General features: G+C 42.1%; 1 long non-coding RNA gene across 1 annotated transcript; it reads right to left on the bottom strand.

The window, feature by feature from the left end:
- Window positions 1-27,663: 27,663 nt before the first annotated feature.
- LOC138736664 (uncharacterized) lies at window positions 27,664-109,231 on the bottom strand. The gene is made up of 3 exons (XR_011340501.1): window positions 109,141-109,231; window positions 105,411-105,519; window positions 27,664-29,346 (listed from the first exon to the last, which is right to left on the bottom strand). It is a non-coding gene; the product is annotated as an uncharacterized lncRNA (long non-coding RNA).
- Window positions 109,232-144,179: the final 34,948 nt, after the last annotated feature.

The raw sequence follows: 144,179 nt of genomic DNA on the forward strand, positions 1-144,179 counted from the left end.
TCACGTCAAACCTCATGCATAGCAAATGCTTCCTTCTGATTTTCAGTCTGTAAATAGTAAAAATAGAGCCTTTGGATCTTCCTCTTCAATTCCACACTGTGCCTTCCCTTTATACAGTTTGATGCTTTCGATACCCAGAAAAAGCAACTTGTTCAGATGGTGCAGGAAGGGAAGGAAGAAAATGGTGATGAAGTCGCAACATCACATAATTTCTCGCACACAGTGCAATATAGAATGGCGAGGCAGCAGGTGCAAGGAAATATCATTTGGCTACAATTCTCCTCTCCCGAATTGGAAATGCATTGTGAACTTGTCATTACAATAATGTCAGTCTTGGAACTCTGTATCTAACAGGACTTCTAAGGCAACTTTGCCATGACGAGTAATCTGCAGACTTTCACGTTCTGCCATGATATGGTTGAAGTTGGAGGCTCATCACCATCTTATCAAAGGCAATCAGAAATGGATAGTGGTTGGTGTCCATTTCAGATGATGCCCACCGCATGCAAATTAATTTTTAAAAAATGCAGAGGTCAACCATCCACGACAGGCAGAGCTCAAGCCGAAAGCCACATCAGGACTGCTCTTTCTGTGTCTGTGACAATTGCAACAGCCCTGATCCACTTAGTCAATAGATTATTTCAGGCAGCCATGACTGATAGAATCCATTTATCCTATGCTGGATATAGGTGGGGAGGACGAGCATGATCTTGGTAGGAAATGACCAGCAAAGGGTACTCCACAGCCAGGAATGCTATAAGTACTGCAGACAGCCCTATAACAATATATACATTGCCTTGAACATGGACCACTGTGGAGGTTTAAAGGTCATGGTTATGATAAATGATCATCCAGTAAAGACGACAATGGATATGGATTGCAGGTTAATGGGTGCTGGCATTTCTGAGCAGTTGCTAAATACAACTCCATTGATAGAGTGCAAGACAATCTTGTCAGTGTATTCCAGGACGGACTTGGAGATTCTTGGACAATATTATGCAAGGACGCGAGGAGAATGCTGTCAATGGTCATAGCCATGTGCACAAGGCAACTGATCCTAATGGAAAAAGGATTACCTTTTAGTACTCCACTTTGACTGGTGGTGATCTAATAACATATTGTGCACCTACAAAGGATTCTGTTACGCACATCTCTTTGTACATTTGAATCCAAGCCCATTTTTTTTCCCACCAAGTACATTTCTCTCTGCTCTTAAGTCATAAGGGGAAGGAGGAACTGTGTGAAAGAAAATCGAAAATGGAAGAGGCCTGAATGCAAAAGAAAAGCAGTAAAACTGCTGAAAATACTCAGTAAATCCATGCAGCAAACATGGAAAGAGAAACACAATAAATATTTCAGTAAAAAAAAACCTTTGTTTGAAACCAAAAAGAGGAGAAAGAGAGAGAGATGAAAGTTTACTCCCCTAGAGAAACTTGGTTTATTTTCTTTTAAAGGAGCATGCAGCATGAGGTGTGTAAGTGAAAAGATAAATGTACAAACTAAATGTTTCACATGTTGTGACTAAGACACATTGTTGCACCAGACACTGTTGTTTAGGTAAATGTTACTGTATTCAATAAATAATGTCCTGCTTGAAATCTCCATCTATGAATCAACTATGTTTGCAGCAATATGAACACATAGGCCATCAAAGTATAAGACATGATGAGAACATGTAAATATAAGTCTTTCTTTACATTTCATGCAGTCCATACATAAACTGCGGGCTGAAAGTAACATTGTTTTATTTAGAACACTGTCACTCCTCATTACATTAAATTGAAAAGCTCCTTCAATAACAATGCCAAAAGCACCCCATTTCAAAAAGAATATTTTTGCTTCCATTTTTTAAAAGCACCAATGTGCTTTTCGTCAAGTTGTGTAATGCCTAAATGTCAATGGCCTAGATTCAGTTTAGAACAGACCTAATCTTAAACAGGTAAACTTAAGTTGGCAAAATCAGAATTATTTGGATAAAACAGTCATATATAAAAATAAACCAGATATCATCTCCATCTTTCTCAACTTCACATAAACACACGTATTATATATATATATATATATATAAAAATACACGTGTTATTACATATATCTGTGTGTTTGTGTAACTATGTGTGTAATACAGACACACACACACACACACACACACACACACACACACACACACACACACACACAGAGTGAATAGGCTTCTTCAGGTTCATTCTCCGCTAAGAACGTGCCTGAAGAAGAGGAAGCGGCCCTTTGACTTGTCATTCAGGTGATGGCGCTAAAAGCACAGCGCTGGCCATCTGAAAGGACAGCTGCACTAGATGCGCATCTGAGCACACTCCGGTTCCTGTTCCTTGGGCTGTCAGATTTGGGATGGCTAGCTGTCAGAGCTGGAACAGCCAGCGCGGGCTATCAGCGCGGGGACATCCCACGCGGGATGTCCCCAGACTGATCACTCTATTCACTCTGTCCCAGCGGGGGGAATAGGGGCTGGGGCAGCCAGTGGGGGAGCACGGAGCTGGAGCGGCCGGTGGGGGTGTAAGGAGCTGGAGCAGCCGACAGGGGTGCAAGGAGCTGGAGCGGCTGGTGGGGCTGCATGGGGCTGGAGTGGCCAGCGGGGGAGTACGGGGCTGGGGTAGCTGTCCCCGAGAATCCTAACTTATCGAAACCTCTCACCTTTTAAATTTAGTGGGATTTTGTGTGTGGGCTTAAGTCCCCCGCCAGCTACTCTAGCCCCATACTTCTCTGCCAGCTGCTCCAGCCCTGCAGTCCCCTCGCTGACAGCCCATGCCTGCTGCCCTTGCCCTGACCTCCTGCACCGAGGGAAGGGGCAGCTGGGAGAGGAGCTGTCAGGCGCTCGCCAGCTGACTGTCATCCCAAATGCAGCAGTTCAGATGGCTGCATTCGGATATCTGGGGAGGCCACCGTGCTGCAGCGATTGTCGCTCTCGGAAGAGGGTTCCATAGTTCGCCTCGCAGGCGCCTCCTGCACATTCATGTGGCCTCCCGACAGCCACATATTGCCATTATATGCGGCTTTACAAGTGGGGATTTTGGCCACCTGAATGTGCCTTATGTGACTGTGTGTAATATACATATGTTTGTGCGTGTGTGTGTGTGTGTGTGTGTGCATACAGACAGATTATGCATGTATCAATCATCGCCTATATTCATTGCCTAAAAATGGATAAACATCTTACTGCTGCAAGAATTATTTGAAATAAACTTGAAGCCATGATGGTCCAGACACTGATAAATAATGTAGGATAAGGTCATGGCAATGTCTCCAGTTTTTGATTTATGTTCACATAATGAAATAAATGGGGTTTTAAACTCTAATATTACTGAAGATCAGATTAGAAAGCCATTAGTGGCAATATGAGAGGTAAAGCATCAGGTCCTGATCGTCTTTTTGGGGAAAAGTTCAAAGCAGATTGAAGAATATTGATTGTATCCTTATCTTGTTATTCAGTAAAATCTATTTAATGCATTTTGGTCAGAAGTTGAGAAGATTGAATGGTTATTACTGTGCTCTCAGGGGAAACTTTCTTAAAATAATTTTTATAAGGAATTAGGTTGGTTTATCAAAGTGGTCCATTTGTTTCCATTCTGAATTTGAAGTGTAGTGGGGGAAGGTGTGAAATTGGAGTTTACTTTGCTGACTCGCTTGATATGAAGCAGATCATGAAAAGAACATCATCTAAGATGAGCATGCACATACATGGGAAATATACGCCATACTGGATTGCAACATCATGTCTATTGACAACTGGTAGCATGCAGAATAAGTGGATTATAATACCAGTCAGTGCCGAATACTGATTTGATGTGAGTGTTTACATTTTTGACTGCCACATTCTCAACTATATCCTTTCAGTCCTTCTGAGTGAAGCAACAATTCACTTGTGAATTGGCAAGGGTTATCTACTGCATCTGGTCCTTCTGTTCTCCCATTGTGCCCTTCTCTACATTGGAGAGATTGGACACAGACTGAGAAATCATTTCACTGAGCACTTTTGCTCTGTTTATAGTGATGGCAGGGATGTCCCAGTGGCTAACTATTTCAATTCGACACCCCACTCCCGTGCCAACATGTCTGTTCATGGTCTCATGCACTACCAAACTAAGGCCACCACAAATTGGAAATGTAACACCTAATATTCCATCCGGTAACTCTCCTGTCAGATGGCAATAACATCAACTTCTCGGTTTCTATTCAGCCATTTCCCCTGTCTCCCTTTTATCCCCATCCCTCTGTCTCCATTTCTCCAGCTCCCCACCCCCTTTTCTATCCAATAAGAAAGATATCCCCTCCCCTGTCACTTCTCAACTTTTTTTCTCTTATGCCCTCCTACCCACGTCCACCTATGACCTCTTGCTTGTGGGCCTGTGGCCCTTCCCACTGCTCCTCCTCACACCATTTTATTCAGGCCTCTGCCTGCTCTTTGCTCATGCCTTGACAAAGGGCTCAGGCCCGAAATTTTTATCATGTATCTTTATCTTTTCTAAATAAAGAACACTGCATGACTTATTGAGTTTCTAGAGCATTTTTGTGCAAAATACCAATGACCTTCCCCAAGTATCACCACTGTCCAACAGTTCCTCCTTTTCCTCCATCACTGTCACAATTTTTCCTTCTAAGAAAACAAAAACAAAAAAAAATCATTTTCTAATATATAAGTATAATGTATAAGTATACATTCTACCATGACTGAATGCATACAAAAATCAGCAATACTCTAAATACTGTTATCTTTGATACCGTGTAATAGTCAACCTCCCTTTTATCGGGCCCAAAATTGAGTGTTTTTGTATGACCTATGCAAAAGTCGACCCCCTTATTTTTGGCTCTGACCACCTGCCATTCTGACTCCCGACATCCTGGCCACTCACCCACTGGAGCTCCCGATGCCTTGACAACAGTCCATCGTCCCGACCGCCCCACCCATCCAAGCTCCCAACTGTGGATCCTTAACCCAAGCGGCCACCCATCCAAACTCATGAGCATGGATCCTCACCCCAGCTGCCTACCTATCCAAACTCCCAATGTCCTGACCACAAAATTACCACTCAGTTTCAGCCATCTGAGTTGAAGGTCGCAGATACTTATGGAATTCAAAAATTTGAACCATGTAATAGTCAAATCCCCTTTTGTGGCACAAAAAAAGTGGTCCAAAAAAATTTAACGATTACACAAGTAACTCTTGAACATTTATCATTAATGTAACTTTACATCTCATATTGGACCTGCAAGGTGTTTTCCCAGAACATGCAACAAGAGAGGTGGGAGGCTGTAGACCACAATGATATTGAGCATGAGCTCAGACACCTCTGAGTCTTGAAGGGCTGCTTCTGGTTGTACTCTCCCAACATAGATGGTTACAATTTGGACTGACCAGGTGAAAGACAATGGTAAGGTAGAAGTCATGTGGGAAAGGAGAGTAAAGCTGTGCTCTAATAGATATATTTCCTGTCCCCTGAAAAAGTGTTACAGCAATTTTGATTGGATGGACCAGTGTGATTCCTCATGAGTCTCTTTGTCAAGCAGCTGCAATGGCAGCTGTGCCATCAGCAAGTAGACATTGCAGGATCACGAGACTCCATTTGTGAGTCAGAAGTACCTTGGCAAGGCTGGGCTCCTTCTTCGTTTCTATATCCAGTGTTTATGGTTGTGCTGAACTCATCCTAGTATCTTGCCAGTGAACATATCTGGAATGCACTCTGCATTTGGTTGTGTGTACTCATCTGTCTCCCGTTGCAACTTATCTCATCAAAGGCCTATGATTCCTTTGCAGCAGAGCAAGAGGGCCACCTTGTTGTCAAGTGAGCCAAAACCTGCATTATCGTTTTCACCAATTTTGTTTCCAATGGTCTTGTGCCCTGTGGTTCACCATGGGCAGAACACCTCTAACTTTTTTTTCTCTCAGATGCAGTGCATGAAGCTGAGCTGGTGACAATTAAAATAATTTCAAGTCATACTGTGTCATCACAATCAATATCTTCTTCCTATTTCTTTAAGTAGTTGGAAAATTCTATGTGTTTGGTGCCCGCTATTATCATGGGAAATACTGAGATGGGTTGTCGAGAAATTGTACACGCTGACACTATCTGCATCTTCTGAACCAGATCTGATCAATGAATGAAAGAAATATAGTGAGAGATTGAGAATTAGTAAAGATTTTAATGTTGTCCATGGTCATCTTTTCATTATGTCCTCTCTTGTGAGCGCCATCAGTTTCCTGAAGAGGCATGTATATTCCACATGTCCTTGTCCTCTCCCACACTGCACTACACTTACGAAGACAGATTTTTCCTTTAGTTGCCCCTGTGCTGCACAGTTTAAAATTTGCAATCAAACAATTCACATGTGATTAAAGTGCACATTCCAGATTTTATTCAAGGTTATTTGTTCACATTTTGGTTTGACCATGTAGAAATACAGCATTTTTTTTCCATAGTCCCCTCATTTTAGTATATTAAAGTAGTCATGTTTAGTACTTTGTGGCATATTCCTTGTATGGATTGACTGCTTGAAATCTGTGATTGATAAACATCACCAGATGCTAAGTATCTTCTCTGCTGGTGCTCTGCCAGGCCTCCACTGCAGCCATCTTTAGCTTTTGCTTGTTTTGGGGACTTATTCCCTTAGGTTTCCTCTTCAGCCTATGGAAGGCATATTCAATTGGATTTTGGTAAGGTAATTGACTTGGCCATTCAACAATTTTCCAGTTTTAAGCTTTAAAAATCTGCATTGTTGCTTTAGCAGTTTGCTTGGAATCATTTACTTGCTGTAGGATGCAGGACCCATCCAATTTGTTTGGAGGCATTTGCTCGAACATGAGCAGATAAGATGTATCTGATTATCTCAGAATTAATTTTGCTACTGCCATCAGTAGTTACAACGAAGATAAGTCCACCAGTACCTGTGGCAGCCGTACATGCCCAGGCCATAAAACACCAACAACCCCCATGTTTTGCAAATTAGGTGGTAAGCTTTGGATCTTGGGCAGTTCCCTTACAGCTCCACACTTTGCTCTTGCTATCAATCTGATACAGGTTAATCTTGATCTCATCTGTCCAAAAGGCCTTTTTCCAGAATTCTGCAGGCTCTTTTAAATACTTCTTGGCAAACTGTAATCTGGGCATCCTGTTTCTGTGGCTAACCAGTGGTTTGCATCTTTCAAGTGAAGCCTCTGTAATTCTGTTCATGAAGTCTTCTGCAGACAGTAGCCATTGACAGATCCACCTCTGTCTCCTGAAGAGTGTTTCTGAACTGATGGACAGGCATTTGGGAATTTTTCTTCATTATGATGAGAATTCTTTTGTCATCAGCTGTAGAGACCTTCCTTGTCCTACTTGTTCCCTTTCTGATTACTGAGTTCACCAGTACGCTCTTTTTTCTTAATGATGTTTCAAACAGTTGATTTTGTTAATCCTAAGGCTTGGGTAATGTCTCTTTCTCCTTTATTCTTGTTGTTCGGACTCAATGGCTTCTTTGACTTTCATTGGCACAACTCTGGTCCTTGTTTTGAAAATGGCAACTACAGACACCAAAGATGATTAAGTCTAGCTTTCTTATACCTACACCAATGAAGCAATTAAACATAACTGAGTAATAAAAAACACCTGCGTCGCCAAATGTCCCAAATATTATGGTGCCCTGAAATGGGGGAGCTTTGTATAAAAAGTGCTGTAATTTCTACATGGCCAAACAAAATGTATACAAATAACCCGGAATAAATAAAATAAACAAAAAATCTGGAATGCGCACTGTAATCACATGTGAATTGTTTGATTACAAATGTAGAATTGTGAAGCAAACAAAAGAAAAAAAATCTCTTTGTCCTAAACATTAATGAGGACAACAAGTAGGTGGTGTGGTGGCCATCGCCGAATGGTTATCAAGTGAAATGTGAGTTCTCAATACAAGGTTCCAGTGGGCTGTGTAAAAGTTTTAATTGGTCTAAATGTGGATGGTTGAGGTAATGGAAGGATTGAGCATAGGGTGGCAACAATGAATAGAAAATATTGGGCAATGAATGATGTTCATATTCAGCTGGAGGTAAAGAAGAAGGTTGAAAATCGCTGTCTTAATCATACCTCATTGACTCGTTATGTGCACCGTTTCATAACTCCAAAGGAAACGGGCCAATGACAATTTTTCTCCAGCAAAATATTTCGGTAACAATTGGGTCTAGTGCAATGATTCTCCATCTTTCCCTCCCAACCAAAGACCACCTTGAGCAATCCCTAACTAAACACAGAGCACTGATGACATAGGGATTACTCAAAGAGGTCTATGAGTGGAAAGAAAAAAGTTGAGAACCACTGGCTTGTCCATGCTGAAAGAAAACATGACACTTTTCAACCACAAGTTTCAACAAGATCTGAGAGCAGTAGATTTCAGCGTTCTTGCATAGTACTTCACATGTTCAGTTATGGGTCATGATTTTAAGGCACAGACTGATTTTTTAAAAGCGCTCAGATACAGTACATAAGAAAGAGGAGCAGGAGCAGGTCATCTTGAAGGTGTTATGTTGAAATGGGCGCTTGTGAATATGAACCTCTGCTGTTTATTGTTACAAACAGCAGAAGGTTTTCCATGTTGCCTGCACCACAAAGGACAGGAACTGGTGCTTTGCATATTGTACAACATCAATTTTGAGATTGTTAGTTTTTCTCTTGAATGGTTTTGAAAATGTGAATATTCTTGCCTTGCAATAATAGGCAATTAAAAATATTGATTCACAACTGGAGACATTTTAGGTGCATTTAATTTTTGGTTCATGGTAATGATGAAATTGTAAAGTATACATGAGAAGCTGTGATTTGGCTTAATTTACCACAAATAAGGTGACATTAAACATGGGTTGGCAAATAGAGAGAATTTCTGTATATACACTGAAGAAGCATTGCCAACTCTTTGGAATTGGCATGCAGCCTCTAAATATTAAAGGTTAAACTCTAGGACATAGCATCAAGCAACCCTGCAGAAAAACAATCAGCTTGTTAGAGGAGCCGACTGTTTTTTTTTTAACAGCCTGCAGCCAAAGAGGTCTGTGCCCAAAATGGAGGCACCTGTGCTGGGCAGCATACCATGATGGTGGCAGGTTCTAATCGAGCATGGACTGGCGCAGGGCACCAGAAACTGGGAGAACCCCGCCCGTTCAGAAGGAGAAGGCTGTGAGACAACCCTTCAGGGAAGGAGACCACAGGGGCTGAGCAGTGAGGGGCTCAGCGGCTGAAGGAACCACACAGGCTGCAGGCTGTTGGCAATGCAGTTGAAGAACTCACACCAGTCTACAGCTTGCCGAAGACTGGCTCAAGGGAGCGAGATATCGGAACTGGGATTCAAGAGGGTGCTGAGGGTGAGGGGGGCTCCCAAAGAATATTGGGCGCTGTATTAGAGGTTTAGATCAGGAGCTCGGGTTACCGTTGATTTGAACAGGAGTCTATGCAGCTGCAGAGGACATACAGTGGATGTATGTATCCAGTACACTCTATGTCACTGAAAGGACTTTTATTGATTCTCTTTCCCTTAATGTTTGGGGCATTGGGCAATGCTAATGGCTGCACTTTGTTTCCCTTACAACAGACAAAAGTTGAAGTATATCATTTTTGCATTATTATGTGACAATAAAAGGAATCTTAAATAAAAATATTTGTTCCTTTGGACTTTTGGGGGCACATTCATTTTTTAGTAGTGTCAGTGGTTGAGAGGAGACACTGTGAGGGCACATCAGTGATGAAGAACTAACATCTGGAGCAAGGCCTGGAAGTTGATGGTCGAATATGGCTAAGCTGATGTCACATCAGTTAAGGTAAGAACACTAATTGTGTCTTTTCCAGGACCTCTAGTATTGATGGAGGTAAGATGGGGCCAGGCAGACAATCACAGTGAATATTAAATACAATCCATCTAAAACTCTTTTTGGTTGATTTTCCTTGAAGTTAATAAAACATGCAGGCACACGGAAGTTAAAAGGGCTGAGTGCATAAGGGAAATGCCATTATGATACTGCTTTTGATCCAGTGGCAGAGTGTGTACTTCTAGAACTGTCCCGTCATGGAGGCAGGAAGTATTTAAGGAGGAAATACATAAAGTTTGGAAGATTAGGAAATTGAGAGGAACTGGCAGAGAAGAGAAGGACAGCATAGATCAACCATGAAGGCCCAGCTATGAAGGCTCAGCTGGCCTCCCTCTGCTCCTCTTTCCTTGACTTCTTGTGATCGTATGCATGTGATTCTCAGCACAAAGACCATTAGATCACCATAACCATCAGCAGATCCTAATGATCTTCATTTCTGACTAACCCCTGCAGATTCACAAGTGAAATGTTGGTTCACTTGGAAGGACTGTTTTGGGTGCTGAATGGTGCTGAGGAAGGAGGTGTGGGTGCAAGTGGAGCATCTCTTGCAGTAACAGGGATAGGTCCCAAGGGAACAATTGGTGGGGAGGGAGGAGTGGACAAGGGAGTCATGGAGGGAGCACTCTGTGCGGATGAGAGAAAGGGAAGGAGAGGGGAATATGTGCCTAGTGGTGGGATCACGTAGTAGGTGGCAGAAATGGTGGAGGAGGATGTGCAGGAGATGCTCCACTTGCACCCACACCTCCTCCTTCATCATTCAGCACCCCAAAGAGTCCATCCAAGTGAAGCAGTGTTTCACTTGTGAATCTGCAGGGCTCAACTACTGCATCTAGTGCTTCCGCTATGGTCTCCTCTACATCGGAGAGTCTAGACACAGACTGAGAGATCACTTTTTTGAGCACCTCCGCTCTGTCTGCCACATTAGTGTGGATCTCCTAGTGGCCACCCATTTCAATTCCCCATCCCATTCCCTTGCTGACATGTCTCATGTACTGCCAGACTAAGACCACTCATAAAATGAAGGAACAGCACCTTATCTTCCGACTGGGCTCCCTCCAACTAGATGGCATTAATATCAACTTTTCTGGACCGTTCAAAATTTCCCCCCCACCCTCTTGTTTCCACATCTTCTCTCCATTGCCTGCCTCATTTCACACAGACATTATAAATTCTCACCTAGTCACATGCATCCAATTAATACATTTTGTTGCTTTGGATTCTTCTCCCATTGTTTGAATTCTGAGACATTCTGATATATCCTGGTTCTGCCTGTTCTGATTTTTCCTTGAAGGAGGACTCAGGCTTGAAATGACAGCAATATATCTTTGTCACAAAGATCCTAAATAAACCAGCTGAGTTCCTCGGCATTTTGGTGTTTTTACAACAATTACAGCATCTGCAGCCTATTGTGTTTCTTACAATCTGTTAACTCTATGGTGGACAAAGGTGACATCTCAACAGACTGTGAGCAAACTATGATTATTTCTGCTCGTGTGATTGAGTCTACGGGTTCACGACTGATTACATTGTAAATGATTGCTTCCTTCTTCACAGCCATACAAAAGATTGGGTAGGTGCAGAATAGGCTGCTCTTACATTGCTCTAAAAAAGGACATGTAATAGCACAACATAGTAAGAGCATTACGTAACAACATTACACTGAAAAAGCAAAATCAGGATTTATTGTCATGAACAATTTGGTGTTTTGCAGCCATCTTATGACATTACTATAAAAATAATAGTGCACGAAAAGTAAGGCAGTGTCTTTGGTTCATTGATTATTCAGGGATCTGATGGCAACGGGGAAGAAGCTATCCTTGTTCCGCTGAGTGCTCGTCTTTAGGCTCCTGTACCTTTTCCTTGATGGTAGCAGAGTGGTAGTTTGTCAGAGACTTCTTCAGATTGGCCTGATTCAAGTCATCTGGATGTCACATGCAAATTAACTAAAGAACAATTTGTACTGTGACAGACTACTTACTCTCATACCAGACTTTGAAGAAGAACTTTGTCTTTTGAAAGAACTGAAAGAACAGAGATAAGTATGACCAGATACTTATCTTCTCACTTCTATTTATCACTACTGATTGAAGACAAATATTCTCACCAAGCAGACTTCAGCCTATAGGACGTGTGCCCTAGAAGGTGGAGACAAAAATAACAGATTAAAAAGCACCCTAGATTATGGCAGAGCAAAGTGGAAAAAATGGTGGTGAACATTGAATGGCAGAAATTAAAGCAATCAGATACCCTTCTTGAAGCTGGGATTTTCAGCCGTGATACGTGCAGGGGGTAACATTTATAAACTAGACCTCCTGAAACAGAGCTTCGCAAGATGACTGCATCTCAAGCTAATTTGGTATGAAATTAAATTGGATTGAAAATTAGATACTGCAATTGTAAAAGGTCTAGCAGGCAAAGCTGTGTGCTGGGGAATTAACTCATAAACGTTAATCCCCTTGGCTGGGTCAGAACTCTTGCCTGAATTTAATGCCTGGCTCTAACGATAGGTGTTATCTCACTTTCCTCGGCATTAAATGCTTCACTGGATAAGAGATATTGAGCAAATTAATTAAGCTGTTTTCAGGTTTAGAATCACAAATTTCAAAATGGCAAAACATGCATTGCCAAATTCACAGCTGATACCTGGCCTGAAGTACCAATGCCATAACTCTTGGCCTTGTCACCCATAACATGGGATGTTTACAATTATTTTTCAGCTCTATTTTATTCATTTCATTAAATTTCATTTCAAGCACTAAAATCACAAACATCTTAGCTGCATTGTTACAGTAGGGTCCATGTGCATCTTAGCTGTATTGTTGCAGTAGGGTCCATGTCCATCTTAGCTGCATTGTTACAATAGGGTCCATGTCCATCTTAGCTGTATTGTTACAATAGGGTTCATGTGCATCTTAGCTGCATTGTTACAGTAGGGTTCATGTCCATCTTAGCTGCATTGTTACAGTAGGGTCCATGTCCATCTTAGCAGCATTGTTACAATAGGGTCCATGTCCATCTTAGCTGTATTGTTACAATAGGGTCCATGTGCATCTTAGCTGCATTGTTACAGTAGGGCCCATGTCCATCTTAGCTGTATTGTTACAGTGGGGTCCATGTGTATCTTAGCTGCATTGCTACAGTAGGGTCCATGTGCATCTTAGCTGCATTGTTACAGTAGGGTCCATGTGCATCTTAGCTGTATTGTTACAGTAGGGTCCATGTGCATCTTAGCTGCATTGTTACAGTAGGATCAATGTCCATCTTAACTGCATTGTTACAGTAGGGTCCATGTGCATCTTAGCTGCATTGTTACAGTAGGATCCATGTGCATCTTAGCTGCATTGTTACAGTAGGGTCCATGTCCATCTTAGCTGCATTGTTACAATAGGTTCCATGTGCATCTTAGCTGCATTGTTACAATAGGGTCCATGTCCATCTTAGCTGTATTGTTACAATAGGGTCCATGTGCATCTTAGCTGCATTGTTACAGTAGGGTCCATGTCCATCTTAGCTGTATTGTTACAGTAGGGTCCATGTGCATCTTAGCTGCATTGTTACAGTAGGGTCCATGTGCATCTTAGCTGCATTGTTACAGTAGGGTCCATGTCCATCTTAGCTGCATTGTTACAGTAGGGTCCATGTGCATCTTAGCTGCATTGTTACAGTAGGGTCCATGTGCATCTTAGCTGCATTGTTACAGTTGGGTCCATGTCCATCTTAGCTGCATTGTTACAATAGGTTCCATGTGCATCTTAGCTGCATTGTTACAATAGGGTCCATGTCCATCTTAGCTGTATTGTTACAATAGGGTCCATGTGCATCTTAGCTGCATTGTTACAGTAGGGTCCATGTGCATCTTCGCTGCATTGTTACAGTAGGGTCCATGTGCATCTTAGCTGCATTGTTACAGTAGGGTCCATGTGCATATTAGCTGCATTGTTACAGTAGGGTCCATGTCCATCTTAGCTGCATTGTTACAGTAGGATCCATGTGCATCTTTTTTTAATCCAAGGAGCCAGTGTCCTATTCTGGACATATAATGAAGGCTGAAGATGGAAATTTCCCGACCCACATTACTCTTATGTAGGAGGCCTGAATTTCTGTGATTCATCACACACTTTTGATGCATCAACAACATTGATCATGAAATGTTATGAAGCATCAACACCTGTCACTTTATTCACTCTCAATTCTTTTCCAAAATGGAAGTGGAAATCAACAAACGTCAGAAGCATTTGACTTCAAATTTGTGAATTCCAGGGTGTCATTCTATAAATGATACAGTTTTATTTGATACCCTGGTGACTGTTCTTAACAATCATGTGACTGTTAATCAAAAAATCCATCAACTAAATGTATAGCATTTTCAATAAAATATTAACTAACAGAGGCAAGTGAAACATTTTGATCATATTGAATTGAAAGACTAAGTTTATACCTATCCAATAAGCTCACTCAATCTCTTATCACTGCTTATAAGTTATATAGTTTATAACTATAGACAAGGCAGTATTGAACAAAATATGATATTCTACATATCAGTTGAAGTATGCAAAATTCATAACTTTATTTAACCTTTTAAATTCCTGGTTTGCCGACTTCAGTGGAACTGAACCTAACAAATGAAGCCCAAAGCTCAAGTTTGGGACATGATTCTGACATTCTGGGCTATTTGATAGAGGGTTAGAAATGATTAGTGAAAATTGTCTGTGAAATCACTCTCAGCTGTTTATCTTTAATCTAGAGAGTGATTTTAATATTGTTAGATTGCAGTTACCTGTATGGACTTGTTTGTTTCGACAACCATCTTACTCTGGTACTGATGAGAGACAGAATCTTCAAAGGCATTCCCGTAGTATCGAGCATGATTTGCTTCCACTCCAGTTTTATAGGTTCCAAATTAGTTAATGAGGAGAATGTGCGAAAACTGCAAATTCTTCCACAGATGTGGCAAGAAGTAGCTAATGAGCAGATGGATAGCTTATGAGGCAGGGCTCTTCTTCCACCACACACTCATGACCTCTGCATGCTCCTGATGAACGGCCTTGAAGTTCTCAATGCCTTTCCACTTGGAGTGTGATGGTCCAGAAATTTGCAGGAGTCAGAAGGGAAGTTACATTGTGTCAAAAAGGTTTTGCGTACATCTTTGGACTTTTTTCCTGATCTCCCCACTGTCACACCTTTATTCCATCTACAAACTTCACGTTCCTTAACACCTTTTGATTCTGTTCTTGAGATGATTTTTTTTTCACACCTGTTTCCAATTTTCATCTCGCTTAAGCTTTCAGGACCGTTAAATTGACTACTAAAGTCATTTCTGCATTCGGCATTGGTAGTTCTGGCTCATCCCTCCTCATTGTTATTGAACCCATCCTTTCATTTTTCTCAGTGTTTATTGAGATATATGCGTAGTTCAGCTTCTTGTTGTGATGAATGGTCTGAACTTATTTTTACTCTGTTCAGATGCTGACAGATCTGCTTAGCATTGCTAGCGCTTGGAAATATTTTATTTTATTGGAATAAATTGCCAGCATGATAAATGCTTTCAAGTATTTTTTTGATGTATTAGGAACATGCATTACATTTATTAAATTATCAAGAACTGCACTTTTAGGCAATAAATCATTGCACTCATATTGCTTCAATCACTTTCCATCACCTGATCCATCATTATGCAAGTATTAAATAAGCCAGAAAAACATGCTCACCCAGACTCTTTGAGATTCTGATCTATTCAGTGTAAAAATCATATTTTAGTAAAATCTAAGTATTTTCAATGCCTTTATGTGTAACAGCTGTCCGAGTCTTAACAATGATTGAAACTGTGCAATATTGGTAAGAGCAAGAACCAACCTAAAGATGTAGCCCAAGAGATCAAGTAATGCACCCTTCTATTTTCCCAGTAACAATTCCATCATGCAATCTGGAAATCGTTGTGAACGATGTTATCATGTGGATGTTTGGGAGATTGGAGTCATTTTTCTTTCTGCCATTTTGAACAGTAACCTAAATTTAAATAAATTGCATTTCTACATCATAGCACTTTGGCTACAAACTCGTGTGCCTGATATGTAAAATACACATGCAGATTTTCATGAAGAATCATGGGGAATAACACAAGAGGTTAAAAGGTAATGGATTAAAACTCAGCTGGATCTATTACACAGTGTTGCTGCTCACTTTCTCCATCTGTGGAAAAAAATCCTGCAGCCAAATGTTCTTAAAGGCAGGTCTGCAGAATGGGAAACAGGAGAGGAAGTCATGAAGGGAGGAATACTATGACAGAGTATATAGAGTAGATAGATATGTTTTTGGGAGATAAATTGGGAAAGGTTTGTTAGTGTAGGTCGCATACAAACACTTTAAAACAGATCTTATTTGAAATACTGGAGCTCTGACCCATGGTAGATGTATCAGCTCAACAGCTTTTGCAAGAGCTTTGGAGTGCTCAAGAGACTTTACTAATGGATTGTTGTTTACAAAAGGCAACAGATTAAAGATCTTGTTGGAGCTGAAGATTGTCTGTAAGAGAACTTGTGGTTCTAAGATGGTCATGTAGTTTTGCAAGCAGAGAGAGTCAAAAAAATCAGAGAGAGAGAGAGAGAGAGAGAGAGAGAGAAAGAGAGAGAGATCACTTGTACAGTGTTACAGCCAGCAGAAGCAGCTGGGACTCAAACAGGACAAGCTGGCAAGCTTATAAAAAGCCCCATTTTGGAAGATGGCCTGGTCAAAGCCCTTGTGGTTCATGCAAAAGGAAAGGACTGGCAGTCTAATATTTCACTTGGAATAAGAGAAACAAAAAGGAACTCTGTGGTGTCCAGAAAGAAAGAGGTTATCATCTGGAGAACCCTGAAGGGGCAAGTTTTATCAGCAAGACACTGAAGTGGCTGATTAAAAAGGAATCAATTATGGATGTCATCGTAAAATAAACCTCTCTCTGAAAACTGACAAGAACCTTCCTGAGCAGTAACCATTTACCTTTCAAGCACCAAAGCCTGGTGAACTTTATAAATGTTAAATTCTGTGCATAGAATAAGAATTCCCTGCAACCTGTGAACTTGGAGGAATGAGAAGTGAGATTGGACTGTGAACCAAATAACTTTTCTGAACTTACACACTCATTACATACACGTGCACTTAGAATTAGAAGGGTGTTAGGTTAAGTAAGTTAATAGTGATAAGTTAAGGTGTGATTCTGTTTTCATGTTTAAAAATAATTAAAAACAACTTTTGTTTAAGTAACCATTTGTCTTGGTGAATATCTATTGCTGCTGGGTTTTGGGTCCTCTGGGCTTGTAACAATATGGTTGCTTATTTGTCGTGTGAATTGACATAAAATAAGAAGCTTTGTTTTGCATGCTATCCAGGCAATCCAACTCATACAGCAGTTAGTGCAATAATAACAAATAAATAAATTGATAAAATAGTAAGATAACTATATAGAGTGCAGTACAGGTTTATCAAATAAAGATATGGAGAAAAGTACAGTAACTGTGCAGGGAAAGGAGAAAAATACAGTTAAGGAAGACAGTGCAAGAGCATCATCTTTTGCCTGTGAGATCCATTCAGGAGTCTGTCAACATCAGGAAAGGATCCTTCCTTGTCTGGAGGTTCATGTTCTCCAGCATATGTACCTTCTACCTGATGGAAGGGAGAAGTGAGACATTGATTAGGGTGGGATGAGTCATTTGATATTTTAGTAGCTCTCCTTAGGCAGCAGCAGTATAGAGAGCATTATTGAAAGGAAAATTAGTTTTTATGATGGCCTGACTGTGATTACCACTTTATCTGCAGTGTCTGGCAGTCTTGGGCAGACCAGTTCCTATACCAGCCGTGATGCATATGGAATAGGATGTTTCCAATGGTGTGCTTATAAACCTGTTTAGAGACCTCATGGACATGCTGAAATCCTTCAGCCTTCTAAGAAAGTTGAGTCTTGGTTGTTACATAAGCTTAGTTATACTAGAACAGGTTGTAGGTACATGCTCTTAAGAACTTGAATATATCCACCATCTCTCCCTCAGTCCTGTTGATACCTGTTAATAAATATTATAACATTGGCTCTCCTCCATTTCAAGATTCAACTTATTGTCATGTAATAAAGACAGTGCAATATTACACAAAATTTGCTTTTGTCCACCGTAAAGCAGACAGATTCATCATCGACAGAAATTGCCTGAAGCGCCTCTTAAAGTCAGAGAAAGAGAAGCAAAAGAGAGTTCCCTCAGAGTCATCGAGTGTCCATGGATTTACTATCAGTGCTTCAGCAACCTCTGCAGCCACACAGAGACCAAACCAAACCGTCAGCATCCGAAGCTCTAAATCCAAACTTTTGACATGATCAGGAACCCTTCACCAGCCTCAGCTCCCTCTTGCATCTCAGTTCCAATACCTGGTACCCCTTCAGTCAGTCTCGAGCCAGTCTCCTGCAGTCTACAGCAAGATGTGAATCCCTGACCACAGTCGCTAGCAGCCTGCATGGGTTCCCCACCTCACACTGCCTCAAGGGGTTGTTTTCTTCAGCCTCAGAACCCCTCACTGGACCACCGCCGTGGTTACCATCCCAAGGGTCATCTCCTCTGCTTCTCCTTTTCAAACAGGGGGTGGGTCTCTTCATTTTCTGGTGCCCCCGCCCCCCCCCCCCCCCCCACGCACCAGTCCTCTGCTTCCCTGATGTCTGTAACCCCTCATGGGTGCTGCTGATCATAGGCCATTGTCACCGATCATAAAACCATTGTCAGCACCATTAACTGGTACAGAGCTGATGGCAGTCGAACTAGGTGACTGGACCCCGCGGGAGCACTGAAACTCAGCTCCCCGCTCTCCGTAGGGGCTTCATCATCAACAGTGATGTGGTTACAGCAGCTCCAGCCGTGCCGCAATGCTAACCGCCTGAAATTAATGACCGGCTCCAAAATCAGCAAGACTTTGATGGAAAAAGTTATGCTGACACCAGGCCACTAGTGTCTTTATCTCTTTCCTATCCTTTATCTCCTTTTCATCAATGCTCAGGCTCCAGCCTACAACAGTGGTCTCATTTACAAACTTATGGATGGAGCTAAAGCAGCGCTTCGCAACGCATCATGAGTATATAGAGAGTAGAGTGAAGTGTTGAGTACGCAACCTTGAGGGCTCTGGTGTTCAGGATTATCATAACCAAGGAGTTTATAATTCATTTTAGGAAGGAGAGGCTAACGAATCATGCACCCATCCGCACTGATGGGACAGGTGTGGAGAGCGTGAATATCTTCAATTTTCAGGAAATCCATATATCAGAAGACTTCTCTTGGAGCCTGCACATCGAAGAAACCGGGAAGAAGGCACACAAATGCCTCTACTTTCTAAGGAGTCTGAGGAGATTTGGTTTGTCATTAAATTCTCTATCAAACTTCTATAGCTGTGCTGTGGAAAGTATACTGACTGATGGTGTCAAAGCCTGGATTGGGAATTGGACTACTCAGGATTGCAGAAAGGTACAGCAGACCTCAAACATAGGCAGGTCCATCACAGGCTCCAACCTCCCTTCCATTAAATGCATCTCTGTGAGTCGCTGGTTCAAAAAGGCAGCCAACATTATAAAGGACCCCTCTCACCCTGTTTACAACCACTTCTAACTGATAGTTTCAGGTAGAAGGTACAGAAGACTGAAGACACCTCTCTGTTAGACCTTTCCAACATCTATCAGGCTCTTGAATGCCCCGTTATACTAATCAGAGACTGCTCCAACACCACAAAAGGATTATCTGCACAATTGCCAAGTTGCTTTTTTATTGCAGATGGATACCTGTAAATATTTATTATCCGTATTTTTGTATTTATTTATGTTTTAATTTAAGTAAGTTAACCAATGTAGCTGGTTTTTAATTATTTTGGAGATATTTTTAAAATTTCCTGTTCAGGTGCAGCAAGTAATAAATTTGTATATTGTATATAATACAATGTGTATGACAATTAGCTCATTATCATTAGTATTATTTGGTTAGACCACACTTGGCGCATTGTTTTCAGTTCTGGTCACCTCATTACAGGAGGATGTAGAAGTTTTAAAGAGGGTGAGAGATTTACCAGGATGTTGATAGAGCTAGGGTTTTCTTTCTCTTTGGAGTGATAGAAGATGAGATGTGATTTTATCGAGGTATACAGTGCCCTCCTCACGGTGTCAGCCAGCTCCCCACCATGACTACCACCCCCCCCACATCTCCATCGCGCACACAAAACTCAAAACGGTCAACCAGTTTACCTATCTCGGCTGCACCATTTCATCGGATGCAAGGATCAACAACGAGATAGACAACAGACTCGCCAAGGCAAATAGCGCCTTTGGAAGACTACACAAAAGAGTCTGGAAAAACAACCAACTGAAAAACCTCACAAAGATTAGCGTATACAGAGCCTTTGTCATACCCACACTCCTGTTCGGCTCCGAATCAAGGGTCCTCTACCGGCATCACCTACGGCTCCTAGAACGCTTCCAACAGCATTGTCTCCGCTCCATCCTCAACATTCATTGGAGCAACTTCATCCCTAACATCGAAGTACTCGAGATGGCAGAGACCGACAGCATCGAATCCACGCTGCTGAAGATCAAACTGCGCTGGGTAGGTCCCGTCTCCAGAATGGAGGACCATCGCTTTCCAAAGATCGTGTTATATGGCGAGCTCTCCACTGGCCACCGTGACAGAGTTGCACCAAAGTAGCGGTACCAGGACTGCCTAAAGAAATCTCTTGCTGCCTGCCACATTGACCACCGCCAGTGGGCTGATATCGCCTCAAACCGTGCATCTTGGCACGTCACAGTTCGGCAGGCAGCAACCTCCTTTGAAGAAGACCGCAGAGCCCACCTCACTGACAAAAGGCAAAGGAGGAAAAACGCAACACCCAACCCCAACCAACCAATTTTCCCTTGGAACCGCTGCAACCGTGTCTGCCTGTCCCGCATCGGACTTGTCAGCCACAAATGAGCCTGCAGCTGACGTGGACATTACCCCTACATAAATCTTCGTCTGCGAAGCCAAGCCAAAGAAAAGAAAACAGTGCCCTCCATAATGTTTGGGAGAAAGACACTTTTTTAAAATCCTTATATGCCCCTGTGCCCACTGTTTCACATGTGATTAAAGTGCACATTTCAGATTTTATTCAAGGATATTTGGGTACAATTTGGTTTGACCATATAGAAATTACAGCACCCTCATTTCAGGGCACCATAATGTTTGGGACATAGAAATATATATTAAAATAGTCATGTGTAGTGAGTGCTTTGTTCCATATCCCTTGCATGCAATGACTACATGAAATCTGTGAATGATAGACATCACCAGTGCTGAGTATCTTCTCTGGCATATGCTCTGCCAGGCCTCTACTACAGCCATCTTCAGGGCCTGCTTGTTTTGGGTATTGTCTCTTCAGCATATGGCAGGCACGCTCAATTGGATTTAGATCAGGTGAGTGACTTGGCCATTCAACAATTTTTCAGTATTTTGTTTTGAAAAACTCCTACACAATCCTTTATCTGGACATCTAAAATCCAGAAAGCTCCAAAAACCAGCATTTTTTTCCTGGTGCTGGTACAGCAGAGGGAGCGAGAGAGACAGACAGCAGTGCGACTAGGTTGGGCGGTGCAGAGGGGGGAAGAGACGGCATCACGACCCGAGTGGGCGGGAGAGAGAAACGGCAACACGACTCGGGCGGGCGGGGGAGAGAGATGGCAGAGCAACTGGAAGGGGGTGGATACGGCAGCACAATTCGGGTGGGCTTAAATCTGGGGCAGCTAGCTTTTGTTCTGAAATCCGGAAAAATCCCCAAGGGTTCCAGATAAAGGATTGTGTACCTGTAGTATGTTTGGAATCATTATCTTGCTGAGGATGAAATACCGCTCAATGAGTTTGGAGGCATTTACTCGAACTTGAGCAGATAAGATGTTTCTATGCACCTCAGAATTCATTGTACTACTGCCATCAGCAGTTATATCATCAACGAAGTTAAGTGCGCGAGTGCCTGTGGAAGCCATACATGCCTAGGTTGTAACACCCCGACCACCATATTTCAAAGTGATATGCTTTGGATCTTGGGTTGTTCCTTTCCACCTCCACACTTTGCTCTTTCCTTCACTATGACTAAATTCTGCAGGCTCTTTTAAATACTTCTTGGCAAACTGTAATCTGGCCATCCCATTTCTGTGGATGCCTCTTGCAGTGAAGCCTCTGTAATTCTGCTCATGAAGCCTTCTGCAGACAGTACCTGCCTCTTGAAGAGTATTTCTGATCTGTTGGACAGGTGTTCGGGAATTTTTCTTAATTATATTGAGAATTCATTGGCACAACTTTGGTGCTCATGTTGAAAAATGACAACTACAGACTCAAAAGATGATCAAAAGCTTAGAAGCAAGTCTAGCTCCATTTATATCTGCACCAATGAAGCAATTAAACATACCTGATTAATCTCAAACACCTGTGAATCCCAATGTTCCAAACATTATGGTGCCCTGAAATGGGGGACCATGTATAAAAAGTGCTGAAATTTCTACATGGTGAAACCAAAATATATACAAATAACCTTGAATTATGTCTGGAATGTGCACTTTACTTACATGTGAATTGTTTGATTACAGATTTAAAACTGTGGAGCACATGGGGCAAATAAAGGAAAAAGGTGTCTTTGTCTCAAAGATTATGGAGGGAACTGTATGTGATTTAGGGGCTAAGATATGGTGGAAAGCCAACACATTTTTCATGGGGTGACAGAAGTAAATAACAAAATTCATCTGTTTAAGGAGAGAGGAGGAAAGTTTAGGAGTTGGATGTAAGAAAAATAAAGGACTATCAGTGCGAGATCGGGAAAGATTAAATTGTTATGTGGTAGGTTGGCATAATATCATGTGCCAAAAAGCCTGTACTATGCTGTCATGTTCAATGAACTGTTGTCACCAATCTTCACTGGTTGTGGTCTACAGGTCAGGAAATCAAGGATCCAGTTGCAATGACGAGAGTTCAATTCCATGCAGACATTTCTGATTATTCCCAAATAACTGCAGGATAATAACCAAGAGATTAATTAATAGGGCTTAATTAATTAATAATTAATTTTACCGGCATCACCTACGGCTCCTAGAATGCTTCCACCAGCATTGTCTCCTCTCCATCCTCAACATTCATTGGAGCGACTTCATCTCCAAAATCGAAGTACTCGAGATGGCAGAGGCCGACAGCATCGAATCCACTCTGCTGAAGATCAAACTGCGCTGGATAGGTCACGTCTCCAGAATGGAGGACCATCGCCTTCCCAAGATCGTGTTATATGGCGAGCTCTCCACTGGCCACCGAGACAGAGGTGCACCAAAGAAGAGGTACAAGGACTGCCTAAAGAAAGCTCTTGGTGCCTGCCACATTGACCACTGCCAGTGGGCTGATATCACCTCAAACCGTGCATCTTGGCGCCTCACAGTTCAGCGGGCAGCAACCTCCTTTGAAGAAGACCGCAGAGCCCACCTCACTGTCAAAAGACAAAGGAGGAAAAACCCAACACCCAACCCCAACCAACCAATTTTCCCTTGCAACCGCTGCAACCGTGTCTGCCTGTCCCGCATTGGACTTGTCAGCCACAAACGAGCCTGCAGCTGACGTGGACATTACCCCTCCATAAATCTTCGTCCGCGAAGCCAAGCCAAAGAAAAAAGAATTAATAGGGCTGGGGATGAAGTCTCTGCAATGTATAAACTAAGGTCCCCTTTTGTACTTCTGGTCAATGTTGGATTGTTGCAATCTAGTTGCTACTGCATTCAATTCCTTAATTAGACATTCCAAATTGTTTTCCTGATCTGAGTCCCTCAACGGAAATATTTCTGTGTAGTACCTTTTGGGGTCTGGATTGTGTCATTGATTAAAAGTTCAAATTCAAAGTTGATATTTATTGTAGGAGTACAGACATCACATCACATTCTTTCCCCTATGGATCATATAGAATTTCTGCTTGTAAGTAGTACAAATTGTACTCAAGAAAAAGATACATATATGAAAGAGAGAAATGTAAACAAAGAAAGAACTGAAAGCTGACTGTGCAAATACCAAAAAATATAATATTAAGTAATAAATAATGTGCAAAGTAAGAAAACTTATAATGAGTCTATTGTTTAGGAGTCTGATGGTGGAGGGATAGCAACTGTTTCTGAACCTGGTGGCATGAGTCTTATACCCCTTTTCTAATGGCAGCAGCATGAATAATGTCCTGGGTGATGTGGATTCTTGAAGATTGCCATTGCTCTCAGAAAGCAGTGTTTAATATGATGGGCTAGATTCTAGATATATATTGCTACCAAGATCTCATATCTTTTGGAGACCAATACACACAAAAAAAAGGCAAAAATATTTATCTTGGCACCATAATAGCCTCTTATGTCCAAGTGGGCAGATTGTGTGTGTGTTAAAATTCCACTTCAGAAATTTGAGCATATAGCCCATTTAGTCAGCGCTACAATCAGATGGCTTTTTCCCATGGCTTAGTCTGCAATCTCTGAAGGTTATAAATGATCTCAAGCCACCATTTGAATGAGGGAATTAAGTTCCGCTTGTACCCAAGCAAATTTTTATGCCTCAAAGAACATCACTAAAACCTGTTATCTCATGATTTATTTCATTGTTAACTCTCACCATTTATTGTGCAGAAATTAGGAACTACATTTTCTTGCAGTACAAAGGCTGCTAAATCACAGTAGTAAATAAGTGGTTTTAAGATGTTTTTTTTAAATCTTGAGGTTGTGAAAGGAGCTATATGAATAGAAGTCCTCTCCTTTGTTGTTGGTATACACAGGAGCAAGGCTGATATTGTGCCTTCAAGTGGAAAGGCAGATGAAGCAGTTTGTGAGTCTCTAAGGATGAAATGTTGCAAGAAGGCCAAGTTGAAATAAGCAATCACCTACCAAACTGACGTAAAGACTCTAATCTGTCAGTCATTCACTCCCTCAGTGGTCTCCATGCCATTTATTTGAGGACCTATTTGTCTCATGATTTCAGGCAGTAGGAGTTAGGTCTTGCCCCTGTGTGTATTCTATTTTAAAGGCAACCTTCACTCAGAAGTTTCCCACATCTGAGTGAACAATGAGGCGTGATTTAATGGCAAGTATATATTCCACCGGGCATGAAAGGAGTAAAGAGTTTATGGATGTAAAATCACAGAAGGTGGTTATTCAGCCCATTGCACCCATGCCAGACAGCAACACAGACACTTAGGTCATTCCCAGTTCCCTGTGAACTATCCAATATACATTCCCATTTAAGTGTTTTCTCACATGCTTCGAGGAATCATATATAATAAGCAACACTGCATTTGAACTAGTACATTAGTCCCATTGTCACGCTGCTCCCTTTAAACTTATGGGCTTGATTCCATGAATGTCTCATAATGGAGGAAGTGTACACTGGATATGCAGGTCTCTCCATTCCCATCACCACCTTTCACATAAATAGACAGTGAAATAAACAAAATTTCTACTTACCTGTTTTTAATGTAGGTCAACACTACATTTAAATGAAAGTGATGGGGTAGATATTTAAGACGTGGCTAGTGTAATGCTGAGGGGTCATGTACTCAGGAACTCCAGCCCTCCCACACAGTAAACAATGGAATACATCTGGTCAGTCCAGGGTACAATGAGAACACATCTGACTCCCAGTGCATTTCATACTTCTGTGTTCACATAGCATAGACCAAAATGGGGTTGGGGGTGAGGGGAAAAGATAGATGATGGTTCTGAGTCACGACAGACCTTTGTAACCAATCTGGAAGTTTGACTTTCTTAAAAGAGAGGAGGAGGAGGGAGTGGGAGGAAAAACTGGAGGGGATTATGGGAAAGACCAGAATGATTTGGAATGAGAGAGAGGGAGAGAGAACACAGGGTGTAAGGGTTATCTGCAATTAGAACATTCAATGTCCTTACCAGTCATCCTGGGCAGAATGTGAGATGTTCTGCTTCTTCTTTGCATTTGGCCTCATGCTACCAGTGGAGACAGCCAAAGATGGACAAACCATTGGTTACTCTCTCCCATAAGATCCAACTGCCATCTCTTCCTTAAATCATTTCAATTGTCAGCTGACTTACTGACCTTGAGTCCTTGTTTATCTGTCTGCACTTTTCTCCTCTCACCCCACCCTTGCTACAATCTGTCCCCATTTTTGTTTCCTTTCCCCCCCCCCCTTTGTGTATTTCCTCTTATATCCACCTGCCTCTTTCTCCTCCCCCCACACCCACTCCCCCAACCTGGCTCTTTCTTCTTGCAATGGATTGTCATTAAAAACTGGAATTTCCTTCTTAGTTAAACCATATGAACCTTGTTACTGCACCAACATACCAGAAATTTCATTTTGTTTTGCTATGAATGATAATATATTGTTTTGTCCACTATGGCTTACAATTGGTTGTCTTGTTGTGAATAGAGCTGGCTGAACTTGAACTGGTGCCATAGGTGTTGGACCTTGGCACATTAGTGATGGCATTGGTGGAGATCATTGACTTGTCACTAGTTCTTCAGCAACATGAAGAGACATCAGTTGTTGAGTATGATAAACTCACAAGGTTGAACCTCATTGCAATGCTCTCTTTTCAGGAAGATTCATAAATTGTGCGCTCGGAAAAGATTGAATGTCACTAGCACTTTCCACAGGGTTGGTTATTGACATTCGAGCACTAGCGGTACCACCCATGGCTCCTTGCTCGAGAATACTCGTTTCTTGTAGTTGTGATACCCATTGACCTACTGGAATGTTAGATGCTGGCACCTTCAGTATTTCACTTTGAGTGATAGATCTTGCAGAAGCCTGAGCTAATGATTTTACTCTGGCCATATTCATAGCTTATTGTTCCTCAAGCTCTAGTCTTTTGTCCATTCAATCATCTTTTTTGTTCTTCTTGCTGATTCTTCATTTCAGCTTCCATATCTTCTAAATCATGCCTTTTCTCAAACCACTCACATTGTTCACAGATAGTAGCAAAGTCTACAAGCACCTTAGCTGATATGCTTGAAGCATACAAAGCTGTACTTGCTCCAGATGCCTTTGAAGATTTTGAAGATCTTCGTATGCTCATAACCTTGGAAATACTATCATCAGGATCCACATCTGAACTTTCAGATACTTCTGATTGAGCCTTTATCTTCAGCATTTCGCTCAGTACAGCACCAGTGGGGGCTTGCAACGTACTGATTCAGTTCCACTAACCTCTAAGTCAGCGAAAGAAGTCTGCAGGGCCTTATCATGGTTCTCTTCTTGCTTGGTAGTTGAAGCTGCTTCTTCTATGGTGGCTGGCTCCAAACTCCTGCTAAGCATTGTCGGTCCACCTTGCTGGCTCAACTCACGATCAAGCAGCTCTTTGAGAGGAGCTGCTTGCTCGATGTCTTTAGCTTGACAAGACCTCTTCTGCTCCATCTTGGATTCTTCACACTGCACCCATCTTCTTGCTGCTTCTTGTTCCTGGAAACTGTAAACAAATTTGTATCTTGCATGATCCCTTTAAGAGGATTTCTCTCACTGAATTCTTTGTGCTCTGCTTAGCATCTTTTCTTATCAGTTGTTTTCAAAACATTCTTGGGTTTCCTGTCAACCTAGCTCGTAGCAATGGCTTTGGTTCTATCTTATCTCTTTCAAGGTTACAGGTGATCTTTCCAGACAGACATTTCTAGTATGTAGACATTTTCTCATAGAAAACTGCTTTTCAATTTTAAATCTGGTTGTAAATTTTCTAAAACAAATTTCTGCAATTCTTTCTTCCAAACAAAGTTCACAATTTTATTACTTTTCTTTGAATAAATAGTGTAGACGACACTTTCCATTTTCTATTATTTCCCAATTTCAACACGTCATCTTCAAAGAAACATAAGCATTAATATTCCAATTTACTACTTCATATTCCAATAAATAAAACTTCGTAATTGCAGCCTTTAATTTGATTATAGAAACCTATGATATTTTGCATAACTATGAATTAACAAAGCATTGGATTATATTTAAAGACATTATGATATCAGATGATAGGAAATGATTAACACAAAATAAGATAAAATAAGATAATTCAAATGAATTCAAAGAAAAGTATTTCAATCTCATATATTTTACATGGTTCTCCGAAGAATGAGAAACAAATCTATCGTTTAGCTCAGGTATTACAACACATGAAGTCATACTAACTATGGTAACACTACAAAAACAATTTATCCTTACAGGAATATTCACTACAAAAAAAAAATATTCTTACAGGAATATTCACAAAATTAACAAAAATCAATAAAATCCAAGGTTTTAACACAGGAGTAGGCTATTCATCCCTTCGAGCCAGCACTGCTATTCACTGTGATCATCCACAATCCCTGTTCCTGCCTTCTCCCCATATCCATTGACTCTATCTTTAAGACCTCTATTTAACTCTTTATTGAAAGCACCCAGGGAATTTAGGTTCACGAGAATGTTGACAGGATTTCAAGGTTTGATTTACAGGGAAAGGTTGTGCAGACTGGGGCTTTTTTCTCTGGAGCATAGAAGACTGAGAGGGGACTTGATAGAGGTGTTTAAGATTTTAAAAGGGACAAACAGAGTAAACGTGAATAGGCTTTTTCAATTAAGAGTGGGGGAGATTCAAACTAGAGGGCATGGTTTAAGATTGAAGGGGGAAAATTATAAGGGGAACATGAGGGGAAATTTCTTTACTCAAAGGGTGGTGGGAATGTGGAAAGAGCTTCCGACAGACGTGGTCGAGGCTGGATCATTGGTTACATTTAAGGAAAGACTAGATAGTTACATGGATAGGAGAGGACTGGAGGGGTATGGACCAGGTGCTGGTCAGTGGGACTAGGAGGGTGGGGATTTGTTATGGCATGGACTAGTAGGGCCGAACCAGCCTGTTCTGTGCTGTAAGTGGTTATATGGTTATATGGAATTGGCCTCCACTAGCTTCTGAGCATTCCACAGATCCACAACTCTGTGGGTGAAAAAGTTTTTACCCAACTCCATTCTAAATGGATACCCCTTATTCTTAAATTGTGGCCTCTGATTCTGAATTCCCCCAACATCGGGAACATGTTTCCTGCCTCTAGCATGTCCAATCTCTTAATAATCGTATGTTTTTCAATCAGATCAGGTAGATTACTATCTGAATGGTGTCATGTTTGGAAAAGAGGAAGCACAACAGGATCTAGGTGTCATTAAAAGTAAGCATGCAGGTACAACAGGCAATGAAGAAAGCTAATGGGATGTTGGCCATCATAACCAGGGGAGTTGAGTATGGGTGCAGAGGTCCTTGGTGAGACCACACCTGGAGCATTGTATGCAGTTTTGGTCTCCAATTCCTTTCACTCCCTAGATGCTGATTGTCACGTAAACAATCCAGCAGTTTGTGTCTCATTCCAACATTTGTGTTCTCTTGAGTCTTCTCATTCTTTAAAAAGTGACAAAGTTTTGAAATGTATTCATTCCAATTTTTCAGAAGATAGGAAAATTCTTCCATATTCCTGTAATGTAAGATATCCAGGAATAAGTTCAGGCAAAGCAGTAGTTACTTTCTGTTTTCATTGAAAGGCATTAAATGTATTCAAAACAATAGCCAACAATAGAATCATCCTGTAGGGAAATATTAGGCATGTTTAGCAACATAAAGCACATCTAGCTATTTTTTTACAGATATAAAAGGAAAAGGAAATGATACAAAAATAATTGAATGGCCCCATCTCACTAATATCATGTTCAAGTTTATTGTCCTATGGTAATGAGAATTTAATTTTTTTTCAAAATTAGACCTTCAGCACGGTAACAGTCCATTTCAGCCCACGAGTCTGTGCTGCTCAATTTGCACCTCATTAACCTACACCCTGGTACGTTTTTGAATGGTGGGAGGAAACCGGAGTTCCTGGAGGGAAATGACAGACACAGGGAGAACGTACAAACTTCTTACAATCAACATGTGATTCAAACCCGCTGGCACTATAAAGGCATTGCACTAACCATTACACCAACTGTGCCACCGAGAAGTTTTCTTTCTATGCAGCAAGCCTACTCCAACAAACTCAGAGCAATACATATAAAAGCACAGCAATAACACTGCGAAGATGGGTCATTCAGGTACTTGATGGAACATTGTCTGAAAACAATCAAGCAGATAATATTTTATTTAAGTATTAGCCATACACTTAAGCATCTTGGATTGTTTCAGTGTTATTGTCCAACAAGAAGTGATTATTTTAACATCTAATTTAATAATAAGCGTTAATCTTTGCCATTTTTAGAATACTAATTAGGATAGAATATTCCAGCCCAAGTAACACACCACTCACTGCCTTTGATATGAATTAAGCAGCTAAACTGTACACAAACACCATACCCTTATAAATAAGGATTTGCCAAGGCTGGGTTGGAAATATTTTTTGATTGGACTTTGTTTACTATATTCATTAATATCTTTGAAAGTCATGTTATCATCTCTGCCAATTATATGATCTTTTAGTAGGTAGTTAGCTTTGCACTTTAAAAAAAATATTGTACTAATATAATTAAGACAACAGCAATCACAGCTTGCATTTATAAAGGAACTTGAATAAGAATAAGTTTTCAAATGTAACAGTGTCAGAAGGAAAATGGACACTGAAACCAAGGAAGAAACATATAGAAACTTGATCTTGTAGCGGCAGCTACACTGATCCTGCAATAACACTCACAACCAGACAGGTTGACCTCAGTGAGCAGACTAGTTTATTGCAGGCTGCTGGGCTGCACTTATACTCCCAGCCCGGACCAGGCTGAGAACCGCACTGGAGGGCGCTGACGTCACCCAGGCATCATGCGAGGGTTTCTGAGCCCCGTGATGGAAGGAAGGGAAACCCCCCAATGGTGCCATTTTGGCTGGCAGCCCCGCCACGTGGCTTACAAGTGGGGCCAGTTCACCTGCCTTGTGGTGAGCCGCCACACAGCCCCACCCCCCCAGAACCAGCGCCAATGTCCTTTTTCGCTAGGCAGCCTTGCTTCTTGGGCTGGGCAATGAACACGGGATCGGTGGGATCAGGGTGTGCTGGCTTCAGCCTGTCCATGGTAAACAGCTCCCGCCTGCCACCAATGTCCAGCGTGAATGTCGAGCCAAAACGCTGCACAACCCTGTACGGCCCTCGTACGGTCGCTGCAGAGGTGTCGCGGTCGGGCCCTGCTGAACGAAAACGTACTCCATGGAAGGCAGTTCACCGGGAATGTGAGATGGCCGGGTGCCATGCCTGGGCAGCAGTGGGGGTTCGAACAAGTCCAAGCGTGCCCTGAGGTGAGGAACTAATTCATGTGGCGACCACTGGGGATTGTGAGGTGCGGTGACGAACTCACCAGGTAGTGCCAGCGGTGCACCTTAGACAAGCTCAGCTGATGATGCCTGCAGATCTTCCTTGGGAGTGGAGCGGATGCCCAGGAGCACTCAAGGCAGTTCATCCACCCAGTCGGGGCCGGTGAGGTGGGCCATGAGTGCCGACTTAAGGTGGCAGTGCAGACGTTCAACCATTCCATTGGCCTGCGGGTGGTAGGCCATGGTGTGGTGTAGTTGGATCTCCAACCTGTTGGCCAGCTGTGCCCAGAGCGCAGATGTGAACTGGGCACCCCGATCGCTGGTGATGTGACCCGGGATGCCGAACCGGGTGACCGTGCTCTGGAGCAGGAGTCGGTGGAGGCGTTGGGCATTGGGATCACCTCAGGCCAGTGAGTGGTTCGGTCCACGACCGTAAACAGGTAACGGTTGCCCCAGGAAACAGGTAAGGGCCTGATGATGTCCACGTGAATGTGACTGAACCATTCCTGGACGTGCTCGAACTTGTATGGGCCCTTGGTGTGTCTGTGCACCTTAGATGTCTGGCAATGGGTGCATGTTCTGGCCCAGCCCACGATCTGCTTTTGCAGCCAATGCCATATGAACCATTCTGCCACCATAAGGACTGTGGACTTTATGGACAGATGTGAAAGGTCGTGGATGTGACAGAGACCTGCCTGCATCACTGCTGGGGAACCACTGGCCGCGGGGTGCCCAAGGAGATATTGCACAGGATGGTGTCTTCGCCACTCGGAATCGGGAGGTCTCGGAACCGCAGGTCCATGATGGCAGTCTTGAAGGCCCTCGTCTCCTCATCAGATTCCTGGTCACAGGCGAGCTGGTCGGAGTCAAAGCTGGGCGTCAGCACACAGATGGCCGGTCACGAGAGTGCATCAGCAACCACATTGTCCTTCCCGCCTTGTGCCGAATGACAGTGGTAAATTCTAACATGAAGGAGAGGTGACGCTGCTGGTGGGCCGATCATGGATCCTTTGCCCTCGCGAGTGCTGGGGTGAGGGCTTTGTGGTCGGTGAAAATGGTAAAAGTCCTCCCCTTCAAAAAATAGCGGAAATGCTGCACCGCCAGGTATATGCCCAGTAACTCGCGGTCGAAGGCACTATACTTACGTTCCGGCGGGTGGAGCAGGCAGCTGATGAATGCCAGAGGCTTCCAAAGTCCATTCACCTGCTGCTTCAGGATGGCACCGACGACTGTGGCAGAGGCATCAACAGAAAGTGCCATATGCAGGTCAGTGTGCGGGTGGGTGAGCATGGCAGCCTTCACGAGGGTGTCCTTGGTGGCTGCGAATGTGGTGGAGGCTTTTGGGTTCCAGGCGAGTGTCTTGTGCTTGGCTGCAATGAGAGCGAACAGCGGCTGAATGATGCGCGCAGCTCCCGGGATGAAGCGGTTGTAAAGGTTGACCATATCCATGAACTCCTGCAGCCCCTTGAAGCTGTCTGGGCGTGGGAACTCCCTGATAGCGGCGACCTTCGCAGTAGCGGGCATGGCTCCTTTGGCCGTGATGGTATGGCCCAGGAACTGCATGGACTCTTTCCCAAACTGGCACTTGTCTGGGTTGATGGTAAGGCCGAAGTCAGCCAGCCGGGAGGAAAGGGCAGGTAGGTGTGCCTTGAATTGCGCCCGGTCCTTGCTGGTGACAAGGATGTCATCCATATAAATAAAGACAAAATCCAAGTCCCTGCCCACAGAGTCCATGAGGCATTGGAAGGTCTGAGCTCGAACGACAAGCGCAGGAATTCGAACAAGCCAATAGGGGTGATGATCACCGTCTTGGGTATGTCCTCAGGGTGCACCAGGATCTGGTGATATTAGCGCACCAGATCAACCTTGGAGAAGTCCCTCACACCATGCAGGTTGACCATAAAGTCTTGGATGTGAGGGATAGGGTAACAGTCAGGAATGGTTGTCTCGTTGAGCCGTTGATAGTCTCCACAGGGATGCCAGCCAGTGGAGGCTTTCAGGACCAGGTTGAGCGGTGAGGCCCATGGGCTGTCAGACCGCTGAATGATTCCCCAGCTCCAACAGGTGTGAACACTCCACCTTCGCTATCTGGAGATTGTCAGGCGGGATCCGGCGTTCCTTGGCGTGAACCAGTGGACCCTGGGTGGGGATGTGGTGGAACACCCCATGGTGCGACAAGGCAGCAGAGAACTGTGGCTTAAGGAGTGTTGGGAGCTCGTCCAGGATTCGCTGAAACTCATCTCTGGGTGTGCTGATCATGGCCATCTGCAGTTGCTTTGAACGGGAGGCGTTGAGGCGAATGGACTGGAAGGTACGGGCGTCCACCAGGTACCTACCTCGAGTGTCCACCAGAAGCCCATGTGCGAGGAGGAAGTTTGCACCCAGGATGGCAGTCGGGAGGGACGAGACAGTGAACCTCCACACGAAATTCCATTAGCCGATCTGGAAGTGGACTGTCTTGTCTCCATATGTCCGGATTGCTATTGCATTGGCCACATTGAGGGGAGGTCCACAAGGTCGGTTCCTGGACTCGACTGCCATGGCCGAGATGATGCAGTTCTGGGCTCCAGTGTCAACGAGGAACCGCTGGCCGCTGACTGACTTCCACAGGTAGAGGAGGCTGTGTCCTTGGCCAGCTGCCGCAGCCATTAACAGTGGCCGGCCTGGTCGTTTCCCTGGAATGAGCAGGGCTGACGACACGTCCGAGCCTTGGCTCCCCAGCGCTGGTGGTAGAAGCAGAGGCCTGAAGCAGATGCTGTGGCCTTGGTTATGCTCTTGGGGGTGCCTGCAGGGGCCGTGTGTTCTACTGCAGCTCTAGGTCATGCTTGTGCCTCTTGATCTGCTGGACCACTGAGCCCTCCGGGAATTGTGTGAGCCATAGCTCTTGGACCTTCTGGGTGACCTTCCTCGGGTCGCTGAAGCTCTCCTGGACCAGCAGCGGCTGGATGTCCCCAGGCATATGGTTGAGGAAGATGCGCTCGAAGAGTGGGCTGTTGGTGTGCTCACCCATGAGCGGGAGCATCTTGTCCATCAGCTCCATCGGGGACCTGTCCCCTAGGCCATCGAGGTGCAGCATCTGAGCGGCACTCTGGTGTCTGGATAGTCCGAGGGATCCAGTAAGTACTCGCTTGATGGTCTTGTATTTGTCCTCGGCGGGTGGGTGCTGAACAAGGTGCAGCACACATCTGGCGGTGGCCTGGCCCAGGACAGCGACCACATGGTAGAATTTGGTTGTGTCAGACAAAATCGGGCAGAGGTGAAACTGAGCTTCTGCATGGCTGAACCAGGTCTCTGGCTCCTGAACCCAGAATTCAGACAGTTTTACAGCTATAGCACTGATCCCAGGCTCACTCATGATGGGTTTAAAGACGTTTGAACCAGTCGGGGTCACCAATTGTAGCGGCGGCTACATTGCTCCTGTAATAACACACACAACCAGATGGGTTGAGCTCAATGAGCAGACTAGCTTATTGCAGGCTGCTGGGCTGCACTTATACTCCCAGCCCGGACCTGGCTGAGAACTGTGCTGGAGGGCGCTGATGTTACCTGGGTGTCACATGGTCCCCCAGCACAGGTTTCTGAGCCCCGTGCTGGAAGGAAAGGAAACCTCCGATGGCACCATTTTGGCCAGCTGCCCATTTTGGCTTACAAGCGGAGCCGATTCGCTTGCCTTGTGTTGAGCCGCCACAAACTACATATATAAAATTTGGCAAATTGGAATGAAGATATTTGCCTAGATATAACAAGGAATTACAAGCCTTTACTAACTGTAATGACTCAGGAAGCTTCTACAAAGCAATCAACGTCCATCAAACAGAGTAGGAGCCTAAAAACAACTCACCCCTCATATGGATGCAGCCTGCCATATCTTTGTGGTCCATCAAAGCAAGATACCTCACAACTCCTGAGCAAAGACAGTACATGCATCTTCACTGAGAAGTCAGAGCAAATGAAAAGATGGCAGGAACACTTCTACGAGCTGTTGAATAGACCAGGAACCATCACAGATGAAGCACTGGGCAGATACACCCTTGACCCATATTGTTCAAGCCAGATGCTCCCCCTACTCTTTGTGAAGTTATCAAAGCCATCAAACAGCGAAAGCCAAAAATTACCAGCGCCTGATAGCATTGCAGCCAAATTCTACCAGTATGGTGGTAACACTGACATTATGTCTGCACCAGCTGTTCACAAAGTTGTGGGGAGCTGCAGAACTACCACTAGACTTCAAAGACACATCAGTCATGACCATCTAGAACAGGGGTGTCAAACTCAAATTCACGGAGGGCCAAAATTAAAAACTTGGACTAAGTCGAGGGCCGAACTAAATATTTATTGAAAATTTTCAACAACATCTGCATGTTTTCCCTTCTTTCAACATATGTAATGTTAAACTTTTTCTTATTAAAATAAATGTTTAATATTAGTTTTGGATAAACTCTTTCATTGTCATTGTCATTGGCCCATTTCATTTAGCGTTCTAAAACCGTGCACATGACGAGTCAATGAGGGATGATTAAAGCAGTGGTCTTCAAACTTTTTCTTTCCACCCACAGACCACCTTAAGCAATCCCTTACTAATCACAGAGCACCAATGGCACAGGGACGCGAGTGGAAAGAAAAAGGTTGAGAACTATTGTATTGTGGTAACTCCACATCTGATTAGGTTAATTGTTAGGCAAGTGGTCAGAGAAGGACCCCCCACCCCCACCCCAAGAAAGGCTTAAATGACAGGAACAAAATAAGCTTCCGTCTCACTGCTCCCAATCTTACACACAGTCCTGATGTGGAATGTGGGGTCGCAGCTCCACGTTCACCTGAGTTCAGGTGCTGTCTGTGTGGAGTTTGTATGCTCTCCCCTTGTCTTGGACCAACAGGTCGGTCACCTGACGAAGGCACCCGAACCCCCCGTTGAAACGCCGGCGTCCGGGGCGGTGGAGGAATTGGCTGAGAAGAGCACGTTGCTCCCACTCCTCTCCCACGGTTGGAGAGGGATTAAACTGCGATCTCACGGCGCCGGGCTCGTCTCCAACAAAAGGAGCAGGAGGCAGGGTCCGCCGCGCACGGAGCGAGGGGGAAGGCATCGCCAACGAGACGTTCGGTCCAGCGTTGCCGCTGAAGCCCAGACCCAGCGAGGATGGTCCCCAACTCCAGCCGCGTCTGTGTGTCTGGGGGCCGGGCGGGCTGAGTGCGGCGCTCCGATCCCCGGGATTCGGAACTCTGAGATCCCTCCACACCTCCGGCGTCTTCATTTTCACCTTCAGTGTGTATGTGCTATACTGGCGCGACGGCCAGCGGGCCAACTCTAATATAAATTTAATATGATCTTGCGGGCCAAATATAATTATATCGCGGGCCAAATTTGGCCCGTGGGCCAGAGTTTGACATGTGTGATCTAGAAGAACAAGGGAGACAAGAGAGATTGCAACAAGTATCATGGCATCTCTCTTCTGTCAGTTGTGGGAAAATGCCTCGTGAAGATCATCCTGAGATGCTTGGTGTCCAAAATCAATGACAACCTCCTTCCAGAAAGCTAGTGTGATTTTTGAACAGGTTATAGAACAGTGAATATGATCTTCTCACTGAAACATATGTATTGAGCAACAGAGAAGTCTCAATATCACATATGCTGAGCTCACCAAAGAGTTTGACATGTTGGTAGTGATGGCCTTTGGAAGCTCTTACCAAACTTCAGTTGCCCACCCACTCCCCCATCATCCATCAGTTCCACAAAGTAATGGCAGGCTGCATCCATACGAATGGTGAGTTGTTTTTAGCCTCCAAATTGTTTGGACTATTCTTCGCTAGTGTTCTTCAGGATGCCACATCAGACCTGAAGTTAGGAGTCTTCCTACAAATGAGGGCTGATGGTGGCTCCTCAATCTCACAAGACTGAGAGCAAAAACAAAAGTCAAGGACATTGTTGTGCATGAGCTATAGTTTGCTGATGACTGTGCGCTAGTTGCCCACTTTCTCGAAGACTTACAGGAGATCATTTTGCCAGTGCTACCAAGAGCTATCAATTGACAATCAGTCTGAAAAAGATGGAAGTTTTGTACCATCTGGCCTCTGGCTAAATTACACTCATCTCAATGCTGTCAACAAATTTTGCTACCTGGCAGCACAATAACATCTCTAGATGTAGAGATCGAGCCAAGAAAGAGAAAGACCTGCTTTTCTTTTGGTCAGCTGGAAGATTGGGTTTGGTCACAAAACATCAGGTTGGCCACCAAGTGCAAGGTGTACAGGGCCATTGTCATATCAGCCTTGCCATATGGATGTGAGACATGGTGCCCATATCAGAGTTACTTACATCAGCTTGACCAACTGCCATAGCATCACTTACATTCTAGTGAGACAAGGTCTCAATATTGAGGTCCTTTCTTGAGCCAGAATGCCATCAGCTTCAACCTTGGTGATATCAGCCCAACTGTGCTGGGCTGGACATGTTGTTAGAATGTCTGATAGAAGACTGCCCAAGGATATCTTGTATGTCCAACTGTCCAGTGGTACCCGAAAACAAGGAGGCCAGCGACCATGGTACAAGGATGTTCTGCACAGAAGCATCAAGAAAGCTGACATTGCTGACATCAATATGGGAGGATCTGGCTCAAGACGGCTCATGGTGGAGGGATGCCATCAGAAAAGGTGTAGATGCTGCTGAGAACAAGCTCAAAGAAGCAGCAGAGGAAAGGCACAGGAAGCACCACAACAGACCCTCTGCCCCTGGTGCCTTTCCAGTCTGCACCTGTCAAGTATATGGGAAGCAGTGCGTGTCAAGGATCGACCTGTACAGCCACTCAGGATGCACATATCAAACCCCACAAACTGACTGAAAGGAACTATTGGAAAGGAGATAAAAGAAGAATGTTCAGATGTGCAGGCAGGAGTGAACTCCCAAAATACATGGGGCCTGAGCAAATGCAAAGCATATCTAAAAATGGATTTTTGACAAAAGCCCCAACTGAACATAATTTTCAGGATTTATGGCCAACGAACATTTGACAGGAATGATGTGATTCAACATGATATAATTTCACTTCCAGTAATTAAAACGAAATTCTAAATATCCAATTTGCAAGTGCTTAATGTTCAATCTTAGGTGCTTTCACACTGCCCCTGAAACCCGGTATTTAATCAACCATTTCACTCCCCTGTATGAGCACGACCAACATGGTTTGGGGGTTCATTTTCATTCCGATACTTAACCGAAAAGGTAGGTAATATTAGAGTCAAAATATTTCTGTGTAAATGTTGCACTGAAATGGCTTTTCTTGGTTCAATGTGAACACTCCAATCTGACCTGAACCAGCTTTAAACACAGGTCGTTGACATGCCAATCTACTGAGATCTCAGTGTGAAAGAAGTAAAGGTGAAGAAAGGGGAAAGTAAATGGTTCAGAGAGGTGTGAAACACAAAAGTCTGCAGACACTGAGATTGTAGTAAAAATACACAGAATTGCTGGAGGAACTCAACCACTTGTGTAGCGTTCATAGGAGGTAAAGGGCCTTGACCCTTTTCAAGGTATGAGCAAAAAGCAGGCAGACATCTTCATTAAGGACTAGAGACGAAGGAGGGGGAGAAGTCTAGATCAACAGCCAGAAGATGTTAATTGGATATGATGAGAGAAAAGATGAGAATTGATTTTGGCTCTGTAAAAGGAGAGAGAGGGAAAAGAAGAGAGAGAGAGAGAACGTGAGAAAAGGAGATGGGGAAGAACGAGGGAGGGGTGCAGGTTCTTACAGGAAACTGGAGAAGTCAATGTTAATGCCATCAGGTTAGGGGATGCCCAGACGGAAGATGAGATGTTGTTCCTCCAATTTGCAGTCTGGCAGTGCATGTGACCATGGACAGACATGTCAGCAAGGGAATGGGGTGGGGAATTGAAATGGGTGGCCATGGGGAGATCCTTGCTATTGTGGCAGACAGAGCCGAGGCACTCAACAAAGCGATTTCCCAGACTCCTAGTCAGAGAGTTAGGGCTACCTCTCAGCTGAATTGCCCCTCCTCAACACTGCTGCTGGGAAACTAGAGGACACAGGAATGAATGGTTCCTAAGGTCCAGAACAGTGATGCCGCCGTGAATGATGCTACTTTCCAGCTCCCTGTTTAATTGTACAGTATATTCAGATTTAATCAGTGTTGAGTTTGTACAATCTCTGGGTGGACTCTAAGGGTCAGTGGCAAAAATGAGTTGCCTTAGCTTAGGATCATGTTAGAATGTAGGAAGCTGTTCATTAATTCACGTGCATCAGGAAATATGGGACCAACAAAAGGATCATCTTAATCCTGATGATGGTATCAGATTCATAATTTATTGTCAGGAAAATGTCATGAAGTACATTATTTTGTGGCAGCATCACAAGGCAAATATTGCAAAAAAATTAGATTTAAAAATAAATAATGTAAAAACAAGAGAAAGTGAGTTAGTGTCTGAGGTTCAATGTCCATTCAGAAATCTGATGGCAGAGGGGAAGCTGTCCTCATGCCCCAGGCTGTTCATCTTCAGACTCCTATACCTCTGTCCTGATAGTAGCAGTGTGAAGAGGGCATGGCCTGTGTAATGATGGTCCTTAAGGTTAGACGCTGCTTTCTTATAACACTTTCTCTTGTAGATGTCCTCAATGGAGTGAAGACTGATGAATATGAAGACAATGGCTAAATTCACAATCCGCTGTTGTTTTTTTCTTGTCCTGTACAATGGCACATTCACACCAGACAGTGATGCCACTATTCAGAATAGTCTCCATGGTACACCTATAGGAATTTGCAAGTCTTTGGTGACATACCAAATCTCTCAAATCCTTCATGAAGTATAGTCAGTGGTGAGCCCTCTTCATGATTGTATTGACATGGAGGCCCCAGGACAGATCTTCAGAGATTTTGACACCCAGGAACTTGAAGCTCTTAACTCCTTAACTGCTGACCTTCGGTGAGGACCATTTAATATTCTCCTGATTTCCCCCTCCTGAAGACTCAAATACCTCCTTCATTTTGCTAACATTGAGTGCAAGATTGTTGTTGTAACAGCACTCCACTGGCTGATCCAACTCCTTTCTGTATGCTTCTTCATTGCCACCCTTGATTATGCCGATGACCGTGGTGCCATCGGTAAATTGGTAGATGGTGTTCGAATTGTGCCTGGCCACGTGGTCATGGGTGTCGAGTGAGTAGAGCAGTGGGCTGAGCACACATCCTTGAAGTGCATCTGGATTGATCATTAGTGAGGAGGAGACATTGTCATTGATTCATACTGACTGTGGTCTCATGATGAGTAAGTCAAGGTTCCATTTGCAGAGGGAAATGCAGAAGCCCAGGTTTCGAAGCTTGTTGACCAGCATTGAGGGTATGATGGTGTTGAAACTGAGCTGTACATGTTACTGTTGCCTAGGTGATCCAGAGCTAAGTGGAGAGCCAGTGATATTGCATCTGCTGTGGAGCGAGTGTGATGCTAGGTGAATTAGGTACCAGTTAATTCTTCCCATGTCTAAACTCTCAAAGCATTTTGTCACAGTAGATGTGAGTGCTACTGGGCGATGGTCATTCATGCAGCTCAGTCAGCCTCAGCTCAATCCTTCGCTATACCTGAAGAAGACAAATCCAACTTATCACACCATCTTATTCCGCAGATGCACTCTCTCCATCTGTGCACTATAATGCAACTTCATGCTTTCCACCTTGCAAGTCATTCCAGTCAAATAACTCCCATCCATTCATTCAACAAATGGCATCAGCCTCAAACATAGTCGATGTTCCTCAGTTATAGGAAAGATCATTATAAAATATAAGCACAGAGACCGTGAACAAAAAGCAGCTTTACACACTTTCAATAAAAAAGTGATATGGAGATCTTGCTTGTTATGACTATCCAGAAGAGATGGTGAGATGGCACCTTATGTCTACCTGGTATCAAAGTTACTCATCTGGCAGACATATCATGTAAGAAACTCACTCAGGTTGACATGAGCATCAAATATAATGTAATGAGGCTCATAATGATAGTTTATAAACTTCTTATCCTGAGGTAACATGAATAGTGTAGCCATTAGTGCGATACTGTTGGAGTGCCTGCAACCCAGGTTAGAATAAAACAGCTTGGCAATCTTGCTCACAGCTGTCTGGAAGTGCTTGTGATTGAGCAAAACAAGTTAGATTTTGACTACATATGGGAAGTCAGGTATATCCAAGCATCCAATCATGCTGTCTGACAACATCTCAGCTGGCAAACAAGTCATTTTTCAGATGATTTATATTTTTGTGCCCCATTGATCCTGAGTTCCAGTAGGACTCAGAAACAAAAGCAGTTGAGGACATTATCTGTCTTGCAGTGGTAAAGTGACCAGGATTTCCAAGTGGTCAAATCCAAAATAAGTAGAAAACCTTCTGATGCTTTCCTACTTCCCTGTTCATTCTAAGATCTAAGACTGCAACAGACCATTTCCCAGCTCCAAAATACAACCTGAATTGTGGGAGTATTTACAAAGTGTTTACCAAGTTTCTTAGAAAATGTGGTGCATGGTGCATCTCCATTTCTTTGTCTGCTGGACAGAGGTTGATTTCTTGCTCATCACTCAATGTGCTCTCAAACTTCTGGGAACAGTAGCAAATTACAAAAGGGAAAAAGCAGAGTGTAAAGGTCATATTAATTTCAGAGCTTTGGTGTACCACTCTCCAAACTTTAAGTGGAGAGTACAGAGAGAATGAGAAAGAGTGACCTTGATGAAGGTCTCAGGCCTGAAACATTGTTTGTACAGTATATCCTTGCCTCCTATGGACGCTGCGGGTCCTGCTGAATTACTCCGGCACTTTTGTGTATTAACTACATTTACAGCATCTGCAGACTCTCTTGTATCATGACCTTATTCAAATTCAAGTTTAATATAATTATCCCCTCCCACCCCCCTCATAAAGGTATAGAACAAAATCCACCTGAATGGGTGTTTATCATACAGCAGATGTTCCACTTTGTCTCTGTTTTCATAAACTAGCCTGCCTCCCACTGAATTTGAAGAAAGCAGCATGTCATAGCACATACTTTCCATTTTAACTGCAACAATTGACACCTCTGAGGATCTTGATCATGAATTTGAGAAGTGAACCCAGATAAATCTGAGCTCCAGTAAACAAAACTGGAATAAAAACAACGTGAAAAGATATTAGACAAACACTAGGCATTGATAGACAATCTATATTGAAAGCCTTCCCATTTGTTGGCCTGGAAAATCTACACCCCAAATCTATGACCAAAGAGCAGAGAACAAGTAGAGAGGCAGGGAGAGGTAACATTTGGGATGCATTGTTATAAGGGGATTGATGATATTGGAGGTGGGAAGGGAGGGGAAAACAGTATTATTGGTACTGTTATAGCTTTGACCCTCCATCCTGATGCACATAGAGAACAATGTCTCATACACCAGGCATTGACTTCAGCTCAACATTCAATGTAATCATCCCTCAGAGGCTGGTGGATAAACTCTCCTCACTGGGACTTAGTACCTCTCTGCAACTGGATTCTTGACTTCTTAATGCAAAGTCCATATTTGACTTTACAGCAAAACCTCAAGCCCCATTATGCTGGTGCACCTCAGGGATGAGTTCTCAGCCCATTACCATACATGCTGCTGACTCTCGAATACCCTGGCTGATTGAGTTCCAACAGAATAATCAAATTTGTGGATGATATGACAGTAGTTGGCCTTATCTGCAACAATGATGAGTCATATTATAGAGAGGTAGTTGAAAGGCTCATAAACTAGTGCGAGAACAACAACCTGATTATCAACATAGACAAGACAAAGTTAATGACTGTGGACTTCAGAAGGAGTTAGATTGGCCATTCTCCAATTCACATCAATGTTTCTCTCATGGATCAAGTGGAGAGCACATAGGTTCTGCACTTACAACACCTCCTGATCAGTCAGGAAGGCAGACCAATGCCTAAACTTCCAAAGAAGGCTGAGGAGGGTGAGATGACTAATACCATCCCCCCCCCCCCCCCCCCCAACATCTTGAAAACCTTTTGCAGGAGCACAAATGAGAGTGTCCTGTCTGGCTGTGTCATTGTGTGGTCTGGTAGTTGAAAGGCAGTAGACCAGAAGTCTGCACATAGAATTATTTAAACAGCGGAGAGGATCACTGGGGCCTCCCTTTTTTCTAGAAAAAGACATTTACTCGGAGTGTTGTTTAAAGAGGATTCAAAGAAATATAGAAGACCTTTTCCATCCAACGCACAGTATCTTCAACCCACTACCATCAAAAAGACTGATAAACAGTATCCTGTAACTGTAACAACCATCTCAATTATTTATATGTATTTATTTTGATTATTTATGTGATCATTTTGTACTGTGTATTGTATGTTTTTTATGGGTGCATCATGGTCTAGAGAGACACTGTTTTGTCTGGTTGTATATGTACAATCAGATTAATGTAAACTTGAACTTGAACACATCCCTATAATTAGCCACTGAAGTTATATGTCATCTGTGTGAATTATTCCTGCTGTTAGTTTAGTGTGGTGTCGAAAAAGTAGATTAAGCAACTTTGGACAAGGTTGACCTTTCCAAACACTTTACAAATTTGTATCTGATTTTTAAAAAAGGAGAACATTTACTAACATTTGGAAAACTATTCTTTATTTATGTTCTCTGTATCATACAGGTTATGTAATTCATTTGTAATAAAGTATTAAAACTATTGTTGGAGATTTTTGGGAGTCAGGAACATTTACATAAGTTTCAATGGTCACAGGTAGTACTACTCCTGGGCATTAACCTGAGATAAGTGATGGCTGTTTGAAGAGGGTGGATGGGGTGGATGGATGGAGGAGTGATGCAAAGTTATAGGCATTGACCAAATTTTAGTTCCCTGCATAACTTTAATCACTCTGCATCGATTCTGTGAGACATTCCATTTACAAAAAAAAACCTCCATTGTTGTAACAATATTGAACCATTTGCATTGCCATGGTGTTCACAATAGGTGCATCACATAAAGTTGCAAATAACAAATCTCACCTTTCTTATATTTCCGATGGCAAAGGGGGACATCATCACAGCATGTCTTTGCTGGTTTCTCTAATTTACATCTCTGCACCCTATTTCCCTGTACACTTGGGGTAATTTATGTTAGCCACTTAATCTACCAACCATCATATCTTTGGAATGTAGAAGGATCATCTGGATAAAACCATATGGTCTCTCGGAGAACATGCAAACTCCATACAGACAGGAACTGAGGTCAAGATCAATCCCTGACTACTGGATCCATGAAGCAACATCCTCTGCATCACTGTGCTTTAGACTTCGTGAAAAATTGAGGGCAAGGATATGAGGTGCACCTGTATTTAGTATTTCAGCTCAGAAAGATCAGGAGCTGAATTGTGGATGTCATGCGAGATCATGTGCGCTTTCATTATGTATTCTCTTGCAGTATAAAGACGTGGAAGTCAAAAGCATGTTTTCACATATATTACAGCCGACTTGCAATGGAGAGCAGAGTGATTCCCCTGTAGTTTGAGCAGTCTGATTTCTCGCCTTTGTTTTTGTACAGGGTGATGATGATGGCATCACGAAGGTCCTGAGGCAGCTTTCCTTGGTCCCAGCAGAGCATGAAAAACTCATGCAGTTTGGTATGCAGAGCTTTGCCGCCAGCCTTCCAGACCTCTGGGGGGATTCCATCCATACCTGCTGCTTTGCCACTTTTCAGTTATTCAATTGCCTTATATGTCTCTTCCCGGGTAAGGACCTCATCCAGCTCTAGACTCAAAGGTTGTTGAGGGAGCTGGAGCAGGGCAGATTCTTGGACTGAGCGGTTGGCACTGAAAAGGGATTGGAAATGTTCTGACCATCGATTGAGGATGGAGATCTTGTCGCTGAGGAGGACTTTGCCATCTGAGCTGCGCAGAGGGCTTTGGACTTGGGGTGAGGGGCCATACACCATTGCAGGCAAAATCTTCGCTAGGATTCTCCTTAATAGACTAATACCTAGTGTCGCCGAAAATGTCCTCCCAGAATCACAGTGTGGCTTTCGCGCAAACAGAGGAACTACTGACATGGTCTTTGCTCTCATTCAATTTCAAGAAAAGTGCAGAGAACAAAACAAAGGACTCTATATCACCTTTGTTGACCTCACCAAAGCCTTTGACACCGTGAGCAGGAAAGGGCTTTGGCAAATACTAGAGCACCTCGGATGCCCCCCCAAGTTCCTCAACATGGTTATCCAACAGCACAAAAACCAACAAGGTCGGGTCAGATACAGCAATGAGCTCTCCGAACCCTTCTCCATTGACAATGGCGTGAAGCAAGGCTGCGTCCTCGCACCAACCCTCTTTACTATCTTCTTCAGCATGATGCTGAAACAAGCCATGAAAGACCTCAACAATGAAGACGCTGTTTACATCCGGTACCTCACGGATGGCAGTCTCTTCAATCTGAGGCGCCTGAAAGCTCACACCAAGACACAAGAGCAACTTTTCCGTGAACTACTCTTTGCAGACGATGTCATTTTAGTTGCCCATTCAGAGCCAGCTTTCCAGCGCATGACGTCCTGTTTTGCGGAAACTGCCAAAATGTTTGGCCTGGAAGTCAGCCTGAAGAAAACTGAGGTCCTCCATCAGTCAACTCCCCACCATGACTACCAGCCCCCCCCCCCCCCACATCTCAATCGGGCACACAGAACTCAAAATGGTCAACCAGTTTACCTATCTCGGCTGCACCATTTCATCTGATACAAGGATCGACAAAGAGATATAGCACCTTTGGAAGACTACACAAAAGAGTCTGGAAAAACAACCAACTGAAGAAACACACAAAGATCAGCGTATACAGAGCTGTTGTCATACCCACGCTCCTGTTCGGCTCCAAACCAAGGATCCTCTACCAGCATCACCTACGGCTCCTCGAACGCTTCCATCAGTGCTGTCTCCGCTCCATCCTCAACATACATTGGAATGACTTCATCACCAATATCGAAGTACTCGAGCTGGCAGAGTCTGCAAGCATCGAATCCACGCTGCTGAAGACCCAACTGCGCTGGGTGGGTCACGTCTCCAGAATGGAGGACCATCGCCTTCCCAAGATCGTGTTCTATGGCGAGCTCTCCACTGGCCACCAAGACAGAGGTGCACCAAAGAAGAGGTACAAGGACTGCTTAAAGAAATCTCTTGGTGCCTGCCCCATTGACCACCGCCAGTGGGCTGATATCACCTCCAACCGTGCATCTTAGCGCCTCACAGTTTGGCGGGCTGCAACCTCCTTTGAAGAAGACCGCAGAGCCCACCTCACTGACAAAAGACAAAGGAGGAAAAACCCAACACCCTACCCCAACCAATCAATTTTCCCTTGCAACCGCTGCAACCATGCCTGCCTGTCCTGTATCGGACTTGTCAGTCAACAACGAGCCTGCAGCAAACGTGGACATACCCCTCCATAATTCTTCATCCGCGAAGACAAGCCAAAGAAGAAAGACAGCCGACCAGAATCTCCTCACAGTATTTCCAGCAAGCCACCACTTCGACACCTTCCATTTTCCTCTATCTTCTATTGGCACTACCCCACTCAAGATCCACTTATCTACCTGAGATGAGTGACCAGGGACAAAAGAAGAATTACCTGAAACCAAAAAGAGACAATGTGCAGCTACACCTGAGCACAAGAAACTGAAGGCAAAGAATTAAATACGTCACCTGAAATAAAGTGGTGAATGTTGTAAATTTGTGCTCTCTCAAGAATTTTAAAATAAACTTAACAATTTGTTGAAGGACTTCCACTTACAAAGGCTAACTTTCAGTTGGTCATAATAAAGATGTATGAACTATTATATTCCTGGTGATTGATTGATTCCCTTAGAACATATGAGAATTTCCCATAGAACATAGAACATTACAGCACAGTACAGGCCTTCGATGTTGCGCTGACCTATATATTCCTCCCAAAAAAAGTATTGAACTCTTCCTACCTCCATAACCCTCTATTTTCCTTTCATCCATGTGCCTGTCTAAGAGTCTCCTGAATGCCCCTAATGTTTCAAGTCTCCACCACAATCTGTGGCAATGTATTCCAGGCACCCACAGCTCTTTGGGTAAAAAACTTAATTGTGATGTCTCTGCTAAATTTTTCTCCCTTAATTTTGTAGGGATGCCCCTGGTGTTTTCTATTCTTGATTTGGGATAAAGGTGCTGGCTGTCCTTCTTTATGTATATTCCCAGTTTTTTTTCCTGCTTTGTCACAGTAATATTTTATTGAACAAGGCTTCAGTTTGTAGCTTTGCAGTTAATTGCCTGTGATTAACCTTTAAGTATTCATCATTATGATAAGCAATGCTGCAAACAACCTTCGCACAGCAAGTGCCAATACATACCAATTAAATGAGTTAGATCTTAGAGTCAATGGGTCAATGTAGCAACAGAACCTTTGGCCCAACATGACCATGCTGACTGACCATTAAGTGCGATCTATGCTAATCACCACTTCATCTGTAACTTACCATGTCTTGACAATTCAACTACAAATATTGAGCACGTCTGTGTCTCCACCATGTTTGCAAACTGTTTGCTCCAAATTCCTGAGAGTAAGAATATTTCCTTGGATCTCTTAATCCAACCCTAAATTGAAATGTGTTGTTTCTTTTGCATTTTGTGTTTATTTTGTTAATTTTTTTCCTCACGTAAAATCCATTGGGGTGAATTTTTCTTCCATTCCTCATGCTTATTTTGTGATTTGTTAATTCTGTAAAGTCAAATTTCCATTACAAAACTGGTATAACATGGGGATATAACAAACAGCAAAAGGTCCAAGCACTGATCTCTGCATGTAGCATACCGCATACCAGTAGTTGTAGATTTCCATTCACAAAAGTTGCGTCCCACCAGCACTTCTGCCTTATGTTACCAAACTAAATTTGGATCCAATTTGGAAACTTTCCCTACATCCCAGGGACTCTAACCATTTAGACCTGTGTTTGATGTGGGAATACTGGTCTATCTTAAGTACACTGCCCTCATCAATGAATTTTGCTACCTCCTAAAAGGTTCAGTTAGTTATATCGGATCACCTTCACCTGGTGACAACAAAGTTACATTAACTATCTTTATATAATCCCTGCCTTTAATTCCAACCTTCAGAATTGTTTAGTCTATAACATTTTTTTTTAATCACACAGGGCTGCAATTATCTGGCTTTCCCTGCTGCCTTTCTTGAATAATGGCACCATATTTGTGCTGGCAAAGATTTTTTTTTAAAATCTCTGAAAGGGCCCCAGAAATGTCCTCCTTTGCCTTTCAGAGCTAGCTGGAGATTCTGTGGGGAGACATCAACTGGTTGCAATATAGGTGTTAGAATTAGCTAGACTTCACAACATATGTACTGAAGGACAGAAATGGGGTGCATCTGAACTTGCTCTACACTCTGAATCATACTGAAATAAAATGAAAAAAATATTGGACAAAAGGTTTAGCAGCTCAGTCAGAATCTGTGGATGGAGAAGCACAGTTCATGTTTGGAGTCATCAGAGCTGGGAAAAAGAAAAAGAAAACAGGTTTTGTGTTACACGAAGAGGCAGAGGAGGGATGAGTAGGCAAAGGAACTATCTCTGATCGGGTGATGCCAACGTTTCTGTTGGGACAAGCTGGAAATGAGGCCATCTGGTTGATAGTTTAATGGAGGCAGATAGAGGGAGAATGTGAACAAAGAAGCATATGCATCATGAAATAAGGGCAGTTAAGAGTGTGAGCCTTTCAAAATTTGCATCCATTAAAAATGCAGAATGCAAAGCCCAATGGCAGTCCCTCAGGCTGAGTTAATGGAGAAAGAACAACAGATCCAATATCATAGGTGGACTGGCAAGTCCTTATATAGAGAAACCGAGCTAGCTGAGGCTGGAGAGGTTCAATAGTGAGTTTAAAAGCCTGCATGTGCTCTGATGGACGATGAGGTGTCATTCCTCAATCTTATATTATGCATAGACTCACAGACAGATATGCCAGAGTGGGAGGAGGGTCGAGAATTGAAATGCTGGTTGAACTGAGTTCAGGTCAGTCCTGCAGACTGAATACAAGTACATGGCAAAGTAATCACCCAAAAAAAAAATATTTGATTGCTTCTATGTGGAGAAGACTATATTTTGAATAAGTGCAAGTGTTTCACCTGGAAGGATTGTTTTGAGACTCTGACTGATTGGAAGAGAAATGGTAAAATGACAGATATTGCATCTTCTGTGGTTGTACGAGTGAGTGCTACAAGAGGGAAGTGGTGTGGTTGTTGGAGGTCAAAGTGTGGGCCAGGGGGTTACAAAGAGAATGGTCCCTTGGAAATGCAGAATGGGGAGTGCAAAATGTGACTGCTGGTAAAATCTCAATGGAAGTGGTTATAAATTCTAAATTTATTTTGAATATTCATTGAATATTGTGGCTGTGGGAGGTGGAATGTGGAGATTATGGGATCCCTGTCCTTTTTATGTCCGTGAGGAGAGGGTGTAAGAACAAATCTGAAGGAAGTTGATGAGATGAGGTTAGGGCACATGCCCATTCTCAGTGGAGAGATGCCACAGTTCAAGAAGACAGAAGTTGAGCTAAGAAACACTCTGTAACTGAGTACTCAGGTTTATACCAACAGTAGCTGATAAATCCAATGCAGAATAGTATCGTTGAACTGCATTAAATGGATAAATCAAGTCATGGGTTCACATTTCCACTTTTTTCAACTAATATACAAATTCTTAATGAATATACATGGCAAGCATGCTTTTAAATTAATGCATTATATTTCAATGTTTTAATATGAGTCATTCATTTTAGTTTCATTTGTAGGATTAGATGTTACAATCCCTGATGTTTCAGATCCTCTCTTATTGGTTGCTTCAATTACGACGATAGTGGATGACCACAATGGACGTTATTCAGTGTGGACACATTTTTTTGTATTCCCTGGCATCATTGGGTGTTTTGACCTTTAAATACAAGACACCCTCTGCCAAGGCAGCCCCACCATATGCTGATCAGACCTGGTATGTGTCCCATATCCATTTCTCTTCGTGGTCACTTTGGAACCCAGATAGAGCCAATGATGCTCATTTCATCTGAGTCAGAGAGGGATTGGATTGGCTTTCTCAGGGCCTTTCCTGTGATTCCTATTTCCCTCAGAAGCTTGGTCATGGAGTTGGCATCAAATCCTCGACAACCAACCTCAACCTGGTGCACCTCACTTTCCAGACTCAAAAGACCTTTGAGAGTATGAGCTGTCCAGAAGACATTAGATCAAAAGCACCACCTTGAGTCATAGACACTAGTTGTGTTCAACTCCACCTCATAGGAGAGCCTTAGTGGTAAATGGGGGGTAACATTTCTGCCAGATGTAAATGTGACTAAAGAGCATACAAGAGAAGCAAATGCAAGGCATGAGCTGGCCCAATAATCAGATGATCAATGTTAATAAGGGATAAATAGTAACAGGGTGACCCGGGGGTTAAATCTGCAGCTTTGATTCAAAACATTCCTATGAGACATTCTCCATTTACCAGGGTCTTTGGTGGAAAGGCTCATCCAAAAGATCATTGCCTGGAAATATGGATCTGCAGCACCTTTTTATTGCAACACCAAACATTTTTAAAATAAATTGTTTGCAATGGGGAGTATGATTTCCTTGTTGAATGGTGTTTCCTCAATATTTAATAGGGTACTTTTTTTCTAAGAATTATTTTTGTGTGTCTCACTCAACTTCTACATGGTGTCATAAAATAGTTCCTACAGAACATTTCTGAGGATGATCATGAGCATTGCTGTAAGAGGCACCAATGTTGGGCACTCCCAGAGTCACCAAGTTCTAATAATGTTTGGATAAGTCTAATCAAGCCTCCTCTCCTGCAAACTGCCCAGCCACCCCAACAAACCCAGAGTCTAAACAGTCCACTGCAAACCTCTCCCCTGTGCATACCTTCCTCCTCTTGGTAAACTGAAGCAGCAAAAAGATAAACAGCTAAGTTTAACATGAACGGTTGTTCTTCCATTCGTCAGTAGCTCAGCAGACTGATCTCAATAGCCCAATACATAATTTAAAAAGAAAATTTAGACATACAGCGCATTAACAGGTCTTCACAGTCCAGAAGCCCATGCTGCCCAATTACACCCATTTGACCTACATCCTCCAGCATGTTTTGAAAGGTAGGAGGAACTGGAACACCCAGAGGAAACCTATGCAGACATGAGGAGAACATAGAAACTCCTTTCAGAGAGCGCCCAATTCCAACCCTAGTCCCAATCGCTGGTGCTGTAACAGCGTTGCGCTAATTACTATGCTAACTGTACCACCCTATAGTGATCTTAAGCTTCTTTTTGTTAATGTTTGGTCCTGCGAAATTTGGGTGTGCCTGGAATTCCTCCAGGATCTCCATGTTTTTCTGTTCAGGATCTGGATGGATCCATTGAGTCTGAATAAAAACAGTTTGTTGCTCTATTTCACTGTATAAAATGATATATCAGTTCCCTACTGCCACTGATACATTTTAAACAGGAAATTCATTTAATTTCTTGCTTGGCAACTTACATTAGAATGGCATTCAAAAATGTTCTCTTCTGGTAACTCATATGTTCCCAAATAACTTTACAGAATAAATAACATGCTGAAAATATGCTCAACAATTAAGATATAATTATGATTCGATTTTAAGGTAGAATTTACAAACAAGTATTTAAAAAGTCAATTATTTTTACATGTATTTATAAAATTAAACTACTGACATTGCTGTCTTCTTTAATTGGCAAAAACATTTAATTAACTAAAAGAAATTCTGCTGGAATATTTTAAATGCATGATAAAAAAAATCTTATTATATTCATGTTATGTACATATGAAATTATCTGCTGGTGACAGTAACAGACCTAAAGTAAATGCCTATGTTAAAAACCATAAAAATGATATGCATTTATTAAATATTTACTGATTGTATCACATACCAGTAAATTACTTTCCTTATTGTTATATTTTACAATTGATTTGATTTTTAAATCACTACTGAACTTCCTTGCTGAAATTTCACATTAATAAAAAAATAGAGCCATGAAATAAATAAACATTTTGTTAAGGACAATGTTGATGATAAAAATTAATCTCATAAGTAAAATACATTAAATATATTTCCATTTTTCTTCAGAATGTAATAAATATTATTCACAGAGAAATATTCATTACATTTTAAAATTATTGTCAATTTAACAAGGTAACTTTCATGGTCCTATCTTTTAGATATTCAGTATTATGAATGCTGAGACCAACAAGATTTACAAATGCTTCTCAATTATTATTACGATGGTTAATTATTCCCAGCATTATTTATTATTATTAAGAATTATTCTCACATTTTTATATATGTACTCGACCACAGCATCTGCCGATTTTCTTGTTTAACTTCTTAACCATTATATTCTCACCCCAGACCACTGGAGCTGCCAATCACATAATTTAATCTTTCCTGAAAAAGTACCCAACACCACTTCAGTCCAATGCACAAGGCTTAAAATTGTTGTCAAACTTATTCAAAAGTAAAATTCTGTTCTTAGTTGCTTTGTCAGGTACAAGAAGCGAAAAATAAATAAAGGTAGCTCATTTTTAATAATATTACATTATACATTTAAAAAAAATATGTACTGCAGCCCATTTGATACCCTGTTGTGGTGAATGTCTGCCAAGCTCTGCCTGTCTCCCCTCTGGGCTCACCCCCCCCTACCCCCCCCCCCGCCTGTGACCCCTAGTATGCTTTCAGATAGCCATGCTGAGGCTCCACTGCCTCACACTGGCGATTCTGGAGTGGGTCCAGAAGTCAGCCCTTCCCACACTACAGACCCAGGAACTGTACCAGTTCCCAAGGTTGCAAAGGAGCCACCTGTTTTGAGAAGAAGCACCAGAATTCGTAAACAACGTGATAGGCTGACATATTCATAAAACATCTTATTATATTTTGATTGCTTGCTAGATACTGGTGTAGAGTATTCTCAATGCCAAACATGGTATCCATGCATCGCTTGCTTCAGTCTTTCCTAGCAGCTGTCCTTTTGATTTTAACCCTTCTTCTGCCGGGAGGAGACTGTGGTGAATGTCTGCCAAGCTGCCTGTCTCCCCTCTGGCGAGCCTTGCTGTACTAACATTGGCTTTGCATTATCTGTACTGTTAAGGACACTCCCCTTGGGTATAACTGTGTATGCACCTATTGTCTTTAATTATTGTACCATGAGTTTCGGCTAATAAAAGCCATGATTATTGTTTGACCACATCGTCTTTGTCTACTTCATCAACTGGCACTTCACCTGTATGCTTTATAGTCTTGCTGTTTAGAAACATTACACATATTTCCTTAGTCAGTTCTTCTGAGATTCACCTCCTTTCATGCTTACCTATTTAGGATGCATTACATTTCTCTGAAGGTAGACATCATTAGCACATTTTAGTAAATGAAATGATTTCTAAGTTTGATAAGCAGGAACTGGTCTACATGTAAAATACTCAGTATGCTTTATAGAACAAGTGATTTGATTAACATTTAGTTTAACATGTGCTTTTTGACATTTAGAAATGTGCATCAGAGCCTATGGGATTCTAGCCCCAATTTAAAAATTAGAATCAATTTACAAAAAAAATCTTTCATTTTTCACATAAAGTCTGGAATAACCTTGAAGAACAACATCTCATTTTCTATCATATACTCCCTCAGGACTTAACCTGAATTCAAGAATTTCAGGTAATCATCTGTTATAGTTTGTTATAAGTTCCTAATTTAATGTAAAGTAGCTACCCTGAAACATAAACTCTGTTTACCTCTCTGTCTGACTCGCTAAGCATTTCCAATATTCTCTCCTATTATATATAGCCCCTTTTCCACTGGCATCCCAGTTCATTGGCTGTGCAGTGTTCCGGGATAGGAAGCTCTTTGTGCTGTTTCCACTGGGCCACCCTTAAGTGGAACACTAATTACTTTTTCACTGAACACACTCATCCCTGGGGATCAGGCTTGTTCTACCTTCAACTGTAAATGGGTGACTTTCTGCTGTGCCTGTGCCTTTATCAGCACGCCGGCATCAGCAAATAACGGGGTATGAGTAGATGATTAATCCCCATGAAATTATGTCATTTGATACTGGCATTTGGACAATGTTCCTTTTCCTCTGTACCCTATCCCATTAAATTCCCAGTTAATTCCTGGGACAGGATGCCAGTGGAAAAGGGACTTGCGATTCTCATCCTCTACAGCATTTCTACAGTGAATATCTCACAGTAACACCATTGTTTTTTTTCCCTTTTTTCTATTTTTCCTCCTCCTCTTCGTCTCAGTTTTCATTCACTTCCTTCTACTTATACGTCATCTTGGTCGGTGATCTTTGAGTGCAAAGCCTTCACCAATTTGTCATACCTGCAGCACCATCACTTAGGTCATTTTTGTTTTCTGGCTTTCTCTTTGTTCTTTCTACCTCTCCTTCACCCATCTCGTGAACTTACATGCTGGATTTCTCCGTTTTCTTCATTCTGATTAAAGGTCATCAATTCAAAACGTTAACTCTTTCTTTCTTCTGAGTTGCTGCCCACTCTTTTGGGTATTTCGCACATATTCTACTTTTATTCTTTATCTGCCATTTTTTTTTAAATGTGATCCATTTGGTCAAAAGATTATCAGAGGAATTCCCAAAACATAAACCTTGACTGATCTGAAACATCAACAGAAAACGCTATAAATAGCCAGCAGGTGTTGCCACATCTGTGGAAAGAGAAATAATCAATGCTTTGGTTACCAGTTAATAACCCTTCATAAGACGTGGGAAAAACTCTGTCTGCCCCTGATTGATCTGTCTTGTGCTCTGCAATTTCAGGTTTTGCTTCTGGCTTTTACAACATTTATATTTGTCACATCTTTGAAATTATATCCCATTTAGAGTAAAATAATATTGATCACCACAGATTTACTTTAGATTGCATGAGCAATCCAATGCAGAGGGACAATCAGACAACTACAGGAGGCAAATGACCAGGAAGCTTTGTGAAAGCACAATACAAACCAAATGTCAAAACTTCCATTGCCAAGGTAATCATAAACTGCTGTGATAGTGGCAGGTTCCTACAATTGAGAAATAAATGATGAAATAAATATAAACAAAATAAAATGGCTTTCAACTCTTTAGAAAATATATTCATAAACATCTAACCAGAAATCTTTAAACAGCTTTCAAAATATCTTGAGGAACAGAACGAATGGAGGCAGACAGAACCTACTTCATAACAATTTAATAAATGTCACTTTGAATGTGCGGGCATTCATGTGCCTCGGGCAAATAAATATGCTGACTAAATTAATTTTGCAATAAAATAATGCATGAATGTTTGATGTTAATAAACATAAAATTATATTTGCATGAATGTCTAAGACTTTAAAAAGAAATTTCAATTTGAAAAACTCATTCCACAAGAAAACTGATGGACTGACTTTCAGGTTTTACATTTTTTTTGCTCTGTTGCCTCAGCTTTCAACTAGATGTTTAATGCTTTATAGCTATAATTATCCGGAAACCGATTGTAGTGTGGCTGAGAGCACAAGACCAGAGAGAGTACAGCATGCTTTTTATTCGGTAAGAATAACACACTATGGTCTTTGAATTGAACTGGAGTTTTGGTGGGTATTCAGGGTTTATATCGGGTATGCAGGGGCAGAGACAGGGGAAGAGTCCGTCCTTACAACATCACATTAGTGGTGAATTCCCAGATCACTACATTCACCCCTTCCTTTAGTATGAAGCCTGCAGGTGAAAACAAAGAATATAGTACAGTCATAGACAAAAAAAAATTACAATATTTACAAATTCAACCTGTCAGGAGGTCTGAAGATGTGGCCGGGCTCTGGACTTCCAGATCCTCCTGTGGTTCCGGGACCTCGGGGCGTGGGTGATCCGGCTCTGGTTGAGAGATGGCTGGAACCACTTCCTTACATGTTTCACCTGAGCCCCTTGGTGTTCCCCAGGGAACCCTGGGTAGGTCCTGGCTCCTTTGAGGTGATGGACCCTCAGTTACGGTGAGTGCCAGGTCTCTGATCAAGACAGTCTCCACCCTGCCATCTGTATATGTCACATAGGCATAAGAGGGGTTGGCATGAAGTAGGTGCACCTTCTCGACCATGGGGTCGGTTTTGTTCCTCCTCACATGCTTTTGAAGCACCACTGGTTGTGGTGCTGTAAGCCAAGGTAGGAAGGTGGTCCCTGACGTTGACTTTCTCTCAAAAGAAAACATCAGCTCGTGAGGAGTCGCATTGGTCACAGTGCAGAGTAACAACCTAATGGCTTGGAACACCATGTGTAGGACATCGTGCCAATGTGAGTCTGGAAGTCTTTTGGAATGGCCAATTGGATGGCCAATTTTTTTGCCATCCAAACCGGAGCATTCTCTTTCTCAACCTGTTCATTCCCCCTGGTGTTGTAGCTGGTCATCCTGCTGGATGCAAAGCCCCTTTCTGGCAGGAACTGATGAATCTCCTCATTCATAAATGATGAGCCCCGATAGCTATGGATATAGCTGTTATAACCAAACAGGATGAAAATGGAGTCTAGGGCCCTAATGATGGACAGCGTGGAATTGTCCAGGCAGGGAATGGAGAACAGGAAATGAGAGTACTCATCAATGACTGTGAGAAAGAACACGTTCCCATTCGTGGACGGGAAGGGTCCCTTGAAATTGACATTGAGTTGTTCAAAGGGCCAGGATGCCTTTATCAGGTGCGCTTTCCTGGGGTGGTAGAAGTGCAAATTGCATTCAGCACAGACCTGGCAGAACCTGATCATTTCCCTGATACCCTCAATTGTGTAGAGTAAATTATGTGCATTCAAGTGATGCCTGGGTGGCAGAGCTCATTGTGCAGTGATCTCAACTGGCCAGTGTGTGCAGAGGCACAGCTTCCTCTGGACAGAGCATCTGGAGGTTTATTGAGGGAACAAGGTCAGTAGAGTATATCATAGTTGTAGTTGAAATGTTCAATTCTCCACTGAGCAATTTTATAATTTTTAATGTTTCCCCATTTTGTATTGTTGAACGTAAATTACACCGATCGCTGGTCTGTGAGGTGTCTGAATTTTGTGCCCGCCATGTAATGCCTCCAGTGTTGATGGGTTCCACAATGGCTTGAGCCTCTTTCTCCACCGATGGATTCTGAAGCTCTTGACCTTGTAGGGTCCTGGAAAAAAAAGGCAACCAGCCTATCCACCTGATTAATTGTTGCAGCCAGGGCTACACCTGAAGCATCACTTTCCACCTGGAAAGATACATTCCTGTCCACCACATGCATGGTGGCCTCCGATGTAGGTGAAAGCAATTTGAGCTTCAGCCATCAGTGGGAAGGAAGTGGTTTTTTTTAGAGCGGACGAACCTTGTCTGCATATTGAGGTACCCACTGGGCGTAATATGAGAAGAAGCCCAGGCACCTCCTCAAAGCTTTCACTGTCCTCAGGTTGGGGAGTTCTAAAAGGGGGCACATCCTGTCAGAGTCAGGATCAATGATGCCATTCTCCACCAAGTAACTCAAGATGGCTAGGCGTTTAACCTTGAACACGCACTTACTGGTGTTGTAAGTGAGATTCTGGGCCTCAGCTATGTGGAGAAAATTCTGGAGGTTGGTGTTATAGTCTCCAAAGAATGGCCACAAATTGTAACATTGTCAAGGTAGGGGAAGATGGCCTTCAAATTAAATTTGTCTCTGAAAGATTGAGACCCCATTTGTGATACCAAACAGAACCCTCCAGAACTGATAGAATCTCCCATTAGCCTCAAAAGCAGTGTAAGGATGGTTCTCAGAATGGATTGGCAACTGGTGGAAAGCAACTTTAAGGTCGATGGTTGAATAAATATTATACTGTGCAATTTTGTTCACCATGACCGAAATACGAGGGAGGGGGTATGCGTCCAGGAGTGTGAAGCGAATAATAGTTTGGCAATGGTCAATTACTAGCCTGGACTTCTCTTCCCCCTTTACCACAACCACCTGTGCTCTCCATGGGCTGGTACTGTGCTCGATAATGTTCTCATTGAGCAGTCGCTGTGACTCAGCCTTGATGAATGCCTGGTCAGCTGCACTGTAGAACCTGCTTTTCACAGTAATTGGTCTGTGATCGGCGCTCAGATTTGGGAATAGAGGAGGTGGATATATATTCAGTGTGGAGAGACAGCAAGTGCCATCAGAGTTTTGGGACCTTCCATTCTGAACCGTAATGGGAGGGAGAGGACCAGAATGCTCCAGGATCACATTTTTAAAGTAACAAGAATTCAAGACCCAACAAGATCACATAAATTCTTAAGTACATACATTCTGAACTTACACAATTCCCCCTCCTGCAAAGATAAATTAACCAGACAATGTTCTTGAATATTTACAGAATGCGTTTGGGACACTAAAAAAAAAGATAATTAGAAAAATATACTTTAACATTAAGGTTTTGGACTATTTGCGCATGTATGAAGCTTTTAGTCGAGCCAAAGTCAATTAAACATTTCAGCTTATGTCCCTTAACCCACATCTCTGTTGTGGAATTGTTCAGTTGGTGTGGTACCTCCTGGTCCAACACCATCACTGCTAGGACTCCGGAGATGTCGTCGTTCCCTCCACTGGAGTTGCTTCCACCTTTTAGTTTGTTGGGCAGGCAAGATGGTGGGGATCATGAGGTGCAACAGGATGGCTGCCCTCCTTCATCCTCTTCTGTTGGTGCTGATTTTAAAAACTGGAAAGATGGCAGAGACCACACGGTGCAATAAGATGGCCACTCCCCTTCCTCGTCTGATGAAGATGGTGCCAGTTTTGAAATGAAGCAAGATGGCTGCCGGAGTTTCCTGCATCTCTGCTCTCACCATGTGGCCCCATAGGGAGGCCATGGTGCACAACACTGGTATCAGGAGGTTGTGGGTTTGGGCTTCAGACTTGCCTCAATTGGCCTGTTTTTGGGTCACACATGCATTGGAACTCTCAGCACTTCCCCTCACCCTGCTAACCTTCATCCAGTGCCCCTTTTTACTACACCAGAGCAGATGAAGTCTTTTGCAGGACATAGAATTCTTGGGTGCTGCTGCCGACCACAGAAGAAGCACCCCTTAGTGCCGGAGGCTGCTACCACCAAACCCAATGCCATGTGTGGAGCTGCTCTGGGAACTAGATCATCCTGGAGGGTGCCTTCCAAGTTATCAGCTTCCAGATAGGCCATCTCCAGCAACTTGGCCAGCCGCACATTGTCAGACAGCATTGCATTGCCTTGCTCCAGCAACCACTGCCTAATGTATTTGGACCTCACGCCACCGACAAGAGCGTCCTGGATCTGCTCGTCTTCCTGTTCTCGGGCCATGTCATCTTCATACACACAGTTTCTCGTGAGTGCTCGTAGGATGAAGACAAAATCTTCAAGGAACTCACCAGGCCGCCGTTTCCATTCTGAGAGCTGATGCCTCACTAGGACGACATTCTGCGGCCTCATATATCAAACCTTCAGCTTTTGACTGCCTCCACGTAAATAGTGCATTCCCTGATCATCGGGAATCTTTTAAGTTTGACGTGTGAGAGGAGTGGCAACCTCTTGAGTTCATCTGTGGAGTAGATCTTTTGTGTGGCTCCCAGGTACATTTGGAAGTACTCCAGCCTGTACATGAATTCCTCTGGGGCCTCTGGCGACAGAGGATCGATTTGAGCATTGTGGGCTTCAACAGAGCTTCTATCCTCTTCTTTACTGAATAAAATTGTAGCACGACTGAGAGCACTCAAGACCAGAGAGAGTTCAACACACTTTTATTCAGTATGAATTACACACAACTGTCTTTAGAATGAATTGGGGTTTTGGCAGGAATCCAGAGTTTATTTCGGGATATGCGGGGGTGGAGTCAGGGGAGGAGCCAGTCCTTAGAACATCACATCAGTAGTGAATTCCCAGTTCACTACACTGATCTACCAAAATTCTTGAATATCCAAAAAATAGTTTGGCTGAGATATGATGTCACAATTTGAAAAAAGTTGATTTTTTTTTACCCACCATGCTCAAGTTGGGGGTGGGGGGGTGTCTGTTGCACAGTTAGCACATTTTGAATCAACAGAGTTCTCGTGTACTGGTCAAAGAGATAGTGGCAAGGGAAATATTTCACCAACTGCTCAAATGGGGCTCTGATGCCATTAGAATCAATGGAACTCTTGTGTAATGTTCAAAGATATAGTTAAAATGGCAAAAAGGTCTGTAGATAGCACCATCGATGTCAGTGAGAAGAAAAGGAGGAAGCCTTTTTAGAACAGAAAGTCGAGCTGCTGTTGAAACTGGACTATGATGTGTGAAATGTCTAACAGAGTGGTATGTTGTTGGAACGACCACAGTCTATAACTTGAGGTAACAGAAGGATAAACTGTTGACGTTTTATTCTGAAAGTGAAGAACAGAAGTTGGTGAAAGTTAGAAAAACATTGCATAAAGGTAACAATGAAGAATTGGAGTGTGTATTGATGAAGTGGATCTGACAGCGTCACAGTGAACACATGCCACTTAATGGTTTGCTGATCATGAGACAAGCAAAGCTCTAACATGATGAACTGAAAATTGAAAGGAACTGTGAATATTCAATTGGATGGATGAGCAGATTTAAGAAAAGACAAGGCATTAAAATGTTAAGATGAGTGGCAAAAAAGCATCTGCTGATCATGAAGCAGTGGAAAGATTCATTGATGAGTTTGCCAAAATCGTCGCTGATGAAAACCTGACTTGATGAAAACAAGTCTATAAGGCTAGTGGAACATCACTGTTTTGGCATTTTTTTTCCCCCTGAACAGCACTGGCAACAGCTGATGAGACAGCCCCTACAGGAATTAAGGATGCCATGGAGAGAATAACTGTGCTTGGATGTGTTAATGCAGCAGGCTGTGATAGGCATAAACATGCATCCTTGTTGTTTTAAAGGAGTGGATTTCTTACCAGTCCATTATTATGACAACAGAAAGGCATAGGTCACCAGGGATATCTTTTCTGATTGGTTTAATAAACATTTTGTGCCAGCAGGTTGTGCTCACTGCAGAGAAGCTGGATAGGATGACAACTGCAAGATTTTTTATTCCTTGACAACTGTTCTGCTCATCCTCCAGCTGAAAGTCTCAACATGTTCATGTCATGTACCTTCTCCCAAATGTGACTTCCTTAATTCAGGCATGTGACCAAGGTATCCTTAGATCACTACAGAGTGAATATATAAACACTTTCTTGAACAACATGCTGTTAGCAGTAAACAGCGGTTTGAATGTGGCGGGTTTCTAAAAGTAATTTACCATAAAGGATCCCATTTTTGCTGCTGCCAATGCAAAGCGACCAAAGATACAGTTGTACATGCCTACCACAATCCCTGGCTGCAACTATGCTCCTTGACGATGAAGAAGAAAATGGTGATTTTGAATGATTCCATGTGCCAGGGGAGAATAAAATGTCTATCCAAAAAAATACCTTCAGAGTCTATCAGTAAGCTGGAAGAAAAAGATACTAAGTCATTTTTTAACATTGATAATGATGCTCCAGTTGTTCATTCACTGTCTGACGGTGAAATAGCTGAAATTGTTCGGCATTGAGGTGAGCGCGCTGAAGACACTGCAGCAAAAGTGCCTATAGATGACATTGTGAACCTGTGTGAACATATATTGATGCACGAGAGCAATGTGCATTCATAAAAGAACAAGAAATCATGGCAGTATATAGAATCAAAGAGAAATGCTAAGACAAAACCCATTGTTAAAGAGGTAGATGGCACTGGAGGAAACATTGGAAAAATCATCAAGCAGAAATTCTAGGGTTTGTTGCTACATTTTGTAAGAAAAGAACTTGTTTTTTGGTAAGAATTAACATTATTTCATGCTTGAAAAACATTCTGTTATCATTTGTTGTTGTTTAACCATGGATACAAGTGTTCTGGTGATGCTATTAGTCTGCTTAAAGAAATTTCTTGATTATCCGAAAAATCCAGATAACCGATAGGTTAGATCCCAAGCATTTCAGATAATCAAAAACGTACAGTTCTTTGATAAAATGAGACTGAAAAAAAATCAACGATTGACTGCCATGCATACAAAATGCTCTTCCTTTTGTGATATCAGCCCATATTGTGAAAATTAAAATAAAGAACTTTTAATGAGGTGCCTTCCTGCTCACAACTCATGACTAAATTTTTTTATTTAATTGATCATTTCCCAACATCCAGTGAGTGTCAATGTGTGATGAATACTGCTGTCTTACAGCAATACTGCCTTCTATGCAGATATATTATCAAAAAATATAGTTGCGATGAATCTATTTTCTCAGTATTAAAAATAATTCTTCTGATTAATAAAGCTAGTTTGCATTTTAATGAACTACAAAAAAATGCATGCACGGTGTCCCCATGGATCCTGATATTAGCCTTGCATGCTTCTTCCATTAAAAATCAAAAGCAACGCCAAAGGACAGTATTACAATTATTACTGTAGATTATCTACTATTGTAACTGAAACATAGCAAATACAATTTAAACAACTTTAAAGATGAAATAAGGATGAAACTTTAAAGATGCCTTATGATTTCTGATGCCATATACTCTTTCTTCAGCTGAAACAGTTTTTATCATGTCTTCATTGGTCCTACATCAGTGGTTCTCAACTCCCCTCCCCCCCTCCACCCCACTTATACCATTTTAAGTAATCCTTTATTAACCTTCTTTGGCTTGGCTTCGCGGACGAAGATTTATGGCAAAGGATGCCTCAGGTGCTCTGTGGTTAGTAAGGTATTACTTAGGGTGGCATGTGAGTAGATAAAGGAAGGTTGAGAACCACTGATCTAATTCTTCCTAATTTTATTTGCAAGTGAACATGAAACCTCATTGTTGCCAGATAAAAAAAACAGAACATGCTGATAATACTCAACAACTCAGGTAGCAGCTGTGGATAGAAAATCAATTAACATTTCAGGTTAATAAACCTTCAACAAAACAGGGAAAAGTAAAGGATTCCTCAAGTATCAGCTTGGGAAAGGTGGAGAGAAAAAAAAGAATCAGAATTTATTGACAAGAACACAAAATTCATTAATGTATCATATGTAATGTAATTCGAGATGTAAATGGATCGGGATGACTGAAATATGAGATGTTAGATAAGACAGCAAACACTGAAAATGTTAGATCAAAATGGTGAATTCGGTTATTTTGCCAGATGTTTTCTAAAAGTGCGTGAAGCAAGGCTGTGTTCTCGCACCAACCCTCTTTTCAATCTTCTTCAGCATGATGCTGAACCAAGCCATGAAAGACCCCAACAATGAAGACGCTGTTTACATCCGGTACCGCACGGATGGCAGTCTCTTCAATCTGAGGCGCCTGCAAGCTCACACCAAGACACAAGAGAAACTTGTCCGTGAACTACTCTTTGCAGATGATGCCGCTTTAGTTGCCCATTCAGAGCCAGCTCTTCAGCGCTTGACGTCCTGCTTTGCGGAAACTGCCAAAATGTTTGGCCTGGAAGTCAGCCTGAAGAAAACTGAGGTCCTCCATCAGCCAGCTCCCCACCATGACTACCAGCCCCCCCACATCTCCATCGGGCACACAAAACTCAAAACGGTCAACCAGTTTACCTATCTTGGCTGCACCATTTCATCAGATGCAAGGATCGACAATGAGATAGACAACAGACTCGCCAAGGCAAATAGCGCCTTTGGAAGACTACACAAAAGAGTCTGGAAAAACAACCAACTGAAAAACCTCACAAAGATAAGCGTATACAGAGCCGTTGTCATACCCACACTCCTGTTCAGCTCCGAATCATGGGTCCTCTACCGGCACCACCTACGGCTCCTAGAACGCTTCCACCAGCGTTGTCTCCGCTCCATCCTCAACATCCATTGGAGCGCTTACACCCCTAACGTCGAAGTACTCGAGATGGCAGAGGTCGACAGCATCGAGTCCACGCTGCTGAAGATCCAGCTGCGCTGGATGGGTCACGTCTCCAGAATGGAGGACCATCGCCTTCCCAAGATCGTGTTATATGGCGAGCTCTCCACTGGCCACCGTGACAGAGGTGCACCAAAGAAAAGGTACAAGGACTGCCTAAAGAAATCTCTTGGTGCCTGCCACATTGACCACCGCCAGTGGGCTGATAACGCCTCAAACCGTGCATCTTGGCGCCTCACAGTTTGGCGGGCAGCAACCTCCTTTGAAGAAGACCGCAGAGCCCACCTCACTGACAAAAGGCAAAGGAGGAAAAACCCAACACCCAACCCCAACCAACCAATTTTCCCTTGCAACCGCTGCAATCGTGTCTGCCTGTCCCGCATCGGACTTGTCAGCCACAAACGAGCCTGCAGCTGACGTGGACTTTTTACCCCCTCCATAAATCTTCGTCCGCGAAGCCAAGCCAAAGAAAAGAATGTTAAGTTTCACTAATGTAGAATGCAAAAAAGGTATCAGAGTGGGAGTGAATGGGGAATTAACATGAAAAGCAAATGGAAATCCCTTTCTACTGAACATAGCCTGCTCCCCAAAATGACCACCCAATCTGCATTTGGTTTTTTTAGAAGGCAGGAGACAAATTTGTGAGCACAGATGAGGACGTATTACATTAGAAAAGTGCAAGTAAATGAATGCAGCTTCTGGAAGAGGTGTTTGAATCCAAAGATAGAATGACGAGAGGAAATAAATAACATTGCATCTTTTGCAGTTTCATGGGAATGTACTGTGAAAGAATGTGTGGGTGTTAGCAGATGGAGAAAATTGGAGAGATGGATGCATCTGTTGTCCAAAGACACACAAACTATTTTCTGGTGAAGTGTCAATTTACTTGTACTGTATTTCTCTCAATGTTGTATACTATATTCCGAATTCATGATGTGGGTGATAAAGTGGTAAACTGGAACAGCAAATTTACAGATGACACTAAGACAGGGGATGTAATGGACAATGAGGAAGGGCTTTTTTTTAACTTACAGTGGAATATGCACCAGCTGTTAAAAGGAGCTGTAAATTGGCAATGAAAGTGCATGATCCAGTGACAATGGGGGGGAATCAGAGGTGGAAAAGTTGATTAAATTTAAATTCCTGGGACGCATTATCTTGGAGGACCTTCCCTGGTCTGAACGTGCTCAAATCATCATAAAGAGGCATGTCAGCACCTCTCATTCCTCAGGAGTTTGCGGAGGTTTGCTATGACATCGGAATCCTTGGCAAACTTCTACAGATGTGCAGTGAAAAATGAGCTGTAACATGGCCTGGTATGGCAGAACCAAAACCTCTGAGTGGAAAGCCCTGAAAAAAAGTAGTGAACACAGCCCAGTATATAACAGGCAAAACTCTCCTCACCATCAAGAAAATCTACATGGAACACTGCCATCAGAGAACAGCAGCTATCATCAAGGATCCACACCACCCAGGACATTGCTCTCACTGCAACCATCAGGAAAGAGGTATAGGTGCCACAAGACTTATACCATCAGGTTCAGGAACAATTGCTACCCCTCCACCAACAGTCCTAAACAACACTCAATCAGAAGCTCATACTTTTCACATTACACTAGACAATGAAGATTTTGCTTCCTGAACACTCTTGTGTGTATTTTATAGATTTTGGGCTGCTGATCATGAAATTCACCTGAGATTTCCTGTCATATTTTAAGTCTACCAGCATATTGCCCATAAAGAAAACTGTTTTGGTCAGTCCAAGCATACATGGGCATGCACTCAGTACAGGTGCTTGGGCATGCTTAGTCAGGATAGATGCAGATAGGCTATAAACGCAGCTCACATAGACAGATGCTGTGCATTAGACTGGTATTAGATTGTCAACATGATTCAAGCATAAAAAAACATGTATCGCAACATGTCATTGAAAATTCATTGTCTGCATCCACAATTGGACTTCTTCCCTGGTCCACAAGGACATTGCGACAATTGAAAAGCAGTATCAGGGCAACTGAAATCCATCAATGCCTGCCTTCTATTGTTGAACACTGACATCAGATGCTGAGTACAAATGAAAATCAGTGGCAAAACATTTTTATGTCAGTTAAACTAACGTAATGTGTCAGTATATTTAAGCAAATAAACATGCTAAATTCAATAAAAGTTAATTTAATGTTTCTCTAATGTTTTGTGTGATACGGAAAATCTGAAATTTCTTTATGTTCAGCTTGAAGTTGTCTATCATAATCCCCATTTTATTTCAGGAAGCTAACCTTCTGAAAAAAAATGGTCCTGTAATTATTTATTTATTACTGAATATTTAATTTTTATGTGCAGGTTGTACCTATCTAACCTGGTGCTATGTGGTCCGGCAACTCCTGTGGTCTGGCACATTTTGAATCTTCCGCTATTAGTACAAATTTCTTACAGAGAGTGCGGGATTCAATCCCCAGTCCGATTGTTGATGCTGTAAAGGCATTGAGTGAATTGCCATGCCAACCGATGGTAATGTGAAACCCATCTTCATTCATCACAAACTGTGTGAAAATAATGAAAGGAGCACTCCCATTTACAAGCTCCTGCACACTTATGTCATCAAATTGCTTCTGCCCAATGTGTGACAGAAGCTGCAGTGCCCCGCACCAGCCTCTTCAGAGCAAATGGAAGTGGTGTGGGAACACATCTTCCTTCATCTGGAGAAAAGTTCTTCTTGTGGTCAAGAGTGGGAGAGAAACCAGCACGGTCCCACCTTTGACACCAAGCAAGAGATGTGGGAATCACTTACCAACAGGTAGCCATCAGGGTGTGGTAGGCACTTACCACAGGGTCTGTGCTGGCCCTTAGGTACCCCCACAAATTTGAAATAATGGCAGCATCTGCACCTGCATATGTTTTCTGTTTTCCAGTATTTTTTGTGGTCCTGATATGGCCAGATCCCAATGTCACCAGATTAAAGAGGTACAACCTGTATTGCACAGTCAGTTTGTTTACACTTCTTTGTTTGTTTACACTTCACTCTTTTTTTCCTTCAGTATAGTTTACAGTTACCAATATTCTGCCTGGCTCACAGGAAAATAAATCTCTAACAGTAAATTTGAATTAAACTTTGGAATTGAATGCAGACAAGTGTGATGTATTGCACTTTGGGAGGACAAACCAAAGTAGGATTTACATGGTAAATGGTAGGGAACTGAAGGGCAGAACTGAGGGTTTTGAGAATACAGATTGTAATTCCTTTAAAGTGGTGTCATAAATAGAAAGGGTCATAAAGAAAGCCGTTTGCATATTGGCCTTCATAAGTTAAATATTGAGTACAGGAGTTAAGTTGTCATGTTGAAGTTGTATAAGACGTTGGTAAAGCAAATTTTAGAGTATTGTGTGCAGTTTTGGTCACCTCTCTGCTAGAAATATATAATTATGATTGAAAGAGTGCAGAAATAATTTACAAGGATATTGCTAGAACCTGAAGAGCTGTGTTATGGGGAAAGATTGAATAGGTTTGGACTTTATTCCCTGAAGCATTGGCAAATGAGGGGAGATTTGATTGAGGTATATAAAATTATATAGATAGGGCTAATATAAACAGGCTTTTCTCCACTGAGGATAGGTTAGACAAGAACAAGTGAACATGGGTTAAGAATGAAAGGTGAAGTGTTTACGGGGAAGATCAAGGGACCATTTTCACTCATAGGTTGGTGCGAGTGTGGAACCATATGCCAGAGGAGGTGGTGGATGTAGGTTTGATTTTGATATTTAAGAAAAATTGGATAGACACCTGGATGAGAGAGATATGAAGGGCTAAGGTCTGGATATAGGTTGATGGGACTAGGCAGAATAAATATTTCAGTATGGATGAAATGAGCAGAGGAGTCTGTTTCCATGCTGTATTGTTATATGGTTCAATGTGGACATCTCTGCATTGTAGAACACTTCCATTAAATCTGCACAAGTGACTCCAATGATCCAGTTATCCTGGAGTTTTCTTCTCCATTCTATTTTCATAATGATTTCTCTCTTTGGTCTGCTAGGTTGCTCAAATAAAGCTCACTGTAAACTTTGATCATACAGCCTTCAGTTCTTGTCTTCAAATTGAACAATTTCATATAGTCAGGTTTTCCAATCTTGCAGTTCACAAGATCACATGACAAAGGAACAGAAGCAGGCCACTAGGCCCATCGAGTCTGTTCCATTAATCTACACTAAGCTACTCTACACTAGTTCCAATTTCCGGCCTTTTCCCCATATCCCTTGATGCTCTCACTGATGAGATACTTGTCTATTTCTTGTTTAAATACTCCCAGTGATCTGGCTTCCACTGCCGTATCTGGCAGTATGTTCCACAGATCCACAAACCTCTGGCTAAACAAGTTCTTCCTAATCTCTGTTTAATATGGATAACTTCTAATTTTCAGACCATGACCCCTTGTCCTTGATTCACTTACCAAGGGAAACACCTTACCCACATCAACCCTATCTAAACCTTTCAAAATACAAAATGCCTTTTTGAGATCTCCTCTCATTCTCCTAATCTCCAATGATACAACCCAAGAGCTGCCAAACACTCCTTGTTTGTTAGCTCTTGCATTCCGGGAATCATCCTAGTAAATCTCCTCTGTACCCTCTCCAACAAAATCACATCCTTTCTAAGATAAGGGGGCCAAAACTACACACAATACTCCAAATGAGGCCTCACCAATGCCCCATAGAGTCTCTTTACTCTTATACACTATTCCTCTTGAAATGAATGCCAAAATAGCATTTGCTTTCTTCATTACCAATTTCACTTGGTCATTAATTTTTAGGTTTCCCTGCACGAGGGCACCCAGGTCCTTTTGCACATCCGAGGTCTGAATTTTCACCCCATCCAAATAATATTCTGCCAGTTTGTTTCTACTGCCAAAGTGTACAACTGTATATTTCTCTATGTTAAATCTCATCTGCCATAATTTTGTCCAGTCTCTCAATCTGTCTTTATCCTTTTGCAACTTTACAGTTTCTACTACACTTGCTACTCTGCCACCTATCTTGGTGTCATCCACAAATTTGGCCACAACACCATTTATATCACAATCCAAATCATTAATATAAATTGTAAACAGCAGTGGCCCCAATACCGACCCCTGCAGAACTCCACTTGTCACAGGCAGCCATCCAGAACGAGAACCCTTAATTTCAACCTTTTGCTTCCTGCCTATCAGTCACTTTTCTATCCAGTTTAATAACTTCCCTGTAATTCCATGGGTCCTCATCTTATTTAGCAGCCTAATATGCGGCACCTTAACAAAAGCCTCTGGAAAATCTAAATAGATAACATCCACAACCTCTCCTTTGTCAATCCAACTTGAGATTTCTTCAAAAAACTCTAATAGGTTGGTCAGGCAGGATCTACCCTTTAAAAAACCTTGCTGACTTGGACCTATCCCATCATGCATCTCTACTTTTATCCCCTCTTTTACATTTCACTCATCTTCTCCAGTTTACACCAGATGCCATCATGGCTTTACAATTTTCTTCCAAATAGCATTATCATTTGTATCATTCACTTAAAATGTGATTTATATTTAATTTTTCAAAGGGTCATTGCCTAGGAAGATTAACCCTTGCTTCCCTCTGCAAATCTGCTCCTGACCTGCAGAGTACTATCAGTATTTTCTGCTTTATTTCAGATTTTCAAATCTTAAGTACTTTTGTTCTATAATTCTCCCATTATGGAATCTACATGGTGTTCTTAAAAGTTTTTTTTTAAACCATTAACCAGAGATAGATTTGCTTCTGAGAATGTAGAAGCAGCAGCACTCTGGCAGACCGTTCAGTGATAAGATTAATCAGATTGATCGGTGAGCCAGCATACACTCAATGGGCCAAATGGCCTCAGTGAGAAAAATCATGTAATCAGTCTAGAGGAATGCTTTGAGTTGAAAATTTTCCCCTAAAACTTTTGCACTAAAGGGAATAAACAAAAGCAAATATATATTCATTAAGCATCTTTCATCATCTTTCAACAGTTTTACAGCCTACGAAGACCTATCAGTATTATAATGTAAGAAAAATGGAAAGCACCCAGGAAAATTCAGAATGAATTTTAGTAATGATGTTTGGTAATAGATAAATATTGGCTCAGAGGCTAAGGAGAAAGTAGCCACTTTTCTTTAAAATTGAGGCCTTAGTTCTTCCTGACAGAGCAGACATTCCAAATGAAGAAACAAATTCCCAACAGCGCTGCACTTCCTCTCTTCTGTATCTTGGGAATCCCTGTCCTGAGGGCTTGAAGCAAATTCAGAATCAAGTGATTTCTTGCTTCCAAAGCGATAGCACTATGTAGCTGAAATCATTACACTGCCCTGTTGGCTTTCCAAACAGAAGCTGGTCACCAGTCAGCATGTCAGCAGTAAATTAATAAGTTTGTGTTCAAGTTCAAATTCAAGTTTATTTGTCATCCAATTTTACCAGTACAACCTGATGAAACAGCATTCTCTCGTCCACAGTGCACAACAGTGAAAAAAACATATACAGATGTAGCACACATACAGATAAACAATACATATACACAGTACACATGTACATACATTAAATAAATATTATTAATAATAGTAGAGTCATGGAGAGTTATTTTAGCTGTCATTCAGCACTCTCACTGCCTGAGGGAAAAAGCTATTCCTCAGCCTGGTGGTTCTGAATCTAATATTCCCATATCTCGTTCACGATGAGAGTAGCTGGAAGATGGTGCGGGCAGAGTCGTAAGGTCCTCCCTGATTTTGCAAGCACTCTTTAAACAACTTTCCCATAAATCACATCAAATGGGGTGGGGAGGAAGACCCGAGTGATCCTCTCTGTCGCTTTTATGGTCTGGTGGATTGACTTTCAATTGATTGCTCTACAGCAACTGTATCACACTATGATGCAGCCGGCCAGGATGGTCTGCATAGAAACTTGACAAAATGGTGGCAGTAGCCTTGCCCACCTCATCCTTCGAAGATAGTAGAGTCTCTGTTGCGCTTTTGTGAAGGAGCATATTGAAGGACTGCTTCTACCGGCTCTATAACTGATAGATTGTGGCGTCTCATCCTCCTCGCCAAAAAACAATCAGCCAAGGGAAGGAACAAGTAAATAACATTACCTTACCCAGACAGACTAAATGTTAATGAATTTGAATTGTGATGATCTTTAGATGTTAAGAATATCCCAGACATGATGTTACCATTTGATGTCTCTGCCACTTGCATTTGATAGAATTCATATGAACGGTTTATGAATGGTTTCTCCTCTGTGGTGTCTGCAGCAAAATAATAAATATATCTTTTTTTATGAATTAGTTTGTGAAGTTGTTGCACAAAGAGATAGTGTACTTGCAGACACCCATTACAAAACTTTCCTTCAAACTGACAGTGGGATTGGGGTTGTCAAACAGACAAATGGACATGGAAAGAGCTCCATATAACAGCTTTTTGCTTCTGTACATTAGCACCCTCTCATCTTTATTTCCCTTCAGATCGCCATATAACTGTGGTTTTTGTCCATCAATGTCATGACCATGTAACCAGGATGTTAAACCAGTAGTCTTATCTGGTTATAATAGGTAAGGGAATCTGATTATCACTTGGGTTCAACAAAAATTATGGTTACAATTTTAGGATTGTTCTTAACCATAAAACCATATAACAATTTACAGTACAGAAACAGGCCATATCAGCCCTTCTAGTCCACATCAATTTACTTGAAACTCCACTAGTTCAACCTATCCACTCCCTTGCCCATAACCCTCCAATCCCCTCTCATCCATGTACTCATCTAGTCTCCTCTTAAATGACAGAATTGACCCTGCCGCAACTACTACTTCTGGTAGATCATTCCACTCAGCCACCACTTTCTGAGTGAAGAAGCATCCTCTTATATTACTCCTAAAGTTTTGCCCCTTAACCCTTAACTTATGACGCCTTGTACCCATCCCCCCTACCCTCAGGGAAAAGATCCTATTCACATCTACTCTATCTATTCTCTTCATAATTTTAAATACCACTATCAAATCCCCTCTCAACCTTCTACGCTCCAACGAATAAAGTCCAAGTTAACTCATTCTTTCTCCGTATTCAAGATACTGCAATCCAAGTAACATTTCTGTAAACCTTCTTTGTACCCTCTCTAACTTATTGATATCCTTTTTATAATTTGGAGACCAGAACTGCACACAATACTTCAAACTTGGCCTCACCAAAGCCTTAAACAGTCTCAACATCACCTTCCAGCTCCTATATTCTATGCTATAATTTTTAAAGGCAAGCCTTCTTCACCACCCTATCTACATGGAAATCTACCTTTAAGGAATGCTGAACCATTATTCCAAGATCCCTTTGTTCCTCAGCTTTCCTCAATGCCCTTCCCTTCACTGCATACGTCCTATTTTGGTTATTCTTCTCAAAATGAAGCACCTCACACTTAACTACATTAAACTCCATGTGCCACCTTTCAGCTCACTTTTCCAAACAGTCCAAATTCCTCTGTAGTCCGTGAAAACTTGCTTCACTATCCACAACTCCCCATATTTTTGTATTGTCCTCATATTTACTCACCCAATTTACCACCCCATCATCCAAATCATTAATATAATTGACGAACAACAAAGAACCCAACACCGATCCTTGAGGCACACCGCTCGTCACCGGCCTCCATCCTTACAGATAATTGTCCACCATGACTATTTGGTACCTATCTTACAGCCACCTCTGAACTCATCTGACTATCTTTATATTAATCCCTACAAATTTAACCTTCTTCACTGACTTTCCATGCTGAACCTTATCAAAAGTCTTACTAAAATCCAAATAGACCACATCAACCTTTCTAGTCACCTCTTTAATCCTCTTCAAAAAATACAACAAGATTTGTCAAGCACGACTTTACCCTCATAAACCCATGTTGGGTGTCCCTGATCAATCCCTGCCTATCCAGATATTTATACATATTATCCCTAAGAATTCCTTCTATTAGATTCCCCACCACCGATGTCAAACTTAGTGGCCTATAGTTCCTTGGCCTACACCTTGTGCCCTTTTTAAACAGCGGAACCATGTTTGCAACCCGCCAATCCTGCAGTACCACACCCTCCTCCAGTGACCATTGAGAAATCACTGTCAGAGCCTCCACTATTTCATCCCTGACCTCCCTTAAGGTCCTAGGAAAAATCCCATCAGGACCAGAAAACTTAAATATCTTTATACACCCCAGAAGTTCTAAAATCCCCTCTTTACTAATCCCTATCTTTTCGTTAACTAACCCTTTTGCCTCACTTATCTTACACAATTCAATATCTCTTTCCTTTGTGAACACCGACAAGAAGAATGTATTCAATATCTCCCCCATCTCATATGGTTCCTCACACATACCTCCGCTCTGATTTTCCAGTGGATCTACTCTATTCTTAACTTTCCTTTTACTATTCACATATTTGTAAAAACCCTTCGGATTTGCCTTCAACCTATCCGCTATAGACCCCTCTTACCTTCTTTTTGCCTTTCTAATTTCACTCTTAAGGTTCTTTCTACAATCTATGTATTGTCCATACATCTCATCAATCTTTTGCTTCTTGTATTTATCGTAGGTCTCCCTCTTATCCCGAACCACCCTCTTAATCTATCGAGAAAACCATGGCTACCTTGAACACTTGGCATTACCTTTTGTCCTGATAGGAATATAAAGATTCTATACTCTCAGAATCTCACCTTTAAACACTCCCCAATTCTCTTCAACATCCTTTCCAGATAAAAAGATCATGCCAAACTACACCCTGCAAATCCCTTCTCATCTCCTCAAATCTGGCTTTCCCCCATTCAAAGACCTTCATCTTCGGACCAGACCTATCCCTTTCCATAATTAAGCTGAAACTAATGGTGCTATGATCACTGGATCTGAAGAGCTCTCCAATGCACACCTCTGTCACCATTTCATTCCCCAACAGTAGATCTAATACTGCTCCCTCTCTAGTGGGTACCTCAACATATTGATGCAAAAAGCAATCCTGCACACATTTTACAAGCTCTAAGCCATCCAGCCCACTCACTGACTGCTTCTCCCAATCTATGTTAGGAAAATTAAAATCCCCAACTAACACCACCCTATGCTTACTGCACATCCTTAGCTATTCCCCTCCACATTTGCTCTTCTAGTTCTCTCTTCCCATTTGGTGATCTATAATACACCCCTATAATCGTAACTTCACCTCTTTTATTTTTTAATTCCACCCACACCGCCTCCCTTGACGAACCCTCCAATCTATCACATCTCAGTACTGCTGTAATAACATCCTTGACAAGTAATGCCACACCCCCTCCCCTTACTTCTCCAATTCTATCACACCTAAACCAGCGAAATCCCGGAATGTTTAACTGCCAATCACAACCCTCCTTCAACCAAGTCTCACTAATCGCCACCGCATCATACTGCCAAGTGTTTATCCACACCTTTCGCTCATCCATCTTCCTTACAACACTCTTTGCATTAATGTAAATGCATCACAAAGACTTCCCCCATTTTACCTTCTGCCCATCCCCCTCTCTGCCATCCACACAATCATTTGTTACCATCCTCCCTTCCCCATCATAGCATCTATCACTTTGCTCCTCAATCAACTGCTGTTCCACCCCCAAATTTTGTGAATAAGCCTTCTCCCTTTGCCTACAATACATCTCTCTGCTCTCCTTCCTTACATGGACCGTTTCCCCCAACCATACTAGTTGAAAGCCCCCCTGGTAGACCTAGCAAATGCCCCCACTAGGAAACTGGTCCCTCTGGGATTCAGATGTAACCCGTCCTTACGGTATAGGTCCCACCTCCCCCAAGAAAGGTCCCAGTTATCCAAGAACTTGAATCCCTGACTTCTACTCCACCCCTTTAGCCATGCATTCAGTTTCCACCTGATTCTATTTCTACCCTCACTATCACATGGCACAGGAAGTAATCCAGAGATGCTTGCCATTCCCTGGACACATTTAAACAGTTGATTGGGTTTGTAGCTGTTGACCAGCTTTGCGTAAATGTGAGTAAATAGCAAATGGTGGTGGCAGGGATAGGAATGGAGACTTCTTCTCATCAGAGAGGCAGCCTGCTCTAAGCTTTGTTGAGAAGGACATAGGTGCAAAATGCTTAGGCTCATTACTGAAAATGAGATTTCAATTCCACTTTTGTGGGGTGGAGTGACCGTAATTAGTCAGAATAGCCTGTGGGGGAGATTGTGTCTCATGAATCTAAAACGCCTTAATGAAGAGGCGACCAAGAGGGCAGGGTAGTGTATAGTGTTCATATGGACTTTAGCAAAGCCTTTAACAAGGTTCCATATGGCAGGTGAGTGTGGAAAATTAGATCACAGGTGGATTCAAGACTGACTTAATGGGAGAAATCAAAGGGCCGTAAATAATTGGAGACCTGTGACCAGTGGTGCCCTGTGGAGGTCGGTACTGGGTCAAATGTTATTTGTTATCTATATTAACAATTTGGATGCCAACATAGTTAACATAATCAGTATATTTGCAGATAACAACATAGTTGGTGAAGGATATCTAAGTTTACAACTGGATCCAGATGAATGGGAAAGGTGAAATACTTTTAATTCTGACAAATATGAAGTTCAGCACTTTGGTTTGTCAAACCAGAGAAGGTCTTGCACAGTTAAGGGAAGAGTCCTAGAGAGTGTTGTAGAAGAGTGATGCCAAACTAGGTACAGGTGCCTAGTTCCATGAAATTGGTGACTCAGTTGAACAGGGTGGTAAAAAAGGCCTTTGGCACATTTGTCTTCATTGGGAGGGGTATTAGATGCAAAAGTTGGGCCTTGTAATAGAACAGTACAAGGCTTTGGTGAGACCACACTTGGAGTGCTGTGTGGATTTCCTGTCACCCAGCTGTAGAAAGGTTATCAATAAATTGGAAGGGGTGCAGAGGGGATTCACAAGGAAGTTTCTGGAACAGGAGGGCTTTAGCATATTCAACTTCACCACGCAGCTCAAGTATAAGAGGCTGAGGACTGACCTTATAGAGATTAATAAAATAATGCGGAGAAGAGACAAAGTGAATGCCCATAGTCTTTTTTCCAAGATAGATGATTCTACAAGTAGTGATGAAAAAAGAAAAGTCTGCAAATGCTGTGATTGTAGTAAATACAAAAAAAAAGTGCTGGAGAAACTCAGCAAGGCCTGTAGCATCCATAGGAGGCTAAGATTTGCCACCAACATTTTGGGTCTGAGCCCTTTGTCAGAGTATGCGTGAAAAAGCAAGCACATGAATGAATAAAATAATAGGGGAAGAAGGGGAAGTGGGAGAAGCACAGCCCAACAGCCAAGAGGCCATGGGTGGCCATGGATAGGAGGGCAGGAGAAAAAAGCTGAGAATTGATCAGGGGGAAGGAGTATCTATGTGAATTCAGAGCTGGAGGAAAGGAGACAGAGGGAGAGGGAAAGAGAGAGTCAAGGAGTAGGCAGCTGAAGAATCAGAGACATCAGGATAGTCGCCTAGGGAGTGAACCTCCACAATTTCCACCACCTAGAGCTTGATTCTACCCCACTACCACTCTCTTTGCCTTCCACAGGGAACATTCCCTCTATGACTCCCTTGTCCACTTATCCCTTCCTACCAATCATTCACCTGGTACCTACACCTGTGAGTACAGGAAATGCTACACTTGTTTCTACACCTCCTTTCCACCACCATTTTGGGCCCCTAACATCCCTTTCAAGTAAAACAACATTTCAGTAGTGAATCTTCAGGGGTCATCTACTGCATCTGGTGATCCCGTTGTGGCTTTCTCCACATCACAGGGACAGAACGCAGACTGGATGATTGCTTCATTGACCATCTTCGCTCTATCTCCTGTAATAGTGGGGATCTTCCAGTGCGAACTCATTTCAATTCTGTGCCCTATTCCCATGCTGACATGTCTGTCCCTGGTTTCATTCACTGCCAAACTAAGACCACTCGCAAAGTGGAAGAACAACACCTCATCTTGCATCTGGGCACCTTACAACCAGATGACATTAACATTGACCTCTCTGGTTTCCTTTATGCCCCACCCCCTTCCATCTCTCTCTTTCCCTATCCTGATGTCTCCTGTCCTCCAGTTCTGAATTCACAGAGATATCCCTTCGCCTGATCAATTCTCTGCTTTTTTCTCCTGCCCTCATATCAAGGTCCAATTATAGCCTCAGCTACTGGCCTGTGCTCCTTCCCCTGCCCCTTTTCCTTCCTCTTTCCATCTTTTTATTCGGGGGTCTGCCTGCTTTTTGCTCATACCTTGACAAAAGGTTCAGGCCGAAATGTTGGTTATATCTTTTCCTGCCATTGACATTGCAGGAACTGCTGAGTTTCTCCGACACTTTTGTGTATTTACTACAACTAATTATCATAGTTTTATGGCCATAGAGCGAAGATTTAAGTAGGACCTGAGGCAATATTTTCACTTGGCTAGTAGTCCATAACTGGAAGGAGCTGTCAGGAAAAGCTGCAGAAACAAGTACAATTACAAAATTCAATAGATGCTTGGACAGATATGTTCAAGGATAAGAAGGGCTTAGAAGGATATGGACAAAATGCAGACAGATCGGACAAGCTCAGAATGCCAACTTGGTTGGCATAGATGAGTTGGGCTAATGGGTCTGTTTTGTGCTGTTTTAATTGCTCATTGCTGTAGAGTGTAACAAGCTGTGGGGACTTCCACACACCGCAGTCAAATAAAGATACAGGCCTCTTCACCAAGGCACTTAGACCTGGGATGATGCATGTTTGTTATATTTGATAATCAGACAAGATACCTTTCCTTCTTTTATAGTTTCTACAGACATACTTCAAGTTGCTTTCTGGCACAATATGCATTGAAATGCCTTGGGGCCATGAGGATTCTGACGGCAATGAGAGACATAAGAGTTACAACTCTTATCAAAGTACTTTCATTTCACTCCTACTGCCAGTCAGTATGCAACAAGGTGCACCATCACCTGATTACAAAGACTAGATCCACTCAGGTGTGATATGTAATAGGCTCAAAGCTCCAAAAGCCACAATGCATCAGCCAGGAACATTTCAATTTTTAAAGGAGAACTGACTTGTTTCTTCTGTCCTCAACTGGCTGTACCATGCAGAGGTAGAAGGAAAAAGAAGAACCCTTTGCATTTCCATAAAGATATATCCTCCTATGACTGTCAGAGACTAAGAGACTCACAATCTATATATCACCTCAAATTTGCTTCATTATTCAATAAGATCATAGCCAGTTTGATTTTGGCCTCTGTTCCACTTTTCTACCTGTTCTCAATTAGCCTCCACTTCCCTGAAGCTCAAAAATCTCGGTCTTGAATATATTCACTGATATGTGCCTGTCTTTTAACATGATGAATTGGAAGATATGCATTTATGGTGCTTAGTATACAGTATGTAGGTGTTGTGACAATTTGTTTATAGGATTACCTTATGTCAGTAACATTGGAGCATTTCTGGGAGAGTGGGGGGCTGCTGGGAAATGTGGGATGCGAATGGTTGAGACATGGATAGAATGGCACAACCCAAGTAAACCTTGCATAAATAGTAGTAACCTGGCAGCAATGTGAGAAGCGTGTGTAAAAATTATTTCTCCCTTTTCCTCAGTCTCCTCCTATTCTGAGTCATCCAGTGAAGATTTAACTCTGTGCCTTGCTCCTTCAAATTGAGCCCTCACTGGATCTACACTGGGGGTTGGCTATATACTGAATACCATCTCCCAGACCTTCAGACTTGAAATGTATCTGTCAGAGGCCTCATGTTCACTTTCAACTTCTTGGTGGCATCTTTAATCAAACAACTGGTGGTGTTATGCCATTTATTGCAGAACCTTTGTCTTTCCTTGGCCAATGCACATTTCATCCAAGTATTAATTCTCTAAGCAACCAAATCCTCGAGTGATTTTCTGGGAAAGATACATATTTGTCGAAAATTGACATGAAATCTATGGCGTTCTGCATTTCATGCAAGTTTAAGTTTATTTGACACACACAAAATACCTAGTACAATAATGAAGGTTCTTCTGCAAACAGATTAGCAGGTTATCGCTAAAATTACTACAGCCATTTAAAGAGGACAATTTACAGAGTATATAATTACAATAAAGAGGAAAAACAATTAGCACCATGCAAGGCCAGTATTCAAGGTTCAATTTATTGGCATTGTAATAAAATAGTGACATATTACATGAAATTGCTTTCGTCTGCTGTAAGGCAGGCAGAGTTGCCATCGGCAGAAATTCCCAGAAGTGCCTCTTATCATAGTACTATTGTGGGGTTCATTCAGCAGACGGATTGCTGTGGGGACAAAACTGTCTTTAAGCTTGCTGGTGCACGTTTTCACACTCTTAAGGTTTCTCCTCAGTTGGAGGAGAGAGAGTGTGTCCAAGGTATGATGGGTCCTTCTGCATTTTGGATGCCTTTCCTCAGCAATGGGAGGTGTAGATGGAATTTAAGGTTTGGAGGGAAGTTTGCATTATGCTCTCGAGTGCATTCACAATCTTTTTTGTTTTCTCTAAGAATATTGGAGACTTCCTCACACACCATCGATGGATGTCATAAAATGGATCAGGGAAAAAGGTCCAACAGAATGAATTTTGTGCTCGTGCCTGTTACTAGGAAACCAATAGATGGAGAGTAGAGATGGCAGCGTCAGAGATTGGAACGGCCAATAGATGCTGCTCACAAATGAGCACTGACTATTTCCATAAGTTTTAATCCACTCCTTATTTGTTGTTGTCACCTCCTCCTCATTTCCTTCTGGAAATGAGTTTCACGAACATCAAGGACATGTGGGTGCAACTGAGTTGAATGTTAACTCAGTTGAAATACTATGTCTGCAATTAAGCAATTACTTCCATAGACCAGTTAAATATGGTTGTTGTCAAATCAGATCTGACCCCTTACACCATGCATTATTAATTGTTACTCAAACAGCTCCCTAGAATCAGCTCCGATAAATGGTAAGAGGCCCTTTGCAATTTCTGCCGCACTTTCTGGGAGTCTGAAGCTCAGATGGACAATTATATTTTAAACTGTAATTTTATTTACTTCTTGTCTTGAGTGAACCAAGATTATATCGGTTTCTCTCCATCAGTTCTATGGTGGCAGGATGGCTGGCTGCATTTCCAAATTATATTCTGCTTTTAGCAAAACATCAATACTCTAAGACACCAGAATGGGCAGAGGTTCAGTCTGCTTTCCTGGGTATCATCCAAGTTTCAGACTTTGCCCTTCATTTTCTAAATTTATAAACATAAATTTACATCTGAGTGCTCATTTATTGCCATTTTCTGCTGTAAAATAGAAACACTAGGACAGTAGAAGCTGCATATAATTCTCCTTCAGGTTTACTAATAATAGAAAGTGTTGCAGACGCACTTCCTTTATCACAAGTATTACGTATCAGCCATGGACAACCACTTCCTACGCTGAAATATATATATATAAATCTGAGTTGTTTTGTAGAGGCTGAGTCATATTTTGTGACATTTTGTGAGATTCTGAACTCTAAAAGTTAAGCTGATACAAAGGAGGTGGAATCAAAAGTAATGCTGCTATCTGCAGGCAAATGTGCTGCCAAAACATATACTATCAATAAAGCAAAAGCAAAATAAAGCAAACAATGGAGAATATTCTTTTGACTCTATAGAGAGTTGCACTGCGTGACCTGGATTCAGCACGTGACAACACTGCCGTGAATTTTGTGGGAACCATGTGCTTATTCCCCTACTGTATTATGAGGCATGAGGTATGGTAGCCAACCGCTAATGGCAGGGGTGAGAGATTCCTGATACAGGATTGTCTGAATATTTTGAGTAAATGTTGCAGCAGTTGGAGAGCATTTTCTTCCTGTTACTCTGTCGATGCACTCCTGAAACTATCACTGCAGTTTGCTGGAATTCCTACCTCCCATCAGTCTCTCTCCTCTCTCTTCATCACCTACTCACAACCAAGATACAAACATGGGTAGCTTTGACAGCATGGACTTATCAGTGATGTCTCTTCTCCTGTGGTCTGAGAAATAATGCAGCCCTAAGTCCTTTCAGTTCACTTTCAAATAAATGGGCATCCCCGCGATCGTCCATTTGGCCACATATCTGAACATCTTTCTCCCCTCCATGACTATCACTGCGGAAGCAAAGCCTTTTACGAGAAAGGACCACTCTCTCCAGCATTTCTTACTTGCTAGGTCCCATTGTTCTCTGCAAATGACCCCAGGTAAGCATCATAGGTGTGGAAATTATTTCATTTAGCACTTTTTCTTTCTTTGGCTTGGCTTCGCGGACGAAGATTTATGGAGGGGGTAAAAAGTCCACGTCAGCTGCAGGCTCGTTTGTGGCTGACAAGTCCGATGCGGGACAGGCAGACACGATTGCAGCGGTTGCAGGGGAAAATTGGTTGGTTGGGGTTGGGTGTTGGGTTTTTCCTCCTTTGCCTTTTGTCACTGAGGTGGGCTCTGCGGTCTTCTTCAAAGGAGGTTGCTGCCCGCCAAACTGTGAGGCGCCAAGATGCACGGTTTGAGGCGTTATCAGCCCACTGGCGGTGGTCAATGTGGCAGGCACCAAGAGATTTCTTTAGGCAGTCCTTGTACCTCTTTGGTGCACCTCTGTCACGGTGGCCAGTGGAGAGCTCGCCATATAACACGATCTTGGGAAGGCGATGGTCCTCCATTCTGGAGACGTGACCCATCCAGCGCAGCTGGATCTTCAGCAGCGTGGACTCATTTAGCACTAATGCCCATGAATAAAACAGACTTGTCAGAGGACTTTCTGTTGCCACAACAAATTGAAAAATGCACTCTGCCCCTTAACAATTCCTAATCTGTAGGCCAATAGTAGCATGTAAAAGGGCAGTGAGGAAGGATAAGAGAGCCATGAAGATGCAAAAATAACTGAAATGTATGAAAGAGTTTATGTGCAACCATATTAGGTGGGTTCACGACAAAGCATCAATTCCAGCTTGGTGAGTAAAATACATTAAGTAAAGTGGGTCCATGACCAAGTGGGGATGGAGATGAATGTTTGCAATAAAGATGTATCACTGAGACTTAGACTCTGAGCTATTTTAAGGTATTTTTACGACTGAATAAGTAATGGAAACTACATTTATTTTGGCTTTTCTTAAGAGTTCAAAATTTCAAGCCTGATTATGCTTGATTTGTGTGAAAGGGAACAGAGAGGGTAGAATGTCCAGGTGAGAATTATAAAGAAAATAAAATTGGAATATGTGTCGAATTTTCTGAGCAGAAAGCAATGTAATGCTCCATGAAAATCTCAGGCAAAGGTTAGGACTGAAGAGCAGCATTCGAGAGGAATAACATTCTTATCTTGAGAAGTCCACAAGGCAAGTAAAGCCTGCTGGAGAAGTGTTTTTTTTAAATGGGAAGGGAAACAAGTTTGATGGGTTCAAAGAGCACTGAGTGAAACATGAATGTCTGCAGAATCTGTGATTGTAGTAAAAACACACCAAAATACTGAAGGAACTCAGCCGGTCTTTTCAGAATCCATAAAAAGCAAAAATACATTGCAAATGTTTTAGGCCTGAGCCCTTCTTCAAGGAAGAAGCAGAATGAGCCAGGGAATCTCAGAAATTCTCAGAATTCAGACATTGCTGGCTGGGAAAGGAATCCAGACCAGCAAAAGTTATGATAAGGGACAAGGTAAGAATTTATCATATTTATGCAAAAGGAGACAGGAAAGGTAGAGAGCTGGGGGAGGGAAGGGGATGGGGAAAGAAGTCGGGGGGTGAGGGGGCTAAACAAAGCCAGAGAAGTCTATATTAATGCCATCTGAATGGAAAGTTCCCAGCCGGAAGAGGAGGTGTTGTTCCTCTAATTTGCAAGTGGTCTCAATCTGCCAGTGCATAAGACCATGGACAGACATGCCAGCAAGGGAATGGGATGGGGAATTGAAATAGGTGGCCATTGGGCTATTGTGGCAGACAGAGCCAAGGTGCTCAATAAACCGATCTCCCAGTCTATGTGCCCTGTCTCTCCGATATAGAGGGGACTATAACAGGAGCACAGAATGCAATCGATGGCCTCTGCAGATTTGCAAATAAAATGCTGCTTCACTTGGAAGGACTGTTTGGGGCCACCGTTTGGGTGCAAGGAGAGCACCTCCTGCGGTCACAGGAGTAGGTCACACGGGGGTGATTGGTGGGGAGGGAGAAGTGGACAAGGGAGTCACAGAGGGAGCAGTCCCTGTGGAAGGTAGAGAGGGGATTACATGTCTAGCGGTGGGATTACGTAGTAGGTGGTGGAAATGGCGGAGGAGAATGCATTGGATGCAGAGGCTGGTGTGGTGGTATGTCAAAAGGAATTCTGTCCTTGTTGCACGTTTTTCTAGAGGGGAGTAGGGAAGATGTGCGGGTAATGAAGGATATGCGGGTGAGCGCTGAGTTGATGATGGTAGAGTGAAAGCCACGTTGTTTAAAGAAGGAGGATATTGCTGATGATCTAGCATGAATAAGCAATCTGATATGAAAGAGCAATGAGTCTGGGCACAGGCTGAACACAGGAATGATATTTATTGAAACACATGCAAGGAGATTGCATAAGGGATAACACATACTAGTACTCTCAATCACCCAATATAGTATAATTAGTCACATCAGACTAAAAGGGAGGATGTTGCAGAGGGGGCATATACTGTGATAGTGTGGGAAATAGGAAAGGAGCAATCACTGTACTAGGAGTAGTCCCAAATAGCCCTTGGGACACTGAGAAGCAGATAAGCAGGCAGATTTTGGAATGGTGCAGGAAATACAGGATTGTAGTTATGGGTGATTTCAACTTCCCTAATATTGGCTCCTCCTGGCTGCAAAAGGGTTGGATGGAGCTGAATTTGGCAGGTGTGTTCTAGAAGTGTTCCTGACACAGTATGTGGACCAGCAAGTGAAAGGAGAAGCCATACTGAATCTGATTCTGGATATGAACCTGGTCAGATTGCGGACCTCTCGGTGAGGGAGCATTTTGGTGAGAGTGACCACAACTCTCTGAGCTTTAGCATTGCTATAGATAAGGATATAAACAGACAAAAAGGGAAAGTGTTTAATTGGGGAAGGGCTAATTCTGATGGGTTGAGGTAGGAACTAGCAAGAGTAAATTCCAAACAGATTTTCAAGGGTGGAAGAACAGAACTAATGTCGAGGAAGTTTGGGACTGGATATTGGGTTTAGGATAGGTTTGTACCACTGAGACAGGGAGAAGATAGTTAAAAAAAGGGAACTGTGGTTGGTGAAGCAGGTGAGGAGAGTAAGAAGTAAGCATATATTAGATATAGGATGCAGGAAACAGGAAGGACTCATGATAAATATATGGACGAGGACTTCCATGCCAGACCATCAGAGATGTTTTCCTTCTTCAAACAATATGGCTTTCCCCCTACCACCATCAACTCAGTGCTCCATTACCTGCACATCTGCCATGGCCCCCGCTGCCCTGCACATAATAAGGACAGGATTTATCTTGTCTTCACCTACCACCCTACCAGCCTCTGCATCCAACACATCCTCCTCCCCGACTTCCGCCATCAACTATGTGATCCCAACACTTTCCTTCTCTCTCTGACTTCTACAGGGAATGCTCACTCCGTAACTCCCTTGTCCACTCCTCCCTCCCCACCAATCATCCCCTTGGGATCCTGTAGATGCTCCACTTGTGCACACACCTCCTCCCTCACCAATATTCAGGGCCCCAAATAGTCCTTCCAAGTGAAACAACATTTCACTTGTAAATCTGCAGAAGTCATCTATTGCATTCCTTGCTCCTGTTGTGGTCTACTCTACATCAGAGAGACTGGATGCAGACTGGGATATCACTTTGTTGAGCGGCTCTGTCTGCCGCAATACCATGGATCTCCCAATGGCCACCCATTTCAATTCCCCATCCCATTCCTTGCTGACATGTCTGTCCATGGTCTCATGCACAGCCAGACTGAGACCACCTGCAAAATGAAGGAACAACCCTTCATCTTTGGACTGAGCACCTTCCAACCGGATGGCATTAATATTGACTTCTCTGGCTTTCATTAAACCCACCCCATCGATGATTTCTTCCCCCAGCTGTCTCTCTCCTTTCCCTGTCTCCTTTCACACAAACTTGATAAGTTTTTACCTCGTTCCTTATCATATCCAATTAACATCTTTATTGGTCTAGATTCCTCCCCCAACTAACATTGAATTCTGAGACTTTTGGAGATTTCCTACTTTCAGCTCATTCTGCTTATTCCTTGAAGAAGGGCTCAGGGCCAGATTGTCAGGAATATATTTTTATGGATGCTGAAAAAGACCGGCTGATTTCCTCCTTTATTTCTGAGTGTTTTTACTACAGCATCTGCAGACTTTCATGTTTCACTCAGCCCTATGATTTAACCTGCTGGCAGGTGGAGCCATTGTCTGCTCCATTCTAGCATCATTGTGAGTAAGTGCTGCCCCTAAACCCTCTGCCCATCATTGTGAAATGTTGGCCCAATGTCATGGAAGAGATGTTCTCTGCAGGGTCCTTGGGAGGGGAGCAGTCACTTTCAGGGAGGGTACATGACCTGATCGTGCAGTCAGCTCACCCTCATGGACCCCAGATGGCCACTCTTGTGGTACGCCTATGCTGCCAGTGCTCTGAGCTCAGGGTGATTGGAGTGCATGGTGGCTGAGCAGATAAACACTGCACTGCACAGTCCATGGGGCATTTTTTGCTGCCTCTGCCGTGTCTCTATTCATGTGTACATCCATATGGTGGACAGTGAGCGTTCTCTTGCCAGCCTGCTCACTGATATATACCTCCTGCGCTGCTGACCCTATACTGGGCAACTGTGAATTTGCCATCACGTGTCATGCCATGAGGCTTTCTATACTTCCATGCTGTTGGCCACTACCCAGGAATCAGTATATATGGATTGGGCCTGTAGTTTCTTGGAGGGTGAGTGCTACTGCTGCCAGCTTAGCCAGCTGACTGGATATTCCCACCCTATCTTGTGTAAGTGCCTTTCAAAGCTGCTTGCCACTCATCCACTGGCCTGAGTGGTTGATGAACTAGGCCTATTGCTGCTGCTCTGGATCGAGAATGTAGAATGGTGGGCCCCAGGTTACAGGGAGGGGTTGTCAGCAGGGACCTTTGGAGGGGGAGCACTGCTTTCAGGGAGGTAGATGACCTGCTTGAGCAGGCAGCTCACCCCCTCAGGGGTGATGTACCACTTTCACTTTACTATGGAAGACCCCTGAGCATGGCCCTCCTTATGGGTGGCATCGATGGGCTTGACCCATCACATGATGGGGAGGTGAAGCTGGAATGTGATGGACTTTGCAGCCATTGGGGCATTCAATGATGAGGAGTGCTAGGTAGTATGCTAGCAGCTGGTGATTGAAGGGCTACAGCAGGAGGTGGCCTCAGGGAGGGTCTTGATCCATAGCCCAAGTGGGACTCTGCACCAGGGACTCCACTTGGCCATTGCATTGGCAGCGAAGGGGACTCCTCTCTGGTTGGGGGGGTTAGTGGCAGTCCCTGCTCAATGGTCTCTTTTGCTGTGGCAAAATGAGTCCGCAATCCAGCGCCATCGCCATCTAGTGCTGGGTATTCCCCACTTCCCAGTGTATGGCCAACAGGATATATAGCCTCAGGTGGACTGGGTGGGATCAGACCGCTGAATAGATCCACTGGTAGTCCTGTCCTCCATCCTATTGGAGGGAGTGAAGATCTGCCACCCAGAAGGGGATGTTTCCTGCTGACAGATATGGGCTTTTATTTTGTGAATTTTGTTAGATAGCTAAAACCAGTATTTACATATGAAGAAGGAACAGCATTTTGAGAAGTGGTTGAATATTTTAGGTGGCACCAATGTCATCTGATCACTAAGAGTGCATTTATCAGAATGTACTATAAAAGTCATCCTTTGCCTCGTTGTTAGCAAATCAATTAATTCTTAAAAGTCATCAAATTTTTCTTGGCCTGCCAATTTGGCTGTTTTAACTTAGACGCAAGATGACTTTTAGTTGACTTCTTGTAGTCAAACCTCAAACATCAAGGATAAAAGTTAGAATAGGAGACACTCAAAATCTGGAATGAAGGTAGAATCCAGTTCCAGTGAAGAGACATACTCAGGATAATCAATTCCTCTTCTGAATATTAATGCTCTTGTTCTTTTTAAAATCTGAAAGATTGAATTAACATGTCGTTTATATACTGCTTCATCAGATTCAACTGCTCTCCACCCACCTTCTCGCCTTTTGGCATTTTAAGAAATGACTAAATTTCATTGTCCAAGTCATTCATATGGATTTGAAACAATCCCTGGAGCAATTAACATCTCCAAATCTGCACAAAAAAAAAACAAGCATAATCGGATTTGTAATTTTAAATGTCCAGTGCTCAGCTCCTGACAGATGCAAAACATGGTGCTAAATTTGGTGAAAACAGATGATAATCAGAAAGGCAATACATTCAGTTCTCACTGTTATGAAATGTTCAGCAGTACCACTCTGGTGATATGTTGCTGTGAATCAGTGTTGTGACCAGCACGTCTATCCTCCCCTTGAATTATTTTAATGATAGTTATTTCATTCTTGTAGTGTGGAGACTCTCATCTGTCACGTGACCCTATTGGAGATGGAAGTTGCATCACCCGCCAATCAAGGTTGGATTCCGCTCACCTATTACTCCACATCTGACCATTGGCCACTTTCATCACCTAGTACTTACCTGGGCCAGACCCTTCAACTTACAGTCCTATAAAGTCCACCATGTGGAGCAGCTCTTCCTCTTTTGGTGTTCGGCCCTGAAATGAAACCTGCTTCACTTCAGATCGTGAATTGTAGACAATGCTGCAGGAGTTGTTGGTAAGGTATGCTCTACATAGGGATTGGGGCTGTTGTATATTCTTGTAGATAGCAGCTGATTCGAGCCCACATTAGATAAGGAATGGTGGGTAGCATATTGTAGTGTTGGTTATAATGCAAGTCTGTATAAACAGTTGCTAGTACTGGCAATAGTTGTATCTGGCGTGACTGGGTTGTACTGCACTTGTATGAGTGTAAGCAGTTGCTAGTGTTGGTAGTATTGAGACTGATGTGTGATTGAGAGTATTAGTGTTTGTTATCCCTGTTGCGATCCCTTATATGTGTTTCAATAAAGATCATTCTTGAGTTCAGCCTGTGTACAGACTCATTGCTCTTTGAACCCACTGAACTTGTTTCCCTTCTCACACAAGAAATGGAACTGCAAGGAGGGTTCAAGGAGTCTCAACTTAACGCATGCACGGTCACGATGTTTGAGATTATACTAACCAGTTGTGTGTGTGTGTGTGTGTGTGTGTGTGTGTGTGTGTGTGTGTGTGTGTGTGTGTGTGTGTGTGTGTGTGTGTGTGTGTGTGTGTGTGTGTGTGTGTGTGTGTGTGTGTGTGTGTGTGTGTGCGTGTAATGGCATACTTCCTTGTAAACGGGACTGATAGGAAGGGCCCCATAACTAGTAAGGGAGCCTCAAGGCAGAGAGTAGATGTACTCTGGTATTTGCTACTGTCACCCAGGGTAAAAGGTGTTGGTTGATCACCCTATCTATGTCTCTCATAATCTTGTAGACCTCTGAGTCACAGGCATTTAAGTCTGGAGATCCAGATCACTGCAGAAGGAGTAAGTATGACCTTTGCAAATCCATATCTTGAGCGAAGTGGATTTTTCGGACAAAAATGGAAACAACAAAAGATACCCTACAGCTGTGGCAGGGTCTAAATGACATAAAATCTAGTGTAGTAAAACATGGCAAAGCTTCACTCCCAGATGAACTGAATGCCTTCTATGCCCAATTCAGCCAGAAGAACAAGGACAAATTACCCTGCACACTCCCCTGTCCCCTAAGGATCCTCTCCTCTCTGTATCCAAAGATGACGTGTGGGCTCCCTGCATGGAGTACCCGGATGCCTGTGACTTAGAGGTACTCCATCCAGATCGGATGCTTTCCTCATATAAAAAAATCTGTGCTGACCAACTTGCAATGGATATTTTTAACATCTCACTCCGGCAGAGCATGATACCCATCTGTTTCAAACAGGCATCAATCAAGGGTGTAGTAACGTACTTAATTTACTATTGACTAGTGGCACTCACAACAACAAAGTGTTTTGAAAGGCAAATGTAAAAGCATATCAGTTCCTGTTTCAGCGGCAACATAGATCTGTTCCAATTTGTCTATACTATCAACAGGTCTACAGCAGATACCATTTCACTGGCTCTACACAAACCTTGGAACACCTGGACAGCAAAATCAGTATGCTATTTATTGACTGCAGTTCACAATCATCCCTTCAAAATTGATCAGCAAACACCAAGAACTGGGACTCAACACAGTTGAATCCTGGATTTCCTCACCTCCAGACCATGATCAGTGAGGATTGGTAAGAACATTTTCTCTACAATTTCCATCAGTACTTGTGCATCACAGGGCTGCATTTTTAGCTCCCTGCTCTGCTCACTTTACACCTATGACTGTATGGTTTGGTGCAACAGCAACAACAAATTCGCTGATGATACCACGGTAATGTGTTGTATAAAAAGGGGACTGAAAACAGCTGAATGGTGCACCAACAACGACCTTGCACTAAAGGTCATGAAAACCAATTGTTGACTTCAGGAAGGGAAAACCAGAGCTGTATAAATCAGTGATCATTGGGAGATCAGAGGTGGAGAGGGTGAGAAATTTTAAGTTCTTGGGTGTCACTATCTCGGAGGATCTTTCCTGGACACAACACACAAATCCCGTCGTGAAGAAAGCACATCAATGCCTCTACTTCCTCAGGGGTTTGCAGAGGTTGGGCATGACATTGGAATTTTTTTCCAGAAATGGGGGCAGAACAGTGGGTGTAGCAGTTAGCACAACACCTTTACAGTGCCAACGATTGGGACCGGGTTTCAAATTCCACACAATCTGTAAGGAGTTTGTACATTTTCCCCATGTCTGCGTGGGTTTTCCCTGGGGTTTCTGGTTTCCTCCCACCATTCAAAATGTATCAGGGGTGTAGATTAATTTGGTGTGAATTTAGCAGCACAGGTTCATGGGCTGAAATGGCCTGTTGCCCTGTTGTATGTTTATTTTCTTAAAATTAAAGAATGTGTGCTGAAAATGGTGGTGGACATATCCCAGGACATCACTGGTAAAACCCACTCCATCGGAGAGCAGCAGCAATAATCAAGGATCCACACCACACAGCATATGCTTTGATCTTGCAGCTACTATCAGGGAAGAGGTATGGATGCCAAAAGACTTGGACCACCAGGTTCAGGAACAGATGCTATCCCTTCACCATCAGACTCCCCAATGACAAACTCAATCAGGGACTTATTTAATGACTCTTAATTTTGATTGTTATTGTTGTTTTGTCTGTATTGTACAGTCAGTTTGTTTACATTTCTTTATTTGTTCACATGTATACATTCAGTCATTTTTTATTTTACACTGCTTATAAGTGGTAATTCTACCTCGCCAACAGGGTAAAAAAAAGGCATCTCGGTTGTATGTAATGCCATGTATGTACTCTGACAATAAATCTGAAATCTGAATCCTTCTTCAGTCCAAAGAGAAAAGCCCTACCTCTGTTAACCACATATCAGTACAACCACAAGGCTTCAAATTCATGTAGAATTGGGTGTTGAAATGAAGAGAAATGTATTATAGTGAGTTTGTTTATCACTCTGCAATATAGTGTATGTAGCCAAATACACTCTACTCAGCTTGATGCCATAGAAGCTTAGAGCTCTGGTATCATGTTGTGGATTGCAGAATTTTAAAAGGCTTTTTGCGTGTCAGAATATTCCAGTGAGCCTCCCTGATGCTTCCATGGATAGTCATTTTCTCTCTGTAAAAGAGAGCAATATTCGAACAGCACAGACTTGAAGAAACGAGTATGCAGAGTTTGAAGTCCTGAAATTTAAAAAATCTGGAAGATACTTTGACATTGAGGAGGAGTCTCAAGAAATCAGAAATTCTAGGAAGGTCAAACGTTAATAAATTAGTGAAATCACCCAGTGAATTCTTAATCTCCCATTTCCTAATGAATTTGGACACAATGCTTTTATTAGAAAATTAAAAGAAGATCACTTAATTCAAAAGGACTCATTTTTAATTTATTAATGACATAGAGTACCATTTTGTAACATTATAGATCAAAGGAACCAATTTTTAAGCTTTAATAATGAAAGTTTTCCAAAAATAAAGGAGTCTGTGCAGAATTATTAATCTGGACTGTTAAACAACTCAACAAAAAAAAAATGCCAGTAAGATGCAGGGAAAACTGCTGCAGAAAGCAGTTAACAGAAAAGGAAACAAGTTTCAGTGGAAGATTGATGTGCTGCAAGTTGAAGTGACAGCCTATTTGAAATCACTTAGAAGCTCTGCGTTTTTCACCAACCTCTTCAAAGGAACTCCAATCCAGAATCAAAACAGCTTTTGAAAAGATGAGAGATGTGCAATGAAAGTAAAAGTCAGAAACAATCAAGAAATGTGGTGCTTATGTTTTCTAGGCTATTGTAAAATATGTGATTCATTTGTGTTTATATGTGTTTTGATATTTATTTTAGAGTGCCTATTTCAATGTGCTTTCTTAGAAAGTATACTCCCCAGTTGTTTGAATTGGTGATTTAAACTTTTTGAAGGCTCAGAACAATGTTTTCACTCTCTCACAGAATGTTCTGAATCGAAAAACAATGTTGGAAGGTCACAGAATATTCAGCATCAACACAAAGCAAATTAAGTGCACAGGCTTTGCAAATGCCTAAACATAGGCCAGATCAATCATTTCTGCTTTGGATTAATTTTGAATCTTATTATCTCTTTCCCTTTCTAGGGATTATTTTCAAATTTTGGTGAGCTGGTTCATTAATTCAGTAACATTTGAAATGGGAAATGCTTGCTGTTTCAGAAAAGCACAGATTCATTCAGAAGATGGAATAAAATCCATTTGATTTTCTGAATTGAAGTGAGAAAGGTATGAAGAGTTCCTCTTGCTCTCCTTTCATTTATGCACTATTCTCTGTCTATTGAATTTGTTGAATCAAAATTGATTTTGTGTTCTGTTTCTTTGGTGCAGACTGCTAGTTTAGAATTCCCATCATCAATCTTTTCATTCTTAACCAGATCTCTGTGTTGGTTCATGCAGTTCTATGTTATTTTTGTTACACCAATATAGGTAGCATTGTGGTCTTTCTTCAATATTAATGTGGGGCAGCACGGTTGGCCTAGCAGTTAGTGCAACACTGCTATAGCCCCAGTAATCGGGACTGGCATGTGAATCCCACGCTGTCTGTAAGGACTTTACTTTTTCCCCGTGTCTGCGTGAGTTTCCTCTGGGGACTCCGGTTTCCTCCCACCATTCAGAACGCCCCTGGGTTGTAGGTTAATTGGGTGGCATGGGCTCATGGGCCGAAATGGCTTGTATGTTTTTTAAAAATTAAAAATATAAACCCTTGATCTGAAGAAATCTTAGGTTTTGTGTGGCCATTGTGAGATTTTATAGGGTATTTTGTTGAACAATTTTTATTTTCATGTTTTCTGCAGGTATTACAGTCCACCATCAGTGAGTTGAGTGAATAGAATATAGGTGTTATGATACTTCTAATTCTTCTTTTTCAAGAGAGAATTATTTAAATGAAAAAAATGAATGCAACTGCAAAATCACTGATGTGCTAATAAGATGTTGTTTACCTACAATTTTGCTCTAACTGATTGGCTCTCATGATTCCATCTTACAGGAAGGTGCCCATCTAGAGTTTAGCATTCAAATTCAGTCACTGTTGACATTGTAAGATGGATCTTTGTGCTCACTTACAATGCATATGTCAATATTTAGTTTCTGGTACACAGCAACATGTTGCAGGATGGCTCCGCCCAAATTGAAGACAAAGCATCTTGGATATGGCTCAAAAGGAAGGAACATGGCCAGAGGAAGAAAGATATCAAGTATCCACAAGGATACAATTACACTGTGCCTTCTTTCTTCTATTTCTTCTTTCTCCTACAGCAACACGTATTACTCTGTCTGAACTTAATGAACAAATTGTAAGAACAAATTGACCCCTTAAAATTTTGATGATCAAATACTTCTTTTTGTCAATGACTCAGCCATTTATGGGAAGTCGTTGAAAAGACTTAAATCCCTTGTATACTCCCAAACATATGGCAACCAGTCTCCACATGTGAGATGCAGCTGGATTCCTGCCACTGTCATTATTATTATGTGTTTGATGCTTTCTAAGTTTGCTGAATGTTGTAGGAATTGGCAGGGTAGGTGATAAGGGACTTGTCCAGACTTCAATGATTCAACAAAATGGTAATTGCCAGACAAGGATGTATAAATAAACAGACCTACTGAAACACAGTAATTTTCCATTAGTATGTACGTCTAGATGGGAGATGACTGGCACTGAAAGGTCCCATATTAAATAAAAAGCATGAGAGAAAGTAATGGAATAAAATATCAATGATGGTTCTCCAAGTCCTGGGTGAAAGATTTTCTGAAATCCCTGAAGACTGCTGTCTCTCCATGATTTCCATTATTGTAAAGTCATGGCAAAAAGAATGCGAGGATGCTTATTTTATGCTGATTTGGTTGCAGCAGAAATCTTTACTTGGGCTTCAAGACAATTCTCTTCTCTTTGGCTTGGCTTCGTGGACGAAGATTTATGGAGGGGGTAAATGTCCACGTCAGCTGCAGGCTCGTTTGTGGCTGACAAGTCCGATGCGGGACAGGCAGACACGGTTGCAGGGGAAAATTGGTTGGTTGGGGTTGGGTGTTGGGTTTTTCCTCCTTTGCCTTTTGTCAGTGAGGTGGGCTCTGCGGTCTTCTTCAAAGGAGGTTGCTGCCCGCCAAACTGTGAGGCGCCAAGATGCACGGTTTGAGGCGTTATCAGCCCACTGGCGGTGGTCAATGTGGCAGGCACCAAGAGATTTCTTTAGGCAGTTCTTGTACCTTTTCTTTGGTGCACCTCTGTCACGGTGGCCAGTGGAGAGCTCGCCATATAACACGATCTTGGGAAGGCGATGGTCCTCCATTCTGGAGACGTGACCCACCCAGCGCAGCTGGATCTTCAGCAGCATGGACTCGATGCTGTTGACCTCTGCCATCTCGAGTACTTCGAAGTTAGGGATGAAAGCGCTCCAATGAATGTTGAGGATGGAGCGGAGACAACGCTGGTGGAAGTGTTCTAGGAGCCGTAGGTGATGCCGGTAGAGGACCCATGATTCGGAGCCGAACAGGAGTGTGGGTATGACAACGGCTCTGTATACGCTTATCTTTGTGAGGTTTTTCAGTTGGTTGTTTTTCCAGACTCTTTTGTGTAGTCTTCCAAAGGCGCTATTTGCCTTGGCGAGTCTGTTGTCTATCTCGTTGTCGATCCTTGCATCTGATGATTGCAATAGAATTGCAAGACAATTCTATATTTTCAATAAAACCATAACATAACATAACAATTACAGCACGGAAACAGGCCATTAGGCCCTTCTAGTCTGCACTGAACCAAACACCCCTTTCTAGTCCCACCTCCCTGCACAATGCCCATAACCCTCCATCTTCTTCTCATCCATATACCTGTCCAACCTTTTCTTAAATAATACAATAGACTCCGCCGCCACTATTTCTCCCGGAAGATCATTCCACACAGAATCTCAGCCATGCAGCACCCAACAAATAAGGACTCAATGTAACATCTTATCCAAAAGGTGGTCATTGCTGTAATGTATCCCTCCCTTCATGCTGTGATGAAATGTCAGCCAAGATTCTCTGCAAAATTATGTTAGTAAATTAATGTTCCATCTTAGATGTGAAGGAAACCGTGAATGTTCTTGACCTGAACACAATTGCTGGAGGAACTCAAGGCCAAACAGCATCAGTGGGAGACAAAACATGGTTGATAATGCAAGCCAAAGCCCTTTATCAAAACTCTTCTCTGTACACCTCCATCCCCCCCATCACAAACGTCTCAAAGCCTTCCACTTCTTTCAGGTACAATGTTCTGACCAATTTTCATTCACTAGCTCTATCATCCATCTGTCAGAACTTGTTCTCAGCCATAATAACTTATCTTTTGATACCTCTTGTTTCCTTCTCAACTGCCTTGTCATTAACATTTCTTATTTCTGTAACCTTTCATGTGAACTTATAACTTGTGCTCTCTTATTTCAAATAAAGAAACAACATAACCCTGAAGTCTTCCAGAATCTCAGCCATGCAGCACCTCTTTTTTTTTGTAATGTAAACATGCATCGTTATTAGTATTCATTTCCCTGAATTCCCTAGGTTCCATGACATTTTCCACAGTAAATATTGAAGAGAAATATTCATTTAAGACCTCATCCATCTCATAGATGGCCATGAAGATTGTCAAGGGGCCCTATTCTATATTTGGATACTCTTCTGCTTTTTATATATACCAGTAAATAGAATCTTTCCCTTGCCTTACCTTTCAAAGTTATCTCATGTCCTTTTTTTTTGTCTTCCTGATTTCCTTTAAGTGTACTCTAATGTCACTCATATACAGACAATTCACTTGATCCCAACTGTCTATACCTGAATCTTCAATTATTGAAGAAACAATTGGCTGAATTTATGTTGTTCAAAACCCTATAACAGTCATTTTCAACCTTTTTTTTCCACTCACGTACTACCGTAAGTAATCCCCATGCCATCGGTGCTCTGTGATTAGTAAGGGATTGCTTAAGGTGGTATGTGAGTGGGAAGGGAAGGTTGAGAACCAATGCTCTATATCCAATTGTTTCTGAAATAATTTGCTTGAGAAAAATTGTCATTGGCCCATTTCCTTTGGAGTTAAGAAACCATGCACATAACGAGTCAATTAGGCACGATTAAAACAGTGCTTTTCAAACATTTTCTTTCCACCCACATACCACCTTAAGCAATCCTTTACTAATCACAGAGCACCTATGGCATAGGGATTGCTTAAAGTGGTATGTGGGTGGAAAGCAAAAGGTTGAGAACTACTGACCTAAAATCTCTTTCAATTACTTTTTAATGGGAAAATGAGAATCTAACCTTTCATCATAGCTTTACCTAGTTAGTTCTGAAATTATATCATTTTTCTTTCCTTAATATTTGCACATTTTATTTGTTTTTTTTTAACTAAGTAGAAAGTTAGTTGGATGCTGCATATCTGATGTGGTCCTCCTGAAGCCAAAGCTATTTTTTTTTAATGTTTCAAACTCAGTTGCACTTATCTCCATGCCTTTCAAAATTAATTTGCCTTTGCTTGTAACTTGTAACTTGTAACTTGTTAAATATGTTGATGGCACATATCCTTATAATATCCTGATATAATATAATTCAAGGACTCAAGTCATAAACCATAAAATCCACAAATTAGACATGTAAATGGGGCTGTGAAAATTAATTCAGGCATGTTACTCAAAGGAATGCTTATCGTTCTTTATCAAGACTGCATTTTGACAAGTCAGATCATTTGGCTGTGTTCCTGATGCCTGTTTAGAGATAAAGGCTAAAGAGCAAGACTCCAGAGATCTTGTCAACCAGGAGGAAGTCCCAGGAGGCTATGGCATGGATACAGAATTGCCTCGAGTCAATGGATTGGGCTATGTTCAAGAACTAGCTGGGGACCTGAATGATGACACTAGGTCATTACAGATAACTAAAGCAGCTATGGATGAGTGTGTTCCCATAAAATAGTTCAGAATTTTCCCCAACCATAAGTCCGGATGAACAATGAAATCCAGTAGTTGCTGGAAGCCATATCTGAGGCATTTAAATCCAGAGATCAAGAACACTACAAAAGTTGAAGTTGTGACCTATGGAAAGCCCTCTCCCAGGCCAAGTGGTGATTTCAGAATGGAATGGAATGAAATAGAAAACATAGAAATGCTGGTGGAACTCAGCAGGTCTCGCAGTGTCCACAGGAGGTAAAGATATTTATCCAATGTTTGGAACTGAGTGCTTCTTCAGGAAGGTCTCAGACCTGAAAGATTGGTAATATACTATATCTTTACCTCCTATGAATGAAGTGTTTGAGAGGCTCGTGTTGAAGCTTATCAGCTCCATCTGAATGATAACTTGGATCAGTTCCAATTTGCCTACTGCAGTAACAAATTTATGGTAGATATGGCTCTTCACAAAACCCTGGAATATCTGGACAGCAAAGATGCATACATCAGGATGATCTTTATTGACAACATCTTAGCATTCAACACCATCATTCCCTCAAAACCATTCAGTAAACTCCAAGACATGGACCTCAACACTATATTGATCAATTAGTTCCTAGATTACTTCACCTCTAGACCCCAATTCATTTTGTTTTTTTTAAAAACTTTATTTATTCATTCAAAAAACAAATAGTACATAACATATACAACAAATAACCATAAACATGAACGTTATTTTTTTATATATAAAAAAAAGAAAAGAAAAGAACCCCCCCCCCCTTCAGCCAACTCTCCTAAGGAGAGCCATAAAGAAAGAAAAAAGAAAAAACATTAAGGAAAAATTAAAGATTTCTATTAAGATCTAATCAACATAAATTGAAATGTAAATATTCTGAGTATAACAACCACTTATTAATAAAAAAACTATAATTATCACGTGAAACATATGTAATTTTTTCCATTATTAATCAATATTTCATGTCATTATGTCATCTATTAATATCAATCAAATTTGTATCTTTCCACATACTAGCAATACATTTTTTTGCTACAGATAAAAGCTAAATATACAAAAGCAAGTTGAAATTTATCTAATCCCAAACCTTTCAGAGGTTGCAAACTACCCAATAAAAATAATGTCAGATCTAAAGGTATTTTAATCTTATACAGGTATTCTAAAAATAATTGAATTTTCTTCCAAAAAGATTGTATATATATATATGTATGACCAAACATCATGAAAAAAAGTTCCAACAGAATTACCACATCTAAAACAAAAATCTGATTCATGAAAACCATACTTTTTTTAATTTTTCAGGTATTAGGTATAATTGATGTAGAAAATTATAGTTAATCATTGCATAGTGTGCATTTATCAATCTAGTTACACTATCATAACAGATATCTAACCAATCATCCTCAGAAAAAATAAAACCAATATCCATTTCCTATTTTCTTTTAGATTTATCCCAACCCTTTTTATCCATACCATCCTGTAATATTTGATACATCGATGAAATATAACCCTTCTCTGGTACCTTCATAAGAAAAGTCTCAAATTTAGTCATTTCAGGTAAAATCATATCTCTATCAAATGTACGTTTTACCAAAGATTGAATTTGATAATAAAGAAACCAATGTTCTTATCAATACCAAAACTGCCCCTCATCTGATTAAAAGATAAAAATTTACCCTCTTTAAAACAATCTCCCAAATTTTCCACACCTTTAAATCTCCAATGTAATAAACTTCAATTGTGTATTGAAGAAATAAGTTGATTATTATACAACGGAGTCAAAGGCGATAAATCAACCCTAGAGCCTATCATTTTATATTTCTTTATCCATAACTTCATTAAATGTTTTAGTATAGGCACATTATGTTGCTGTAACAAATTTATATTCATCTAAACAAAAATTGATGTATTTCAAATTCAGAAATATTTGCCATCTCAATTTTGGCCCAACTAGGAGGCCATTCAAAATCCATCAATTAACTAATAAATTTAAATTGGGGTGCTTCATAGTAATTTTGAAAATGTGGTAAACGTAATCCCCCTAACTCATATTTCCAAGTTAATTTATTTAAAGCTACTCTCAAAAATTTACCTCTCCATAAAAACTCCCTAACCATTTTATTCAAATCTCAAAAAAAAATATTATCAAGTAAATACAGAATAGATTGAAAGAAATATTGCATACGTGGAAAAATATTCATCTTAATTGTATTTATCCTACCCAATAAATTAATAGGTAAATCTTTCCATTCAATCAAATCAGTTTTAATTTTTTTATTAATGGGACAATTTAATTTATATAAAGATTGATAATTAACATTCAAAGTTATACCCAAATATTTAATTTGATCAGTCCATTTCAAATTAATAATATTCTTATAAACTAAATAATCTCCTTCACTTACCGGTAATAGTTCACTTTTTTCCCCAATTAACTTTATATCCAGAAATACATCCATACTGTATTAAACACTCCTTTAAGTGCAAAAGTGACTGAGCTGGGTTTGTTAAATACACCAATACATCATCAGCAAATAGATTAATTTTATACTCCTCATCTAAAACTTTCATACCTTGTATCTGTGTATTTTGTTTTATCAGCTGTGCTAAAGGTTCAATCACTAACACAAACAAGGCTGGTGATAAAAGGACAACCTTGATGAGTTGATCAAGTCAATTTAAAAGGTTCCGAAATCAAGCCATTCGTCAATACTCTAGCTATCGGTTTACTATATAAAGCCTTAATCTAATCAATAAAGAAAGGACCAAACTTAAACTTCCCCAGAACTTTAAACAAAAAATTCCACTCAACTCTATCAAATGCTTTTTCTGCATCTAAAGATATCACCATCAGGTGATCTAAAGATTGTCGAAATCTATTAATCAAACTAATCACACGCAGAATATTATCTGAAGCATATCTATTCTTTATAAAACCTGTTTGATCCATATGAATCAACTTAGGTAAAAAATTTGCCAATCTATTCGCTAAAATTTTAGCTATTATTTTATAATCTACATTTAACAATGAAATTGGTCTGTATGAAGATAGACCAATCTCTAGGATCTCTATCTTTTTTTGGGATTACTGCAATTAAAGCACTAGAACAAGACTCAGGTAATTCATAATGTTCTCCAACTTGACGTAATACATCCCCAAACACTGTAGAAAAATCATCATAAAAGATTTTATAAAATTCAACAGAAAATCCATCATCACCAGGTGATTTACCATTCAGCATTTCCATCATTGCCATTTTAATTTCCAAATCAGTAAATGGTTCTTTCAACTCCTGTATATCTGCATCCTCTAATATCGGTAAATTCAACTGTGATAAAAAAAGGATCAATCGATCCAGTTTCTTGTTTTCCTTCAGATGTATATAACTTTTTATAAAATGAATAAAATTCATCATTAATCTCATGAGGTTTATAAATAATAAGAGAATTCAGTCTAACAGCATCAATAGTTCTCGAAACCTGTTCTTTCTTTAATTGCCACGCCAATACCTTATGTGCTTTCTCTCCCCATTCATAATACTGTTGTTTAGGCCTATTAATCACACATTCAAATTGATAAGATTGCAGAGTATTATATTCCAATTTCAACCTAGATAATTCTATTTTCTGATCTTCTGTAGCATCTTTCTGAAATTCCTTTTCTAACTCATCAATCTGTTTCTCTAATTCAAGACTCTAATTTAATCGATTCTTTTTTATTTTAGATGTATAACTAATTATTTGTCCTCTCAAATAAGCTTTCATAGCATCCCATAATACAAACTTACTTTGAACAGAATTAGAATTTTCTTTAAAAAAAAAGTTAATTTGTTTTTTCAAAAAAAAATCAATAAATTCCGTATTTTTAATAACATTGTATTAAACCTCCAATGATAGGCCACTTGAATTTTCTCAGAAGTTGCATATGTAAAGTATAACAAAGAATGAGCTGAAATCACCCTACTTTTATATTCCACTTGTTGTATTTTCCCTTGTAAATGTGCCGATACTAAAAAAAAGTCAATCCTTGAAAACGATTCATGTCTAGATGAATAAAAGGAGAAATCTTTCTCTGTCGGATTAAGATGTCTCCAAATATCTACTAAATTAAGATCTTTCATCAACGCTTGAACCTGAACTGCCATCTTAGATTTCTTAACTTTCTTCGGAGATTTATCTAATAAATGTTCCAAAACACAATTAAAATCACCACCAACTAAAATATTATCATTAGCCTGACCCAGATATAAAAATGCATCTGAAATAAATATTTCATCATCTACATTTGGGGCATAAATATTAAGTAAAGTCCAAAATTCACTAAAAATCTTACAATTCAATTTAAGGATACATCCTGCCTTTTCCTCCGTTGATTATAATTCAAACGACAAATTTCTATGTATCAAAATTGCTATGCCTTTAGCCCTGGAATTAAATGAAGAAGAATATACATGCCCAACTCAGTCCCTCTTTAATTTCATACTTTCTTTGGCATTCAAATGTGTTTTGTAAAAAAGCAACATCAATTTTCATTTTCTTAATATACGCCAAGACTCGCTATGCTTGATTGGACTCTTTAAACCTCGAACATTAAAAGTAGCAAACCTCAACTTTGACATATCTACTATTATTACTAAATACCAATAATATCTTTATATGAAAACTCAAATCAACGTATATAGGCCCTCCAATAGGAAAAAGAAAAATCACAAATTAAAAGCTAACTAAAATGAAAAAAAAATCCCCCCCTCAATAAAAACTATCAAAAGGTAGTAATCCCTAAACAAAAATTGGGTGTGGGTCACCCACCAGTGGCTGATGACTAGTAAAGAACTTAGATCAAATATCTCCCTCCCCAGCCAAACAATGAATAACATCAAAATATCATAATAACATAAAAAGTAAAATAAGAATACGAAAATTCTTCTATTCATCCAAGATATTCCAAACTCAGAGATCCCATTTCAGAAGAAGTTGGACTCTTTCCATTCCCATTTTTCCCATTTCTGCCATTTCTTCTGTTTCCAGAACAACCAGATTTTTCTTTAGGAGACAATGATGGACTACATCTTTGTCCTCATATCTGGCAATGATTCAGCAAAAATCATTGCTTCACGATCATTCTCAAAAAATCGAAATTGATGGTCTCCATAAAACACCTTCAACACTGCCGGGTAGCGAAAAGTAGACTTGTAACCTTTACGCCACAAAACTTCTTTAACTGGATTAAATCGACGTCGTCGTTGAATGACCTCTTGACTCAAATCAGGATTTTAAAAAAACTCTGCTATTCTGAATCAATAACAGAGTTTGTCATTGTCTTGCATTTTTCACTGCTAGTCGAAGTATTGCTTCTCTGTCCAAATAATTCAAACATCGAATTATTACAGGTCTCGGTGGTTGACCAGGTAAAGGAGTTCTTCTTAAAGCTCATGAGCTCTTTCCAGTACCAAGCCTCCAGAAAGAAAATTCTTGCCCTAGTACTTGTGGGATCCAGTCTTTAAAAAAATGAAAAGAATCTTGTCCTTCCATACCTTCTGGGAAACCAATGATTTTGACATTATTCCTTCTGCTTTGATTCTCCAAGTAGTCTATTTTCCTCTCTAACTCTTTCTCACGTTCTCGCAATTCTATAACTAATTTTTCAACCTTCAACACTTTTTCTGTTAGAAACCACTTGCTGTTTACATTCCAAAAAAGCAGACTGAAATTTTAAAAAATCTTCACAAGATGCTTCCACACGTGTTTAACTGTATTCAATTCTGAACTTATACTAGCATTCATTTGAGCCATCTCATTTATTAAAGGATAAATGACAGCATTTAACTGCAAACATTGTAGCTCAGAAAAGCTCAGCCCTGCTTTCTCTGAACCTGCAGCTCCTGCTGAAACTCAACAAAAGGCATTTTAGAGGTTTTACTGCAGGTCTGGACTCCCAGTGATGGCACCCTGACTTCCTCAGGGGGTCGACGCTGGTCTCCCCCCGCAGCTCTTTGTTTTTTTTCGCAAAATCACGGAGGAAATCGATATCTTCAGGTTGAAATGCTTCCTGATGCATTTCAAACAATGGAGTCATCTTCCTGCGTGCTCCCTCCATTAAAATCGAAAGGCTTCCAGAATCGGGATCCACTTCTTGGGAACTCGCACCTTCCTCCAGAGAATGGGTAATTCCAGTGCCATCCTTCACTTGGTGAGTAGTAGACATTTTTTTTTTTCAGCTCCCACAGGCAGTCTTTGTAGTTTAGACACTGAAGAAATTAAACCTGAAGATGTAACAAGTTGTTTAGTCCCCAAATCTTCAGCACTTCGAAAATGTAACTTCTTCTGCACTTGAGATTTAATCTTTTTACCATTAATGACCATAATAGTTCCTCAATACTTCAAGCTAAAATTTAAAGAGTTTAAACTTGAAAACAAAGAGTTAAAATATATCTTTGGCTTGGCTTCGCGGACGAAGATTTATGGAGGGGGTAAAAAGTCCACGTCAGCTGCAGGCTCGTTTGTGGCTGACAAGTCCGATGCAGGACAGGCAGACACGGTTGCAGCGGTTGCAGGGGAAAATTGGTTAGTTGGGGTTGGGTGTTGGGTTTTTCCTCCGTACTTAAAAGTCCAGCCAGAGTGGTCGAGATTACACGTCTATATTCTACGCCATCTTGCCACGCCCCCTCCCCCAATTCATTTTGATTGGCAAAAAACATCTACTCCACAATCTCCAACAACACTAGAGACACTCTGAGATGAGTCCTTTGCCCCCTGCTCTTCTCATTCTTTATCTATGACTGTGTGGCTGCATACAGCAATTCCAACATCATATACAAATTTACTGATGATACCACAGTAGAGGGTTTTATAAAAAGGTGTGATAAGTCAGCTTACAGGAGGGAGATTGTAAAGCTGGCTGAATGGTGTGTCAACAACAGCATTTCATTCAATTTCAACAAGACAAAGGAACTGATTATAGACTTTAGGAAGGAGAAACAGAGGATATGACCTAGTAACCATGGGGGACCATAGGTGAAGTGGGTCAGCAACTTCAAAATCCTTGATGGATGTGTCCTGGAGCCATGAAATAAATGCTATTCTGAATAAATGTCAGCGCTTTTACTTCCTACAGAGTCTGTGGATGTTTGCTATGTTGTTGAAAATCTCGGCACACTTCTACAGATGTGTGGTGGAAAGTGTGCAGACTGGCTGTATCACCTTTTATTGTGGGAGAACAATACTACTGAGTGAAAAATCCTGAAAAAGATAGTGGACTCAGCCCATTTATCACAGGCAAAACTCTCCCCACATTGAGCATATGTATATGAAACATTCACATCAGAGAGCAGTATCAATTGTCAAGAATCTGCACAAACCTGGCCATGCTTTGCTTTCACTGCTGCCATCAGGAAGGAGAAAATCATGACACAGGGCTCATACCTCAAGATTCTGAAATAGTTACTACAGGTGACTAACTTTTTATCTGGAATTCCAAAAAACTGGCAACTTCCAAAACTTGGTACTTTTTTTTCGGAAGATGCCATCTGCTCATCAAAGGTGGAGTCATGTTCTGCTACTTTATAAACGACTCCAAATCACCAAATACTGACACCCCTCCAGCATCATGGGCATTTTCAGTCAGCCCTGTGGCATTACCCATAATCCCCCTTGCAGGCAGCATAGGGGAGCCAAGAAGGGAACCATTTCCCTGGCGCTGTTACAGCGGTATGGGGGGGTTGGTGAAGAGAGAGACAGCAGTGTAACACAGGTGTGGGGGAGAGACATCGGTGTGACTCAGATGGGTGAGGGGGGAGATGGCAGCATGATTTGGATGGACAATGGGGGAGAGAGAGAGATGATAGTTCAACTCGGGCAGGCTGGGGGGAGGAAAAGACAGCAGTGCAACTCTGGTTGGTGGGGGGGGTGATGGCAGCGTGACTCGAGCTGGCCGGGGTGGGGGGGGTGGGTTAGGGAGAATCGACAGCGTGACTCGGGCGGGCAAGGAGGGAAAGACAGCAGCGCAACTTGGGTGTGTGGGGGGGGGGGGAGAGTTGGCAGCGCGACTTGGGTGTGTGGGGGAGTGATGGCAGCGTGACTCGAGCGGGTGAGGGGAGAGAAACGGCAGTATGACAAGCTAACAGGGGGGGGTGGGAGAGCTGACAGCATGACTCAGGCAGGCAGGAAGGGAGAGATGATAGCATGACTCAGGAGGGGGGGGATAGAGACAGCAGCATGACTCAGGTGGGAAGCCAGAAAGGGACTAAAATCAAAATGACTCCAAAATCCAGAAGATTCTGAACAACAGAAGGTGTCCAGTCCCAACTATCCTGGATAGAATATTAGGCACCTGTACCCCTCAACTGCCAGACAATAGAGGATAACTAAACTGTTTTAGAAACTCATTTAAGGACTCATTTGCTCATAATTTATTATTGTGTATTTATATTTACTTCCACATTTTCACAGTTTGTTTACATTTTGCAGTTATTGGTATAGAAATTGCTAATTCCGTTAGAAAAAATAATCTCGAGGTTGTATGAGTTATCATTATCTGATGATAAATTTGAACTTTGAACATAGTTTAAAATTTTATAGAAAGACAAGAATGAAATGAAGTTTCATAAAATGTTGCATTGCAAACTAAAACTTTGTATGATGTAATTCCATACTTTACCTGAGCCTTCAAGAATATCAGTGGCTTTTGTTGAATTTGAATTGTGCCGGTACATAACTTGAGTCAAATTGGAAAATGTCAATTTCTATAGTGTGTCGCTTCTTCAGATCTGTGGATGAAAATTGTTTGATACCAGAGCCTTATCTTCTTTAGGAATATAGACACATAGGATTAAGACTAGGTAATTTAGCTTTCCAAGCCTGCCTGTCAGTCAAAGAGATCAATGCTGATCGGTGACCTAAATTCTTACACTTTGCTTTTCTCTATAACTCTTAATATTTTCATCCACAAAAAATTGATGCTTTGGCTTTAAAATAAACAATTGACCTTGTATCAGTTTGTGTTTGCAGAAGCAAGTTCTACCACTTTCTGCTTGTAGGAGTGTATCCTTCATAGTCTATTCATAATATTATTGGGAACTTCCTGCATTCTCGATGATATTGTGCAAAAGAGCATTCTTGGTGTCAGTGTAACAGTAGGCAATGAGTTGAAAAGCCCTAAGTTACTGGATTTTTTTTTTCTTTGTAATTTGACAAATATAGACAACATTCGTTTGAAAGATTCCCCTTGGTAGGCTAATTCAGAAAGTCAGGCGTGGGATCCATAGAACCTTGGCTGCTTGAATTCTGAATTGACTTGCCTAGAGAAAGCTGAGTGAAGTAGGAGATGGAACATGATCTGCCTGGAGGTCAGTGATGAGTGGTGTTCTGCAGGTTTGTGTTCTGAGACCCTGCCCTTTTTGATTTTTATAATTGACACAAATGAAGAAGTGGAGAGGTGAATCAGTACATTTGTTGATGATGCAAAAAATGGAGGTGTTGTAGATAGTGTAGAAGGTTGTCATAGGTTCAACAGGTGATAGACAGGATGTAGAGTAAGGTGGAGAAATTCCAGAAGGATTTCAATCAGATCAGTCATGCAGTTTGGATGGTTGAACTAGAAGGTGGAGCATTCTAGTATTTTCTTCCATGCCACAACTCAGCTTGGTGAGACTATTTTTGGATTCTGATGTAAGGCATGTAAATGATATGGCCTGGCCAACAAAGACAGCAGAATATATTTAGGGCCTCGTTGCTGGAGGCATTAACCTAGGACAGTATTCTGATGTTGGTTGATCTCTCTTCTTCTTTGGCTTGGGTTCGCGGACGAAGATTTATGGAGGGGGTAAAAAGTCCACGTCAGCTGCAGGCTCGTTTGTGGCTGACAAGTCCGATGCAGGACAGGCAGACACGGTTGCAGCGGTTGCAGGGGAAAATTGGTTGGTTGGGGTTGGGTGTTGGGTTTTTCCTCCTTTGTCTTTTGTCAGTGAGCTGGGCTCTGCGGTCTTCTTCAAAGGAGGTTGCTGCCCGCCAAACTGTGAGGCGCCAAGATGCACGGTTTGAGGCGTTATCAGCCCACTGGCGGTGGTCAATGTGGCAGGCACCAAGAGATTTCTTTAGGCAGTTCTTGTACCTTTTCTTTGGTGCACCTCTGTCACGGTGGCCAGTGGAGAGCTCGCCATATAACACGATCTTGGGAAGGCGATGGTCCTCCATTCTGGAGACGTGGCCCATCCAGCGCAGCTGGATCTTCAGCAGCGTGGACTCGATGCTGTTGACCTCTGCCATCTCGAGTACTTCGACGTTAGGGATGAAAGCGCTCCAATGGATGTTGAGGATAGAGCGGAGACAACGCTGGTGGAAGCGTTCTAGGAGCCGTAGGTGGTGCCGGTAGAGGACCCATGATTCGGAGCCGAACAGGAGTGTGGGTATGACAACGGCTCTGTATACGCTTATCTTTGTGAGGTTTTTCAGTTGGTTGTTTTTCTAGACTCTTTTGTGTAGTCTTCCAAAGGCGCTATTTGCCTTGGCGAGTCTGTTGTCTATCTCATTGTCGATCCTTGCATCTGATGAAATGGTGCAGCCGAGTTGGTTGATCTACTTTCTATGAAATTGGACAAGTTGGTAGAGACATCATTGGTGGTAATTTTCCACTATCTTAAACTAGGCAGACCAGGTCTTTAAAGCATATAGGCAAGGGCAGAGATTACTGCTGTCCAGCACACTATAACTTTGTGTCAGTCTGAGGTCTTGATCTGCAACCATCATTTCCGAAGGTTATGCTATTGCATTGAAGGCAGTGATGGAATCCTTACTGATGCCAGCCATTGCTGAGAAGTGGTCCCTGTAAGTAGTTCATGTTTTCTAATGCCCTCACTGTAATTTTGTTTCAACACATAATCGACTGGATGAACTCAGAATGAATGAAAAATTCCAGCCTGAAATGTTGACCATTCTATCTGTCTTGAATTCTTCTGGTAGGGTTGAGTGTTGCTCCACATTCCAGCATCTGCAGTGTCTCCAGTTATTTTGTTTTGACCACAGCGCAGCCTTCAACACCATCATTCCTTCAGTGCTCGTCAACAAGCTCCAAATCTTTGGCCTATGCAGTCCCCTCTACAACTGAATCTTTGGCATCTGCATTGGAAGCCCACTGTATGAATTGGAGACAACATCACCACCTCAATGAAGATCACCACAAGTGCACCTCAAGGATCCATGCTCAGCCCACTGCTCTACTCATTCTAGACCCATGACTATGTGGCTAGGCACAATTCAAATGCCATCTACAAATTTGCCGATGCCACTACAGTCATTGATAGAATCGCAGACAGCAATGAAGAAACATACAGGAGGGAGATACATTAATTAGTTGAGTGGTGTCACAACAACCTTGCACACATTAGCAAAACCAAGGAGCTGAATGTAGACTTCAAGAAGAAATCAGAAGAACATGAACCAGTCCTCTTCAAGGGATCAGCAGTAGAGAGGGTTAAGAACTTCAAATTCTTGGGTGTCAACACCTCTGAGGATCTGTCCTGGGGCCTCTATGTTGATGCAACCACAAAGAAGTCCTGCTAGCGGCTACATTTTGTGAGGAGATTTGGTACATCACCAAAGACTCTTGCAAATTTCTACAGGTGTCCTGTGGAAAATGTTATTGTTTGGTTGCATCACTATCTGGTATGGTGGTGTCAATGCACAGGATGGGGAAAAATCCAGAGATTTGTTAGCTTGGCCAGTGACATCACAGGCATCAGACTTCACTCCATTGAGGACATCTACAAGGGACGGTGCCTTAAGAAAGCAGCTTCTATCCTCAAGGACCCTCACCATGCCCTCTTCACACTACTGCCATATCAAAGGAGGTGCAGGAGCCAAATGTTGAGCACCCAGTGAAACAAGGGCAGCCTCTTCTGAATGTTCAATGAACATCAGTCACTACCTCCCTCACCTTCTCCTATTTTTTGCACTATTTATTGATTTTTGAAATGTAATTTTATGACAATATCTGCACGTGATCGAGCTGCTAAATAAAAAATTTGTGACATGTTCATGACAATAAATTCCAATTCATTGCCTCTGAGCAGAATGGTGCAGCATGAAGCTGCAGTTGCCTCTATTTGTGCCCTTTCAACAACTCAAAAGCATTTGACATCTTAAATGGAGGAAATCTTCAAATTTGGCTATTCACGTAAATAAAGCTCTCTGTCACATTTTTGCTCCACAACAGCACACAACCTACGATGTTAGCCACAAAAAAAAACACTAATGAGGAACTCAGTGGTCCGGTTGCATCTATGGAGGTGAAAGGATGGGTGCCATTTCAGGACAACACCCAGCAGCAGTTCTGATACAAGGTCTCAACCCAAAATATGAGCTTCCCCGAGATTTCATAAATGCTGCCTTACCTGCTAAATTCTTCCAGCAGTTTGCACTTTGCCCAACTTCGGCAGTCTATTGTGTCTCCATAGCATTAATCTACAAACGAGACTGGATCATTGCCCCAACACTTCCTCAATCTTACTTGTCACAGTGTTGCAATGGTGTTCTTTCAGAAGAGGGGGAAGTCTTCTGAAGTAATGGGAAGCTGTTCAACAGGCTTTTCAGCCAAGCCTCTGTAACTGAGCTGCAGTGTTCAAATGATGCTTGCCTGTGGCCTTAATTACTCTCAATTGACCAACTATGTTGTTGATAAGCTAGGCATCAGATTTCTAAAGCAGATATTCTATTGAAAGAGTTTACCTGCTGGACAGAGGATAAAATTTAGGGAGTGCACAAAAGTTTCTTGAAAGCATGAGATTGCAGGTACTGGAATCTGGAGCAAAAAAAAGCACATTACTGGAATTACCATTCTTGCATCAGATTCTTGCTCTGCTAGCCATTTTACTCCTATTTATCACCCTCCATCAGTTTTCTTCACCTTCATCCACCTTTTCGCATCTGGTTCCATCTGCCCATCATTTTTCATCTCTCCTTGATCCACTAATCATCTGCTGGTCCCTGACCTACCTCTTTCTCACTCCACTTTATACTGATTCTCTTCTCATTCCACATACAGTTTCGATGAAACTCAACTAATGCAGCCCAAATCTCTGAAATCCTCCTGGAATTTGTTTTACACCCACCTAATTAAACATTAAAACATTACAGCACTGTACAGGCCCTTCAGCCCTCCATGTTGTGCTGAACCATATAACCCTCCCTACCCTATAATCCTCTACTTTCTTTTCACCCATGTGCCTATCTAATAGTCTTTTAAAGGCCCCCCAAATGTTTCAACCTGTACCACCACTCCTGGCAACTGTCTGTGTAAAAAAAACCTACCCCTGATGTCTCCCCTATACTTCCCTCCCTTATGTCCTCTCATGGTTATGATTCCCACCCTAGGAAACAGATATTGGCTCTCTAACCTATCTATGACCACTCAAAATGGAGAAGAAGTATTCAGGATTCAACAATCGCAAGTCCAGGCATTGGCAAACTCACAAATCCTGCATAAGTGCAGTGGAAGTGGACCATCTGATTAACTACCCACTCACCCTCCAATCTATGTCATCTGTGAAAAGGTTTATGGGGAACATTAGGAAGAACTTCACCCAGGGAGTGGTGGAAGTGTGGTACGAGCTGCCATCTGACACTGTACATGTGGGCTCACTCCTAAGTTTTCAGAATAAATTGGATGGATACATGGATGGGAGAGGTCTGGAGAGTTATGGAATAGGGGTAGGTCAGTGGGTCTAGTAGAATGATATTTCAGCACAGACTAGAAGGGCAAAAGGGCCTGTTTTCTGTGCTGTAGAATTCTATGGTCTGTGGGTCCCATATCACCATCATTTGCAAACTTGAGAACCCAAAACCTTGGAGCTGGAGTAATCCATAGTAAACCGAGGAAATGTCGAAGATGAATGAAGAACAAGAAATAATGACACCAGAGGTGTTCTCTCCAAGGCCTGCAGCCAGTCTATCCAGCCCCAAGTAATACAATAACACAATTGTTTTCACTTTCCAAAGAGAATGTGATGGCTTTATAGCAGTGAACCAAAGCATGGGTTTGTAAAGGCTGTCACTTCGTTCTAGTACAGTACAAAATAACCCACAACTCGAATCTGTCTCAAAAACTGTTCTCTTTGCAGTCTATCATAAACCCCCCACACCCTCTTTCCATCTATTTCACACACTGTCCCATTCAATAGAATTGCTGCAAATTTCCATTACTTTAGATAACACATACAGGAGACTATTTTGTCCCAGAAGTTTATCTTGCTGTTGAAAGATAAATGTTTTGTTTTATTTTGCTAATATTATGAGTATTTTCTGTTCTAAGCACAAGTGGCGCAACTCCAATATCTGTATTTTGATTGAATGAAAAACGTGATAGGGACTTTGAAGGTAAGGTTGGAGTTTTTATGATTTGGAATTAAAGCTATCTTCTTCCCTACAGATGAACAAATACCATTGCACAACTACATTCACAAACCGTTGATTACTTTTAGCAGGATGTTTGCAGTTGGCCATTTGGATAAGTCTTGGGAATTAATCTGGGCTTATTGGAGTCAGCATTTGAATAATGTACTTCTCATGTGTTGGGATTAATTTATGCCTAAAATTTGTTTGTGTAGAAAGATGAAGAGGATTGCCTTGCTTTGAAAGGGGAGAAACAAAAGTGTCAGAAAGTACAAGTGGTGAATATTGCACTAATTGCTTTAGATTCACATTTGAAATACATGGTGATTATAATTACATCATTTCTTGTGTGTTCTCTGAGCAACCTTACTGACTTAAGAGTTAGCCACCCACTAATATCTATGTCTTGCTGAGTATTTTGTCACACATTTATTACTGCTGCTGCTGGCCTCTTTTTCTTCACCTGGAATCCTTTTTCCATGTCATCTTATGTAATATGAAGTCAAATGAAGCTGAATTTCTCACTAACTATTCATCAGTCAGAATGGATGTACAGGTAATTGCAGAAAATTCATTTAATGTGTGATGTAATATTTGTAGATGTATTTGGGAGATAAATTGGTAAAAATAGAGTAGGTTACATACACATTTTAAAATAGATCGTATTTGAAATACTGAAGAATTCATATTCAGTGACTTTACAGAAACTATGGAGAATGCTATACACATTTCACAAGTAGGTGCTAATTGAAATGATGTCATTTGTGTTGAACATTTTTACAAGACTTCTGTCCTTTTTGCAAAGTGCTCACTCGAAGGTCACTTCTGGGTTCTTTTTTACCTAAAAACAACAGATGGGAGCAGAAGACTAACTCCTATTGTTTGCTGGAGAAGGGGGGGATTTGGTGAGGGAGGAGGGAGGAGGGAGGAGGGAGGAGGGAGGAGGGAGGAGGGAGGAGGGAGGAGGGAGGAGGGAGGAGGGAGGAGGGAGGAGGGAGGAGGGAGGAGGGAGGAGGGAGAGACAGAATAGTCACAGCTGAAACAAGCAGGAGAAGCTGGTTGGAACTAAAACAGAAACTCCAGAGTGGCAGATGGCTGGAAGTTCTATCTGTCTGATGTTCCTTTTGAAATAAGAAGTACAGAAAGGAACTCTGTGTTAGCCTGAAAGAAAGACGTCATCATCTGGTTAACAATGGGGCAAGTTTCATCAGCAAGACATTGAGGTGATTAATGGTGGTACCCCAGTTGTGGAAATCCGGGAACAACAAATCTCTCTCTCTGGAAACCTACAAAGAACCTTCCTGAGCAGTAAACATTTACCTTTTGAGCACCAAAGCCAGGTGAACTTTATACATGTTAAATTCTGTGCACAGTACAAGAACTGCCAGCAACTAGAGAACTTGGAAGAATGAGAAGTGAGATTGAACTGCGAACCAAAGGAATTTTCTTAAATTTACACACACATTACATACACATGTGCTTAGAATTAGAAGGGGGTTAATTAGGTTAATAGAGATAAGTTAAAGTTTCATGTTGAAAGATAATTTAAAACAACTTTTGTTTAAGTAACTACTTGTCATGGTGAGTGTCTATTGCTGCTGGGTTTTGGGGTCCTTTGGGCTCATAACAAATGCCAGTTGTGCTCAACAGGCCATTTAGTCATGTCCAAGCATTGTAGCCAGCATTCAAAATTCACTTTAGTGAAGTCTTTGGGCTAATGAGACAGCATAGTTGCTTCAACACAATTAATTATGGGTAGAAACACAAAAATATAGGTTGATGATTCTCCATCACAATATCACATTGCCTCTAACAACCTGGCGGAGGAACTCAGCAGGTTGAGTAGCGTCAGTCAGAGAAAAAAAAGAATGGTCAATGCTTAGCGCCAAAACGCTTCATTCAAACCATCTTTCTCATATCTGCAGTCTCCCGTGTGTCTCCATCCAGTAACTGCAGTGTCCTGTGTGCCTCATTTCTTTTAATATAGCTTCCAGGGATATGGGTCACAATGGAGGCAAATAGAACTCGCTCATGTACACAACTTGAGCATTATGAATGAGTTGGTTGCAGGGGTCTATTTCCGTGCTGCATAACTCTGATTCTTTGATTTCCATTGATAGATATTACTTAAGGTTTCTCTTCTAATGACAATGGGCATAACGTAAATGATTCCTTTTAATGTTGATTAATTTAAGAAATACAGATCAGGACTCTTATACCAGTCTCTTGTATGGTCTCATTCCAAAACTTCAACCAGTCCTTTCCCTCCAGCAATGCTCTTGACCAACTGAGTTCCTGCAGCAGCTCATTTTTTTTTAATCTGATCCCAGCATTTGTACCTCCACTTCTTGATGTTTTTGTTCCACTTTGCAATATTACATATTTGAAATTGCAGACAAAAGTATATTTGCAAGCATTCATATATACAATTGTGCAAATGCAACAATCAATATGCATCATTAAGCCTATTCATCTGCAGCTACTCAAAGATCAACTAAGAAGAGAATCCTCCCAGTGTTCAATATCCATTGGCTCCTTTGGGATACAAACATAATTACTTCCAACCACGTGAAAATACACTATTTTTTTTAAAAAAGGCATACAGCACAGTAACAGCCCCTTCCAGCTGTTAGCACGAGTCCGTGCTGCCCAAATACCCCAAATGACTTACAAATCCTGTACATTTTTGGAGGTTGGAAGGAAACCGGAGCTGGAGGGACCCCACACAGACATGGGAAAAACTTATAAACTCCCTGCAAGCAGCGCCAGAAATAAACAGTCAAATTATTTCACTAGAAAAATAATCAAGTCATGAGTTAGCAACATAAGGATCAGAAACATGAGAACTAAAGGTAGTAAATTGTCAGCCAATGGGGACTGTTAATATAAATTTGTGTTGATTAAAGGAGTTGTACGGTAGGCATATTTCTGTCACCTTTATAAACAATGCAACCACATTTAGTTTTCTCATCAATCCTGACTGAACAATAGCCTACCAAACCATTTTTTATCTGATGTTAAGTCTGTTATCCTTAGTTTGGATAAAGTGAATACAATTCCCTCAAAATCCCCATTTTACGGTGTCACTTTTATATTTAGGACAATATTTAATTATAGCTGATTAAAGTATTGAATAGATCTTTGTGCTAAGCAATTATCTGTGCCCACATGACATTACTTTCACACAAGGAAAGATAATTGGACACGGAGATGTGTCATGGACCTAAAATTGTCAACATAGTGGGTGGTTTTCTCAAAGCTTCTTATCACTGTCTTTCAACCTGTCTGTGAGATAATGTGAATAAAAAGTAGCCTTGACTATTTATTGCAGAACCTGTTGGGATTTTCCAATACTTCCAGTTTTTTTTGCAGCTATTTCCAGTCTGTTTGTAAGCATTTTGGTTTTGATTAATGTTGGCCAGTTTGTCCTTCGAAGGTGAAGTCACATTTAACAAAGAGACACCCAATGGCCTAAAATTTGATTGGAAAGGGCTGTTTATATTTCACTGCTGTGTAATTGTCTAGCATGAATCAGAATGTTAACTATTTATGGGTCATTTTTTTTGTAATTTAATTGGGAAATTTCAGGCATAAGTTGGGCTTGTTCAACCAAGCCAATTTCTGGGGCAGGCACATGGAAGTGACATTGCTCTTGCAACTCCCCAAAAACTATGATAGTAAAATGTACAATAATCCTTCCAGGGACTAGTCATAATTGGATTAGTCCCATATGATGAGCATGACACCCAAATGGCACCCCACCAATCACATTATTCATCAAATACTGAGCTTTACTGAGCATACATCTCCTTCACCCCTCATCAACCTCATTCCTTCCCCCCTTGATCATGACAACTTCGACTGTCTTATTGTGTGAGCACCAAGTGTCCTGAACTCCCCAATGGAAACCATCATTTCCATGCCTCTATCCCTCCTCAATCCAGCCAACAGGCAGATCATGCCAGTTCAGCACCCCACCCCAAATGCTAGCCAAAAATCACCTTAACACTCCCCTTCCACTGGTCCCAACCCTATTCCTGCTGAACCTACCTTCATCCAAATCAGGCTCCAAACTTTCCTCTCTTCCTTCCAAACCATTAGACCATAGCTAATTTTCAGAAAAATATATAACACTGATTAAATTGTGATGGTGTGTTGGTCATTTAATTGCTTTATTGGCCTTGATCAATTTCCAAGATACTGATTACAATGGCTTTATAAGATAAGTTAGTAGCAAGATTCCAACCCCAACACATGCCAACAATGGCAGTCATTCATCTGGATTTTGTGATTAGAAGTGAACCACCTCTCTCAGGTCAACTCCAGATAACATTCCCATTCAGTATTCAAAGAGAAACCGAGTGTATCTAATTTCCCAGTTAATAAATTTTTTGCTTTGCGGCAGCATTACTGTGCAAATATAGCTCTAAATTACATTTCAAAAATAAATAAATTAGTGCAAAAATAAGAGAAAATGAGGTAGTATCTGTGGTTCATTGCCCATTCAGAAATCTGATGGCAGAGGGAAAGAAACTGTCCTTGTGCTGCTGGGTATTCCCCTTCAGGCTCCTGTATCTCCTTTCTGGTGGTAGCAGTGTGAAGAGAGTATGGCCTAGATGGTGAGGGGCCTTAAAGAACACCACCTCTTGTAGATGTCGTTGATGGAGTGAAGTCTGATGCCTATGATGGTGCTGGGTGAGTTCACAACTCTCTGTAACTTTATCCTGTCCTGTACATTTGTACTAAAAACACACCCAACTGCTGGAGTAACTTAGCTGGTCTTTTCAGCCTCCATAGGAGACAAAGATATATTGCCGCTGTTTTGTGCCTGAGGCCTCCTTCGAGGAATAAGCAGAATGAGCCAGAAGCAGGGAATCTCACAAAGTCTCAGAATTCATACATTGCTGGATGGGAGACGAATCCAGACCAGCAAAAGGCATTCATTTATATGTGAATTTATCATATTTGTGCAAAAAGAGATGAAAGGGAGAGAGAGCTGTGAGATGGTGACTGGGGGGGAGACATTTGGGGGGGGGGGGGTTAAACAAAAGCCTGAGAAGTGGATATTAATGCCATCTGGTTGGAGGGTTCCCAGTCAGAAGATGAGGTGTACCTCCAATGTGCGGGGTGGTCTCAGTCTGGCAGTGCATGAGACCATGGACTGACATGTCAGCAAGTGAATGGGACCAATCTGCATCCATTCACTTTGATGTCGAGGAGTCCACAACAGGAGAAAATTGTACCACAACATGAATAGGTACATTGGTACCTCCACATTTGTACCAGACAGTGATGTAACCAGTCAGAATGTTCTGAAGCCACGCTGTGCATTTTTGGCATTTTGCATACATTGAAACTTTGGATTTTAATCTCTTATGAATGTTTAGCCAAGATATAAAACTCCTTGCATATGATTTCATGTTAATGATACCTATACTCTGCATGTTACATTTCCAAGCTTCATCTTTTCAGAACATCTGAGATAATGACTCAATGACCCTATTTGGTGGAAGAACTTTATCCTGTTGACAGTTCAAACTTTCTGCCGTAGAATAATTAGAATGATTGAATGTGGAAGAGACTCTTCCATCTCAGGGATGGTGTTGGTCATTTGCTCTTTTTCTGTCACAGATACGATTTCTGACTAGTTTGTTAATTATAAATTTAAATTTAGACACACAGCACCATTTCGGCCCACGAATCCATACCACCCAATTTACACTCCATTTGCGTGCACCCCCAGCGTGTTTTGACAGTGGGAGGAAACAGGAGTCCCCAGAGAAAACCCATGCAGACACAGGGAGAATGTAAAAACACTTTATACACAGCAAGGGTTTCGAACCCTGGCCTGGTCCTGATTGCTGGTGCTGTAAATGCATTGACTAACCGCTACGCCAACCATGCCACCTTCACTTCATCTATTTGGCCCTTTAATGAATAAGATACATGCAGTGGTTGCAGGACAATGACTTCATTCCAGGTTCGATGAAAATAGATATGTTTTATTCAGAATTTCTTCTCACAAAAAGTGATCTTTTGGTAAACATACATCCTCAACGTATCGATCCAATTAAGTATAGTGTTTTGAGTCAGTCATTGCCCAATCTATAATCAGCCATAGCAATGAATAATTATTGTTAATAAAATGAAGCAGGGCTCTGACTCAAAATGTCATTTGTCTGCATCTCTCCATGGATGCTGCTTTGTCACTAAGCCTCTCCAGCAATTTATTTTTCACAAATTATCCAAGCATCTGCCCTTTATGCCATATCATGCAGAATACTTTGCCTGTGTAAGTTTCAAGACTGAATAAAATTCAATCTTATCGTCACATGTATCAACATGCAGTGATAAAAATTGTTTTGCAAGCAGACCAAGTCATTTCATACTTAGTACAAGAATACAAAAGCTCAAAGTTCTAGAGAGAAATCAATGAGTGCATAATTTTACTATTTTGGGGGTCAGGCAGGAATTTAATGAGAGCTGGAAAGACACTTCTTCCTGAAGAGAGGGCATGAAGACAGTGTGGCCAGGGTGCAATGTCCCTTTTAATATGTTGCCAACATTTCCAAGTTATAGATGGAGTTAGTGGAGAGGAGGGGGCAGGGGGTATGATGATGGATTAAATCATGTTAGCAATCCCCAGCAGTTTCCAGCAGTCTTGAGGGCAGACATTCCTGTACCACGCAGTGATGCACCCTGACAGGATGCTTTCAATGGAGCATATGTCTAAATTGTTAATGGATGATGGTCAAATTTCCTTTAGCTTCCGAGGTGCTGTGTGCTTTCCTGGTCATTGAATCAACATGTGTTGACCAGGACAAGTCACTACAATATTTGTTCCACTCCTTGCAACTTAAGACTGTCTACAATGTCCACCTCAGCACTGTTGATGTGGACTGGAGAGTAATTTTTTCTCTCCTCTAGAAGGCTATAATTAGTTCCTTAGTCTTGCTGAGATTGAGGGAGTGGTTGTTGTCCTGTCATTAAGCCACATATCTATCTATTTTCTGTACTCCATCTCATCATTGATAGATACCCTGGATATGATGGTGCTGTCATTCATGAATTTGTAGATGGAATTGGAGCTGTGTTTGGCCACTCAGTCATGAGTGGACAGAGATTACAGTTAAGAACTGAGTACACATCTTTATGGTGCTTTGGTGTTAAGGATAATGGTGGAGGAAGTGCTGTTACTCACTGATTATAATCTGTGGGATGAAATGTCATCAATGCAATTGCAGAGAGGGGTGCTGAGACAAGGTCACATTGGCTATTTCATTGAAAGTGGAGCTGTAGTTAGTAAATAGTAATCTGACATAGATGTCCTTATTTAAGTGTTCTGGGGTGGACTGTAGTGTCAAGGAGATGGCATGTGTGGTGGATTTGTTCCAGCAGTGTGCAAACTGGAGTGGATCAAGGTTGGCTGAAGTTAATGTGAGCCATAACCAACCTCGGAGCAATTCATGATGTTAGATATTAAAATGAAATATTCTGCCACTTGCTTAGTTGGCACTCCCATCCTCCTCGCTGATTTCAAACATTACCTTTCATTTCAATAAGTGCAATCCTGATTCTCCCCATTGCCCCTACACCCTTGTAAATCTTTCAATAATTGAACCACTGATGATGTTGAAATTGATGTATCACACTCTATGTTAGGTTGTCCATTTCCTTCTACAGCTTTGCTTTAGTATCAATGAACCTGACTCAAGTACATGAAAGGCAGGAGGGACAAGATTTTGTGTTAGAATGTGTACAGTTCCAGAAGTGTGTCTGCAGTCCCTGATCACCACAATAGCTGAAAGGTCAATGCCTTTTTATGACCAGTTAGTTTGGGAACATTTGCATCTGCAAGCTTCTCATACAATACAGGAATCTTTTAGGTAAAGCGGAAGAAAAAGGAAACACAAGTAATCAGGGGCATCCAAGCAAAGCCATCATGGATTTGATCAATATTATTCATGCAGTTATATAGTTCTCCTCTCTAAAGCCAGCAGAGGTCATGGTGCTTGTGAAGGCACACCTTATATTTGGCAGGTGTAACTTGGTTGATCTTCATAAGGACCATGTTAGTGGACATGTGTATTCAGTAGGCTTTTAAACAAATTTCCTGAAGATCAAATCTCAGCTCCATTTTTTACATATATAGTGGGGGGGTTTTTTGCACATCGGATAACATTGTTCATGTAGAAATTGTAAAGCTTTTTTTGCAGCATGGTGAATGGTTGATTTCACATTTTATATCCACTTTGCAAAGCATTTGAGATATTGTAACAATTTAACCAGTCTGGTCATCACAGTTTTGCTTTCCCTGCAATCCTGCTGTATGCAAAATGACTAACATGTAGCATTCACAAGGTTGTGCTGTTAATGTTGTTTTGACATTAAATATGATTAACTTATTACATTCTAGTTTAAAGGAAACAAGGAAGAAGTGGCAACTGAGAGAGAAATCAAAAAAAGGCAGAGAGAAGCAATTGACAATATGAAGTGGTCATATAATGTATGTATCTATCCCCCAAATATATTTGATTCACTGTAGATCAATCAGCACTATGTTTGAGGGCCATTCACAGCACAATTCAATTGCACAAGTCTCAAGGTGTTTTGCATTATGGAATAACCCTTGAACAATGAAAGGCCATACCAGTCCAAACCATCCAACTAATACACCAACCATTCTCTCAATGAAAAAAGGTGAAAAACAAAAGTACTTCACTCTGCCATTGGAACCTCCCACATGGCCTAGAGCTGTTGAGTTCCTTCACCATCTCCAAGAATGCAGAGCATGCATATGTAAGATTGGAAGCTTTCCTAGGGAATATTAGTGACAATAGATGGGAAAAATTCTGAATGTATGTACATTGCTTATTGGAATGGTGTAGGTAGCATATGACATGTCTGAAAACTGTCCAAATGTAGATCTTTGCAGTTGTACATATCTTTGTCTCGCATCCTGGGGTTCTAGACTAAACTTGTATGGCCAGCCATTGTTAGCACTGTCAATATTTTTCTAAGTATTCTCTGTGGACTCCATCAAGAATGTGAGCAGCCAGAAATTGTTCGGAAGCTGTCCATTCCGTTCCCTTGTTGTCAGTGCTAAGTCCATTTAAATGCCAACAAGACAACAATTGCATGCTATGTTCAACTGAGATATAATATGGAAATTAATCTTCTAATAATGTTGTAATGGGCAAAGTGAGTATTATACGAACAATAACATCAACAGTGGAATGCCTACCACCCAGTCAAGGTCAAGCAAACTACAGTATGAATCACAGATGAAAACAAGTTCCCTCTCAGCACTTCAAGAAAAAATAAAATGTTGCATGAATAACACTTGAACATAGCATTCTATGCAATCTAATTTATCAGGAATACTTTACTTGCAACCAAAGGTCACAAATTAAAGTACTTGCAACTTTTGGTATCAAAAGTGAGATGTTTTAACACAGCCTTACAAAGAGATATCTGGACTTGATTCGTTCATCTTTTTGCTTCACCATCCTTGTTCAGAGGTCTGAAGTCATATTCAATACATATCATTCTGCTGAGATTACACAATTATGTCTCTTCAGAACTGCATAACATATTTTGGGTAACTAACTCCTTTAAAGCCTCTATTTTTATGCCAACAATCATTTTCACGGTTCATTTTTGCATGTATTGCCTGTGCTAAGACACGGATTTGATTAATTCATGCCTGTGGAAACACTGCCACTAATTCCATTTGATGTCTCAGTCTTCTGTACAGAAAGGAGAAAAAAAGCTTTCTTTGTTAAAAGCCAGAAAAAAAAGCGAAGCAATGCAAAGAGACAAATGTTTTGTTAGAGAAGATGGAATGTCAAAGGAGATTACAGTTCCAACATAAAAGACATCAAGATTGGAGCATAGAACTGTCTGCCCCAGATCAATGGGTATATTGCATCCCATAAAAAGCTGCTGTTGCAATCATACTTACATTTTGTAGCATTTGCCAAATTGCTTCATTCTATAATGGCAATATACACAGTGAAAATGCTTGAAACAAGTGACAAAGCTGAAGGCGATAAGGATGAAGGGACAGGAAGCAATTGAAGTGGCTTGTTAATCCTTTATTGGTTTGATCCAAGGTGAGAGCATGCAGATGGTGGAATAATTTTACGTGTGATTTAACATTCAACAGTAAGTCAATACACAATTATGAGAGGCTGATAATATTGGACACTTTCCTTTGCAAAAAGTAGTGATCTTCACAATTTTTGAAGAAGATATAGAACTAAAAATGTTTTAAATATTTAATCTGTTTTGTTATTAAAAATGGGTCAAGTAAATCAAAGAATAGTGTTGTCACTTGAAAATAATAGGGAAAGGAAATCAGAAACATACCTTGTTGTTTAAGTGCAAGGTAATATTAGTAGGGATATCATGGAAAGCTCTACCACCAGAGCAAAAACAACACTAGACTCAGGGAAATTTCTATTTCTAACTTTGATTTGCTTAATTAATTTTAATTATTTTTACATGTTATTAAGAGGTCGTAATTGCACCAATTTTTAAAATAATTTAATGTAAATAATAGTTCTAGTCATTAACATTTTTTTCCAAATACATTTTTTATATAGTGTTTTGATCCATGTGTAGAAGATGGCAGTGAGTGCCACAATGTCGGACTCTGCTAATAAGTTTGGAACTTGCTTTGGTGAGGAAGCTGCCTTTAAAAAACGTGTTTGCATAATGGTTTGCTTGGTAGAAAATGTGGCCACTCTCTGCTGGGAGGAAAATCTAAGCCATGAATGAACTTGCAGGCAATACACTTGTTCATAATTCAAAAGCGATATTAGGCTGTTAAAAAAAAGCCCATGTTGTTCAAGTGATAAAGAACTATTTATGCATTTCCTTTTGTTATTATTGTAAATTCTAGGTTGATTATTTTCTGACCTTATTAAGCAAAGACCAAGAGGCAAAGTTACACTCCATGTGTTAGATTTTGATACTTAATAAAAGGTATTCCACACTTTAATGTGATCTCTCTGAAACTAATGAGAGTGATCTTGCAAAGCTGTGGACCCGCTGGAAGATCAGTAATTTAAGAGGCAATAAACTGTTGAAAAATGTCAGGCATGATAGGTAATCTATGGATTTAAGGATAGGGAAGGGCTTAGAAGGATTTGGAACAAATGTAGGCAAATAGGACTAATCCAGATTGTCAACCTGGTCAACAGGGACATGCAAGTCAAAGGGCCTGTTCCATACTGTATGACTCTGTGACATTAGTAAGACCTGCCATTCTATCAAATACTGAGTAGAGGGTTACCACATGCCGTATTTGAATTAGAAGGTAGTTTGTTGCAAAAATAAATTGCTGAAGAGTATTAGAAGATTATGAATGGACTGATGAATCAAAAGACATTGGCATTATCTGATGACGTTCATAAACCTGTTAGCATTTGGAGAGGATCAGAGAAAGTATCCATGCAAATTTAATGCTAATACAAAGGTAAACCTCTGTAATCTAAACTCAGACTCACAATTTGACATTGCCCTGGAACAAAGTGAAGTGAGACTCACTTACCCAGATTCAGACAGCTTTTGCACTGCAGTTGTAGCACAGAATACCATTTGAAGGGGGTTAGTGTGTTAAAGGATATGGGATATTTATAATAATATATCACCATATAACAATTACTGTATGGAAACAGGCCATCTTGGCCCCTCTAGTCCATACCAATTTAAGTGATCTCCTCTAGTCCCACTTACCTGCACCCTGCCCATAACCCTCCAATCCCCTCATATCCATGCACATCCAACTTTTTCTTAAATGACAAATTGACCTTGCTACAACCACCTCTTCCAGAAGGTCATTCCATTCAGCCACCACTCTCTGAGTGAAGAATCTCCCTCTCATGTTACTTCTAAACTTTCTCCCCTTAACCCTTAACTCATGACCCCTCGTTCCAATCTCACCTACCCTCAAGGGGAAGAGCCTATTCACATTTACTCTACCTATCCCCCTCATAATTTTATATACCTCTATCACATCCCCCTCAACCTTCTACGCTCCAATGAATAAAACCCAGTCTACTCAATCCTTCTCTGTATTCTAGATACTGCAATCCAGGCAACATTTTAGTAAATCTTCTCGGCACGCACTCTGCCTTATTGATATCCTTCCTATAATTTGGGGACCAGAACTGCATACAGTATTCCAAATTTGGCCTTGAATAGTCTCAACATCACTTCCCAACTCCTATATTCTATACTTTGATTTATAAAGGTGTAATGGGGGATTAAAACCATGTGCCCAGATGCTTTTTCCTTATGTGGAACTGACGACACTGAGTCCACACTCAGGTCACCTTACTTTCAGAACTCGCAGATGTAATTAAATTCAGCCATGGGGATTTATCTGAAGATACACTTTGAAATGGAATTCCACTGTGAGGCCCAGGGAAAGCAGTTGTCAAATGCAACACTCTGAAATTGACGAATTGGTCACAACCTGTCTTGCTCGAGAAGTTTTAATAAGTCTTTGTATCTACGAGATAAACCAGGAAATCATAACATCCTGGTTCCATAATAATTAATCTTCTAAATTGTAGAATAGTATGTTCAGTTTTGATTTTGACTGACAAATGTTAGAAGGAGTAGGCGCATGATTAATAGTTTTTGAGGTATATAAGCCTGTGGTCCTGCTGCTGAAGTTTAGACTCTCCGAGGGGTGGGAACACCCCTTGTCAAGAAGGAAGAACAGCCAGAGTCCGAGTAACGTCCCGGTCAGGGGAGGTGGAGAAGCTGCTACTGGCGCCCTGACAACCTACTACAAGTGTGCAGTCATTGCCTCGCTTCGGCAGTTGGGACCAGTCCAAGCATTGATAAGTATAGTTGGGAAGGGCTTGCATATTGTAGTGTGAAATCAGCTTTTGAATTTGTAATAAACATTTGTATAAACTGAACTGCTCTCGGTGTGTGTGTCTATTTTCTTTCGGTGGCTCAAACACTGTGACCAATCTAAAACGAACAAAATGAGAGGTATAAGTTAACCCAAGACAATTGGCGCTGCGAGCAGGGTTGGTCTCAAGATGTTTCGCCGAAAGAAAGAGGTGAGCCCTGAGAGTTCTTGATTCCTGGATGGACTTCCAAAGACGATAGGTTTGGCATGTTGGCCAATACCCTGTCTTTGTTGGGACCACCCATTAGTTGGGATGAGAAGTTAGACCCATCACGTGCACCTCTGGGAGAGCGGGTTGCCACTCTCCTTCGAGAAAGTAAATTTCCTGATAAAAAGGGGACGCTGACGGATGGTTTTTGGTTGCTGGCCACAGCCTTACGCCACTCCGTTCAGCGTGAAGCAGAATCATTTCAAAGAGAAGTAGAATCTCAGCGCAAGGGAAAGCAATTAGAGGAGGAGCTAGAAGCCATGCGACAACACTGTTCCATGATGAGCGAAATTGTTCGTACCAGTCAGGACAGAGCCAAAGAATGGGAAGATAAGCATGTCCAAACAATCTGCCATAATATTAAACCCCGGCAGCAGCTCTATGCAGATAAGGAAAGGTATGGAGTAGAATCCGATCCATATCGAATTCGTGCCATGATAATGGATGGTGACGATCCTGATGTAATTGAGGATTGGGATGGGAATATCTGGAATGACAATGGTAATAATGCAGATTCTCCTCAGCATGTGTCTAACATACGGCCCTCTCCACCTGCTGTTCACGCCCGCCCAATAAGGCAGCAGATTTCCCAAACAGACAGAAGAGGGGATGATGTAAGGGTAGAGATTGATAGGATAGATACGCCGGTCTCCCATGTGGACCCAGGGGAAAATACCCGAACCCCTGCTTATGCTCTATGGCCTACTCCCTCTACAGGAAGGCCTAGGCCTCGTCCTGTCCACTGGGCAAAGGACCCTGTGGGCCAAAGTGGGAGCAGAGGTCAAGCGCAGTCAATGATCCGTGACTTCTCTATAAAAGAGCTGGCTGCCATTGGAGATCGATTTAGGCAAAAGGCGGGAGAAACTCTGGCAGCCTGGCTCCTGCGTGTTTGGGATCAAGAAGGGGGTAATGTATATTTAACCCCTGAGGAATTGTTGGGATTAGGAACATTGACTACTGATATCCGGGTCACTGCTGAGCTGTGGGATAGAGGGAGAGAGATGGATTACTTACTTACTACTCTAGGGGATGCCCTGCTACAAGTATACCCCTCACCAATAAATTGGGATTTACATTTGCAAAACAATTGGAGAACCTCAGAGGAGGGTATAGCAGTAATTTGTCAGCAGGCCCTGCCTCTGCCTTGTATGCAGGGTGTTTGATGCTGTGGGTACATGGGGGGGAGCCCTGATGAAGGGATATTCACTGCCGGAATGCATACCAGATTGGTTCGTTCCGCACAACCCACCACACGGGAATTGGTTCTGTCCGTAACTAGTCCGCTAATTGGGCACCCTGTGTCTGAGGAGGTGCATGCCTTATCTGGGCTTAGAGAATTAGAGTTGGGAGGTAAAATCCACTCACGTACAACCCAGGTTAAATCAGACAAGGAGGATGAAAAGAGAGGGGCTACTGCTAATAACGGACCGACAAGAAAGGACCTTTTTCTAACCTTGTTAAAGTTAGGCGTACCTAAAAGTGATATTGATGGGAAACCTACTGCGGTCCTTTATGCCCTTTATAAGAAAAAAGCAGGGGAACATCATCCCCAGCTGCTGAGTCCTCCTGGCCCAGCTGTGCCCTCTGCTCCCACTGCTGCTTCTATCGAGCTGACTTCTCCTGCTCCAGTTACTCGTGATGAGGTGAAACAATGGGTTGAACAGGCTCTCAAGGATAATAATAGCATGTGGTCCTGGAAGCCCCCGAACCCTTCTGAAGCCTGAAGGTGTGGACAGGATTCCCGTGTCTACTCCATCGAGACATGGCGCACACACGAGGATCTGCGGCCCTACATACCATTAACAATCCACTGGGGTGGGGGTAATGATCGCCAATACTTGGCTTTAGTCGACACCGGTGCAGAGCACTCGGTGATTCCTGGTAACCCCGACCTCTGGACTGGACCTGCCTTTCGAATAGAGGAGTTGGGAGGAGCGGTCACCCTGGCAAAGGAAATAAAAGTCTGTGCCACGGTGGGTGATAGCCCTTCCCCTGTCTGGTTACATGCCCTGGTGGCTGCTACTGATGAGTGTATCCTGGGTATTAATATGTTGGCCGGTACGGCCCTTAATACTAGCCAAGGGGGATTTGAATTTGGAATTCGAACTATTACAAAAAAACTAGTAGTGGGTCAGGCTAATTGGGATTCTGTGATGGTGCCACCCCCCATGAAACCTGTGTGCATTCCACAATATCGTCTGCCTGGGGGGCAGGAAGAGATTACTGCCACCATCAATGCTCTGCAAGAAGAAGGGGTAGTGAGGCCCGCAACGTCGCCCTTTAATAGCCCTGTTTGGCCAGTCCAGAAGCCGGACGGCTCCTGGAGAATGACAGTTGATTATCGTTTTTTGAACAAACATGCCCCACCACTTGATTCAGCAGTTCCGGACATTGTTACCCTTATTGAAAACATTGCTACTGGGAACTCAGGAACATGGTATGCTGTCATTGATCTCGCTAACGCTTTCTTCAGTATTCTTATAGCTGAGGACTCACAGGATCAGTTCGCCTTTACCTGGAGGGGGCGCCAGTATACCTTCACCTGCCTCCCTCAGAGCTATGTACACTCTCCCACTATTTGCCACAGCCTAATTGCCCGTGATTTGGAGACGGTGCCAGTATCGCCTTCCCTCTCAATTCACCATTATATTGATGATTTGGCCTCCTGGAGCCTCTGGCAGAAACAAGAGGGTTGCTGAGTTCCACTGGGATTCTGGTCACATACCATGCCCGAGGCTGCCACTCGTTATTCTGCTTTTGAACAACAGTTACTAGCCTGTTACTGGGCCCTGCTAGAGACTGAAAGAATGACAGGCAATGCAGATGTTCAATTGAGACCTGCACTTCCTATAATGAACTGGGTCCTGGCTAATGACACTAATCTAAAGATCGGGTGGGCTCAGCAGTCTTCTATTGTTAAATGGAAGTGGGATATTCAGAGTCGTGCGACCAGAGGGCCTGAAGGGGTGGGCCGCATACACGAACAGGTGGCTGATCTTCCGTCTCGTCATGAGGATTTTGAACCCGCCTTGCCCCTCCTTTACCCCCTTCACCAGTTCAGTAGGGTAAACCATATGATTCGCTCACTCCAGCAGAACAAGAGGATGCCTGGTTTACTGATGGTAGCAGCCGGTGGGTGAAAGGAAAGCAAAAGTGGAAAGCAGTGGCTTACCATCCCAGGTCAGGAACTCACTTATCTGAGGAAGGAGATGGTGGCTCCAGTCAGTATGCTGAGTTGAAGGCAGTCACTTTACCACTAGATCCCCATGATCACCCTCTTCACCTGTTTACTGATTCCTGGGCTGTGGCTAATGGACTTGTGGTATGGATGCCTGATTGGCAAAAGAACAACTGGGTGATACATGACCGCCCAGTATGAGGCAAAGAGTTGTGGCAACAGTTGTGGGATGCTTCCCACCACTGTGAGATAACCGTTTATCACATTGATGCCCATACCAATATGGTGACTAACATGGCACAACATAATGCAGTAGCAGATCAGCTTGCCACTATCAGTCGTGCTGATACCGTCCCCCTGGCTTGATGGGCACATGAACAGAGTGGTCATTTGGAAAAGAAGGGATCAGCTATGTGGGCCCGAACACATGCTTTACCCATCTATCAGGATGATGTCCGCATGGTCGTATGTACATGCCCAGAATGTCAGCTTGTGAAGTTCCATACCGTTCCACCTGGTCCGCATTGCCGAATGAAATGGAGTGCTCACTCAGCTGCAGTCTGGCAAATTGATTACATAGGCCCCATGCTAGACTGTATGGGTAAACATTACGTCCTAGTAATGGTTGACACCTTTTCGGGCCTGGTTTTTGGTTTTCCACCAAGATGACTGACCAAGCTAGCACTATCCAAGGACTAAACCATTTGATTTCTCGTTATGATGTTCCAGAGGAGATTCACTCTGATAATGGCTTGCACTTCTCCGGGAAAGCAATCTGTGATTGGGCAAATGACAACGGTATTTTAGGGTTCACCATATTCTTTATTACCCACAGGCTGCCGGGTTAGTTGAACGAATAAATGGCTTACTGAAGGAACAAATTTGTTTGTTAACACCACTGGGGACCCAGAAGGGGTGGTGCCATGTGCTGCAGCAGGCAGTCGACAATTTGAATCATCGCCCTTTAAAAGGAGGTACACCTTTCCACTGACTTCTTCACGCTCCTGAATTACAGCCTATTCCAGACGAAAAACAGTCATTGCCCCGCATTCCCGAACTAGAGAATGTTGGACAAAAGGTATGGGTGGCACCACCAGGTAGTGGCCCTCCTGTAAAAGGGGAAATAGTGACACCTGCCCAGGGTAACACTTGGTGGGTAGCTATTGAGGGACAGGATGATTTAGTCTGTTTAAACACTAAATGCTTACGGTATCATGAGTGACATGTGTCAGGCTTCTTTGTTCCAGGTTCTCCATTTTACACTCCTGGTGATCTGGCTTAACAGCTGTTTTGAAGCCAGCAATTGGATTTGTAATGTCGAGGACGTTCTGAGGGAGTCCCCCGTGGGAAACACGGTCCGATGCATTACACCAAGGAAGTCCTCGGTTACCCGCCTCAAGTGCAGCTTATATAAATATGTTATTGTTCAGCATGTTTCAAAATCTGTTCGTGAGCTCCAGTATCTGGGTATTGTGGCCAACAAGGATAATTTGAGCCTTGGTTGGAATCCTTTCTCATGGCTAACTGTTACATTTGGGGGAGTGGGCCACACTATCCTCCGTTGGTTGCTCGCGTCATTGCTTATCTTTGTAATTGTTGTTTCGATTTCTCTTTTTTCGCTCCCTCTGTACTCAAATACTGGTTAGGCCTCGCAAATGACAGATTGTGACCAAGGGGTGGAATGTAATGGAGGATTAAAACCATGTGCCCAGATGATTTTTGCTTATGTGCAACTGACGACACTGGGTCCACACTCAGGTCACCTTACTTTCAGAACTAGTAGATGTAATTAAATTCAGCCATGGGGATTTATCTGAAGATACACTTTGAAGTGGAATTCCACTGTGAGGCCCAGGGAAAGTAGTTGTCAAATGCAACACTCTGAAATTGACGAATTGGTCACAACCTGTCTTGCTCGAGAAGTTTTAATAAGTCTTTGTATCTACGAGATAAACCAGGAAATCATAACATCCTGGTTCCATAATAATTAATCTTCTAAATTGTAGAATAGTATGTTCAGTTTTGATTTTGACTGACAAATGTTAGAAGGAGTAGGCGCATGATTAATTGTTTTTGGGGTATATAAGCCTGTGGTCCTGCTGCTGAAGTTTAGACTCTCCGAGAGGTAGGAACACCCCTTGTCACTCCAAGCCAGAGTCCGAGCAACGTCCCGGTCAGGGGAGGTGGAGAAGCTGCTACCGGCGCCCTGACAACCTACTACAAGTGTGCAGTTGTTGGGACCAGTCCAAGCGTTGATAAGTATAGTTGGGAATGACTTGCATATTGTAATGTGAAATCAGCTTTTGAATTTGTAATAAACATTTGTATAAACTGAACTGCTCTCGGTGTGTGTGTCAATTTTCTTTCAGTAGCTCAAACACTGTGACCAATCTAAAATGAACAAAATGAGAGGTATAAGTTTACCCAAGACAAAAGGCCAGCATACAAAAGCCATCTTTACCATTCTATACACATGAGATTCCACTTTCAAAGAACAATGAACCATTATTCCAAGATCTTTCTGTTCCTCTGCATTCTTCAATTCCCTCCCCTTCATTATATATGTCCTGTTTTGATTATTCTACCCAAATTTAAGCACTTCACACTTATCTACATTAAACTCCATCTGCCATCTTTCAGTCCATTCTTCTAAGCAGTCCACATCTTTCTGCAATCTCTGAAAACCATCTTCACTATGCACAACTTCCACTATTTTTGTATCGTCCGCTTATTTACTAACCCAATTTTCCACTCCATTATCCAAATCATTCATGTAAATGACAAACAACAAGGGACCCAACACCGATCCCTGAAGCACACCACTCATCACCGGCCTCCATCCTGGCAGAGAGTTATCCACCATGACTCTCTGGCACCTATCTTTTAGCCACCATTGAATCCATCTGGCTATCTCAACATTAATACCTAGTGCCTGAACCTTCCTTACCAACCTTCCATGGGGAACCTTATCGAAGGCCTTACTGAAATCAACATAGACTACATCTACTACTCTACCCTCATCAACCTTCCTAGTCACCTCCTCAAAAATTCAATAAGATTTGTCAAACATGATCTTCCCCACACAAACCCATGTTGGGTGTCCCTGATCAGTCCCTGCCTCTATAGATACTTATACATATTATCTCTAAAAATACTTTCCATTAGTTTTCCGACTACCGACGTCAAACTTACTGGCCTATAATTGCTGGGCCTACACCTGGATCCCTTTTTAAACAAAAGAATCATGCTTGTGCTATGCCAAGCCTATGGCACCATGCCCCCCTCCAGTGACTGTTGAAAAGATCACTGTCAGAGACTCCGCTATTTCCTCCCTGACTTCTCTCAAGGTCCTGAGGAAAATCCCATCGGGACCCGAAGATTTATCCACCTTTATATGCTTCAAAAGCTCTAACATTCCCTCTTTCCTAATCCATACATTTTCCACAATCACCCCTTCTGCTTCTCTATCCTACATGATTCCATATCATCTCCCCTAGTGAATACGGATGAGAAGTATTCCTTCATTATCTCCCCCATCTCATTCAGCACTGCACACAGTTGTCTGCTCTTATTCTCTAAGGTGTTAATTTTATCTTTCAGTTTCCTTTTGCTATTTACATCTATGTAAAAAAATCCCCTTGGGTTTACTTTCACCCTGTTCACTATAGCCATTTCGTACCTTCTTTTTGCTTTCCTAATTTCTTTCTTAAGCTTCTTTTTGCAATCCATGTATTTTACAAGCATCTTGTTTCTTATATTTAATATAAGCCTTGCTTTTAATTCGAACCAACTTTCTAATCTCCCTTGAAAACCATGGCTCTCTCGAACTTTTGGCTCTGCCTTTTATCCTAACAGAAACATAAAGATTCTGCACCCTCAAAATCTTACCTTTAAAAGACCTCCAATTCTCCTCTACCATCGGGCCGCACTCAAAAACCACAATCTTTGGACCAGACCTATACCTTTCCATAATTATATTGAAACAAATGGTACCATGATCATTGGATCCGACGTACTCCCCAACATATATCTCAGTCACCTGCCCGATCTCATTCCCCATCAGTAGATCGAACACTGCCCCTTCTCTAGTGGGTACCTCAACATATTGTTGCAAAAAACTATCCTGCACACAGTTTACAAATTCTAATCCATCCAGCCCCTTCACAGAATGTGTTTCCCAATCTATATTAGGAAAATTAAAATCTCCCACTAATACATCCCTGTGCTTATTACAAATCTCTGCTATTTCCTTACACATTTGCTCCTCTATTTCTCACACCCCATGAGGTGGTATATAATACACCCCTATAATTGTAACTTCTCCTTTCCCATTTCTCAATCCCACCCATAACGCCTCCCTTGACGAGCCCTCCAATCTATCTCGCCTCAGCACCGCTGTAATAATTTCCCTGACAAGCAATGCCACACCACCCCCTCTTACCCCTCCAATTCTATCACACCTGAAGCAGCAAAATCACAGAATATTTAGCTGCCAGTCACAACCCTCCTGCAACCACATCTCACTAATCACCATCACGTCATACTGCCAAGTCTCTATCCACAACTACAGCTCCTCTACTTTCCTTACATTAAAGTAAATGGATTTCTAAGATTTCCCACATCTTTCCCTTTGTTGTCCCTATATTTACGGTCACATTTATTATTTATTACCATTATTCCCCCCTCCATCACTGCATCGATCATTTTCCTTCTTGATCACCTGTCTTTCCACCCCAAACTTTGTCTACAAGCCTTCTCTATTTGTGGACAAAATGTCTCTTTGCTGTTCTCCTTTATATGGACCCCTTCCCCCAACCTCCTTTGTAGCCAGCAAATGCCCCTGCCAGGATACTGGTCCCTCTGGGATTCAGATGCAAGCCATCTATTCGACACAAGTCCCACCTCCCCCAAAAACGGTCCCAGTGATCCAAGAACTTGAATCCCTGCCCCTTACTCCACTCGTTTAGTCACGCACTCACCCTCCACCTGATACTATTCTTGCCCTCACTATCGCATGGCACAGGAAGTAATCCATAAATTACCCCCTTTGCGGTCCTTCTTTTTAGCTCTCCATTTAACTCCCTTTATTCACTCTTCCTCCCTATGTCATTGGTACTCATGATTTTATTTATTATATTCAGATTTTAGATTTATTGTCAGAGGTCCCCACCAATCACCCCCGGCACCTACCCCTGTAGCCAGAGGAGTGTGGTAGTACACCACCAGCCTACTGCAGGGGGCAACACCTGTACCTGCAGGAGTATACCGCCGGCCAACTGCAGGGGGCAACCTTTGTACCTGCAAGAGAGTAAGGGGACAGGACAACACCTGACCAGCTGTCAATCAGTTGGCCTGAAGGGATCAAGCCCCACCCGGTTGGGTGTCAATCACCCTCCAGGATATAAGCCTGCCGAGCTCCCCTGTAAGTACTGTGGGTTCTGGTGTGGGTCAGACTGATGATCGCACCAAAACTGTCCGGCTAGGAACCAGTATTGTTCCCAATGCGGCAAGAAAGGTCACTTCACTAAAGTGTGCATCTCAAAACCAGCTGGCAGCTCAGCAGCACTCTATGACATCCCCCTCCCCCGCGGACCCCTCCAAGTGCGCGTGCCAATTGGCACCATTGTCCCCGCTACGACTTCCACCTTCCCCGACTTTAATGGTGCAACATTCAGCCCTGCCAGCGACTGTCACAGCATGTGTCTCGAGCACCTGGACCAATCCCCGCTCTCGCCAGCGCTGCTCGCCGAGAAATACAGTGATGTCACTTCCAGCCCACTGTGTGACGTCACTTCTGGCTGACGTAATGACGTCACTGCCACTGGCCGCTATGATGTCACTTCCCCTGGCGCAAAGAATACGGCTGGGAAGGAGGCCAGCCACGCAGTGTACCCCTATGTGGCACCACCATCTTGGGCCAGGCAACAGCTGATATGGAGAGCCCTCGATGATGTTGAGAATGACGTGGTCAACATGGGCAGTGACCAGACTGCCCCACCAATGCTTCTCATGCCTCTGGATGCCATCAGTTACCACATGCCGCACCCCACGACCAATGTCGACATGGTCAACACGGGCGATGACCAGGCTGCCCTACTGACGTTCCCCACGACTCTGGAAGCCATAAATTGCTGTGCACAACCGGAGAGCAATGACTCCGACTCTGATACAGTCCTGGCCGCCACTACGCTGACCAGGGGCATCCCTCACAATCTCGGGTGCTCTATGATGGTCGTGCAAGTCAATGGGCAGATAACGAAGTGCCTGTTCAAAATTTGCAACACCGAGAGCTTCATTCACCTGAGGGTGGCCCACTATCTGAGATTAAAAGTCCATCCCACCACCTGCTCGATCACCCTCGCCACCAAGGATAAGACTGTTGGTACCCTCGGGCACTGGTTGGCTGATATAACTGTGGGAGGGGAGACTGACACAGGGTTCAGGCTCCTGGTCATGCCAAAACTCTGCATTCCAGTCCTCCTGGGCCTAGATTTCCAGTGCCACCTGCAGACTGTCACACTTTCCTTCTGGTGGCCCCAACCTCCACTTCCGTTACACAGCACGCCAACCTACCAGCCCCGGCCAACCTGCGGCCTCTCCACACTGCACATCACTCCACTGGCCCTCTTCCCACATCTTGCGCTAGGCTGCAAGCCGATCGCTGCCAGAAGTAAGCACTATTGCGCTGCAGACAGAGACTTCATCAAGGCAGAGGTGCAGTGACTCCTGGCGGAAGGTGTCATAGAGCCCAGTAACTGCCCTTGGAGAGCCCAAGTCCTGGTGGTCAAAGGGGGAAGTAAGCCAAGGATGGTCGTCGATTAAAGCCAGACCATTAACCCAGCTGGACAACTAAATCCTGCCAAGGATCGCCAACATGGTCAATGAGATAGCCCGCTACTGGGTTTTCTCCACGACTGAACTGAAGTTGGCATATCACCAAATCCCCATCCACCTGAAGGACAAGCCCAACACCACGTTTGAGGTGGATGGGTGCCTGTACCAGTTCCGCTGAGTTCCCTTTGGGGTCATGAACAGGGTCTCCATTTTCCAGTGGGAGATAGATCACATGGTAGACTGGCACAAGCTGAAGGCGACGTTCCCGTATCTGGATAATGTCACTATCTGGGGCCATGACCAGCAGGACCACGATGCTAACCTGGAGAAATTCCTCCAGACAGCCGGAGAGCTGAACCTCACTTAAAACAAGGAGAAGTGTGTGTTTAGCACCACCCACCTCGCCATCCTGGGGTACATCGTGGCCCATGGAGTCGTCGCCCCAGATCCAGAAAGGATACGCCCATTAATTGAGTTACCTCTCCCCCCCCACGCTAAAGGCCCTCCACAGGTGCCTTGGCCTTTTCTCTTATTACTCGCAGTGGGTCCCTCACTTCTTGGACAAGGTCTGCCCACTGGCCCAAGTTACAACATTTCCCCTCCCACTCGAGGTGCAGACAGCCTTCATCCGCATCAGGCACGACATTGCTGATGCTACAATGCAGGCCGTGGATGAGGACTCCCCCTTCCAGGTGGAGAACGATGCCTCTGGGGTAGCCTTCAACCAAGGGGGGGTGCCCCATCGCTTTCTTCTCCAGGACCCTCCACAGCTCCGAGCTAGGGCATTCCGCCATTGAAAAGGAGGCTCAGGCGATTGTGGAAGCGGTCTGCTTACCTTGCCGGCAGGAGATTCACCCTCCTCACGGACCAGCAGGCCATGGCGTTCATGTTTAGCACTACCCATAAGAGCAAGATCAAGAACGACAAGATCCTGCGCTGGAGAGTCGAGCTGGCAACCTACAGCTATGGCATCCAGTACCACCCTGGGAAGTTTAATGACTCCCCCGATGCCGTCTCTCGCACCTGTACATCTATGCACGATGACAGGCTGTAGGCATTGCATGAGTCCCTCCGCATTCCAAATTTCACCAAGTTGTACCACTTCATGAAGTCCTGGAACCTGCCGAACACTATCAGTGACGTCAGGGACATGACCGAGGCCTGTTGTGTCTGCACAGAGTGTAAACCCTGTTTCATGTTGTAAAGGATATGCGGCCTTTTGAGTATATTGGCATGGACTTCAAAGGGCCCCTTCCTTCCACAAATCGAAAAATCTACTTCCTCATGGTAGTGGACGAGTACTCATGCTTCCCTTTCAGTATCCCTTGCCCGGACACCTCCATGGCCACCGTCATCAGGGCCCTGGGGCAAATCTTCACCATGTTTGGCTACCCCGCCTTCATCCACAGCAACCATGGGTCTAGTTTCATGAGTGACGAGCTGCACCAGTACCTGATGACGAGGAGCATCGCGACCAGTCGCACGACGAGCTATAACCCGAGAGGCAATGGGCAAGTGGAACACGAAAACGGTGGTCTGGAAGGCAGTCCTCCTGGCTCTCAGGTCAAAAGGGTGGGCAATGGAGTACTGGCAGGACGCCCTGCCTGAGGCACTCCATGCCATTCGGTCGCTGCTGTGCATGGCTACCAACGAGACCCCTCATGAACGTCTGTTCTCATTCCCCAGGAAGTCGGCGACTGGAATGTCCCTCCCAGCATGGCTCACATCCCCGGGACCAGTGCTCTTGTGTAAGAATGTACGGACACACAAGGCCAAAGCCTTGGTCGAGCAGGTCTTCCTCCTACATGCAAACCACAACTATGCCTATATTAGGTTCGGCAGTGGCAGGGAGGACACTGTCTCAACCAGAGACCTGGCACCAGCAGGAGCACTCACCACACCACACCATCATCCAGCCCAGGATAACGCTGACCGGGCATACATCCCCGTCCCCAGGCAGCTGTGGGGTACGCAGTACCTCCTTGACCACCAGGGGCCTGCTTCAACCCTGGGAGATGAACCTGCCCCCCCCCCACCCATCCAATATGACCCTCATGTGTCGACCCCGGACTCCCTGTCCACCCCTCCACGTGGCACCACATGGTAACACAGACCCCTGCCGCCAGCCCCCCCCCCCCCACTTCCCCTCCGACCAGTGACCAGGAGCCAGTCCTATGACGGTTACAGAGACCCGGCGGCACTGTGGGTACGATTCCTTGTTACTGACCCCCCTGGGACAATTTTAAAGAGGTGGGTGAATGTGGTTGTACACCACCGACCTACTGCAGGGGGCAACATCTGTAGCTGCAAGAGTGTACCTCCAGCCTACTGCAGGGAGCAACCTCTGTACCTGCAGGAGGGTAAGGGGCAGGACAACACTTGGCCGGCTGTCAATCAGTCAGCCTGAAGGGATCAAGCCCCACCCGGGCAGGTCTCAATCACCCTCCGGGATATAAGCCTGCGCTGGCCTCCTGAAGCTCACTCAGAGTTACTGCAGCCACAGCCAGCCTGGCTCTGTGGAAGTCTTTGTGGATTAAAGCCTGTTGTACAGTCTTTACCTTGTCTGTGTTTGATTCTGGCTAACATCGAATCACAAGGAGGCACCACACTTGTGCCCACATCTCCTCCCTTACTAGTCTGGGGCCCCGAACAGGGCTTTTAAATTAAGCAACATATCACTTGTGTATCCACAAGATTGATTTACTACATCCAGTGCTCTTTTTGTGTCTTTCTCTACATCGGTGAGAATGGGCAGAGACTGGGAGATCACTTTGCTGAACACCTTTGTTCTGTCCACGCCTGTGACAGGGATCTTGCAGCGGCCAACCTCTTGACTTCTGCACTATCCAACCAAGACAAACCATAAATTGAAGGAGCAACACCTAATTTTAAATTTGGGCACTCTCCAACCGGATAGTGTTAACATGGACTTTTCCAGTTTCTGCTAACTTGCTCTCCCTCCCCCTCCCTTCCCTCATCCTGTCTTTTTATCCCTCAGTGCTCCATCCCCTTCCCTTTCTATTCACCAAGCCATCCCTCCTACACCAGCTTGCTGCTGTGATCTCCCTTCCTTCTCCACTGATTACCTCCTGTCTTTGTGAACGTGCTTGTCCCTCCCTTACCTTTTCATTCAGATGGCTGCCAACATTTTTCCATACCTTGATGAAGGGCTCAAGCACAAAATGTCGGTCATGTATGTTTATCTTTTTTACATAAAGGACACTGTTTGACCTGCTGAGTTTCCCCAGCATCATATTTTTTATTGTTGAGGAGTGTGATGGTGAAGGAGTAGCAGCTGCTTCTGAACCTGATGATGTGAATCTTGTGGCACAGATACTTCTGCTCTGATAATAGCAGCAAGAACAGTGTGTTCTGGGTGATGTGGATCCTTGAATATTCCCTTAGACCTTCCCACTTTAAATTGCAAAGCTATAAAACCAAATGATTGCAATAATTAACAAAGAAATGTCATTTCTGTTTGTTGGGAATATTTTACAGGCAACCACTTGCTGAGACATTCTGTATCTAGTTTCATAAATGTTTAATGAAAGGTTAGATGCTATCATAAATTGACAGTAAATAATTTGTAATGGAAAATCTTTGTTTCCTGTATTATATTTATAAACTGCTCTTAAAAAGGAACTAATTGTTTTTAAAAATGCTTTCAAGGTTTATTAGGATACCCTGCATAAATCTTAATAACATTTCTTGTGTCTGTTGTCAATATTATAACCATTGTTTTGACTATCTTTCAATTTACTTTCTTGAAGACATTGTCATTTTTGCCTCAGATCACAGCACTTTCTGAATTTTGTTATTTATCATTTATGTTGAGCAAATATGTTCACCTGAGTATCAGCATTTTGCTGTAACATTCTCTCAATGATTTAAAACATTACTGTCATTCATATTCCATACATTATTATAGTCATGATTCCCAACAGGATAAAGGGACAAATATGCATTTAAATTCGAATAGCTTCATTTGGTTCACCATCAATGCTGATTTTTAATTGTAATACAACTGGGTTCAGCAGGGGAATGGACATCTATCATACTCAAATGGGAATCTTACTCATAGATACGAATTGGAGAATCTTTTAACACCCAAAGGAATTGAATACAACTTGAAGCTCTCTAACTGTTGTCTAAGAGTTAAAGAACCCAAGGCAATAAACCAATGACCTCTGCATTTTGACTGCCTTTTTTTGGTCCATAATAATTCCATTCAAAAAAAAGTATTCAAAAACCAAGCTTAAATCAACCTGCCCTTCCTTGGCAACAAAATCTACACATTCAGTCCCACGAAAGTCTTGGATTTGGCCAAGCTTCCAATTTCCCTACATCCACAGGCCTGTATTAATATCAAAATCCAAATGTTCTCCCTGTAAAGATCTTCAAGATCCAATGAACACATGGAATGCATTTAAAATGGTACTAAAAATGCACTTTGCTTAACATAAATGACAATCAAGATCCTGAATTTATTTAGACAATTAACCAACTTCTCTGTTTTCAGATAGGAAATGGAAAATTGGCACTTTATAATCAGCCATAGAATTGTTATTTAGAACACAGGAGAGGAAAGAAAGCCTGCTGAGTAAAATAAAATAAGCAAAAAGAGACAAAAACTGGGGCAAATAAACAAAATAAAATTGGCAAACATGGGAACAAAAGGTTAAATTAAGCTACATTATGACTGCTTTTCTGGCACTGTCCTAGCGCTCTAATCTACTGAGTGGCAAGTTTGTGTTCAAGTCACTAATTTGTGATTTGGACACAGAAATTGATAGGTACTCCAGTGCAGTCAATGCTGAATAGGTGCTGGCCCTGTGTGAGGTGTGATCTTCCACACATGCATTCCATAATGAATCAAGAGAGAGAAGATGAACTCTTCACCCTTAATAAAAGAACTCAACAAATAAGAAATTAGACATCTTTGGTGGAGAGAGAAACCGAATCTCCTCTTGTGTTCATTCTAACCCACCACCCCCCCCTCTCTCTCTCTCTCTTTCTTCCACCCCCCCAACCCCAATGTTCTGATCCAGCTTTGATACTCCCTCTCCTTTTTTCTCTATTCTCTAAATTTCCTCCCCAACCACCTGCCTCCCCCTCTTCCTGGCTCCATCCACCTCTGTTTAACACATTTCACCTGCCAGATCCACTACTCATTTTGGTTTCAGCTGGTCCCATCTGTCCTTCATCTCTCCCCTAACAATTCTCATAACATCCATTATTACATCAGATTCCAGTACTTGCAACCTTCATTGGCACTTATCATCCTCCACCAGCTGCCTCCTCCTTCACCCTACCCTGATTCATTTTCCTCCTTCCGTCCCCTTTCTCTCTCTCTTTGTCAGTCACTATCTCCCTTTCTCAGATCCACCCCTTACTCACCATCTGTCCTTCATCATTCACCCATCTCTAGTTCACTAATCCCTTATTGGCGCCTGCCACACTCGGCCTTCCCTCTCCTCCTTATATTGGATCTCTCCCATCTCCACAATCAGTCTTGATGAAGGAGTTTACATGAAATGTTGACAATTCCTTTCCACTCCACAGATACCGCTAAACTGCTGACTTACTCTCCAGTACATGGACCTTTGCTCCAGATTCCAGCATCTGCAGATTTATTTGTCTACTGTGCTTTGGGTTGGTGACAGGCATCCAAATGCTTGACTGGCTTGCTTGCATACCTTGTCTCTGGTCTGTTACTGATGGACATATTACATTACTATTTATAGAACCCACGTGAAATTTTATAAAGCAGTCTCAAAATGTTTATTTTGCTTGCAAAATCTGTACAGCTACCACATTTCAAACTTTCAGATCCAAGTTTTTGTTACAGTATATGCTCATGTAATAGTCGGTACTGTGTAATAGTCGAGGACCCCATTTTTGGACTAAAAAAGTCACATTTTCCATATGACCAATGTAAAAGTCGACATTTCCCCCCCCACCCCCCCATTTTTGGCCCCAGCCACCCACCTGCCCACTGGAGCTCCAGACACCCTGATTGTAGATCCTTGCCCCAGCTGCCCGTCCACCAAAGCTAATACCTGGTCCCAGCCATCTGAGCTCCCGATGCTTTGAACGGCACAGGGACGTACCCTGGTCAAAAATATGATCTGTGTAAAAGTTGACCCCTCCCAAATTTTAACCAAAAAAAATTGGTCCAAAAACCCAACTATTACATGATAATGAGTAGAAAACTGGAAGATTTTTATTTCTGTTCAGCATCTGTGGCTCAAGCAACTGAAAGAGGGATTAAAGAGAAAAGATGAATGAAAAAAGCATTTTTAAGCAGTTCTGGTGAAAGATTGTCAGCATGGAATGTTAATTCTGCTTCACTCTCTATGGATGCAGTCTGAATGGTGACTGTTTTCAGTATTCTCTGTTTTTGTTTTACATTCCTGGAATTTGCAGTATTTTGCTTATAGATTATCCTTCACCTATACCTGAAGCTGACAATAAGGATTTACATAGGCAAATAGGTGGCCTTAAAATTCCTTCAAGTCCATGCTGCAACATCAGATTTACATGATCTAGGTGAAAAGGAGAAATTAAAGAAAGAAAAAAAATCATATTGCTGGAGTTATCCTGTGTATTTGTGGGAGTATGATTGACTGGGTTGAGGCTTATGGATTCCTTGATTCATATTAATAATTCCACAGTGAAGACACAAACACAATTGATAACATTGGGCAAAGCAACACATTTGAATTTCTCATTTACTGAAACAAAAAAATTGGATTTTGAAAGCAGAGGGATAAATATATATATTTTGAACACATTAAATTGATTAATAAATTATGTTAAGAACAATTGTTATACTGAGAATTATGATGAAGAGCTTTTTTGCTAAATCAATTAGAGAAAATGTGTAATATCTTCTATGAAATGTTATTAATATTGTGTATTTCCCATTAGCTAAATGAAAGTGAGTGTGTATGTAACAATACAAGTCCATGGTGCTTCAAAGCACCAGAGTCCTGGGTTCAGTCCTGATCTCCATTAGGTGTTTTCTCCACTCCTCCGTTTTCCAACCACATCCCAAAGATGTCCAGGCTGGGAAGATAATTGCTGCTGTAAATAGTCCCTGGTTTGTTGGGGAGTGGTAGAATGTGGGGAGAATACAAAAGGATGAATGTAAATGGGTGGTTGATATTTGGCAATGGGCCCACTGGTTTCTAAGCTGCATTGCTCTATCCCTCAACTTTTCCATATTTATTATTGAACAGCAAATTCAGCCAGGTTATAAAAGTTTTCATTAGTAAATTTTCCCTACTCTCCACAAAACATTATTGTTAAACTTACATTTGACATAACCTGATTGTTTCCTTCCCGTGTCCGTCCGCGGTGGTTCTTTTGATTCCAGTGCTCCAGCTAAAGATGGTTGTTCTATGAATACATTCAAAGGAGTGTTGAAGCCCGTCAAAGTCTTCAAGCATCAGTCCTGATTAGATTAATAGAGCAAACTTGATTTAACTCTGTCTCATGTTGGGGAATATGAAAACAGAGGTAGAATATCCAAATCATTTAAAATTCTTAGCAAGAAATGTGATCGAACAGAGCTTTTTACAGGTTAACTTTGACAGCTTCTGCAAAACATTGCTGAAACCCAGAAACCAGATACTGTCGTAATTTTAAAAAAACTGATTTTTAAACAAGTCATTGCCTTACAGTAGGGAGAATAAAATTGTTTACACCTAATGTTATTTATCTGTTCATTTTTTTTTAAATTATCTTGCCAATGTTTAAATGTATAAAGGTAAAAAAAAAAGCCAATTAGCCTGATGCCTGTCATCACGGAAATGTATGAAGCTCTCATAAAGGAAAAAATGGCAAGACATCCGGATAGAAGTTGTTCCATCAAGCAGATGCAGCAAGGATTTAGGAAAGGATAAATATACTGGATTTCTTTGAGGATATAACAAGAGTAATGTTTAGAAGGGAATACGTCAATGTGGTATACTTGGATTTCCAGAAGGCGTTCAATGAGGTAAATTCCATAACGATGCATGGAGCTGATAGATGATAGGTTAACCAATAGAAGACAGAGAGTTGGGATAAATATGATTTCCCCTTGTTGGCTAGCTGTTGTGAAAGAAGTGCAGGAGGTGTTGACCTGGGCACTCAAATGTTTGTTATATAAGTACACAAATGATTTAGCAGAGGACTGAATGTTATATCTTTGTTTGCAGATAACACTAAATTAAATGGAAAAAAATAATGCAGAGTATGTGGAGAGTCTGCAGAGAAATATAGATAGGTTAAATGAGTGGGCAAGGGTCTGGTAGCTGGAGTACAATGGTGGTAAAGATGAGGTCATCCACATTGGAAAGAAAATTAGAAGATGAGATTACTATTCAGCATGCTGTTGTGCAGAGGGACTTTGAATTGTTTGTACATGAATTGCATAAGTTGACTTGCAGGTGCAACAGTTTATCAAGAAGACAAATGGAAATGTTGGTCTTCATTGCAAGAATTTAAAAGCAGAGAAGTTTTACTGCATCTGTAAAAGATACTGGTGAAGCCACACCTGGAGAACTGTGTCTCCTTATTTGAGAAAGCATATACTGACTTTGAAAGCAGTGCACAGGAGTTTCACCAGGTTGATTCAAGAAATGATGGGATTTTAGCCATTGAGGAAAGATTAAGTTGCCTGGGATGATACTCACTGGAATTCAGAAGAATGAGAGGGGACCATATAGAAACATATAAAATTATTAAAGAGATACACAAGATAGAGGCAGGAAATAAATGGTAGGTGAGAATAAAAATAGGGGACAAAGCCTCAAGATTCATTGGAGTATATTTAGGATGAAGATGAGGAGAAAACTCCTTTTCTCAGAGAATGGTAAAGCATGCCTCATTAAATATATTTGACACAGTTAAATAGATGGTAGTATGGTAGGGGAATTAAGAATTATAGGGAAAATGCAGATCGGCGGAGCTATGTCCATAGCCAGATCAACCACGATCTTACTGAAAGGTGGAGCATGCTCAACAGGCCAGATGGCCAACTCCTACAACCATTTCCTAATATCCTGTGTTAAAAATTATTCCAGCAATTATTCAAAGAACAAACATATTTCTAATCTATAAAGGGATTGGTGGTATGAATATATGTTTGAAAAGCACAGTTGCTACTTTGAAATATTTCAACTTGGAAGTAAAAGTGAAATTTGATAAGACAATGTCACATCTCCAAAGATTTGCAGGATTTCCTAATACGGGGTGTGATGGATTATGTTATATTTTATATTGTATATATAGATATGTTTTATTTGATTATCCAACTGCACGAAAACCAACAAGGTCGGGTCAGATACAGCAATGAGCTCTCTGAACCCTTCTCCATTAACAATGGCGTGAAGCAAGGCTTTGTTCTCGCACTAACCCTCTTTTCAATCTTCTTCAGCATGATGCTGAACCAAGCCATGAAAGACCTCAACAATGAAGACGCTGTTTACATCCGGTACCGCACGGATGGCAGTCTCTTCAATCTGAGGCGCCTGCAAGCTCACACCAAGACACAAGAGAAACTTGTCCGTGAACTACTCTTTGCAGATGATGCCGCTTTAGTTGCCCATTCAGAGCCAGCTCTTCAGTGCTTGACGTCCTGTTTTGCGGAAACTGCCAAAATGTTTGGCCTGGAAGTCAGCCTGAAGAAAACTGAGGTCCTCCATCAGCCAGCTCCCCACCATGACTACCAGCCCCCCCACATCTCCATCGGGCACACAAAACTCAAAACGGTCAACCAGTTTACCTATCTCGGCTGCACCATTTCATCAGATGCAAGGATCGACAACGAGATAGACAACAGACTCGCCAAGGCAAATAGCGCCTTTGGAAGACTACACAAAAGAGTCTGGAAAAACAACCA

This window comes from Narcine bancroftii, chromosome 1, assembly GCF_036971445.1.
Source record: "Narcine bancroftii isolate sNarBan1 chromosome 1, sNarBan1.hap1, whole genome shotgun sequence".
NCBI classification, from domain to species: Eukaryota; Metazoa; Chordata; class Chondrichthyes; order Torpediniformes; family Narcinidae; genus Narcine; species Narcine bancroftii.